At 37.5% G+C, this 103,573-nt stretch overlaps 5 protein-coding genes and 2 long non-coding RNA genes across 8 annotated transcripts; 4 read left to right on the plus strand and 3 right to left on the minus strand.

The window, feature by feature from the left end:
* Positions 1-26,454: 26,454 nt before the first annotated feature.
* On the minus strand, positions 26,455-34,046 carry LOC135693790 (uncharacterized). Its single transcript, XM_065212360.2, has 2 exons — positions 32,032-34,046; positions 26,455-29,008 (listed from the first exon to the last, which is right to left on the minus strand). The coding sequence occupies exon 2, from the start codon at positions 27,318-27,320 to the stop codon at positions 26,586-26,588; it is 735 nt and encodes a 244-aa protein (XP_065068432.2). The 5' UTR covers positions 27,321-29,008; positions 32,032-34,046; the 3' UTR covers positions 26,455-26,585.
* Positions 33,076-38,975, plus strand: LOC135693453 (uncharacterized). Its single transcript, XM_089111456.1, has 10 exons — positions 33,076-33,159; positions 34,034-34,396; positions 35,211-35,489; positions 35,600-35,871; positions 36,211-36,754; positions 37,133-37,571; positions 37,675-37,846; positions 38,115-38,263; positions 38,350-38,541; positions 38,845-38,975. The coding sequence occupies exons 1-10, from the start codon at positions 33,076-33,078 to the stop codon at positions 38,973-38,975; spliced, it is 2,625 nt and encodes an 874-aa protein (XP_088967582.1).
* Positions 37,703-44,162, minus strand: LOC148959139 (uncharacterized). Its single transcript, XM_089111239.1, has 4 exons — positions 39,941-44,162; positions 39,513-39,752; positions 39,184-39,348; positions 37,703-37,825 (listed from the first exon to the last, which is right to left on the minus strand). The coding sequence occupies exons 1-3, from the start codon at positions 40,150-40,152 to the stop codon at positions 39,186-39,188; spliced, it is 615 nt and encodes a 204-aa protein (XP_088967365.1). The 5' UTR covers positions 40,153-44,162; the 3' UTR covers positions 37,703-37,825; positions 39,184-39,185.
* Positions 44,163-50,373: 6,211 nt separating this feature from the next.
* LOC148959140 (uncharacterized) lies at positions 50,374-53,318 on the plus strand. Its single transcript, XM_089111457.1, has 2 exons — positions 50,374-51,707; positions 51,866-53,318. Exons 1-2 carry the CDS (start codon positions 50,374-50,376, stop codon positions 53,316-53,318), a joined length of 2,787 nt encoding a protein of 928 aa, XP_088967583.1.
* A 262-nt stretch (positions 53,319-53,580) lies between these two features.
* Positions 53,581-58,969, plus strand: LOC148959141 (uncharacterized). The gene is made up of 2 exons (XM_089111311.1): positions 53,581-54,787; positions 55,369-58,969. Exons 1-2 carry the CDS (start codon positions 54,750-54,752, stop codon positions 55,676-55,678), a joined length of 348 nt encoding a protein of 115 aa, XP_088967437.1. The 5' UTR covers positions 53,581-54,749; the 3' UTR covers positions 55,679-58,969.
* Positions 58,970-61,198: 2,229 nt separating this feature from the next.
* On the plus strand, positions 61,199-69,526 carry LOC135693456 (uncharacterized). Of its 2 annotated transcripts, XR_016144249.1 has the most exons (5): positions 61,199-66,473; positions 66,735-66,923; positions 67,182-68,280; positions 68,519-68,710; positions 68,964-69,526. It is a non-coding gene; the product is annotated as an uncharacterized LOC135693456 (long non-coding RNA). The 2 variants fall into 2 exon arrangements; XR_016144250.1 differs by having other exon boundaries at positions 61,199-67,901; positions 68,137-68,280; positions 68,964-69,517.
* A 9,914-nt stretch (positions 69,527-79,440) lies between these two features.
* On the minus strand, positions 79,441-81,781 carry LOC148959142 (uncharacterized). Its single transcript, XR_016144234.1, has 3 exons — positions 81,539-81,781; positions 80,276-80,312; positions 79,441-79,565 (listed from the first exon to the last, which is right to left on the minus strand). It is a non-coding gene; the product is annotated as an uncharacterized LOC148959142 (long non-coding RNA).
* Positions 81,782-103,573: the final 21,792 nt, after the last annotated feature.

The raw sequence follows: 103,573 nt of genomic DNA on the forward strand, positions 1-103,573 counted from the left end.
ACTCCTTCCAAGGAGAAGGTAGTTCACCATGTCTATGTAAGTTAGTGATGGCAATGCCGCAGGATCAGTACTCCAGTGCTTCTCAGGAATTGCAAAGGGATCCTGACTCTCAATTATCAATATTTTTTCCAAATATCTAGCATGAGCAGTTGCATTTAAAGTTTCCATATATTTTGAAGACCCCATGGTGTCTCAAACTGTTTGAAAGGAGTTAATTTTTTTGAATGACCTAACTTTTCAACGATTATCTGTCTCGCGTGAACGAAGACTAGCTTTGTTTTGACTACCACAGCTACCAGAGTTCTACCAACATGGCAGAAACTAAACGCACATTGCATGGTGGTCCAATTCGGAAAAAGGTCTATATCCTGTGAGGGAAGTGTACAGTGGCTATATAGAATACAGTACTGAAAGGTGCCAAAACTTCGACCAATCAAAGTGATGTCATTTGTGGGTGACGACAATACCAACAATTGATTCGCCTCGATGAGATCTTTTGTTTGGTGCATTAACATCAGAGGTACCTCATGTGTGGCAGAAGTTACGGACCTAAACAGTTTTTGAATACCGGGCCAATTCTGAGAAAACTGTGACAGGTACTGGGCTTTGTTTGTGAAAAAAAACATCTGTGGCAAAAGTCTGTGAAAAAAGTTATTCACAAAAAACCAAAATTTGTTTGGCTCTTTTAACTTTTGGCACTTTTTGGCACAAAGGAAACGCGACAATCGATTTTTGATTTCAGGCTCGAATTGCCATCTCAATGGAAATTTTTTTGGCACATTTGGATTTCTAATCATTTTCACATGAATAAAGTTATTTGGCCTCAAATTCAAAATTTTTTTAAATTTTCCGACGTCATTCCCACATCCAAATTTTAAACCGACCACACCCATCCATGCCCCTTGAAAAGGACAACATTCGGTATGAGGGGCGTTTTGGTACTTCCACTGGTTCAGAAGTTATGGACAAAAGACTTTTTTGGCACCCCATTTTTGACCCTATGTTTTGGTTTTTGGCACAGAGTGGCGCAACTGAAAAAAGTACCATATGGCCGTTCCATCCCTTTTCAATCCACCATTAAGCGACCAGAGTTTGGCACCGTTTGCACTTCAGTACCCCTTTTGGTCTGTCTGTGACGAGCCACTGAATAGGGCTGAATTTCACTTGCCTCTGTAATATAATGACTACCCCAACCACACCCAAACTCATGTCACTCATGGACCTCGCGGAGATCTTTCGTTTGAGCCACAGTCCAGTTTTGTCCCTCTTGTGGTTCAAAAGTTACGGTCCAAAGTGTGTTTTTCACACTTCAGCACCAGTGCCACTGTGTTTATGCCAAATAACTCGGAACAGAGAGGTGGTACCTCCGTGCAAACCAAGGTCCTCCGCTAGCCCGCTAAATTTGGCACAGTTTCAGCCAATTCGGCCAACTATACCTCTTGTCACTTTTGAAACCCCTTTGTTTGAAAATCAGTCAAAAAGTGCCAAAATCGCCTCTTCTGACGTCACTGTGATGTAAGTACCACACTCAATCTGATTGCCGTTTTTTGCATAAGGTGCTCCTCCAATTGCTCTATGGCTGCCCACAAGCCCCGTCTCGATACCCCTCTCGTTTTTGAGTTATTCACGAAAAACCTGTTTTTGGCAGTTTTTTGCCAAGCCTTTGACACATGTTTTTTGGGGTTTACCCCCACCTTACCCCGTTACCCCCAACTCAAAGATTTCGTATTCGACTAGGACCCTTTAAAGATACAGCTTCTAAAAAAGGAATTTTCGATTACCTTGTGTCGTTCAAAACTTATTCACGAAAAATTTTCCCTATAGATATTAAGACACATACGTTAACACTATAGAATGCATTTGCTATAGGCTTTTCCTATACATTAAGGACCATCATTGACAGGTTTCTTTACTTTAGGCCACTAGAATTCATCTTGAATGAGGGTCAAGTTGACAGAATTTTCATCTTCGTACGTCTGTAAACAACTCGTGCAGCAACAAATGGAATATTGATATACTGTCCATCAGTGACTCTTCCTTGAACCTGCATCCATTGATCTCCTTCTATATCAACATTCTTCTTTAATTCATAAATGATGGCTTTAGCTAAATCGCTTCCACAGCCAGTGTCTCCCTCTGAGTTAAAATAAACTGGGGACATGCTCAAAGGTATTCTTGGCAAGCTCTACCTACTGCTGGGAACACGATAGTGACTTGGTTGACAATTATATGATTTGTGGATTTGTCTGCTGTCAGATATGGAGCCATACCTGTGTTTGGAAAAGGTATCTTTAGAAATCTGTTTGTTCTAATAATGTTCTAATGATATTCTAACAATGTAGATATAATGTAAACTATTACTTGAGCTACTTCTCAAATAGAAGGATTCTTTATGTTAAGCAAAGTGGAGACGCTATTTTCTATTTTTGCAACGTTCTCCTTAGTCAAAGAAATTTCATTGAGGTAGAATTTATATCAATGAAGACTGATTTTCAGGATGAAGAGCAAAACCCAAGAGACCTAGTAATTTAATTGTCACCAATATAGTATCACAATGCTTTTGGTATGATGTAGCAATTATAAGCAAATCGTCAACAAAGGCACAAAGTTTGTAACCTTTTGTTCTTAAGGCTGACAAAAGTGGCTTCAAAAATTTGGTAATTTTCCTGGGGCAATGGAAAAGGCCATTTGGGTAGACAGTATATTTATAAAGGGTATCTTTGTAGGAAAATTTTAAATATTTCTGATATTTTCGTGTCTTTTCACAATGTAGTAGGCATCTTCAAGATCAATGGATGCCATCCAGGAATCTGGTGTGATAGGTTCCAGAGCAGTATGAATAGATTCCATTTTGAAGTGATAATATTGTATGTACTTATTTATTCTTTTCAAATTCAGAATAATTCGAAATACTCTTTTTTCAAATAGAATGCTCAGTTCTGTTTCAATCAACTCAACATGCTCTTTGGGGATTGAATTCTTTGGAATGCAGGAATTCTCATAGGGGTGTTCAGTGAATTCAATTGTATCTCCTTTCGCAGTTTGTAGAGTAGATTGATCTGATCTTAGGGCTTCCCAGTGTGGTAAACAGTTACTTATCTAACCACCTACACAATTTTTGAAGTTGGGCTCAAGTTAGGGTAAACAAGCGTATTGACGTTGGAGGCAGATTTGCTTACCTGAGAAGTTATTGACAAAAATTCCTGCCGATGCTCTTGCCTTGTCTGTTCTTGTTCTGTTAGTTTTGGGTTTGGTGACTGGAATAATCGGGTTGGGAAAGAGTAACTTACTCTCCCCCGATTGGATAAAAACGACTTCTCTGATGCTGGGGATAATTTGGATATGGGGAGTACCTTGGCGGTACATGTTACTATTGGCCATCATTTTACTTTCTAACGCAGAGTCTGTGATTGCTTTTGGCAAATCATCACCAAAAAAAAATTTTTGGGTTTGTCTGAGCGATGACAAGTTGATATTAGCTCACTACTTAAGAGTGGTCTAAGGGCATCTCTCATTTTCTATGAGATTTCTGTACTCACACTACCCAGCAAGGCAATAGAATCAAGACGTCTTGTTGTAATAACCCTACTTTCAGGGTTTGTTTTAGCTTCTCTGTCCTTCAATAGCTCCTCAATTGTCTGAGACAGAGCTCCAGATACTCTAACAATGGTATCTTGCAACACGGCAATACGTAAATCTTGTTTCTTGTAGAAACCCTTAACCCTGTTCCAAATAGGCTCATTGACCTTTGGAACAAAGAGTTGTTCACAATATTCTGGGATTTTATATTTGTCAAGGATTTCTTTTCTTTTATCATTTCCCAGAACAGTAGTGAATCTTTCATTCACGATTTTTGCTATTTTCTCTAATATGGGTGGTCCATAGCCCTCATTAGGACGGAGAGACAAATCAATGGTTTCAAGAAAGTGGTCATCATCATCATCACCATCATCAGATGGCTTGAAATCATCTCCTCCAAAACTACTCATGGCATTATCATCACTACTATAGGGGGGGGGGGGGGAGCCCTTTCTGTGAAGGTGGTGTTGGTGCTTCCTGTAAAGCTGGTGTAATTGTCCCCTGTGAGACTACAATCCTTGCCAATAATAACTGGAACACCTTCCCATTGCAGCATGCAAATAAACAAAGCAAGTCTAAAACTACCTCACCAAAATATCACTGCCGCTTCAAAAATTTTCGACCCCCTCCCCCCGTACAATGTTGATTTATCTTCTCAATACTTTCATACAGCTTTCAGTGAAGAAATTTTTACCTTCAGAATCAAAACAGCCCATTTGAACAACATTGTAATGGGGGGGGTGTAGGGGGGGATTATTCAAAAAAGCTTCAGCTTTGCACAAGTGTTCCAACAATTTTGGCAAGGATTGTCCGAAGGCAACTTTTTCAATTTGTTATCAAATGCTACATTCAAAGCAGTTACTAAGGTATTTCAAGCACCTGCTTTACGAATCTTTGATCAAATTTAGTGTCACGTGAACAGTTTGCGTTATAGTGACAGCACAAGTGTTGGTTGAATTGAAATAGTGACCAGCGTAGCAATTAGACCAGTTTAAGCATTGTATAATACTTTATTTCCAATCAAAGGGTCGAAAAAGTGTAAAATGGACAGTTAAATAAATATACGACTGATTTTGAATAAAGAAAATTTCCTGATGTGATTTATTGAATGTGTTTTAGACATATATGTTAGAGAGTAAAAACATCAAAGAGAGGCGGCTATATCCAGTATCTTTCGGTACACTTGCTTTGTACAAAATGCAAGAAATTTGTGAATTATTGCTAATAGAAGCACAAATTAGCTTTTCCCCTAACTCTGTTTGGTCATTTGCGCAAGAAAAGAAATTGGCAGGCATTTAATACGAACACTTTATAGATAAAATATCAGAACGAGGCTATATGGGTGGCTACTTTAGACAGTTGCTGCAGCCAAATGACGTCAAATTAATAAAAAGATGCAACATTAAGGTAATTTCCCTTCTTTTTAAATTATATTGAAAGAGCTAGGAACGGGAAGGTAGAAGGAAATCGCTGAAAAAAGAGAACTTATACGATGACAATTTTCAAGAAAATATGTCCAAAGACAAGGGCACTTGCATATTGCATGGTGGTTCATGAAAAGAAAAGCTTAAGAGAATCAGCAAAAATACTGAAGATTGCTGTTTCTTCCGTACATAGATGCTGCAAAGAAGTCATCGCAATGAAAAAAACTCACGCAATTTTAAAGAAACTCGCGGCAGGAAAAATATAATTTCTCAACCTCAGCGAGCGAAATTTTTAAAAACGTTTAGAAAATCAGGCGAGGGCGGGAAAAAATCCAACTGTTGCAGACGTCATGAGAGAAGCAGGAGCTATCAAAGGAAGCTACAGAACTCCTGTTCGCATTTTAAATGAAGCCGGGTACAAGAGGCTGGCCCCAAGGAAAAAGGGCCTGCTATCAAATAAAGACAGGCGTATCCGGAAGAAATTTGCACGTGAAGCTCTGAAGTTGTATGACGACGAGTTCTGGTCGAATGATGTGGCTTTTTATTTGGATGGGGTCTCATTTGTTCACAAACTCAATTCTTTTATAAAAGAATCAAGACCAAGAGGGCTTGTGTGGCGAAAGCCAAGCGAAGGGCTTCAGTACACAGCGACAGGCTCTAAAGATCTTCCTGGTGGTAGAAGGGTACATTTCATGGTAGCCATAACTTACAACCAGGGTGTGATACTTGCCGAGCCCTACGGAAAGATGACTGGTGAATATTTTGCTGATTTTGTGAGGAGAAAGCTGCCACGTGCATTTATTGACGCACGCATCGGCTCAAGAAAGTTTTGAACGGCAAAGCTGTTTGTCATGGACAATGACCCTTCGCAAAATAGCAAGGCAGCAAGAGAAGCAATCGACGAAATTGGAGCCACTCTTGTCAAAATCCCAGCAAGGTCACCAGACCTGAACCCCATAGAGAATATATTCCACAACGTAAAACGTGAATTACACTAGCAAGCATTAGACAATAGGATAAAAAAAGAAACATTTCGCCATTTTTCAGAGAGAATAAAAAAGACTTTATTTTCTTATGACCCGTCTGTTATCAATCGAACAATAGCAACTATACCTAAACGGCTAAGATGTGTTAAAGACACTAATGGCAACAGAACCAGATATTAAAGTTTATTCAATTCAAATGCCTTGCGTAATATTTTTGTACCATAACTTTGATCCATTCATTTCAAGATTATACTTCATAATGACAACTATGGCCTTTTTAATAATTGTCTAGTCATGGCTGCCCTGGGAACAATTTGATTAAAGAACAATAGCTTCACTACATTTGGCATAGTGATTACAGAACTCTCTAGCTTCGAGCATTTCTATTGACTATGCTTGTGAAGTGGATTATAACATAAAATACAATTAGAGAATAAGTCTCAAAAATAGAGCATTGTCATATTTTTCACACCCCAATTATATCAACAATAAAGAGACAAAAATCTAGAATAATCAACCTTCGACATGTTAATCAAACCGTATTTACAAAACAATGCAGAGTAAATGCAAACACAAAGGTGGCTAACTATGGTCATGCCATGCCCAGTTTCACGGTTACCACGACGGTTGCTATTTCGAAATCGTTGTTTTTAAGAAATGTTTCACATAAAAACATTATTTTATTGATAGAAAATTAATGCCTATACCTTGAAATGAAAATTACATCAATTTCTGCATTCTCAACGGTTCCATAAATGAAAAAAATTGAGAGTTCTTAGGTGATTTTGACGGTTTCCACTACAAAATGGAAGAGAAGACAAAGACATAATTTTTTTTAAGTTGAGTGGAAACCGTTTCCCATCTCCATAAAATCGCTTATATCTTTGTAGTTATGCTGTATTTGTACACAAAAATGGTTTCTTCAACACAAGCTTATGTCGTTCTATCAGTAAATGAAAGAAATAAATGAATTTATTTCTCAAGATAGCCAAAAATAAGGAATCAATGCGTGCTTAAAAAAGTGGTAACCGTGGAAAACGTGATAAAAAAGGTAGCAATAGTTAAAAAATATGTTAATTTCAAAGAATCAGTTTTGCAAAACAGCGAGAGCATGACGGTATATCTTTACAGTTTTCCATTCTTACTTGGTAACGAAATTTAAAATTGTGCCACCTCACTGCCATCATTTCAGTTTCTCTGTCATCAACGACACTATTCTTTACAAAAATTATCGGTCCCTTGCTAGTGCAAAATATCGGTGTGTCCTTTTCTAAGCATATGTCTTTTGTGTAGCGGGTTTTTGAAGCTGGGAAATGCACCAATTGACCCTCAAGGAGCAACAGCATATCTGACCAAGGTATCATGCTTTTTTCCCATCTAAAATCGTTCAGAAATATAAGTTCTTTTTCTTCTACCCCAACCCATGCAAAGGAACCTGTTGCGCGATTGCAGAAAGATTCGAAAATTTTTGTGAGCGGGTTCAGTATAAATGTTTTGCCACAATTTGCGGGACCTGTTATCAGGATATTTCGTCCTTTTCCTCTTCCTTTTTCTAAAAGCTCCTTCACAGCCTCTTTGCTAATGTCGTTTTTTTCCAACAGCTCCTGCGTGCATATCAGCCATTGCCCTTGACAAATGCACCGATTTTCCAAAGCTTTTTTAAAATGTCCATCCTTTTCATCAGCTGCCGCATCATTGTCTGTTCTGCATTTTCCGCATCCCATACAGTGCCAATAAATTCTACCAGCGTCTTCGTTGATCTGCTTATGCAGAATTCATACAGCTCTGTCTTCCTATTCTTTTTCAGAGCACTGGTGTGGCGCAGAAAATCCAGTCTATTTGAAAGTTTGTTTGATATAATCAAATCCGCTACCTCGATATTTGAAAGTTTGCGACTTTTAACTTTTCTTTGCCTGCTCTGAGTTTTGGACGCAACATACCTTCTTGGTCTCATCACCTTCTTTGGATGCCCCCTACTGAATTCAACGTTCGGATCCTCCTTCAGCACATAGTTGTATGCAGTATAATAGCCTCCATTACCCGAAAAGTTCACCGCGATCCCCAAGAAATTGTCCAAGTATTCAAGTACACGGAGCCATCTCGTAACTTTTTTCAAAAGTAATGCCATATGGAAATGTGCGCCACCATCTTCATGCCTTTCTTGACAGCAACACCACTGCTTAATACTTGATTTTGTAACGCTTTTAAAAGCATTTACAACTGCGTCGGCAAACCCTCTTCTATCTAATGCCTCCGTGTCCGCTCTACGCTGTCTCCTGACATCTTTTTCAAACCCTTCATGTTGCTCAGAAGTTTGGGTCACGTCACAGAATTGTTCGCTTTGACAACTTGCCATTGTTTTGTTTGTATGGTTCGAGTAGAGTGATGTATTTGTTACGAAATTGTCTCTACAGCCTTTTATATCCTACTACATAAATTATTGAATTGAGAATTCAAGACCCGTTGTGTACTTGTAATTAGAAACACAATATGAAATTGTGAAAGCTTTTAGCCTCGTTCTCGTTACGATACAAAACGCAACTAAATTCCTTACTTTTTCTCTATTTGTTTCTTACAACAACAACAATTTCATATTATGCCATTTTAAAAATACGCTACCATTTTTTTCATGTGTTTAGAGGTCTCCTTAACGTGAGCTGATAACGATCCTCTCATCAAAATCCAAGGTCAATTCAAGAGCCCTGCAGTTTTGACGTCATATCTCCCCCATGAGTGGTCAAAAATTTTTTTTTTACCTCAAAATCACTACCAGGGACATCATTTTGTGTATAATAGACTAGATTGAAAAGTCAAATTCAATATTTTAATTTTTCCCTTCTCAAGACAATCCTTGCCAAAAATAACTGGAACACCTTCCCATTGCAGCATGCAAATAAACAAAGCAAGTCTAAAACTACCTCACCAAAATATCACTGCCGCTTCAAAAATTTCGACCCCCTCCCCCGTACAATGTTGATTTATCTTCTCAATACTTTCATACAGCTTTCAGTGAAGAAATTTTTACCTTCAAGATCAAAACAGCCCAATTGAACAACATTGTAATGGGAGGGGGAGGGGGGGTAGGGGGGAGGCAGGGGGTGATTTTTCAAAAAAGCTTCAGCTTTGCACAAGTGTTCCAACAATTTTGGCAAGAATTGTAGCTTTAATGCTTCTTGTGAAGCTTGTGTATGCACGCCCTGTGATGCTGGTGTGTTGGTTGCTGCAGAAAACTCCAAAAATAATCGATAAGTCTTTCTTAAATGTTGTCCAAGATACTACTAAGACTGATACTTGAATATAACAAGCAATCTGGCAACCACGCTTTAAATCTATTGATGCCAAAACTGGATCTGGGCAAAGATGAGCTACCTAAAATTATCCATGGAACAAAGAACCTAAGTTATCCCGAACGCCTTAAAAAACGCATGTCTACCATTCTGTCTATGCATTGCGCACTCAACCAGAAAGCCAAAGTTGTTTTTCGCCACTTTCGTATGATACAAAAGTAGCTGTGATCGGCAGTCTGCAAACATTGAACTGCGAACGAGTCTAAGTTTTTCGAAAAGATCTAGATTTCTTTGAAAAACGTCAACTTCATAAGTTTTTATTTTCATTTCGTTCAGGAAATGTCTGCGCTGAAGACTGGAAGAGCACAAAGATGTGAGAAGTTGAAAGTTATCTATGTATACCAATCAACCTTCAAGCGATGGTCAAAGATCAAGCAAAGCGTGTATGGGTACATAACCAATAACGAATTCGCACACGCAGTTTTAGATCAGAGGATACCAGTCCTGAACAAGGAAAGGGTAAGATTATGCCTGCTTTCATGCTCTAATTTCTTCTATCGAAATAAGGGGTATAATAGAATTGTGCAGCTAACCACACAACTTGAATTATACTCAAACCAAAAAACTCTATCCAATGGGAAGCAAAGCGTTTACTTGCGTTAATTAAGATTAAACTTGTGACTCTACTTGCCATATCCATCATCCACCTTTATTTCTAAATGTTTACAATGTAGACAAGTAATTGGGGAGTAAATACTTTTAAAGTAAATTTAGAAAGAAGCAACTTTTTCCCTTCTTTTCCAGTTGATGTTGACACTGAAATGCTTGTCCAGTCATCAACACCTCACAGACCCATACATGCCAAAAGACTTATTGCACAGCTTTTTGAGGGCTTTGCCCATGACCATAGTTCAATTGAAGACAGTGATGTTGATATTCTTGGCACCACTGAAGATGATATTGTCAATGAGCCATCAATCTTATCCTTTAGCATATCTCAGAGTCTCCCACAACAGAAACTTGGTCAGTCTATTTTTAATATCACGAGCAATATTGATGGAGATCCTTTTCAGAGCAAGGACATAGAAAGTGACAGTGAGAGCATAGTGTCAGTTTCCACAAGTGACACAGACAGTATCATTTTGGAACTGAACAAAAGTGGAGGTGAAACTACTGAAGATGAAGCTGAGAGTTACATAGTTAATAAACATTGTTAATTTGAAAAGATTCAACCATACCTCCCAATAAGCTCAATAGTGTTAGCCTTTTGAATGAACATCAGCTATTATTTGTAAGCACTGTATTCTGATAGAGTTTTTATCAAGTTTCGAAATGAGAAATCATATTAATTTTAATATTGTGGTCACTTGAGAAGATGGTCTAAGTTTGATCAAAATTGTTTCAAAATGTTTATTTGCTTCATGGTAATATCTCCATGGCTAATTCAAGGTGCTCTTCAGGTGATTATGCAATTTTCATGGCAGGCCTGGTTTTGCCAAAGTGTCTAGCATAACATTTATTTTCTTATTCCAGTTGTGATGAATATGTTGAGACCGTTAGCAGAAATTTGAAGAAAATGTCATTGGATGGCAATCTGGATGAAGAAAAGGAGAAAATAAAAGAGATTGAAGACGTGGAGATTGATGTGACAAGGTCTTTTGTTTTGCCTGATGACACAGAAGTGAATGAGCAAAATAAGAAGTGTACCATTTACTTTAATGACTCAATGGACCTTGCCAATGAAAGCTTATTGTTTACCAACATTGAGCAGACGGTACAAGGTAATTTGGAGACTGTAAAAAGAAAACTGGAATCAGAGATATACAATTGTATCTCTACATTTGGTAAAGACCTGACAGAAGAAAATGATTTTGTGAACCCTTCCAGATTTATCGTATCAATTGAAAAATTGAAAGAATTGAAGGGTGCTCACTGTGTCCATTTTACAGAAGATGATGATTTATGTGGTGCAAAACTTAATTTTACTACTAATCAAAGGGCATCTGTCTTTACTCTATCTTGGAGTTGCACCAATAGACATGCTGGATCATAGACATCATCAGAGGTTTTGTTCTACAACCGCTACAGCCCAGTTTATGTGAATGATCATCATCTTGCATCCTCCTATATGGCAATAATTTTTCAAAAATTAATTTATTTTGCAAATTTTCGAAATTGCATATGCCAAGTGATTCTACATTTTGCAGAATACAGCGTCTTTATTGCTTACCAGAAATAACAAATTTGTGGAACAACATCCAGAGTGCTGTTTCTGGTACTCTGAAGGAATATAATGATACCTGCCTGTGTGGTGATGGTCGCAACGATTCACCAAGGCACAGTGCAAGGTATTGTTGCTATGTTATGATGGAGCAGTTTTCGAACGTTTTGGTGGACCTAGAAGTGTTGGATGTTAGGGAAACCAAAGGAGTTTCTGTAAACATGGAAAGAGAAGGATTGAAAAGAACTCTGGTCAGACTAATGAAAGAATTAGACATTGCAGAAGTGACTATGAAAGAATTAGACATTGCAGAAGTGACAAAAGATGCTTCAAGTGCCATAATGAACTGCTTGAAAGAGTTGAAGCTTGATAATCCGGAGCTAATAGAACTCTTCCACTCATTAGACATTTGGCATAAATCTAAAAGCTTATCGAAAGCTTTGAATAAGGTATGATTGCAGTTTTATTTCGATCAGTTCCTTGTTTTAGTTTTTAGCAGTAACCATTGCTCTTTTGCAAGTATTTGTTTGATATCAAGTGATACCCTACTATCTACTAATACTAATATGCGGATATGCAAATCAACTCTATTCTCCTCAACAAAAAAGCCAAAAAATTCAAACACAATGCTCCAGCGGATCCCTGGGTCAAAATTGCATAGTGGTTCAAACGACACCGCTCGATCTTGGAGACGCTTACCAGCCAAAACCGCTCGGCTGATTTTCCAAATTCTTTTTTCCACTTCGTCCTGGATCCTCAAACTTTTGCTCGTGGGGTTTCTATTTTTCGTTTTTCCTCCCTTTTTTATAGATATTTGTACGTTTTCTCCCGGGTTCGTTCCAAAATCGCTCTAATCCTCTCGATCTCGATTAGTGCTCTCCGAGGTCTTTGTCTCGCCTTTCTAAAGGTCCTTTCTCTCTCATTTCTCTTCCTCTCTACAAAAGATTTCAAAACTTCTTCCTCCAGCAACCCTTCAATTTGAACGGAGGCTTTTCAAATCCGTTTTGCTTTCCACAAAGAAGCTACTGTGTGCCGATAATTTCGGTGATTTGGAATTGGATAAATCTACGTGCACTGCTGCTTGGCATTCCTTTTCGAACTTGAAGCGGTTGTCGACGGTCGTGTTCTGTGCTACAGTGCTATAGTGCTACAGCTACAGCTACAGGTGAGTCTTGCTAGCTTTTTATTATAAACATTCTCGCTAGCTATGTTCCTTTCCTTTTTATTGATCGATCGATTGATCGATTGAAACCCTGTTTGTTATTATTTCGTTTGCAAGTGCCATGTAATTTGTGCTTTTGACGATCTTCCTTTTCTTCGTTTTAGTAGCTACGTACACCCGCTGCTGCCCGTTTTTTGGGTTCTGCGATGGCTGCTGGCTGTTCCCCTTCTTCACTGGCATCAGAATCGATGGCATGCGAATACAAGTAAGCATTGTTGTTCTTACCTGTTTTCGAAATTTAAATTATTTGACATAATTTTCTGCTCATTTGGATAAAATTGCACTAAAAACCAGCTGCTAGAACCCCGTCGCGAACGAAAAATTTTTACCTCTTCTTGGGTTTTGTGCTAAAAGGAAACTGGATTGGCTTTAAAAGTATGAAGAATTGTGGTAGATTTTTCCTGCTGTTTATTCTTGATGCAAGAAGATTTGATTTTCATAAGAAACCCGTTGTAATACGAATTATGTAATCCCGCCAGCCCCCAACTTTTTATGCCTATCGAGAATCCTTTCCAGCAACTTTTCCTAACCGCCTTCCTGTTTTGTAGATAAACGATCAGATTCGCTGACTTTTTGGTACAAGAAGTGAGTATTTTTCGATTAAAATTTCACTTTTTGTACGATTTCCTGCTGTGAAAAAAGGGATTTGCCTGCCCCTTGAGTGAAAATTAGTTCTAGCTTTTTGAGAGCATTTTGGGAATTGTAAATAAATCATTCTGGAAGCCATTTCAAATGACTTTATGCTTAATTTGATGAAATTACACTAAAAACCGGTCGCTTACTGCTAGACCCCCCCGCAAATGGCGAATTTCTACCTCATTTCGTGGTTTTGTACTGAAAAGAAGCTGGATTGTTACGGTAGATTGTGCCCGCATCATTTTCGGAATTGTAAATTAATCATTCTAGAAACCATTTCAAATGACTTTATGCTTATTTGGGTGAAATTACACTAAAAGCCGGTTGCTGAAAGGAGTCGCTAGACCCGCCACGAACGTTTTTCTCTTAATGTTTTACCTCTTCGCAGTTTTGTAATTCAAGGAAAATGGATTTGCTGTATTGCTCGCTTAACGAGAACAATTTCAAATTTCATCAAATTTGATGAAATTACACTAAAAACCGGTCGTTTACTGCTAGACCCCCGCCGCGAACGGCGAATTTCTACCTCATTTCGTGGTTTTTTACTGAAAGGAAGCTGGATTGTTACGGTAGATTGTGCCTGCATCATTTTCGGAATTGTAAATTAATCATTCTAGAAACCTTTTCAAATGACTTTATGCTTATTTGGGTGAAATTACACTAAAAACCGGTTGCTGAAAGGAGTCGCTACACCCGCCACGAACGTTTTTCTCTTAATGTTTTACCTGTTCGCAGTTTTGTAATTCAAGGAAAATGGATTTGCTGTATTGCTCGCTTAACGAGAACAATTTCAAATGATTTTATGCTTATTTGAGTGAAATTACACTAAAAATCGGTTGCTGAAAGGAGCCGCTAGACCCACCACAAACGTTTTTCTCTTAATGTTTTACCTCTTCGCAGTTTTGTAATTCAAGGAAAATGGATTTGCTGTATTGCTCGCTTAACGAGAACAATTTCAAATGATTTTATGCTTATTTGGGTGAAATTACACTAAAAATCGGTTGCTGAAAGGAGTCGCTAGACCCACCAAGAACGTTTTTCTCATTAACCATGCTGTCATTAACCATGGAATAACACCTTCATTAATCTTTTTGTTCTTCATCTAGATCAAAGATCGTTTCAAGCAATAATTATGACGCAGACATGATTCTCAGACCTTCGAAACGAAATTTATGTCATTTATGCTGGCGTTAAATCAAATGATGAAACAAGAAAAAACTTGACTGTGGAGAAAAGGACTAAAGTTATATAATATAGATTAGCTGTTGTCCGTAAATTGTCTTTTGTTAATTTGTTGTTAGAGTAAGATTCCTTTCTGATGCACGAAACTTGGCTTTTATCTATCTTTCCATTTCCTAAATGCTTTGTTCCTGCAGTGTTTCAAAAACTAATTGCGACGAAGATATGATATGTGGACCTCAAATGTAAAGATTAACTGAGTAATAACTTTATAAATTTTTCGAGTTTAGAAGAGGAGTCATTAAATTTTTTATGAATAGACATAATTTTTTAGGAATTTTGATGCTTAAGAAAATTTTAGATGATATATATCTAAAAGCTCCCCAGGAACTTATTGTATGAAAACTTTAATGTTTGATTCAAAAATGGCCTTAGAAAACATTTATAAGCGCCCTATAAGTCAACAAGGGCTAAGAGTGTATGATTGAAAAACTTAAAAATTTGATTCTGACTAAAAAGGAGAACTTCTAGGAGTAACCAATGAAAATGTGTCAACGAGGATAAAGAATTGATGGGGCTGGCAGAAGCATGTTGCTGTCAAGTTTAAAGTAGAATTCAGAATAATTAACAAAGCTTTCAGCATCACAATTCGCCGAGAGATAAAATAGGATGGAAACTTTAAAACATTACAATTAGAATCAGCAGGAAAAATAAAGAGGGTAACCCGTGAAAATATTTAAACAAGGACCACAAATAGATCGTGGCTTACAAATGTATTCTAGAAACTTTCTGTCTTGCCTCGATATTGCAACCGTTTAAGTATCAAATTGATATGTACATTTCAATGAACGGAAGAGTAGCTCCAAGTCAATCTCGCTCTGCGGGCACCCTATGGCCTCAAAATGGAATAGTAAGATTAGCCTCTGAAAGACAAGAGTGCTATTAACCTCGATTTCAAAGGAGTTCAGATGGTGATGAAAGCTATGATATTGCTAATTGGTAATCATAATAATCAAGGAACTACTTATTGGATTGATTCTATTAAGAATTTCGCAAGTATGGGTATCTGGAGCCAGCAAGTAATTAAGTTTGGGTTTTACTTTTCTACAACGATTCACTGAATTACAATCAAGGTAATAAAGCATTATCTTCCTACAGGAAAAAAGCTCTTATCTCAATAGGGTTGTTGCTGCAAGTAAATAATACTTTGTCCTCGAGCAATTATTTCCTGCTCTTGCCAATAGTATATGCTACTCACAGTAGGCGTGACTATGGATTGGATTAATTATGTTTGTCTTTTGTCATGTTTAGAATGTGCTTGCCTGCTTGCTGTATGATATTATACTTTTTGCTTGCATTCCTTATTAAATTGAAATAATGTAGGAGGGCATTGTTTTTTATTCTGATTTTCAGGATAGATTCAATTTTAATTTGATTTGTGAGAGGAGTAAACAGAAAAGTAAAGTTGGGAAGTCTTAACATGAAATTTCATGGAAAATTAAAACAGGAGACTTAGGGGGTAACCAATTAAAATATTTAAACGAGGAACACGAATAGACCTGGGCTTGCAAATGTTTTGAAGCAACTTTCAATTAACGGAAGACTAGCTCCCCTACGAAGCCCGCTACGCGGGCTTGCCAGTGACCCTACCGTAGAGTACATAGATTAGCCTCAGAAAAGACAAGAATTTTCTTAAAACCCCCTGTGAATGATAGTAAAATTAGCCTCGGTAAAGACAAGAATTCTTTCGAAGCCCCCAATGAGTATGCAGATTAGCCTCGGAAAAGACAAGAGGTGTATCAACCTCGATTTGAAAAAATTAGCTCCGCACAGGTCACGTGATCAAAAATTACTCGCACTCCTGTGACTATCGCTATGAAGGGGGAGCCTCTACCCTTCTCTATTTCAGGCGACCCCCTGACTAGCGATAGTCACAGGAGTGCGAGTAATTTTTTTATCACGTGACCTGTGCGGAGCAAATTTTTTTCAAATCGAGGTTGATACACCTCTTGTCTCTTCCGAGGCTAATCTGCATACTCATTGGGGGCTTCGAAAGAATTCTTGTCTTTACCGAGGCTAATTTTACTATCATTCACAGGGGGTTTTAAGAAAATTCTTGTCTTTTCCGAGGCTAATCTATGTACTCTACCGTAGGGTCACTGGCAAGCCCGCGTAGCGGGCTTCGTAGGGGAGCTAGTCACTATAACTAAAATTCGTATATGCAAATTAACCCCGAACAAAAGGTCCCCACTGCCCGGCGATTAAGAGGGATTCCAGCCAAAACTGCTCGGCCGATTTTCAAAATTCCTTTTTCCCCTTCATCCTCGATCATTGGTTCACCATACTACGGTCTCCTTTTTCTCCTTTCCGCTTCCGTTCCTGAGATATTTACGGTTTTCTCCCGGGTTTGTTCGAAATCCTCTCGATCACGATTAGCGCTTTCCGCGGTCTTTGTCCTGCCTTTCTAAAGGTTCTTTCTCTCTCTTTTCTCTTGCTCTCTACAAAAGGTTTCAAAACTTCTTCCTCCAGCAACCCTTCAATTTGAACAGAGGCTTTTCAAATTCGTTTTGCTTTCCACAAAGAATCTACTGTGTGCCGATGATTTCAGTGATTTGGAATTGGATAAATCTACGTGCACTGCTGTCTGGCTTTCCTTTTCGAACTCGAAGCGGTCCTCGACGGTCGTTTTCTGTAGCTACAGCTACAGCTACAGCTACAGCTACAGCTACAGCTACAGCTACAGCTACAGCTACAGCTACAGCTACAGCTACAGCTACAGCTACAGCTACAGCTACAGCTACAGCTACAGCTACAGCTACAGCTACAGCTACAGCTACAGCTACAGCTACAGCTACAGCTACAGCTACAGCTACAGCTACAGCTACAGCTACAGCTACAGCTACAGCTACAGCTACAGCTACAGCTACAGCTACAGCTACAGCTACAGCTACAGCTACAGCTACAGCTACAGCTACAGCTACAGCTACAGCTACAGCTACAGCTACAGCTACAGCTACAGCTACAGCTACAGCTACAGCTACAGCTACAGCTACAGCTACAGCTACAGCTACAGCTACAGCTACAGCTACAGCTACAGCTACAGCTACAGCTACAGCTACAGCTACAGCTACAGCTACAGCTACAGCTACCATGTAATTCGTGCATTTGACGATCTTCCTTTTCATTTTAGTAGCTATGTACGGTACACGCGCTGCTGCCTGATATTTGGCTTTGCGATGGCAGCTGGTTGTTCCCGTTCTTAACTGGCATCAGAATCGATGGCATGCGAATACAAGTAAGCGTTATTCTTCTTACGTGTTTTGGATATTACTTATTTCAAATGATTTTGTGCTCATTTCGATGAGATTCCACTAAAAACCGGCCTTCAAATACCAGCTGCTTACTGCTAGACCCCCGCCGGGAACGGCAAATTTTTACCTCTTCTCGTGGTTTTTTGCTAAAAGGAAACTGAATTTGCTTTATTGAAATCAAGGTATGAAGAATTGTGGTAGATTTTTCCTGCTGTTTATTCTTGATGCAAGAAGATTTTATTTTCATAGGAAACCCGTTGTAATGCGAATTATGTAATGCCAGCCCCTAACTTTTTATGCCTAACGAGAATCCTTTGCAGCAACTTTTCCTAACCGCCTTCCTTTTTTGTAGATAAACAATCGGATTTGCTGACTTTTTGGTACAACAAGTGAGTATTTTTCGATTGAAATTTCAGTTTTTTCTGTATTTTTATTTATAGTATTTTATTTCCTCCTAAGTTTAAATTATTTCTAGCTTTGAGAGCATTTTCGGAATTGTAAATGAATCATTCTAGAAACCATTTTAAATGACTTTGTGCTTATTTGGGTGAAATTGCACTGAAAACCAGTTGCTAAAAGGAGTCACTAAACTCGCCGTGAATGTGTTTTTCTAATATTTTACCTCTTTGTAGTTTTTTTCCTTCAAGGAAAATGGATTTGCTGTATTGCTCGCTTAACAAGAACAATTTCAAATATTTTTATGCTTAATTTGATGAAATTACACTAAAAACTGGTCGCTTACTGCTAGACCCCGCCACGAATGGAGAATTTCTCCCTCTTTTTGAGGTTTTGTACTGAAAGGAAGCTGAATTGTTACGGTAGATTGTGCCTGCATCAATTTCGGAATTGTAAATGAATCATTCTAGAAACCTTTTCAATCGACTTTGTGCTTATTTGGGTCAAATTACACTAAAAACCGGTTGCTAAAAGGAGTCGCTAGACCCGCTACAAACATGTTTCTCTGAATTTTTTACCTCTTGCATAGTTTTGTGCTTAAAAGAATATGGATTGGCTGTATATCGATTTCTTTAAAACGTGCTTTCATTAACCATGGAATAACATCTTCATTATTAGTTTTGTTCTTCATCTAGAACAAAGATCGTTTCAAGCAAAATTTATGACGCAGACGTGATTTTCGGACCTTCTAAACGAAATTTATGGCATTTATGCTGGCGTTAAATCGAACAAAGAAACAAGAAAAAACCATGACTGTGGAGAAATGGACTAAAGTTATATAGATTAGATGTTGTCCGTAAATTGTATTTTGTTAATTTCTTGTTAGAGTGAGATTCCTTTCTGATGCACGAAACTTTAGCTGTTTTTTATCTTTCTATTTCTTTACTGCTTTGTTCCTGCAGTGTTTCAAAAGCTAATTGTGACGAAGATGTGATATGTGGACCTCAAATGTATAAAACTGCGTAATAACTCTATAACTCTTTGGAGTTTAGAAGAGGAGTCATTTATTCTTTTATGAATCAACATAATTATTTAGGAATTTTGATTCTTAAGAAATTTTTAGATGATATATATCTAAACGAGCACCATGGACCAATAACGGCTAACAGGAATTTATTGTTGGAAAACTTTAATGTTTGATTCAAAATTTACAGAGGAACTTTAAAGGTGGCCCCAAATTATATCTTAAAACAGCATCAAAAGTCAACAAGAATTGAACGAAATGCTACGAGAAAGATATTCACGTTGGATTCAAAATGAACATTACAGCTTTAAGAATGGCCTTAGAAAATATTTATAAGCGCCCTATAAGTTGACGAAAGCTAAGAGTGTATGATTGGAAAACTTAAAAATTTGATTCTGACAAAATAGGAGAAATTCTATGATTAACCCATGAAAATTTTGTCCTTCAAGGAAAATGGATTTGCTGTATTGGTCGCTTAATAAGACCATATTCAAATGATTTTATGCTTAATTTGATGAAATTATACTAAAAACCGGTTGCTTACACTAACCTTAACGTCTAGAAAAATTATACTCTCCCTGGAGTGCTCCCCTGTAAACTTAATGGTATCGTGGCTACTGTTAAGAAAGTTGATGAAGGTCTCAAGCTTCTCCTCGCCATGTGTCCAGATAAAGAAAACATCATCGATGAATCTCATCCAGACAATTGGTGTGTCCACTGATTCCCTCAACAATCTTTCTTCCAACCCAGTCATAAAGAGGTTTGCATAAGCTGGAGCGAACTTAGTTCCTATAGCGGTGCCTAACTTCTGTCTATAAAAACTATCATAAAATTCAAAGTAGTTGCTTTCGAGAACCAGAGATGCCAATCCCACTAGGGTATCAGTAGCCACGTTTGGGTTTTCCCTTCTATCCAGCGCTTCCCTGATGGCTTCCAGACCCTCCCCATGTGGAACGCTAGGATAGAGTCCCACAACATCAACTGTGCACAGTATAGCCCCCTCTGGTATCCTACCTATTTCACCTAACTTAGACAAGAAATGATTAGTATCCTTAATGTAAGACCTACCGAGGCTAACCAGTGGATTGAGGTGGTCATCTAGATATTCCGATATATTTTCTGTAACGGTGGTGCCAGAATTGGAAATGACTGGTCGACCCTTAACCCCACTTAATCCTTTATTAATCTTAGGTAACAAATATAACCTACCTAGTTTCCCCTCATTAACTTTAAGAAAATCAGTCACTTCCTTTTACCCGGGATCCTCCATTCTAACTCGTTAATCCTATTGTTAACGGCCTTACCCAATTCTATTGTGGGGTCCACCTCAATCTCCTCGTAAACTTGCCTATCACCTAATTGCCGTTTAGCCTCTTCTAAGTAACCCCCCCCCCTGTCCCAAACTACAACCGCTGAACCCTTGTCTGCTTCTTTGATAACTATGTTCCTATCCAATTAAGATTATTTAACGCAGTAAGTTCAGAAGAGGAAAGGTTACTGTGATACTTACCCTCCGCCTGGACAGACAGCACCTCCTTTTCAAATTGAGCAAGATAGGATTCTAGCAAAGGATCAGTATTAGAAGGACTCCAGCTGGACTTACATTTAAATTTAAGGCTATTCTTATCCAAATTGTTCGAGTCAGTGTCCCTAAAAAACCAACGTAGACGCACCCATTCTCTTAAAGATGTCCAAATCCACCTTGAGCTGCGCCTTGTTTAGGTCAGTTGGTGTCGGTGAAAATTTCAAACCCTTTGAAAGAAGACTTACTTCCCCTTCCGAAAGGACCCGATGTGACAGATTCAGCACATTTCCACTGACAAACCGCCCAGTTACTCTGCCAGTGGATCCATTGCATTCCATAAAAGCTGATTGACACCCATGCTTCTCCGATTTCACTGTTTCTGCTGGACGTTCTCCTGGACGCAGACCTTCTTCGCTAAACAACTCCTTATTGATGTGTGTCTGAGTCAGTAGCCATTTCCAATCTTCAGAGTTTTGTCGATCAGCCCCAGGAATCTTTAAAGCCTTACGAAGTCTCCTCTCCCCCAACAAATCATAAACCTCTCCCAACTGTTGCTTGACATGTTCCATCTCCTCTCTGGTCAAGTGCTCCCGAAAACCCGCCATTTGATCATAAGCCATCTTTTCCGCAATAAATATGTCGTCTCTATACTTGAGCAGCATCAATGAAAGAAGTTGTCTCTCTGCTACTCTTAAAATGCCTTTCCAAGAATCCTCGAATTTGTCTTTCTTCTCGCCAGGGTATGAACAAGCTTTCTTCAATCACAATCCAGCAGGAACCGAAACATGAAAGCGGCAAAACTCCAGAAAACTTTGATGATGTTCCAATTTCATAAGCGATGTGAATGTCCGAATAATCAAAATAACATGCTCCATAATGTAACATCCTACTATACCTATTCTAAGCAAACTAAATATATATGTATACAAAAGCTCTAGACTGTAATGTTTTTAAAAAATTTTTAAATAGATGATCAGTGAAAAAACAACTTGATTAACGTTACGCAATATGCTTCTTCAGAATAACCTTCATTTACATTTGGAGCGTAAAATAAGGAATACAAAACAATAGGACAAAAGAACACATTTTACAAGGAAGGACAATAATGGCTAATTATACGACACAAGTAAACTTTCTAGGCCCAGCTGAAGGTGAGAAAAGCGGAATAAATACAATAGATAAAAGAACAAAAGAGAAGCATGAAGGCAGATGGTTAACTACCCAGGAATGCACAAAAACGATAAAGGGTGAATGATGTCTGTCCCTACCATGAGGATTAGAAAATAATATTATGTGGAAATAATAAACAGCTGTGAAAAGAAGAAAATAATGCAAGAGATGTTTCAACTAACCTAATATTGAGGCCCCGGGGCGCGAAAGTTTCTAACTTATACTGCCAGAAACTTTCACGTATCCTACCATTCCCATTAAGTCTATCTATAATAGTTACTTTAATATCTTCGAGAAACCCATGATGATCCTTCCCTGCAAAATGCCGGAAAAAATCAGCCTGAGGTATACCCAAAGAGCCCCCGATAAACTTACGATTGCACGCCTTGTAGTTATTAAACCTAAGCCTAAACGGCATGCAAGTGCTACCCAAATACTGTATACCACATACTTTACATTCCATAAGATACACAACATTGGACGAATCACAGTTAAACATAAAATTTATCTCATATTCTTTATCAGTTATATGGGAAGTAAAAGTATCAGTGTCACACATAACATTACACACTTGACATCGAGACTTGCCACATGGAGTACAACCCCTATTATGAGTGGTCCCTGCCCCCTCATTATAAAGTTTCGCCCTAACTAGTAAATCTTAAAGGTTCTTACACCGTTTAAATGATATCAAAGGTGGCTGAGGAAACACCTTCCTATGCTCTTCCGATATCGTCAGCATAGAATGGAGTCTCCCGGCCACCTTGCCCAAATTATTCAAGGCTGGATGGTAAGAGGTAACCAATGGAACCCGCCCACTCCCATTGTGATCTTGTTTCCCATTAGCCTTATCCAGTAATGTGACCCTATCCTGCTTACGTGCCTTATCTATCTGTTCTATTTCTTGTTCCATAGTTAGGAAGCCATCTGCTTTGGTTGCAGATGAAACACCTGGTTGCATCACAATTTGATTTCCATGACTTGGCTGCTAACAAAAAACACATTGAAAAAACACTGGAATAAACATCATCTTTTTCTAGTATACATAATTGAAAAGTTATTTCCATGGTTATGAGGAACCTCCACCCTCAGACATGTATTTTCAATTGATTTGCAAACAATTTCTTACCTTTCCCTATTTTTTATTTTCAACTAATTTTTGGTTGGTCTGATAGAATCAAATAAGGCAAAATGGCATAGGGTCCAGTATCTTTATTGTTATATTTATATTTACTGCGGCCTAATAGGCAGATTGTAGATGATTTAAACTACGGCGTGCTTCGAACGTAACTTTTTAGAACTGTCTAAACATAACAATATATCTAGGGTCTGGGTCCTAGCGTCCTTTCGCTGACAAAACATTACATTTACTCTTTCTTAATAAAAAAAATTAAAACAAAATCCTTCAACGTATTAATCGGGAGTTTATTGGATCTCCATAAAACTGTGTCTGTATACGACTGCGTGAAGATCGACGAACAGGAATTTCTTCTGTGGCTCTTTTGTGATATTCGACATTATCATCATCATCAGCAGCAGCAGCAATGTTACCGTCAAGTCTTTGTTGGACCTTTTTGAAGAATGAAGAGTTACGGGAAATGAAATGATCTCCGTGTCTAGCAACAACCTTTGATCCATGAACATGAACGACTTTGTAGGGTTGCACGTTAAATCTAGATGAGAACTTGTTCGTTTTCTTTTGCATACAGATAACCAGGTCACCTACTTTAATATCGCATTCTTTCGTGTTTCTGCGTTTATTAGCACAGTTCATCGCATTTTCCTTTCTTAGCTGATCATTCTCTCTCGCTTCACGATGTCTGTTTATGTTTTTGTGCTTTCTTGGTAGCATGGGCAGCTTTTCTTTAACAGGTCGATTGTATAATAACTGTGCTGGCGGAACTTTTGTTGTGGTATGTGGTGTGATTCTGTAATTCAAAAGGAATTTGTGAAGCTCTTGTTGCCATTGTCGTTTTTCAAGAATGGCGGTGCAAATCGACTTTCCAAGGGGTTTCATGAAAGATTCCACTTCAGAGTTTCCTTGTGGCCATAAAGGCGTAGATGTTGCTTTCATTTCAATTACCAATGCTTTCATTTACCGGTGAAATTCATTTCCGAAAAATGGTGGGCCGTTATCAGACTTCAATTTATCAGGCATACCATGACGTGCAAAAATAGCATCCAGCTTTGGAATGATTGCACTTGCTGATGTTGATGGAACAATCTCGACCTCTGGAAATCGCGAATATGTATCAATAACGACAAACAGATACTGTCCTGTTGGCAATGGTCCATAAAAATCAACTTTAAGTTCTTGCCATGGTCTTTCGGGCAAAGGTGGTGACTTGAGTGGTTCTTGTGCATTTGGAGCACCTGTAGCTTGGCATGCTAAACAGTCGGCTATCTCTTCATTAACTAAGTTTTCGAGCTTAGGGAACCACACGTACTCGCGAAGGAGTGCTTTGGTTTTAGCTGTACCTTGATGTCCTTCATGGGCGATTTTGATGACGTGTCTTTGAAGTGACTCAGGTATAATGATTCTAGTTCCCCTCAGCAGAATATTGTTGGTGAGATCAACAGATATCTCATGTTTTATTGCGCGAAAGGGTTGTAAGATATCACCGTTCCAACAATTACTCCTGATAGCTGCTCGTAGACACCGCAATGTTGTATCTTTATCAGTGGCAGCCTTGATTTCACCCAAAGAAAGAGCAGGAAAAACAGCTTCTTGGGTGACGAAATTGATGTATTCATCAGCTATATTTTGCTTCTTGTATTCAGCTGAAGTTGGATGACGTGAGAGATAATCGGCAGGGTTTCCAATCCCTGATTTATACACAATTTCAAATTCGTTTTCTTGTAAGCGCAGCATCCAGCGTTCGATACGCGCTGGTGGTTTGGAGCAAGGGTTTGCATAGATAATTTCCAACGGTTTATGGTCGTTAACTAACGTGAATTTGGAACCAAATAGATATAAATGATAGTGTTCAATCCCCCATACTATGGCGAGTGCCTCCTTTTCTGTTTGCGAGTAGCGTAGCTCGACGGATGATAATGATCTACTTGCAAAAGCAACAATATTTTCTTGCGCACTTCCAGGCTTTTGTTGCCACAAAATGGCTGATAGTCCGACTGGACTCGCGTCAACAATAACTGTAGTTTCCTTTTCGATGTCAAAGTAGCTGACGACAGGACTCAACGTGAGAAGATCTTTTGACGTGTTGAAAGCCTCTTCACAACGTTCTGTCCAATTAAACTGAGCGTTTTTCTTTGTTAGATTGCGTAATGGCTCTGTAACCGTTGCATAATCGGGTATAAATTGAGAGCAATAGTTCGACATACCCAATAGACTGCGTACCTCTGTTGAAGTAGTGAGCGTGGCTGCATTTACAAACGCTGCTATTTTCTTCGGGTCAGGGCGCTTTCCTTTTTTAGAAAAGATAAATCCAAAAAATTCAAGATTCTCTTTTAAAAATTTACACTTTTCAAAGTTCAAGGTAAGGTTAAGTTCTTTCAATCGTCTTAAACATGCATTTAGGTTTTCATTGTGTTCGTTCACATCTTTTCCAAAAATTATGATGTCATCGGCGATGTTTTTGACGCCATTAAGTCCTTGAAGGGCAAGCTGTAATGTGTGCTGAAAAACTTCACTCGCACTTGAAGTTCCAAAATTCAGTCTTTTGCATCGAAATAAACCAATATGAGTTGTAAAAGTAGTTATCTGACGACTACTTGGACTAAGTTCAAGCTGGTGGTAAGCTTGCGCTAAGTCAAGTTTTGAAAACACTGTAGCACCATTGAGATCGATAGAAATATCCTTCACAGTTGGAATAGGATGACGAACTCTTTTAACTGCTGTGTTTGCAGCTCTCATATCAATGCATATTCTGATATCCCCATTTTTCTTTGGTACGCAAACAATAGGAGAAACCCAATCAGTTTGTTCATTCTCCGGAACGCGCTCAATTATGTCCTGATCTAATAGTTTGGAAATCTCGCTCTCGACTTTCTTTTGAAGATGAAAGGGAATTCTCCTCCTGCACTTTTGTGCGATTGGTTTGACTTTTGAATCGATTACTAAGTCAATTTGTTTTCCTTTCATTTTACCAAGGCCTTTGAAGACATCTGGATATTGATTAACGATATCATTCAGATCTTTATTTTGTATGTTTCCAGTTGGTGAGTGAACTTGGTTTAAATGCAAGCTAATTTAGCCAAGGTCTTGGGCCGTTGATGTGTTTAGTAAACAGCCTCCATTGTCTTCCGTGACATAGAACTTTGCGATGGCATAACGTTTCTTTGTTTCCACCAATGATTCAAATTTGCCCTTCATTTTCACGGGCGTTTGCGAGTTGTAGGCATAGGCTTTTATGTTTGTGGGTTGTAATGAAATACCCTTGAGTTGACTAAAAGTTGCATTATCAATGATATTGATAGACGCACCAGTGTCCACTAGGAAGGAGATGCGTTGTCCTTTGATTTTAAGCCGGGTTTCTGACTTGAACCCCCTATTGCATAACAATAGTTTGATGAGCTGGTTTCGCTGTCGGAATCCGTTGACTTGCACACCGGGTTAATTTTCGATTTAGACGTGGTAAATGAAGACTGGCGGGTGTCTTGTTTGCTCAGACAGAACTTAGCGAAGTGATTTTGCTTCCCGCAGCGATGACAGTTTTGACCTTTTGCAGGGCATGGCTTCGATTTGTGTGGATAATTGCCACCACAATTTCTACATTTTCGTGCTGAAGTTTGTTGTTTACTGAAACTTTTTTCTGTTTGATAGCTTGTAAATTGTCCCTTGACTGTTTACCCTCGATATCTGCCGTTTGCAAGGTACTAATTTCCGCTCTGCGGCCGTCCAGTAACATATCTTTAAGGGTGTATTTAGGATCTTTGAGAGCTTGTTTACGCAAACTTGTGGATTTGCCTCTGATTACGATTTGGAGCTGTATTTCAAAATCAAGTGAAGAATCAGAAAACTCACAAGTTTGTGCCAAATGACGAAGTCGAACGTGAAATTGATCCAACGTCTCATTTGGTTGTTGTACGGCCTGCCTAAATTTGTACACTTCATAAAGCCTGTTCGTTTGGGGCTCGAAGTAGGCAGTGAGTTTGGTTACGGCAGTTTGGTATGCATCAGCAGCGCCTGTATCGGATAATTGGCGAAATATTTCCCTCACTCTTGAGCCAGCTTGATAGAGGAGTAGAGCTCGTTTACGTTTATTGTCAGTGATATCATTTGCTACTAGAAATGTTTCAAAATCTTGCAGCCACACTTTCCATCTCGGGCCTACCGAAGCACCAATCTCTGCATCTGGGTCGAAGGGCGGCATGCTAGGAACGATGCTAACTGAAGCCATGATTTACCGATCACTGTAAATGTTACATTACTTTTCCTCGTCGCCAATGTTATATTTATGTTTACTGCGGCCTAATAGGCAGATTGTAGATGATTTAAACTACGGCGTGCTTCGAACGTAACTTTTTAGAGCTGTCTAAACATAACAATATATCTAGGGTCTGGGTCCTAGCGTCCTTTCGCTGAACAAAACATTACATTTATGAGGATAAAATTCAGAAACAAAGCAAAACGGCGATGGGAATCCAATGTTACGAGATAATTTAAATTAAATTAAACGAATACTAATATTTTGCCCCAGCATACAGGGCTTCATCAGAGTCCAGTATTTTGCCTACTAGTTTTCTTGTCTAGACCAAAATGCTAAAACCAGGGTTACTTAGGGGGCATGTTAAAGATATGATGTGGACAGGACATAAGTTTACCTTTCCATTTTTACAACACTTAATGACATTGTAAGACTGCTAATTTTAGGCCTTTCTCTCTAGTGCATTCGTTTGATTTTCCTCACCTAATCACTCTTGTTTATCTGTAACTTTCCTTGCTTGTTGATTTGCAAACAATTTCTTACCTTTCTCTACTTTTTATTCTCAACTAATTTTTGGTTGGTCTAATAGAATCAAATAAGGCAAAATGGCATAGGGTCCAGTATCTTTATGAGGAAAAAATTCAGAAACAAAGCAAAACAGCGATGGGAATCCAATTTTTATGAGATAACTTAAATTAAATTAAACGTAAATTAAATTAAATTAAATTAAATTAAATATTTTGACTTGCATGCAGGGCTTCATCAGTGTCCAGTATTTTGCCTACTAGTTTTCTTGTCTAGACCAAATGCTAAAACCAGGGTTACTAAGGGGGCATGTTAAAGATATGATGTGGACAGGACATAAGTTTACCTTTCCATGTTTACACCACTCAATGACATTGTGAGACTGCTAATTTTAGGCCTTTTTCTCTAGTCCATTCGTTTGATTTTCCTTACCTAATCACTCTTGTTTATCTGTAACTTTCCTTGCTTGTTCCGCATTTTCCTATCACGTGTATTAGGGTAATCTTTGTATTATTATCAGTAGCTTCATACCTACGTCAATTATCAGCATTTTAAGTAGATCGCCATAGCAACCCAGTATTTAAGGATATCACGCTACCCTACCCGTCACTTAGTAGATTACTTCCTTTTACCGTTTCATTTACGTATGTCTATTGTTTTTAGTTCAGTATATATAGGAGCCCCGTACCCCGTCCTAGGCAGTAAGAATTATGGAAAAGTAGCAGCAAGAGAAAGCAGTTTAGGCATGCACCGTTTTATGGGCAAGATGCTTGTGAAAGATCTTGTCGCCTTCGTTTTGCTCTTAGTCGTTTTGAGATATTTATAGGAGATATATCAGTTTTGAGAAACCTCTGAGATAGTTCTTGAGAAAGATTATGCCCATGTCACGCGTTAATTATTATGCCGTTGTTAGTATGCAAGTTATGTAGCTGCCGGGACGATTTTAGAAAAGAAGGAAAGATTTAACCGATTTACGTTGCATCATTTATTGGCCATCCTCTGCTTTTTACAATATTTCACTTCCTCTTCACTCTGCAAAAGTATTTCTCATTGCAAAGCTTTGATGCATCCTTGTATGGGCATCCTTCCTTTTTGCCACTTTTGCGGGAACACGTGGTGGCACAGACACAGGTTATCTTGGAGAAAAATAATAGTATTATGCATATAACAAAGGTAGGCTATTTTTCCATATCACATCAATTTATAGATCTGATAAAACCTGCGTGAATTTCAATATTACACGATGAAAAATTTGAAGAAAATCGTGACTGGCCAAGTGTTACCCTTTTGAGTTGTATTGTTCTGTGAATATAATTGTTGAAATGCAAAGGGAAAGTGTTGATATATCAAACATAAAATAGACCAGAGGTGAGAGGGGGAGCATTATCACCTGAGCTGGCAATTAACCAGACTAACTTTTTCTGACTCAATTTTTTGTGTAGATTACGAATCCGGATGTTGCTTTGGCGTTTAGGGGGGCGTTTTCTAGATACAGGGGGTCAAAGCCCAAAAACACGCGATTTGACCTAATTTGACTGTTTTCTGCTATCACACTTTAAAAATTGGTAATTTTTGTCATTATCTGGTGATGTAGTAATCTTACGAAAACTAAAAGACAGTGATAATAGTTTCAAATTACGTATGTTCTTGAAATATAAGAAGTTTTGAAAACTTGTTGCTCAACATCGTTCAAAGAAAAGGGATCCGTTGATATAGACAAAGCTCTTACTAATCCTCTTGCCCTTGCAACAACTGAAGATACAGATGCCAAACAGCCAAGTGTATGCTACTACATACTGCATTAAAATCAATCATAGTACCAAAAAACCTGCTGCCAAAAATTAATCTGGAAAAATAATCGGTGAAATTTCGGTGAGAACTTGAAAAATCTTCGGAGTAAAGAATCGAAAAACTTTCTGTAAGTTATTTTTATCTTCAACATAGAATTATCTGGAACACAATCATAAAAATTGCAAAAATCGAATACTTTGATGCATACCAAGAGACAGTTGAACTATCAATGTAAGGAAAATTTTAAATCACTGGGACATAATTTCAAAAGATAAAGAGATGGCATTAAAAAGACATAAAAAACATTTGAGATCTAATAACCCACACACACATTGGGACACATGGATAACACCCCTCCCCCCAAGAGTTCTGAATCTGTTCTCATCAGATTCGACATTTTTGGTACTTACTCAGCAAACTTGGTGGTGGCGTTAGTTAAAAAAATAAATAATAGTTGATGGTATATTTGATTGTTTTCATTTTCATTTTGCTTTGTTCCTCTTCACTCCTCGGCACGTTAATATTTCAACCGTTAATTTGCAAACTGAAACCACTGGGAGCTAAACTCCACATTACAATTTTTCAGCGTTGGTTGCGCGAATGATGAGAATGACTACCAGAAAATCGATTAAAACAGTCAAATAGCGTTCCACCCGCGGATATTTATTTTAGGAATAAGACTGTATTGTAAAGTAGTAAAAATGTCTTGAATGAGTGAATTTTCCAGCAAACTGGAATCATCAAAGTTCGAAAATTTCCCCCACCATGGTGCCGTCTCAGGTACTAACTTTTGTGTCATGGTTCCTATTCTGTTTAATGATTAAATGAAGTTTTTTTTATTACTCAGAAAAGTTTACAGCGTTGTGAATATAGAAAAATCATGGAAAAAGACCTACAAAGAACTTTCTTAACATATGTCTTTTGTCTGTTTAGGGATATTTTGTTATAAAGGCGAGTTCCCCACAAAAGAATATTAATCACGCTCTAAGTAGCTGTTCTTTCTTGTCTGTTATATTCATGTCCTGTCATAATCTTAATGATTGTGCGTCTTTTTGCAATTGGGATTCCATGCATTCCCTCCAATTGCATAGCCCCCCTATCGGAAGGTCAAGCCCCTCCGTCAGAGAATTTCTAGCGCCACAATAAGTAGTCTCAACTCAACGATCGAGTAATATACTTTGCAAGAAAAAAATCTTGTGTTAAGACTGAGAGCAAAGATGTAACTCAAGTGGGAAAGTCAAACACAAACCATGGGAAAGCAGATACCAAAATCTGCTACCTACTTCACCATGCCCTACGGATGAATAATAGACAGGAGACAGTTTGCATTGTGCGCTCTGGAGATGTTGATATTCTTGTTATCCTTTTAGCCAACGAGGCTAAAAACTTGCATTTCTTTATGTAGTACGGAAGAGGAAAATACAGGAGACTACTGGGTCTAAATGCTTTTGCGCTATCTTTATTGCGAAAGCAAGCGCTCCTTGGCCTGCATGCATTTTCGGGAAATTTCTACATCTCATCCTTCTTGCGAAAGGAAAGCCTGCATTTTGGAAACGCTTTTTGGAGGCGATGAAGAAATCCAAAAAATGTTATCAGAGCTTGGCAAGAAAAATTGTTACTTGTGGTAATTTGTTACTCGGCTTAGAAAGGTTTGTTTGCACACTGTATGGAGAGAAACGATTGCTGTCAGTGAATGATGCAAGATATGCTATATTCTGGTGGACTTTTCAAAAGGAAAACAAAGTAACTGGTCGGTCACTGCTGCCCTCATGTAAAAGCAGCCTCGAAAAACACTTCAAGCGTGCAAACTTTGTAGCAAGAGTAAAGAGACAGGCTTTACAAAGCATAATCAACAAAAAAGAACCCGCCAATCACGGCTGGTTAGATGATCTATTAATTGATTGGTTCACGGAGCCCTACTATATTATCCTGAGGACATTGCGTAGCTATTGTTTGCAAGCGAAGAAAAATAAAGCGAATCAGAAGGCGAATTCAAACTAAACGCTTTAAGAATACAGTAATAGTGAAATTTCCTTTCCCTGTAATTGCCTGCCCCCCCCCCCCCATCAATGCCAGAAAAAGCCAAATTTGACAGAGCATTGATCAAGAAACCAATTTTTAATAAAATTAAACATTTCCTAAAGTGCAATAATTAAATACAGTCAAATTAGGTCACATCGCGTGTTTTTTGGGCTTTGACCCCCTATATCTAGAAAACGCCCCCCTAAACGCCAAAGCAACATCCGGATTCGTAATCTACGCAAAAAGTTGAGTCAGAAAAAGTTAGTCTGGTTAATTGCCAGCTCAGGTGATAATGCTCCCCCTCTCACCTCTGGTCTAAAAGTAAAAGATACAAAAGTTTACGTACCATAGATGCTTGACATCCTAAGTTCAGCAAGATCGGGCACAGCCGCTGATAGCCCACTATTTGAAAATGTTTGAGAGCTGCTGATCTCCTCTGAAATTGACGACCCAACGATGGGTGATCCATAAATATTAATTCTTCGCTTCATTCTTCACACACACGGTGCTAATCTTAGTAGTAAATTGAGGCTGCACAGCTTTGGTGCGAAATGATTGAGAAATGCAAACAGGAGCCGTGGTTGTTAGGGCTGCAAAGGCTGATGGATGACATGCATTCTTTAAGGCTGTCAATTTACCAACTAAAGCATTTTGTCGCTAAAGTGGAGATATGATTCAAGTATTCAAATATTTAAATGAAAGGGATGATGTTGGAACTGCTAAGTTATTCAGCATAGGTCAAAGAGAATTTCACAACACACGCTGAGATTTAAACTAGTACAATTAAACTTTCAAAGCAATTTTCTAACAGAAAGATTCATCACTACCTGGAATAGTTTGCGGAAAAAGTAGTCCAGGTGCAAAATTTCAACAGGATTGAGAAGACCAGAAATTAGAACTGGAAATTTTTGTTTAAACATAATTTTGTTATTAATGGGAAAAAAACGACTTATGACATTGGGAATTTTTATTTGACTGTGTCTACATACAGACAACTCATGTTGCATATCAACAGATGTGTGCACCCTGTCATGTTTTGACCAGTGCTTCTACATTGCAAAAAAGGCTTTGATTCATATTTTCAATTGCTATCTAGCATTTTCTGGTTCCCAAAAGATTTTTTGCATCTACAATGTTTTGGTACTGATGAGAAGTGAATGTACACAAAGCTTTGCAATCAGTTTTTGGAGCTGTTTACCACTTGGTTTGTGACATGCGCAATAACATTGAGTCTAAACTGGCTGAAACGGACATTAAAGGTACCATCAAAAACGATATCATCAGCTTCATTTTGGCTACATAGATAAAGAATCAAAGAAAAAACATCATTGATTCTGCCAAGTCTAGTGCAATTGAAGCTCAGTTCATCAAGTTAATTGAGAAATGGAAGATGCAAAGTAACAAGGGTGTTGCATTTTCCAAAGATATGAAAAAACAAAAGATTCTGTTGATCAAAAATCCAATGAGTGCCAGAGTTCGCACTTCAGCTTGAATTGGCTCTCCTCCGGGTGTTTATGCACACAATACCAAGAGAGACTACAGAAAGGAAACTGACGCTAGCGGAGACTACTCAAGCAATTCATGCCTGTGTAACAAATGCTATCTTTCTATGTTTGGAGCCAGGGAATTTAAAGTCAGCACAAAGCAATCTAGATATTCTGTAATCTAGATAATCTAGATAGACAGGGCACATGGTATAACAATCTAACAAACTTGCTAACCTTTGTTTTCTTGACGTAATCTAATAGATTAAGCTATGGACTTTCAAAATCCGTCCAGTACCTTTTTGAAAATTCCTTGTTTTCACATGAATGATGACGCAATTTTCATAAAAATTTCAACATTCAAAGTGATGATGGAAATGAAATAATCTAATGAAACTTCGTTTTTGCAATTAGCTTAAAAAGATCTTTGCTGATATCAGCATTTGGAGCTATGACATCATCAAAAATTTTATGACGTCATTTATTTGATGTACAGTGAATTATCTGAAAGCGCTATGAAAGACCCCATACCCATGTAAAATCAGCAGATGTCTTAAAGAGGAAATGAAACCAATTTTTTTTGTTAAATCCTGAATCCCCAGAATAAATTATCCACATGGAAATCCAAAATAACTTATAATCCAAAAGTTCAATGTATTTAGAGAATTTTCGGCTAAACTACGAGGGCGATACTGACTTCAGTTTTTCAACGAAAAAGTGGCACCGACCGCTCGCTGTTTAACTAGTCTCGTTTTGAATGTTGTGACGTAAAGTTATGGACACGTGCGGTGTTTCGCAATATTTACATCCCGTTTCTACGTACTGAAACTTTAGATTAGCTATGGAGTCAGGTAACAAACATAGGTTCGTGGTGGTCTACGATGTGTTGCAGGCACTTTAGACAATAAAAGCTGTTGTAATGACAGTTATACTAAGGGTATAAGCATCCATCGTTTTCCAAAGGACCCTGCTGTACGCCGGCAGTGGACTAAATTTGTTAGAAAGCGTAGGCCCAATTTTGACCCAAGAGAATTTTCAAACCCCGTCCTCTGCTCAGATCATTTTGAACCAGGTTGCTACACAAGGAGCGTAGCTAGTCTACTAGAGGGGTACGACACTTCAAAAACAAAAAGGTTTTTACAGCGAGATGCTGTTCCAACAGTATACGTGGCTTCAACCGGAAATGAAGGAAATTCAACGTCTCAGTCTAAACGGGAAAGAAGAAAGGTAAGATTTCATTTTCTTTGTCTACTTCATTTTTCAATATATTCATTTAATTAACGTTTATATAAAGCAAAAGATACGATACATAAAATGACAAGGTCAACTACAATATATATCTCTGTTTGTTGAGGCCCCTTTCAAACGTATATATCTTGGTTTAAACGTGGAGCTCGCGTTTAAACCTTCCCCCTTAAAATTAGTAGATTGGGTATAACAGAATAAAAAGTTAACCGGAGTCGCCACTTCTTGTCCGTTTACACAAAACAATTGGTTTTATCAAAATCGCCCCGTGATAAAAGTTTTCATAACAAACTATTGGTGTTAATTGTGACGACTTTTTTTAGAATGTTGGCATTGCAATTAAAGAAACAATATTTTGTATCTTCTACAAAAGTCGGGCCCTTCCAATTTGAAGCTTTACAAAATATATGTGTGCATATAAAACATTTATCAAATTTTATCGATTGCATCCGGGGCGGAGCCAAAAATTTTTTTTGGAGGGTTAAAGAAGTATCTTTTGCCAACAAAAAGGGCGTATCTCACTCATTAAGGTTGTGGTAAAAAAATAAATACCTTTATATGTTGTTTTTCTGTTTCAAAGTTCATACTTTAATGCCATACTTTGAAAGTTCAACTACTACAGAAATGTGAATAAGTTACAATTTTTGCAAAAAGGTTACAGGAAGAGTACAAATTTGCTTTTTCCGGCAAAAATCCTCAGTGTTGGGGGGAGGGGGTACCACACCTACCGAACCCCCTTGGCAACGCCCCTGGATTCCATAAAGTTTGTAGCTCAAATTAACATTCTGTTTTTCAGGGTGTAAGAGATGCAATGAATGTAGTTTCTGTAGCGGATACACAAACGGACCTATTTGAAGAGCCATTATTCGACGAAGCAACATCTTCTAAAACTGATAAATCGCAGACAGTCTTTACAGAAACCAGCATGGAAGCAACTCCATTTGTAGATGTGTCAAGTCTATCCTGTCAAGATTGCAAGGTGAAAACATCAAGATTGAAAAATTTGAACCGAAGAGTGAATCGCCAAAATCTGAAAATAATAAAACAGAAAAGGAAATTAACAAGTCAAAAGAATGTAAGTTCATGGTACATAATAATATTTGCCGATATGCCAAATTTCAATTCCATCTCATTTCCATATAAATTTATTTTTGTAACCCATTCTCATTTACGCTTTGTTTGTAGGCAATCAATTATCTAAAACCCAAAGTTAAGAAATTCAGAGAGTCAAAACAAGGACAGCTAACTAAGCTCGTAAATAACATGGACGTTGAAGAGACAGACAGTGATTCTGATTCCTGCAAAAGTTTCGCTGAAAATGATGATGAGTGGAATCCAGTAGGAGCTGAAGATGAATCTGAAGACAGCGACGAAGAATTTGTAAATGAGGAAGAAATAGACAGTGATGAAAATGATGATGATGAAAAAGTAACCAATGAAACAAGAGGGAACATTAGGTAAAACTATCATGATGACATCATTGTATAATCAAATTTTTAATTGAAAGTGAAATAATATGACAGAAAAGGTATGAACAAAATTCTCCACCATACTGTTATATTCGATTGGGGAAATTTGACAACTTGTTGAACTTGTAAACAAAAGAAAATCATACGGAAGGAATATATGTGTAATATTGATCCCTCTTTATAGTGTATTCATTCATTTATCATATGTCATTTATTAAAACAAGTAAAATAACTTTTTTGGAAAGAAATAGTATATTAGTAAAAGAAAAGTTATTTACTCCTGCTGAAATTTCACACCCATCTGACAAATGCTATTTTACTTTCCAGCAATGATGCAACCTACACTGTCGGGAGTGAACCAAAGTTCATTGTATTTTACTCGCTGCTATTCAACCTGTTTATTATGTTCTGTTTCCGATGTAGAGCTGATCATCCATCTGTATCAATGAAAAAGAATGGAACCATGGTGACAGTAAGGCAGGATTGTATGGCATGTGGAGAAAATGCATTCACCTGGAAGTCCCAACCAACGATGAAGGGCGGTTTTCCAGCAGGCAATTTGTTGCTAAGTTTTGGAAGCCTTATGGCAGGTGCCTCCATAAGCAAGATACTTCTGGTTTTTCGGCACATGGGATTATCAGCATATACGGCTAGAACCTACTACTATCATCAACAGAAGTTCCTTTTTCCATCTGTTCTAAGACATTGGGAAGTCTATCGTTCAAAACTGGTGAGTGAGCTTGCCAATAGAGAGGATCTGGTATGGTGTGGTGATGGTCGATTCGACTCGATGGGCCATAGTGCGAAATATGGTGCCTATACCATGCTTTGCTGTACATTGATGAAAATTGTTCATTTTGAAATTGTTCAGGTAAGGTTCCATATTTTATCAAAAATGATATAAATTATTTATACAGTAAAATCTATTTTATTCAACTGTTGAAATAAAACTACAGAAAAATATGAAACTTTACTAATTTATGTGTCAGGGGACAATTCTAAAAATTATCAAGGTGGGCTCTATGGGTTCTGACAGGATGAGCTTTGCACATTACCACAATTCCAGTTCTTTTCTCTTGATAAATCTATCAAAATTTAGAAAACTTAACACTTACATGCTAAGTTAATGCCTGAAAATCAATTGAAATTATGATGAATTCATGATTTCCTTGAGTTCTATCCCCCTGAGCCCATTTGAAATCATCTCTTTAGTGCCAATCTTACAAGTGTTTTTTCTTCCTTCCTAAAGGCAAATGAAACAAAGGGTAGCAATCAAATGGAACTGGAAGGAGTAAAGAGATCGTTTAGTTTTTTATCATCTTTTTGTATATATGTACCAATATTTATATCGGATAGACACTACGGAATCACAAAATGGATACGTGAGAACCAGCCTCAAACAAAACATTATTTCGACTTATGGCATGTGGTGAAATCAATTATGAAAAGGGTAAGAAGTAGCGGGAAAGAGAAGGGATGTGAGATACTTCTTCTGTGGATGAAAGGGATTCGAAATCACCTTTACTGGTGTGCAACCTCAACTCAAGTTGGATTCGGAGACCTTGTTTTGGCAAAATGGAAATCATTTACTAACCATGTTGCAAATAAGCACAGGAATCACGAAGACCCCCTATTTAAAATTGGTGTCCATGAACCAATTACTGAAAGAAGAAAATGGATCAAAATAGGTAATTATACATCATTCCTTTTTGTTGACATTTTGTTTCAATAACACTAGTTTGTGGAAAACAGGTAGATTTTCTTTCTCATTTTTCCATATATACTTTACAGGTACAGCGCCATTTGACAAACTGAAGGCAATTGTATCTGATCCAAAACTTTGCGGTGCAGTTAAGATGTTATCATCCAATGACCAAACCAGTTGTCTTGAGAGTTTTCATTCAACTCTTAATCAATGGCACCCAAAAATGTTGCATTTCTCCTGGATGGGAACGAATGTAAGGTAAAAGTTTGGCACTGAGATTCTTGCAAAGAGCAACGCTATTTACAACTATTTTCAAACATAATTAAAATAATGGAATATTTTGGAAAGGCCTGTAGTGAAAAGTTAAACATGTTGTCCATATATAAATATAATTTTGACTTTTTATTCAGTTAGCCAAGATACATGTTACCCTCAATTACGTTATTATAAGGGGAGTCAACAAAAATATTTAAATAGAGATTAAAGGTGCAAAGTTTGAACAAAATTTAAATATCATTTTTTCTAGACATGCATTGGCAATACTGCATTTCAATGAAAACCTTAAAAGAAAACAGATGACATCAAACACAGGAGACGACTACTTCAAAGTTTCTTATCCCAAATATAAACTAGGTGAAGAAATTGTGAGAAAGATACCTGTTATGCCTACTTATGGTGAGTGTGGTATACATTTCACACATTATTCAATCTAATTTGACTAGTTTTTCAAAATACCATAAAATGTTTTTGGTTTTTAACAGGATATGTTCAGGATATCATGGATGTGCTGCTGTATGAAACAAAGACAGACCTAGCAACCATCGGCAACAGATATGAAAGAAAGAATCCTGGCTCACTTTTGGATCAATTTCCAAATCGCAAAAGAAAGCAGGAAGCCATTCAGCATTTCAAAGAGAGACAGTCAAAAGACATGGTTACACTTTACCCCCAAGGTACATCACAAAATGCCTTTTGACTTTGTTTTCCATCTGATATGAGATTGAGCCTCTACCCCTGAGCCTCTACCTCTATTTATGTAATCACCTTTTTTGTTTCTGCAGTCTCTGTAGCTGTACTATGAAAAACTGTTCTTTGTTTTATGAAAAAATTATGAAAAACTATTCTTTGTTTTATTATTGATTTATAATGACCTTGTCATCACATGCATAGTCTATGTAATATTTTTATGCCAAAATATAATTTAAAAAACCAAATGATTGCAATGTATGTTAAATTCAGCTTTTTATGCATTGTAGCGGAGGAGCAAGAAGCAATGTTGGAGGAGCAGAAAACAGCAGCAATGACCCCTGTTGTGGGTAGAAAAACACCAAAATGTGAAAATTGTGGGAATCCAAGAAGAGGTCACCCTAAGAATTCCTGCCCCTGATTTGGATTGATTTTTTTATTTAAGCCTTCTGATAGATTTCTAAATATCTTCTGATTGATAGATTTCTTTATTGTTCCGAAGACAACAAGGATACACCTTGCAATTTAAAAATTAATCAAGTCAAATGATATTTCAACACATTTTGAAGAACACCCTATACTTTGCTAAAAGTATGAAAGATTTATCAAAATACATAGTTTTAACAAACCTTTAATTTCTTTTTTCTGAATCTTTATAGCCTTTAGTAGTTCCACTAGCAAACTTTTCACGAATGGCATGATAGATGCAAGCAGGGAGGGGTCTGGAATTTTCCCAGCCCATGTAGCCAAACAACCATCGTGCCAACCAACGATATGATACTGCTCTCAAATATCTGATGAAAATGAAAGCACTTGTTAAAATTGTCAAAACTATTTCCTGTTAAAACTATCAATGGTATACATAACTTGCTTCACTAGATTGTATATATATAATATATTTCATGTTTATAAAAAGGTATGCTTAATTTCTTTCAGATAATTTTATTTTGTTACTCACTCGTGTAGGCCTGCCTTCCTGCGATACTTCCTTCCTTGTCTGTCCCTAAGCAGTGGGCCAACATTCTGAAGCACAGCTGTATTTGACATGGCAATGAAATCATCATGTTGTGTAATGCATGATATTTGTTCAATGCTTCCGTCAAATACAAGTTTACCCTGTGCTTCATTGACCTCAAAGCAGCATCTGTACTCCAAAGCACCAACAAGATGTTCAATTTTACATTTTCCACATCTACACCTGCAAAAAATAAGACATAATGCCATAGTCATCATCAGTTAAGTTTACGATGGTGCGACCCTCCGGGCCTAGGCACTATCGCGACGTGTGCTAATTATTTCCGTTGATGCCTACAGTATTTATACATCATTGAAATTAAAGAAAACGGGTTTTAAACATATATTTGTCATTTATGGAATTAAACTTACCATGAACTAACTTCTGTATTTTGTTCGTATCGCTCTCGCAAAACTGCCGGGGTTAGGCCGTCATGATCGTGGCCTAGGTCATCCTCGTCTGTACTTGATTCTGTGTCTGCCAAGGGTTCGAATTGGTATGGCCTGACAGGAACACCGTAAACAGCAACTGCTCCCTCTTCTTCTTCGGAAACTTCTAAACTAGTGTCACTTTCGTCCGACATGGTGAAAATAGAAATTCAACAAGATACGATCGCCCACTCAGCTAGAAAATTTGTCCTCAAATCATGAACATGCGCGCCTCGTGTCCATAACTTTACGTCACAGCTCTCTAGTGTCTAGTCCCCCTATGCCTCTTTTTATTGAAAAATTATTGTCAGTTTAGCGGTGTTTAAGTTTATTTTTAATAGTCTTATTTCTTGAAATAGCTAATGCGAATTATTTTTCCTGTACAATTGTGGATGGAGAAATCGATTAAACGCATAAAAAAATTTGTTTCATTTCCTCTTTAAGGAAATTCTCCAGAAAATCTGTAAGTTACAAGGCAGTATGCTATTGAAGGCATAGATTGAGGCAGCGTCGCCTGTTGGCCCAGATATTTAATACTTACGATCTTGATGGCACAAATCCTTTGATGAAAACCAAATTGAGTCGCCCTGTCAGGAAGCAACGAAGATTTTGGACAAGGCCTGGTTGAACTGCAGCTTGGTGGCAAAATATCGTTGACAACATTCTTGTGCCAGAAGAATGGCGAGAGGACATTTGAATGTCTAAAAAAAGCTTTATGCAATTGTGCGATGAAATAAGACCTTACTTGACCGAACAGAGAACTAATATGCGCAAACCCTTATCAGTTGAAAACAACTTGCTGTTGCCCTCTACTATCTAGCAGACGAAGGAAGGTATAGGAAAGTTGCCAGTGCCTTCGGAATTGCAAGAGCAACAGTTTCAGTTGTCTTGAGAAGGGTGTAACAAACCAACTTGGTCCAAAATACATAAAGTTGCCAACAACTACTGATCAAGTTGAATTCTTGACCAAAAATTTTTACAGGGACCATGGTTTTCCACAATGCATTGGAGCTGTTGACGGACCTCATATTTTCACAAGAAAGCCTTCACAAAGTCCGACTAACTACATCAAAAAAATCGCTAATGTTCAGGCAACATGTGACTTTCGCCATTGCTTTATAGATGTTGTGGTTAAATGGCCAGGATCTGTGCATGATGCTAGGATCTTTGCCAATTCAATGATAAACAAAATGCCTCAAGATGGCGCAATTCCACCTTGTCCAAAAGTGATTGTTGTTGGTGAAGAAAGTGTTCCTGTGTGTCTTTTAGGAGATCCTGCCTATCCTCTCTTACCATACCTTTTGAAGGAATTTTCCAATGGGGGTAATGATATTGCTATCAAGAAAAAAGAAGAAAACATATCTTCAGCAGTCTCATCATTTTCAGTTCCTATGGCAGTTTACTAGAGCTTTCCCGAATTTCAGGCATGCATTTCAAAGCTAAAGCTCGGAAATTCTTGGCACATTGATAGGTCTGAGTTCTCAGAAACCATTTCTTCCAATATTGAGGTTATTTGCTTCCTAAATATATAAATGTTTGATGAGCTTTCTGATAATGGTTTTTGCGAGTTTTTGGCTGGATCCTAACTAATGACCATGATTTGTATAGAAAATATGAAGGATCTTTACAAATATCACCATGTCCAATCTTATTCAAGAAATTGAGCCATCTTTATAATGCAAAGGAATTTATGTACCAGATCATAAAGCCACTGCAAGCATTCAAAGGCATGTGATCCCAAGACAAATCTCATATCTTGAATATCAACAAAGCTCTCCCCAAAAAAGATTTCTTCAAGATGAATATTTATGATGTGGAAACTGTTCTCTCCTTTTCTTAGGTGAAAATCAATGCTCTTGTTGCCTTGCTTAGGGTGCATATTTTATCTATGGAAGCAGACGAAAAGAAAGTCGATTAAATGAGCCTGCTAAGCTGTTTGCTCCTATTAAATAATAGCCCCTGAAAGAATAAAGCTAACTTTGCAACAGAACCGTTCTGAATGCAAGCAACTTGAGCAACAAATTGAAGACATGAGACAGCCCTTGGCAAATAAAAGCAAGCTGGCTGATCCTCAAAATAGCAAAGATCTTATTTTCTTGTTCAGTGGTTGTGATAAAAAATATGTGCTAATCTTATAAAAAATATATGAAACTTTTTTGAGAGGAACTACATAATCATATAGGTGAGTCCGAATCCAGCAGCATTAGATATCATCCAATGGTCAGCAAATTTTGTCTTTTTCTTGACTCAAAATCTTACTCTGCTTATTCTGATCTTTGCTATGACAGCAAAACTGTTTCTGAAATTTTAGTGTTACCAAATCTAAGATCACTCAGAGACTAAAAGAATTATAATAGTCCAAGAAGAGGATTCAATCCTGACAATATTAATGATTTGTCTTTAAAGACAAAGAAATTTTCTCCTGCGACGAGCGCAAGGGCGATGAAAAGGAGCTGAAGCTGATGGAAATTCAGCTTAAAGAGAAAACAGAGACATTGAAGGTCTTAGATGAAAAGGTTTTGGAACTGACAGCAGACAAAGTAACTGAATCTGAAACCGAAGATGTTGACCCTATCAGCAAAGAGATCGAGGATTCAGCAGGCTTCAAGAGAAACAATCTTTTGGTGGTATAAAACTTGTAAATGGCTTTGAAAAAAGCAAACATTTAGTAAACTAAAGCTTTTCGTCTGACACTCTTCAGAGTTTAAAACGTCAGAGCATAGATCGAAAACTCTACGCTAAGAAATATATATACCCAGTTGTGGATCGAAATAGGCCAATCAGAAACACGAGCACATGACTGTAAAGGTTGACCAATCAGTGCCGCTTGCCTATTAGAATGTTACCAATGGAGTCCTAAGGTGAAAACGAACTCCTTTTGTCTACACAGTAGCGGTTTTTTCGTGCTTATGTAGATAGATTCTAAAACTGCTAGGTGGAACGACGATCAGGCTTTGCCAACTTTCTTAATAATAAAATCTCTATATTTTATTTGGCATAATTTCTGAATGACCCTTTGTTTGTAGCTGCAAATGATTTCAAATAAATATATTGTTCCTATCATCTAGGAAAAAGCTGAAGCTGGAAAATTTTCATGCAACCTCTGCTCAACTATATGCAAAACAAAGGGTGGCTTAACAAGGCACATTGGTGCAAAGCATAAGCCAGAAGTAAGTGACAGTGAGGAGTCACCCAATGACAATATTAATTTGCATTTCCCAATTGCTGTTTTTGAAAAAAATTGACTTGTGCCTCCATCTAGTGATGATGAAAAGTTGAAAAAAATTAGTGAATTACCAAAATTATTCAAGTCATTAATTACCAAAGGGAGGCCTGGACAATTTAACCTAAGTTTTTATGCAGTTGTTATCCCTCGTTTTAGAATTCTGTTTTCAGAATTTTCTAGCCAAGGATCAACAATTTTATCTACAAGGATTGCAGATAAGATTGTTGGATACTCTAGGGAAAAAGAAAAATCAGAGATACCTGTAAAGACGGTTCTGACTAAAATGAAAATGTGCATTATAGTACTTTGGTCGATATGTACTGTCTAGACTCAATAGAAAAATACAATTTACCAAAAAGCAACACTCACCCACTGCCCGACAATGCATTTCATTTCTACATGCTGGAAAAACTAATGAATCTACCAGCTCTCACACATTTGTCGACAGTGTAAATAGGGGTGGTCTTTGGAAAGTTAGAAAGAATGCAGAGCAAGTTTTGGCACAGGCTGAGCTCACTTTCCTTGAGCATACTCATGCCCAAAACACTAAACAAATTGATGTACCAGGTATGGTAAAAACATTGTTGTGTAATCAGGATGTAATAGCAAATTATCAGTCTTCGTATAGTTCTGCTGCTCTGGTTTGTTGTTTATTTGAAATACCAGATGTTGATTAGGATTAGGATTAGGGGTGCTAGGAAGCAAGAAGACTTGGCCATGGACAACTTTCTCGGAGCATTTAAAGATAAACAAGAAATAAGGAAACAAAACCAGCCCATAGAAGAAGAAGAAAGGGCAAGACATTGATGACAAATCAAGGTTTGCAGGGAAAAACCTAACGAGCGGAAGTGCTTTGCATGCTGCAGAACAATCTGAATTTCAAGGAAAAAGGCTGTTTTTTACTTTTTGTCGTGAGAATCACGAAGAAAATGACTGTAAAATTGTAACTAATGTTAGGGAAAATGGCTTTGAAAAAAGCAAACATTTTACAACATACTTAAAGCTTTTTCGTCTGACACTCCTCAGAGCATAAAACGTCAGAATAGGTTCCGAAAAAACACGTTTGAAAAATATATACCCAGTTGTGGATCGAAATAGGCCAATCAGAAAAACGCAAGCACAAGACCGGTATAGTTGACCAATCAGTGCCGCGAGCCTAAAGAAAAATTACCAATGGAGTCCAAAAGAGAACACGAACTCCTTTTGTCTACACAATGGCGGCTTTTTCGTTTTTATGTAGATTGACTCCAAAACTGCTAGATGGAAGAACAACCGGGCTCTGCCAATTATCCGAAACATGTCGTCATTATAGAGTTTTGCACAATCTGGGTTGTCTAAAAGATGTTGACCAATGGCAGAATCACTTGTTTTAACAAGTTAAAACAAGTGATTTGTTAAAACAAGTGATTCTGCCATTGGTCAACATCTTTTAGACAACCCAGATTGTGCAAAACTCTATAATGACGACATGTTTCGGATAATTGGCAGAGCCCGGTCGTCCTTCCATCTAGCAGTTTTGGAGTCAATCTACATAAAAACGAAAAAGCCGCCATTGTGTAGACAAAAGGAGTTCGTGTTCTCTCTTGGACTCCATTGGTAATTTTTCTTTAGGCTCGCGGCACTGATTGGTCAACTATACCGGTCTTGTGCTTGCGTTTTTCTGATTGGCCTATTTCGATCCACAACTGGGTATATATTTTTCAAACGTGTTTTTTCGGAACCTATTCTGACGTTTTATGCTCTGAGGAGTGTCAGACGAAAAAGCTTTAAGTATGTTGTAAAATGTTTGCTTTTTTCAAAGCCATTTTCAAATTCTGTACCGCAAAAAAATTGTTCAGATGTTAGAGAACGTAAGAAACTTGTAATGAAGTATGGTAAATGTTTTTGATGCTTAAGAAGAAACCATAAATGTATAGATTGTCGCTTGAATCTTGTTTGTTTCAACTGGAAACAAAAGCATCTTTTGTCTTTATGTGATAACAGTAAAGTAGATAAAGTAAGATCTGAGTTTTCTGTGCTGTCAGTACCCACCCCTCATGCTAGGACAACTCCTTGCGCAAAAAATGTAGGTAACGGGGGTAGTGTCGCATTTCAGACAGCAAAAGCGTTTTTAAAAGGCAAACAAGTTGCTAGGCCATCTGTGCTTTTTGATACAGGTAGCTATAGGACCTTCGTTATGAAGGACATTGTTGATCGCTTAGGATTGAGCCCCATTAAGCAAGAGTGCTTAGGAATTACTACGTTTGGTTCCACCAGAGGTAATGAGAGTCTGAAAGATGTTGTTAAGGTTTAGAGAGTTTAGGGTACCTATGATAGCAGATATTGTAAAGCCTTTTTGAATGTTGAAATAGATCAATCAGATAGAGGTTTTTTAATTGGTAATGATTTCATTGTTTACATTATTTACTGCATCAAGCGTTGTTTGAGAGAATGCAGAGACTACAAAAGTAAGAAAAGTGTATGATAATTCATCGAAAGAAGGATACACAGGTACCTCGCTTAATAATTCTTTACATGTGGGCCCATCACTCACACCTTTTGTTATTTGATATATTGTGAAGGTTTAGGAAGTTTAGAGTACCTATGATAGCAGATACTGAAAATCATTTTTGAATGTTGAATCAGATCAATGAGATAAAGATGTTTTGAGATTTTTATGGGTAAGGGATATTCATAAAGATGATTCTCCTGTTGAAGTTTATCGCTTTAAAAGATGAAGTTTGTCTTTGGGGTAAACTCATCTCCATTTCTTTTGAATGTTATATTAACATTCGATATCAACAAATATAAGGAAGATGACCCAGATTTTACTAGAAACTTGTTGATAATTTCTATGTAGACAATTTGGTGTCCGGAGCTTCAAATTTAATTGATGCAAGAATTTTATACTTTAATCGATGCAAGAAAGCTGTCGAAAGAATGAAAAAAGGAGGTTTTAGCCTCAGTAAATGGAAGAGTTTATTTGTTTATTTGAAATACCAGATGTTGATTAGGATTAGGATTAGGGGTGCTAGGAAGCAAGAAGACTTGGCCATGGACAACTTTCTCGGAGCATTTAAAGATAAACAAGAAATAAGGAAACAAAACCAGCCCATAGAAGAAGAAGAAAGGGCAAGACATTGATGACAAATCAAGGTTTGCAGGGAAAAACCTAACGAGCGGAAGTGCTTTGCATGCTGCAGAACAATCTGAATTTCAAGGAAAAAGGCTGTTTTTTACTTTTTGTCGTGAGAATCACGAAGAAAATGACTGTAAAATTGTAACTGATGTTAGAGAACGTAAGAAACTTGTAATGAAGTATGGTAAATGTTTTTGATGCTTAAGAAGAAACCATAAATGTATAGATTGTCGCTTGAATCTTGTTTGTTTCAACTGGAAACAAAAGCATCTTTTGTCTTTATGTGATAACAGTAAAGTAGATAAAGTAAGATCTGAGTTTTCTGTGCTGTCAGTACCCACCCCTCATGCTAGGACAACTCCTTGCGCAAAAAATGTAGGTAACGGGGGTAGTGTCGCATTTCAGACAGCAAAAGCGTTTTTAAAAGGCAAACAAGTTGCTAGGCCATCTGTGCTTTTTGATACAGGTAGCTATAGGACCTTCGTTATGAAGGACATTGTTGATCGCTTAGGATTGAGCCCCATTAAGCAAGAGCGCTTAGGAATTACTATGTTTGGTTCCACCAGAGGTAATGAGAGTCTGAAAGATGTTGTTAAGGTTTAGAGAGTTTAGGGTACCTATGATAGCAGATATTGTAAAGCCTTTTTGAATGTTGAAATAGATCAATCAGATAGAGGTGTTTTAATTGGTAATGATTTCATTGTTTACATTATTTACTGCATCAAGCGTTGTTTGAGAGAATGCAGAGACTACAAAAGTAAGAAAAGTGTATGATAATTCATCGAAAGAAGGATACACAGGTACCTCGCTTAATAATTCTTTACATGTGGGCCCATCACTCACACCTTTTGTTATTTGATATATTGTGAAGGTTTAGGAAGTTTAGAGTACCTATGATAGCAGATACTGAAAATCATTTTTGAATGTTGAATCAGATCAATGAGATAAAGATGTTTTGAGATTTTTATGGGTAAGGGATATTCATAAAGATGATTCTCCTGTTGAAGTTTATCGCTTTAAAAGATGAAGTTTGTCTTTGGGGTAAACTCATCTCCATTTCTTTTGAATGTTATATTAACATTCGATATCAACAAATATAAGGAAGATGACCCAGATTTTACTAGAAACTTGTTGATAATTTCTATGTAGACAATTTGGTGTCCGGAGCTTCAAATTTAATTGATGCAAGAATTTTATACTTTAATCGATGCAAGAAAGCTGTCGAAAGAATGAAAAAAGGAGGTTTTAGCCTCAGTAAATGGAAGAGTAGTAATTTATATTTGGCAGAAGAATTCTGTAAGCCTGATTCTCAAGTTCCAGGAACTAAAGAGAATGAAGAAACTCACGCTGAAGAAACGCTAGGTAGCAAATTATTGGAATATTGGAAGATAGAACAAATGTTCGAGGCATGGTATGGGACACTTTGTATGACACTTTTGAGTTCGACCTGAGTGAAGTGGAAGGTGAAAAGATCACAAAGAGAAAGATATTTAGTTGTTCATTGGATTCAAGAAATATGACTGGGATGGGGAACTTCCAGAAGATAAGAAGATAAGTTGGAGAAAACTTTTGATGATTTGAAAACTGTTGAAAAGATAACCTTACCACGTTGCTGGTATCACTTGGATGCTGAGAAGGTCAGAAATTGTTGGCTACATAGATTTGCAGATGCAAGTCAGCATGCCTATAGAGCCAGTGATCAAGAGTATGAAATAAAGTATGACTTGATTTTAGGAGCTACACTATCAAAGCACAAAGGAAAAGAATATGTTAAAGCTTCTGACTTTCTCATCAGTTACTACGATGACCATGTGTGGATTGTTATAGCATGCTACATTGATGAAACAAATGGTGATATTGAAGTAAAGTTTATGCACCCAGCCTTTCCATTAAAATCTTTCCATTGGCCTAGATGAGAAGATAAGTGCTTCGTACCAGTAACACACGTTGTATGTGTTATTAAGGCCCCTACAACTTCACCTGGACACCAATACTATTTTAGAGATAATGAGCACCTTTTGATCCAAGCAAAAATAAATAAATATGAAACATTGTAACATTTGTAACATTGATATATATTTTTGAACTATTATCTTGAGCTAAAATTTAGTATTTCTGGTTGACAAATAACATATATGGGCTTTATTAACACTTGTACTTGCAGCTCTCTGTTTGCAAAGCTTGACAATCTTGACAACTCATTTGTGGTAAGATTGGGAAACAGGTTCACTGAATAAATTTCTGAACCTATTTTGATATAACAATGGAAAACATCAAACTCCTTACACGATTCAAAGTCTTAATTACCTCGATTATGAACAGATTTCTTCACAAAAGTTGGTGATGAATGAATGAAAAAAAGAGCAGAATACCATCCCAGTTTTTTAATATGTTAACATTCAAATAATAGCAAATATGCCTGCAAAAATTCGAGGGCATAAAACTTTTCAAGCTTCAAAAATATATGGAATCAAAATAAGAGCCGTTATGCTGAGTCAGAAAATCCTGATTCTAGGGGGAAAAACTTAACGGCTCTCAAGGGGCATATAGGAATTATTTAAGAGAATAGTATTGATATTTCTGAGATAACCAAATACCCTATAATGTATGTGCAGAGTTGTATTTGGATTGATAAATCAATGAATTGTCCATAAAGGAACTAATCGGAAGTGTTCGGCAGACACAAAGTTCAAAATGGCCACCATAGCAAATTTGGCAGAAAAATTGAGGAATTTTAAATTTGAACATATCAGCAAACAATTGGAATTTCAAGCTGAACGTTTGGATTTTTTCATAAATTTATTACATCTGAACACTATAAAAATTTAAGGCAATTTTGAGATGATGGGTGTCATAGCTTGTTGAATGGGCATAGTCATTGTCATAAATGTGGGAAAGGTGGGTTAAAATTGTTTTACTATGTGTGTAAATTATCTAGATCATGCTCATTGGGATAGCTAAACATTCTTAAAAGTTGAAAATTAATAATAGGAGGGTTAGAATAAGAGAAGCAGATTGGGAAAAACGCAAAAATCTTAAGTCTGGGGATGATTATTAGGTACATAAAAGCATATTTTTATGAAAATAAAGAATGGGTAGATTTTGGGGGCTTTGATTGGACATCCCTATCCAAATTTCAGTCAAATCTCTCCCCCTCTCCATATCAAATTAACCCTATCCAGTCTAGGCTTTTTGAAACTTTCGGGAGACTAGGGGGGGGCATAAAGTGCCCCCCTCCGTAATTTCTTTGTCCCTCTAGCTAGGACAATGAACTTTGTTTGGATGGTACTCTTGTCTTTTCTCCATATTTTAGTATTATTGTTAAATTTTTAAGTCACGTGGTTTTACGATGACGTCATCATAATGGTGGCCGGGTGAAGCAAAAATTTAGAAAATTTTAGAAAATCCAAAGCATCGGGCTAAGATATTAAAATAAGCAAATTTGATGCATTTTCTAATAGAAACAAGAAGATTGGCACAATTTTAATGTTACTTCTCAAAATTATTAACGTTCCGAACAAAATAACTCAACATACTTTGTATTTGGCTATAGTTTCTTCTATATAACTAAATGATCGATACAACCAAATGTCATGTTTGAGTTCATTTTTTAAGCCTTAGCAGACAAATTATTCTAAACTTGCAGTTTTATTAATGTAATACCTATGTTGAATTTGTTTAGTTGGTCACCCTATGTACAAGCGCCTACGTAAGGGCCTTCTTATTTTTCTTTATAGGGTGTTATCTTTAAAGTTGTTAAAAAGAGTTGTCGCCTGAAATCATCGCGAACGAACGCATTATCACAACGAAACGCTGTATTTCATTTATTCATTCACAAATCATCACAGTCTAAAATGTAACTGTTTGTTTTATTATCATCGTCTTCTGGCAATCTTTTAGTCATTATAGCTGGACTTAATATTTACAATTGTCGTAAATGTTGGAAACTAAGGACGCAGGACCTTCCGTGTATCCTTACAAGGATGCTCAGTCAACTACCCAACATTTTGGTGCCGTGACTCGGGAGCTGTAATGTCTGAAAAAGAAACATTAAAGAAGAAAATTCAGGCACGAAACGGTCATCGCCTGGTTGTTCGCAAAAATGTCGCGAAGGCCCGAGAGCTGTTGCCTCCGCGCGGTCAAAATCTTCCACCGGAACAACAATCGAAACTCGAATCAATCAAAAACACACTGGAACGAAAACGATTGATTATCACGACACTAGATACAGAAATTGAGGATCTTTTGGAAGAAGTCGATATCGAGAAAGAAATAGTAGATCGTAGCGATTTGGAAGAAGAAACGGAAGACATAATATGTCAAATAGATCTAGTTAGCAGAAAGGACACGATCGCCCCGCAACATGAACTTAATCGCAGCTTCGAATCACAAGGTTTTGCCACAGCAGGAAAAGTGAAGCTACCAAAATTACCTTTAACGGTGTTTAATGGAGACCTGACAGAATGGCCATCATTTTGGGATAGTTTTTCCTCAACAATTGATGAATCTCAAGGCTTGGCTCCTATCGACAAATTCAAATACTTACAGAAATCGCTGCTTGGCGAAGCCGCTAAAACGATATCAGGTCTTCCACTCACAAGTGAAAATTATCAAATAGCTCTAGACTTATTGCGAAAACGATATGGAAATCGTCAAATAATTATTTCAAAACATATTGAAGCCTTAATGGATTTACAAAGGACTGAAAACGGAGCGGATTTAAAGAAATTGCGTCAAATGTACGACAAAGTTGAAAGCACTGTTCGCAGCTTAAATGGAATTGGTGTATCTGCAGAAAGCTACGGAACTATCTTGACGCCTATCATAATGTCAAAAATACCGGTAGAGTTAAGACTTCTTATCTCGAGGAAACTATCGGATGAATGGGATTTAGAAGGACTATTATTAGCGTTCGGTGAAGAAATTTCATTTCGAGAAAAGTGCGTTTATGCACCTATTGGTAGTGCTACCAATACAAAAACAGTTTTATCAAAACCATCCTTTCAGCAATCCACAGCAGCTACACTGCTAATCAACAACCAGAAACGAGAAAGGAGTGCAAACGATGGAATACCATCTTGTTTATTTTGCGGGCAGAAACATTTTTCTTCGAGCTGCACAACGGTTTCGAATCCTGACCCGCGGAAGCAGACATTACGCGAGAAACGGAGATGCTTTGTTTGTTTACGTGGTGGACATGTTAGCAGATTTTGCAGAAGCAATACTAGATGTTCAAATGCCAAGGAAAGCACCATGTTGCAATTTGTGGCTCAAAAGCTGGCAGTTCCGCAAGTTTTGCAAAAGCAAGAGAAACAGCGTACAAGGAAACCGTCGCCGCGCCTCAGTCACCGCCCACACAACCATCGGTAAGTACTTTACTAGCGTCTCGCAATAACACCACAAAAACCGCTGTCTTATTACAAACTGCAAGAGCTAAAGTAAGAAGAGTAGACAGTAACACAGAAGAATGCGTTGTAAGACTTATTTTAGACTCTTGCTCCCAGAAATCGTATATTTCAAGCAGGCTAAGGGATAAGTTACAGTTGCCCACCATAAGCACAGAAAAGGTAATCATTAAAGAATTCGGTAACGTTAGTGGGAAATTAAAAACGTGCGATTCAATCCAAATTGCTATCGAAGGAGCAGATAACCTAACTGTGTTTATTAATGCTTTTGTGGTAGACAATATTTGTAGCCCGGTTGCTAATCAAGCCATAGACGTAGCCAAACTGAAATATCCCCACATAAAAGATTTGCCTTTAGCTGATAAAGGTAGCGGCATGGATGAATTTGAAGTTGACATATTGATTGGGGCGGACTACATTTGGCAGTTCATGTTAGATCACGTAGTACGGGGGGAGCATGGTTATGGCCCCGTAGCTACACTTACCAGATTCGGGTATGTACTTAATGGTCCCGTAGAAATACCGTCAACAAATGAACACTCATCGAACATTATCATTTCACATGTCCTTAAAACTGACAATATTGTCGTTGATAGCGATAAACATTTGATAAACGAACTTCACAAATTCTGGGATATCGAATCTATGGGTATCAAGTCTAATGAGCAAGAACTAACTTGTAGCGAAAATCCATTAGAGGGAAAAATTCATTTTAATCAAAAACTCGGAAAGTATGAGATTTCGCTCCCATTCAAGGAAGATCATCCTGTAATTGCAGACAATTATCAAGTAGCATGTAAACGTCTCGAAAGCCTGTTAAAAAGCTTAAATTCAAAACCCGATGTTTTGCATCAATACAACGAAGTAATTTCTGAACAACTAAATTCCGGTGTTGTAGAAAAGGTAGAGGATACGGAGTTATGCTCGGCTCCTGTTGGATCTGTGTATTATAATCCTCACAGGGAAGTAGTTCGAGAAGAGCGGCAAACTACAAAACTTCGAGTCGTTTACGACGCAAGCTCTAAACAAAACGGCGAAGTAAGTTTAAACGATTGCTTAGAACCAGGCCCAAATCTGGTACCTCTCATTTTTGATGTACTTTTGAGACTCAGAGCTAAACGAATAGCGTTAATTGGTGACTTAGAAAAGGCATTTCTGAATATCATTATACAAGAAAACGACAGGAATTTTCTCCGATTCTTGTGGTACGATAACGTTTTTGAAAAAGATCCTGAGCTTGCAACATTGAGGTTTTCACGTTTAGTTTTTGGACTTACAAGTTCGCCGTATGTTCTTAATGCTACTGTACGTCACCACCTTGAAAACTATCGACAGTCAGATAACGAATTTGTGCAAACCGTCGAAAAATCTCTATATATCGACGATTTTGCGTTTTCATTAGATACTGAGGAGGAAAGTTTCGAACTTTATCGTAAACTCAAACTTTGTTTTGCTTCTGGAGGGTTTAATATGAGGAAATGGGCCTCTAACAGTGATTCGCTTATTGAACGCATTGAACTAGCTGTAAATATGCATAGAAAACCGCAGCTGTGGCTACCCAACAACCTATAAATATGTCAACAAATGTGTGCGCATGCGCAGCAGAAAAATCATAGAAAAGGATGTTAAATTTGAATTTTCTGGTCAGAATCATGAAAAGAGCACAAATTAATGCCTAGATACTAATTTTCATCAATATATCTACTTTTGTTGGGAATCCGTGGCAGATTGAATTATTTTTTACTTGACTAGTTTTGAAAACGCCCCTACACAACCCCCTGATTAATAATAAATAAATTACCTTTTTATATTAACATGTGTCAGATAGGTTAAAACTAAAAGTCAGGAGGTCTGAGGGGTATTGCTTTCAAACTACTGAAGTTATGAAAGAAAAACCAACTAGGGGGGCACTTTGTGCCCCCCCCCTAGTCTGGATAGGGTTAAAGGAAAAATGTAATGTACAACTTTTTCAAGAATGGCATTGCTAGGGTAACCTGTATTGAAGGCACAAATTGCTTTTTAGCTACCACAGCTGCTAAGAATGATACTAAGAATTCTATTGTTGTCAAATGCTTTGATGATTACAAAGGAAATAAGGGAAAAGAGTGAACATTTAAAGTTAAAGGCAAGAACAGCAAATCAAAGACTGTTAGAAATGAAGAAGTGGTGAGTCTTATAGAATGGAATAGCAAAGCAAGAATGCTTGAGGCAAAGAGAGGAAAACGCTTAGTCCTGAAAATCAAACAAAACGCAACATATTTTATTTTAAAGGAGAAATGTATAGAAAAGTGAAAAGCATTCCATCAAAATTTGTACAACGAGGAAAAGGCTATGAACAGAAGGATATGAGGATGGTCAAAAGGCAATGTTCATGCCTGGCTCAAAAAAGATATTTAATTTACAAAGATATAAAGAAGAGATTGGCAAAGAATACAACAGAATAACTCAATATTTGTGTAGTAGCAGTGATTATTCTTTCTCATTAGAAGGTTAAATTAAAATTGGCAGTGACGAGTTTACACCTGCTTTTGAAGAAACAATCCCAAAAAAGGCTATGAAATTTGAGAGTAGCCCCATCACTGAGCAACCAAGTAAGAAAACATACCTTGCAATAAACGTTTCTGATCATGAAAAGGCAAACAGCTCTAACCAAGAAATGATTGGCTGGTATTGATGCTATTCAAGATTGGGACGATAAAACGTCGGCAGTAGATGCCATAATCCTTCAGAAAAGTATCTCTGAGTTTGAATTTCTCGTTGCACTTGAAGTTTTGGCATAAATGTCAGGTCATTTAATTGTTTTAAGCAAAAGCCTCCAATCAGTAGGGAAAGACCTAGCCAAAGCTCTTCAAGAAATCGACAATGTTGTCAGGATCATAGAGGAAGAAAGTGATAATGTACATGAAGCCTCATCTCTTTATGAGAAAGTGTTGGAAAGGGTAGCACTGCTCGGAATCCAAGAGGCTAAGCCACGTGCACCCAAAAGATCCCAACACAGAGAGAATGCACTCGCCGATGGTTGAGCTGAGGATTATTTCAAGGTAAACCTTTTTTTCGATGCTAGACCATGTTTTGGAGGACATGAAGTCACGGTTTGGAAAACAAAAAAGGCTGTCCATGAAATTGTATACTTTAATTCCTGCCTTCTTGCCAATGTAACCTGTGAGGAGCTCTTACCTGCCATTGAGAATACGAGATGTTCTTGTCAGATGAAGTGACTTTAGATGCAGAATTCAGAGGTGGAAAATGCTGTAATTATATATTTTGGTATTTGCTTCCAAACGTCAAGTCAGTGGCTCCGTTACATAGTTAGTGAATCCAAGGCTTGATTATTGTCCCCCCTTTGAAAGTTCCAAGGAAACTAACGCCAAAGAATCATTTGAAAAGCTGCCCAACCCTAAAATGTGTGCTCTTGCCAATGTGCAAAAATTGTTTTTAATGTTTAATTTTTTTTGTGAAAAATCAATACAGAAGAACTAGAAAAACGTTTGATAATATTTCAATTTGATAATCAATCATTGGCAAACATAACCTTATTCAAGCTAATTATAAGGGGCTTGTAGCTCATTCCTATTTTCGTCAAAGCGAACTTGATTAGTAAAGGCAATTTGTCTATCTTCAGATGGAAACAGAATCCGGAGGAGGCTGCTAAAATAAAGTTGGCAGTTTGTGCTTATGAAAAATGCAGTGGCTCTTTTGGAAACATAAAGAAACTCCTGCGAATCTTGTCTACAATGCCAGTCACTACGATGGAAGCAGAGCAATTTTTTTTGAAAGTGCAGAGTACCTTATCAGCAGTTCAAGCTACAATGACGGAGCAGCGAATGGAAAGCCTTGTACTTCTACAAGTCTACAGGAACATGCTTCCAACAACAAATGTAGTTTTAAAATGCTATGCCAAGAAAAATCGAAGATCAATTTTCAGCAAGTAAATTTTCCAATAAAAATTGGAACTTTAAATAGATGCCTTTAGTTATCTTAATTGATTTGGAATAATTTTTATAAAACGTGAATAGAAAACCTTCTGTCGGCAATTAGAGTCGGAAAAATTGTTGTATAGAGAGTACTCTCGTCACAAGTTTCTGAAAATTTTTCAGCGCCCCTATTATCAACTGCCTGCCCTTCACATTTTCTCTGGATCTGCCCCTGCTGTATACCAATGCTCAAATTGCACTAACTGATCTTTTTTGTACATTACCCATTTGTCATAACTTAGGTCAATTCTCTCTTCGATTTCCTTATTGAATGCCCTTTTGGATAGACTTGTCCTCACCAAATAACTCTGGAAACTGCCATTAGACTTGTTTCCCAACTGCATAGACTGGTTGATCTGCAGTAATCATTGGTTTCTGGCCAGGGTTGAGATGATTAACAGCCTACCTTATTATCTTGATGGTATGCTTAACCATAGGAAAATAATTTATATTTTCATCGATCAGAGGCATTAATGCTGACAAGCATTTTGTACGTGGCTTCGCATTTGTAGTCTCTTCATTAAGTGCTGACCAGGAAACTTTCAGCTTTGTTTCACTTCAGCTACTGGAGAAATGTCAGTCTAGTACTCTGGCAATTCAGCATTTTGTGAATGACGACCTCCACTTTCAAGGTCATACTGAGACAGTTTGTACTGAGCTGCTTTATCTGGATGCTGGAAAAGTGATATCCCGGTACCGTGGAGATGCCGTCTTGCAGTTGTTGATGTCGCAATATGATCAATATTATCGATCACTGCTGTAGTAAAAAAGCAATGTTGCAAGCAAGGTGGGCAGACTAAATCAGGTCTCTTGTATCTATCACATAGTACTTCATGTCTTAATGTTGTCTATCCTGTCAGAGGAAACACTCAAGCCAAAATGAGCTAACTTATCAATAACATACACTGAAAGCAGGGTTTCACACTCCAATTTGTTTCCTCCACTGAGTTTCTGTTTTGTTGCATTGTATCATATTAGCTGAGTAATATCGTGGGCGAAGATATCTGTGTCTTCTACCATTTCATTATCTGCAGGTTTGTCCCTTCAAGCAACATTCAAACAAGGTACACTAGACTAGCTGGTACCAACGGTTTCACATAATCTGCATAAAAATGTCCTTCAAATTCTGGAAAGCTGGAGAACATATCCTTCCTTACTATATCTGCTGTCTTAGCAAGAACCATGCAATCCTTTTCTGAGTCCTTTGAGCAAGCATCTAAAAAGCTTTGCCACTATTTTCTTCAAAGGTTAACAAAAGATCCTGCTTTTTTAAAGCTTGAATTCCTGGAATGTGATTCATGAGCTTCCCATACAGTCTAGTGCTATGAACACTTACTGGATCACTGCCATAATGTACAATTGTCAGAATATATGGGCTTTTGATGTCACTTAGCTTGAATACTGGCGATCTTCCTGGCAGTTATTTACATTGAATTATGTAATGAACAATCTTGGATAATGCTTTACCAAAAACTAGCACTTTCTATACTTAAGTTGTCTCAATCTGTTACACAACTTTGCCAGGCATTTAATGTGGTATTTCGACTCGGTTGCAACTATATCCCCTTGACTTAGCTTTGCTAGTAGTTTTTCATCACAAAGCTGAGTTGCAGCGGCAAGTATTCACTGATCTAGCCCTAATGTGCTAGCAGTTAGGAGATTCTTATCCGTATAAACTTGATCACAAAAAAGAAGCACTCTGATTCCAAAAAGTTAGTGCTTTGGTCTAATGATCTTGTTCCATTGGATGAGTTTATATTGTCCTTTTCTTTTTCAGAAAGCTGTCTTTTCTTTATTGCTTTTTCGAAGTGATACTTGTCACAACTATTTCTACATGATTCATGAAACTTAGCAGCATGTGAAATAAGCGACTCTTCAAGGCACTGGCATGTTGCTTGGAGTCCTGAAGTTTTTAAAGGACTGGTTACAGGAACCCCAACCTAAAAAAATCTTTTCAGTGCATTTTTGAAGTGGGACCTGCATTTCATCTTTTTTAGCATGTAAATTTACGTCAGAAAACTAAATTTCAGATTTATATCTTGCATAGTTTAAAAGATATGGAGAAAGGCCAAAAAGGACTGGGTATAGGTACCCCAATCTAAAAATAGCTGTTGGGGGCATTTTTAAAGTGGGTCTGCATCTGATCCTAATCAGCACGTCAAACTTTGTTGTTGTACCAAATTTCATGCTTGTATCATTGTTATGAAAACATTTAATCTAGTGCTGGTTCTCCAGAATATTGAACAGAAAAATTACATCAATCTTCAATTTCTCATCATATTAATCAATCTCTGTTTTACGTTCTACGTCTACACTCTACACTCTACACTCCTAAAACACCTCTAGATCCTAAATCTGCAGGGTTTTCTAGCCCTGCTACATGGCCTACAGAATAACGTTCCCCATTAAAGGGTATGTCATTTATAGCTTTCTGATGTACATCATCATCAATTCTTACCCCAACAGTTTCCAAATCCCAAAATCTATGAATACTTTTGTTCACATCTAACATGTCCTTGCTACTTAAAGGAGTAGGCTCAATAACAAGGAAAACAAGAGTATCAGAATTAAAATTGTCACTCTTACCTGAAACTGGTCCTGACAACACCCATCCAAGTACCGTCTTCACTGCCACTGGTTCTTTAGGCCCCGTGGGAATATGAGGCTGCGCAACGGAAAGTTCCCAACAGTCATAAAATGCACAATTCAACTGCTGAGCGGCTGCAATATAGCCATATTCAGTTTGTGTAGATTAAAGTATATAAAACGCCGAATTGTAGCGTAAGAAGCAACAGAAACGGCGGTAGAGAAATAGATAATCAGTACGGTGAACAAAGAAGAAGAATTAGATACAACTGATGGTACACTAGAAAATTTCTACCATATTTTTCCCAACAAAAATTATTTTATTCTACGCTCCCTTCCATTTCAAATATCATATTGAGTTGATACCAAATTCCCTCTATAAACCTTTTTGCGATTTGGACAACAATACATTGCGGTCGTAGTGGTGGCCATGTTGGTAGACCTCCTAGAAAGGGAGGAATTTTATGCAGAGATGGCAAAATACGTCAAAACCATGAGTCAAGAAGCTAAGAAACGTTATGCTGAAAAAACAGCAGTTATTGGAGGGTAAGATCCTTATTCGATACCCGCCTCCTTGTGGAAGAGCGTGCCTGCTGGCTTTCCTTCGCTAACATACATTGATATGGTGAACTACCTCGTCCTTGGCTGAAACAGATGCTACTCAATGCAAGATTTTAAAAACTACAAAACTCTAGGCTCATACAATCGTTTCCTTTCTGGTTGGGTCCGTAAAGTTGAGGTGTTTAAGATTTATTGTGTTGACAGTAGGCCGATTTCATACTATGTTGTACGAGCGAAGGGAACCACAGCCAATGATTAAGCGAAGCACCAGTAAAGCCCTGATTTATTTCTACAGAGGATGGAGCCGTTGTTGCTGGCCATTGTACATGTATGGCTGGGCTTGGAGAAACATGTTCTCACGTTGCCTCTACAATTTTTACGTGGAAGCTGCTGTTCGAATTCATGAAAAACAAACAGTGGCAGGAGTAGCTGCTTACTGGAAATTACCTTCAGCTAAATCTCAAGTTAAGTATGCCCCTATCAAAAAAATCAATTTCACATCTGCAAACAGCTTGAAAAAAAGACTTGAAAGGGAGATTGAAAATGGCAATGAACCATCTGGTCGAGATCCCCATGCCAATTCCCATCTCTTCTTACTGAGCTTTATGATCCCAATGCTGAAACATTGTTGTTTGAAGATCTATTACAGAGGTGTAAACTTGAAGCTGATAGAACCAGAGTTACAGATGATCAAGTAAAGGCAGTGGAAAAAGATACAAGGGATCAGACAGCTTTCAAAGCTTGGTTTTCCTTCAGAGCTGGCAGGATTACAGCATCAAAGATCAAAGCTGCTGTATCAACACCTTGTGACAAACCATTTCTCAGCCTAATTAAGGCAATTTGTTAGCCGCAGATGATGAAGTTTTTTAAACTGCTGCAACAAGATGGGGAATTGACAATGAGGAACAGGGCATTTTTTGACATACTGAGTGGTGGGGGAATTGCCCAACCAGGCCCTACGAGGTCCCCCACCACTGAAGAGAAGAATGTCGGCCATTTTGTGGCCCTTAGAGATAAAAGTAACCAGTGTTCCAAAAGGTTGGTAACAAATCTGTGCACAATATAGAAATTAATTGACGAATAATTACAGATTATTCTCTTTTTTATCATTTTGTTGAAACAAAACCACCTAGCCCTCGTTCCTGGTATCCAGTTTTCTGATTTGACATTGTCACGATCCAAATCATTTCAACTTTATCACAGCAGCAACAACAATTTCAATCACAACCAGAGTGATCACAACAAACGTCAACAAGTCCCACATTTTTCTCAGAATTTTTTTCACTGTGACTTTCACAAATCGGGGTTTATACAGTATCAGTCAAAATACCAGCTCAAAATGAAGCAAAGGGAGAAGAGTGGTCATAAAAAGCGTTGTGAAAGTAAGAGCTGCTCCAGGCCAGAAGTAAACTGTTGATATGTTCAATGCCAGAGCAACTTCTGGGCCTAGGCCTACTAGTAAACCAATAGGCCAAGTTAGCCTTAAAGGTCTCTTTCATCAGAGTTCAGTGATGGCTTGATTCGCCAGTTTGAAAAAGAAGGATGGGAATGAGAATTTGTTCCATTTAGCCCATGCGCATCTGCTTTTCATTACAAAGAACCTCTAGTTTATGCAGAAATGACAGAGTTTTTGGCATCTTCAGAATAGCAAAACATCAGTCAAGTTTTGAAGCAGTGTCTGTGCTTTTGTATACAGATTGATAGAAGTACTGATAAACAGCCAGTTGACTCCTCGTTCATCACAGCATGATTTGTTCCAACAGATAGAGTAAGTGTAAGAACAATTTTCCTTGGCATTGCCAGCAGTGAACTTGATGGTGCAGATGGTCTTCTGGACTGCTTTGTACAGTGTATGAATGATCTAAATATCGGCACAGAGAAGTTGGTTGGGGTAACAACATATGGAGATGCTGCAAATACTGGCAAGAGCAAGGATTGTGACTGTGTGGTGTGTTTGCCACAGGTCTGACATAGAATCAGTACAGCCCAACGTACCTGAACCTGCTCTCTGGATGACAAATATCCTGGCTGTTATTTCATTTTTTCGCTCATTTCCTCAAAGAACAAAGCTACTTCATAAAGAGAACGAAAGCACTTTGAAGTTCGGTTTGTATAACATACCCTTAATGTACTTAAAGCTGTCCTTCAGAAACTGGAAGCAGCAATAAATGTTTGGACAGAGATGTGTGATGGAACAATTCCAACAGAGAGAACTGAAAAAAATGGCACAAGGATTTCTTAGAAAAAGGGAAAAGTTGGCTTACTGCTGTCATGTATGATCTTTGCAACATCTTCAAAAGATTGAAGTTGCTGTTTCAAAAATAAAATCCCAGATATAATCAGTGGTAAAGATAGTGCCATTGCAGAAATTCCATTTCCTGGAGGAAAAGAAGAGGACTAACATGAGGGATGTCAAGCTGTAATCAATGGTGATGAAATTATTGTTTGCCAAACTGCAAATGCCCAGAAGTAGAGACAAAGGTGCAATAAGAAGAGAAATTGTGCGAAAAATTTCCTTGAGCAACGAATGATTGTAGAAGAAAATGATACAATCAATTATTTAATTAAATTTATGGAAGCAAAGTCCCCCAAAGAGTTAATCAAAGCTGCTGGGGATCTCAAATGTTTGGCGAAGATCAAGTTAGTCAATTTGTTTCTGCTGTCAGTCAATCGTGGCAATAATTAAAAAAGATCGATCACATTTCTGTAAATAATTGTGGAACAAGCTATGCTCTCAAGCTAAGGAAGATGACCCAGGCAAGTACTGGCCTCCTGAAAATGTTTTTGGCACTTTTTCCTCACAGTATGGCAACAAAGCTTGCAGTGTCACCCTACAACGACATAAAAACGTTGTAATGAGCTAGTTTAAAACAACAAACGATCAACAGTACAATGCACATATCGTTAAATGGAAAAAGAACTGCATATTTTGATCCTCGTCCAGTCATATGTGAATTTTTGCAAAAGAAAGACCGGCGAAATTAACAACCAGATCAGGAGCTGCACAAAAGAAGAGATTTTATTAAAAAGTTTTTCACTGAAGAATCTGGATTTTTATGAAAAATGAATTGACTTTGGTCGTAAACGTTTCATTAAACATTTCCATTTACGTTAATAACCAATTTTTAAAGATATTTGTAAGAGACCTCCTAATTACTGTTAGTCCTGGATTAAGCCCCCACCCTCGAAAAGGTCCCTATGGAGGCTCAATTCATGCTGATAGCAATCTTTATATCACTATATTTCTCATTTATCCACCTTGTAACTCGACTCATTGCTCAATTTAACAAAATCTTAGTGTTTCCTTGCATTTTTTTAACCATACTCAGGCTGAGATGTTGCCTTGAAATCAATACATCCCGTCACTCTCTTGTATTTTGAGCCCATTTTTAGCATAATAGCCATCAGAGCTGGTAGTGTTTCTTGCTGTCAACAAATAAGTCTCTACCCTCGAGTAAGGCCCCCTCCCCCCTCATCAAATAACCCCTTACCATATTTTTTGCGAAATAAGACCTGGGGCTTATTTCAGGTCTTACGGTTGTGTCATATCTTGGAGGCAAAAGTCTCAACCCTAAAATAGCTCAGTATATATAACAATCTAAAGTGCCAATCCGAAGACTTCTGTGTCATTTCCTACGTCATTTCTGGTATTGTATAAGTGTGGGCCCTTATGCCTGAAATGCCCCGCCATTCAAAAATCCTTAAATAATGCCCTGATGACGAAGCTGCTCGGCAAGTATTTATAAAGCTGCAGTCCAAAGAACATGATTCCCTCGCTTTGAAAAAGTGTGGTCTTTTTTAAGCAGTGAAAGCCCCTATCTAGGAGCTACACCTGATGGATTGGTTGGATGCTCATGTCATGGATGTCTGCCACGTTGCCTGGAAATAAAATGTTTGTTCAAACTTTGCAATGACACTTTGAAAGATCTCCCAAGATTCTTTTCTAGAAGTAACAAAAGAGGGACTACAGTTGAAAAGGAGTCATCAATATTACCATCTAGTACAAGCACAGATGGCCCTCACAAATACTAAAGTTTGTGACTTCTTTGTTTGGACTACAGCAACAATCTTGCTGACAATGGGGTAACAACACAAAGGGGGCGTAGCTTGATCGCCATTTGCAACTCAGGCAAACCTGTCCTAAAATTTTTGAATTTCTTGCATCTCAATGTTGCAATTCCGTGAGAATTCGTGCTTCAAGTTGATAAATAACAAAATATCTCTATATTGAAAGGTAGATAAATAAAAAGGCTTAAAAGTAACACTGAAAACAAAACCTGATGAATAATCGGTTGAGCAACGGTTTTCAAATCATGTGGGCAAGGCTTTTCGAAACTTCCCTGCAAAAATAGGAAGAAAACAGGCTGTAAATTCGATGTTGTAGTAAGGGCAGGATGTTTTGCTAGAAAAATGGCAGTCAAGTAAGGCCAAGGTACAGAGAAATAAAATAGGAATAACCATATACTCACAATCGAAATTGCGTCCAAAATCAAGAATCTTATTTGAGAAACAGGTCCAGTGTTTTCTTCGAACCCTTCTTCCCAACCCTGTGCTTCAAAATGCACCTGGAATCATTTTCGCACTGATTCATCATACTTTTATTCAGCTGACTGTTCTGATACAAATTGTACAGTCAGTTATCAATTGATCCTCCATAAAAGGAAATTTTTCACTTACTGGGAAAAAACTGGTCATCTGTGCCTTGACCCTTGTCCCTGGTGGCACACTTAAGGAGCAATAATACAGAAGCAGGTCTTCCTTAATTTGGAAGCCAAGGTCTGCCATGATTTCATCACCTAGTTCCAATAAGTTATACATATTACTGTCCTTGCAGATAAACTGGTCAGTAGTTATGCCACCATAACAGTCTGACAAAAGCATGATAAAGCCATTTGGTGAAATTGCTATCAGGAACTTGAAGGTGTTATGCTTCTTATAGTCTAACCATGTTGCAGCTTGTTCATCAAGTGATTTTAGTCGCTTAGTGTACACTTCAGAGCACTCTATAATGCACCTTGTCTTTCAATACCTCTCTCTGAACATACTTGGCAAATCTGAATTCACAATTTCTCTTGGTAACCATCTCACAAGGGCATCTCAAAGGAGTGAAGACAAAAGTCTCATCCGGGTTGTGAAAATGCTGGATCATGTGGCCCGTGAAATACCAAATCTGTCAGCTAAGTCCTTATTCAGCAGTCTAACCTCGAATGCATGAAAACCAATGAAAACTGGTTTTTCTCATGAAGCTTGGGTGATATTTTGATGGCTGTTTTCTTGTGCTTTGTTGACATAGCTTGTGCTACCCTCTCCAATACACAAAATTTGGCAAACAGGGCTTTATCAACAAAAAATGAATAAAGCTAAGGACATCGAATAAAGCTACTGTTTGAATGCCAGTATAAAATTTTATTTCAGCATCTGACTTTATATTTACCCAAAAAAAACAATTGCTTCTTCTCTTGCTTCACTGACACCTCCCATGATCTTTTAAGAGAAATGGTCAACTTTTTCTTTCAGTTGATCCCTTTCTATGTTAGGGGCTTAATGCCATTTAGTAGAGACCTTATTAGAGCACTTTTCTTTTTACAATCAGGACATTCTTCTTTGGTATGGCTGTGCTCTTCCTTTAACGAGACATTGTCCCTTTTTTCAATCACTGCAACTGTATAACCTGTAGTGGATGTTTGCTCATCATCTGTTTCAGCAAGTATAGGCCAGTCATCCACTTGGTTAGCGGGTGGTATATCTTTGCGAAGGAGAACTCTTCTTGCTTTTTTGGGTGGTTGTTTGTAGCCCAATTTCATGCAATCGGCAATATGTTCAGAACATACCATGTCACTTTCTCCAGGAACCTATGCCTTGTTCCTCTTTGTTGTTCTCTGCATCAAACGTATCCATACCTTCCTCGTTTCCAAATTTTTCAAAACGCTTGGAAACTTGTGAAGCCAAAAGGGTTGTTCACAGGGACATTCTTCGTGAGACTGGCGATTGTATTCCTCACAAGTTTCTTTCTTCCACTTTCTCAATCGGTAGTTACTGTTCATACATCAAACCACAGCGCAGTTTCTGCTCACCATATCTAAATCACTCTGGCCACCAGAGCTTAGTACTGATGAGAGCTTCAAAAAAGCTGCGCCAAAGATAGTAGACCACAAACGACAGATGAATAAAGTAAAACGCGAAGATTTGATTTAATTATGTTAATAAAGTTGCATCGAATATATCCAGTTATAACTAATGGGTTAAAACTCGCAAATTGTGGTTTAAATTTTGATTTACATGAGGCCAAATTTCTTCTGCGCAAGAGGGTGGCCTGTTGATTTTTTTGCTTATTGTCAAAGTTGGGGTGTATGACCTGAAGACAATAAGCTAAACTTTTCAAATCCCGAGGAAACCATTGAACTGCCAACAAAACGAGATACAATTAATTATAAACAAGAGCAAATATAAAAAAGTAAAATATAAATATATAAGTTACAAATAAGATTATCTTTCAACATCATTAGCAGCACAAAAACATCCCCTCCACTTATACCAACAACATAAAGACATCCCACATTTCAATATCTTTTGCAGTTAATGTCAACATTGAACTTGATATTTCCTATCTCCATTAAACCCACCCTATTCCATAAGTGTATAAATATGAGCCCGTATCTTCAACAACCCAACAACTCTTGGTGTCATAAACCACGCCAGCTTCAAAGAGTTAATGGTTGAGGTCAAAGAAGTTGGGACAATGGTGATTATTACAAGTATATGTGGTCATTGTGGAAAGCATTTCACCTGGAAGAGTCAACCATTAATGCCAAAGTTGAAGACACCAGCAGGAAATTTCCTTTTATGTATGGCGACATTATTGTCAGGTGCATCAATAATGGAAGTTAAAAAAATATTTGGTGCAATGGGTTTAGCATGTGTATCACTTAAAACATATTTTAAGCACCAAAAGGTAATATATTTTTTTTCTTTAATTTCTCTTGTATATCTGAAAAGTTATTCCCCTTTAAATCCTACAGATCATGTATTTCTTCTTTCCATACCTTTGTAAGCATTTCCTAGTCTAGCATGACAGTACTTGATGCCCAAAGGTAAAGGTAAAGGACATAGGTGATGTACAGTGCAATCAAAATAGTAGAAGTTTACTCAAGATGACACAGACTCCAATCTTTGATTCAATGTAAGTCAGCATCAATGTTATCTTTGATATATATCATTTTCAAAGTAATGACAAGGATTTTAGTTCTTTAGACAAGGCTTGTATTTTAATTTCTTTAATATTTACTCCTGAAACTTGGTTTTCAAAATAATGAAAATCCTGTTTATACAATTTTGAGTAGTGTACCGGTTGCAGAATTTGGTAACCTAAATGATACCTAACAACTATATAATTTTTCTCTTCTTCCTGTTTTAGGTTAGACTATTTCCAGCCATATTCATTTATTGGAAAAATTACCAAGAAAAAATATATGCCAGCCTGAAAAACAAAAAGCTAGCAATTGCAGGTGATGCCAGGCATGACAGTATGGGACACAGTGCCAAGAATGGAGTTTATTCCATGTTTTCCTGTCACCTTTCAAAAGTGATCGACTTTCAGCTTGTTCAGGTATATATGATGCAAATTTATATGTGTTCTGAAAATCATTTCATTGAACTTTGTTTAGACATTTTTTTATTGAATAAACTCTCCCAGTGTACTGATTTGAAGCTCCAGAAGATGTTAACTTTATATTAAACATGCCCTGTTAAACATGAGCATGCTTTGAATGTTTTGTTTAAATTTTGAATTGTAAATAAAACTGTCTCAATGCTGGTAATATTGCAACACAATTGCTTCTTTATATATTTTTATTGTATTTTACTGTAGAAAAATGAGGCAGGGAGCAGCAATGCTATGGAGCTGTATGGTTTTAAAAAGTGCTTCGAAAACCTTGTTGATAATCAAAAGCTTGCTGTTGAAACATTGGTGACTGACAGGCATGTTGCAATTACAAAATATGTCAGAGAGAACTACAAGGAAGTAAAGCATTACTATGACATTTGGAATATAAAAAAAGTATGTATGAATTCTTTTCAATATAAAGTCAAAATACCAAATATTTTGTTTCATTTAGCATTCATAGCTCCATATAAATATAAAAGAGCTTTTCTGAGGACGACACCTTAAAGATTTATTAACAGCTAAAAATATCATTCAAAAAAACAAATATAAATTTGACAAATTCTTATTTTAAGTTCTTCAAACATATAGCTATGAGCCACTGCTGTATTTCCTATTGCATCAATTGTAAAATTGCCTTTCCTTTATCACTAGAAATACCCAAAGTTCTAATCAAAATAGGAAAGGAGAAAGGTATGGATATTGTAAAAGAGTGGATAAGGCCATGCGAAAACCACTTGTTTTGGTTAGCAACAACAACAAGCAATGGTGATGGCGGGGTCATTTTAGCAAAATTCAAAGCATTCCTGCATCACTTTCTGGACAAGCATGAAAATTTTGATAATCCAATATTCAATGCCTATGCTCATGATACACCAAGACCTTAGAAATGGCTTATGGAAGGTAAAAGACCGTTTTCTTCTTGCAGTTACAAAGACTGAAAAAAGTACCAAAGTAAAAGAGGCTATATCACAATTTTTTTGATTATTTTTTTTTATATTTTTTATTTTATATTATAACGATTGAATACAACATTAATAATTTGAATGTTTGTGTTTCATCAATCTAGTTGTCTAATGATTAGCATGTGTGTTAAACTCAGCATAGTAATATCTAAAAAAGTTATTTCAAGCTTGTCCAGTATAGATTCTTGGTAATTTAGAAAGATTTGCTAAACTTTTTCATTTCATTTTCTTTTAACCGAGCCGAAGGAATATGAGAAAATAAGAAAAGCTCTTCTCGACAAAAGATTGTTGAATGGGATAAAGGAGGTTCCCCCCTTGCACAAACAAGCTAGCTTGAAGGTTACCATTCTGTTGTCAATCACTTTGCCCCAAAAATGGTAGCATATTCGCATAGTGGAATATTTTGCAGGTAAAAAGTTGATAATTGTAGTAGGCATAGATGATTGATATCAAGAATGGTGTTTAACTCTTTGTCTATAATAAGACTTTTGACAGACTTTTGACACCTTCTTTGGCAAGAATTTAAGGAAAAGAATAATTCTCGTTTTCTCCATTTCTTGAAGAATTCAAATTTTAAAATTGTGAGTAATGTGATATCGTTGAAATTGAGTGAGTTGATCTAGTTTTGTCATTTCATTTCACAGAACAGCTCTAGCTGCAGTTCATTTTAACGCAAATATCCACAGAGCTGCTGAATGCAGACGGGGAAAGGCAAATCAAGACATTTTACCCCAAATTCAAAAATGGTGAGGCTTCTATCAAAGATGTTAGAGAACCACAGAATTTTGGTATGTTCTTATAACTTTTTTAATCCCTCCTGTATAGCTTTATAGTGAACCATGTACTTGGTCATATATTTATTAAAATTTTTTTTTACAAAACATTTGTTTATTATTGTGTACTCAAATCTTTCTGGTTTTAACACTCAGCTAGTTGGCTTTTTATATAACACAACTAACGTTACATTTTTTATAACACAACGTTTTGTGTTCAACATTGACATGTGAAATTATTTGTTCATTTCAGATTACATAGAAGAAATATATCAGGTGTTAACAAAGTTAGAGCCAAATGAATTGAGGATTGCACAAAAGACCCTAGAAGATCAGGCCCCTGCACCAATTAACACGATGTTGGCCAAGCAACCAAGAGAGGAGGCCATTATTAAACAAGCTGAAAGAAAGGCAATGGTGACATTAGATGTACCTCCAACAAATGGTGAGCATCAAAGTCATGTCAAGTGCTCAGTTTTAATTATTAGTTGCAAGATCTTAGACTAACGTCTGGCAAGTAATATGATGCATTGTTTTAGCCTAAAAATCTGTGAATCACATAGCAACCAACATACAGATCAACTGACAGGGTGATATTGTATGCCTTCTGTGGCACAGTAGAATAAAACAAAATCTCTTGTTGTATTGTTTTTGCTTATATTTTTACCACTTTCTAACAAATATTATCTTAATTGTAGATCCAGACACCTTAGAAGCTGATCCGGAGCCAAAAGTTAGACATTGCAGTGCTGAAAATGAAAGAAACTATATACAAAAAATAAAAACATATAAGGTCTTTTATTTATATTATGGTTCATCAGCATATCCCTTGTTTCCATTGCTGCTTGGAAAAGTTTTTCTAATGGCATAATACAAACACTCAGGCAATGGTATTGGTCTGTCTCCTAAAATCCCATATATCAGTCTTCTGAATTCTCTGTAGGACACACTTCTCAGCAATCTGTAATAGAAGAGTAGAACAAAAATTGACAAGCTTATCAAGAAATAATTAGAAAATCATGTAAACTTGTTAGAAATTTACAGAAATCAACCATTTTTTTAAAATTTTTACAGAGCTTACACATTTTTTAAATGAAGTCCTGTTTCTCTCGTTTATCCATTAGAAATATATGGGGCTAAAATATTAGTTTTTTAGGGATCTTTGTTTTTTTTCTGGCCCCCAGAAATGGAATGGCGCCCAGAAAGTTTTTTCCCTTTCTTGCTCCCTCCAAGATTTTTTAAAAAAAATGTCTATTTTAACATTAAGATTTCTTCCATAGCTGTTCAATCGTTTTTTGACTATGTTGGGGATCTTTCTTTTTTCTGGCCCACAGAAATGGAATGGCCCCCAGAAAGTTTTGACTTTTTGTAGGGATGTTTTTTTTTCTGGACCCTAGCAATGGTATGGCCCCCAGAAAGTTTCTTTGCCCTTGCTTGCCCCCTCCCAGTTTTTTGAAAAAATTCTCTACTCAAACATAAAGATTCCTTCAATAGCTGTTAAATCGTTTTTCAACTTTGTTAGTGATATTTCTTTTTTTTTCTGGCCGCCAGAAATGTTTCCTTTAAAACATCAAGATTTCTCCCATAGCTGTTCAATCGTTTTTTGACTATGTTGGGGATCTTTCTTTTTTCTGGCCCCCAGAAAAAGAATAACCCCCAGAAAGGTTCTTTGCCCCTTCTTGCCCCTCCCAGTTTTACAAAAAAAAATTCTATTAAAAGATCAAGATTTCTTCCATAGCTGTTCAATCGTTTGTTGACTTTGTTAGGGATCTTTTTTTTTCTGGCCCCCAGAAAAAGAATAACCCCCAGAAAGGTTCTTTGCCCCTTCTTGCCCCTCCCAGTTTAACAAAAAAAATTCTATTAAAAGATCAAGATTTCTTCCATAGCTGTTCAATCGTTTGTTGACTTTGTTAGGGATCTTTTTTTTTCTGGCCCACAGAAATAGAATAACCCCCAGAAAGGTTCTTTGCCCCTCCTTGCCCCTCCCAGTCTTACAAAAAAAATTTCTAATAAAACAGCAAGATTTCTTTCATAGCTGTTCAATCGCTTTTCGACTTTGTTAGGAATATTTCTTTTTTTCTGGCTGCCAGAAAGTTTCTTTGCCCTTGCCTGCCCCCTTCCAGTTTTTAAAAAAAAATTTCTAATTAAACAGCAAGATTTCTTCTATAGCTGTTCAATCGTTTTTTGACTTTTTTAGGGATCTTTCTTTTTTTCTGGCCCCCAGAAATGAAATGGCCCCAACAAATGCTCTTTGCCCTTCCTTGCCCCCTCCAAGTTTTTTAGAAAATATCTGTATTAAAACATCAAGATTTCTTCCATAGCTGTTCGATCGTTTTTTGACTTTTTTAGGGATCTTTCTTTTTTTCTTACCCCCAGAAATGGAATGGCCCCCACAAATGTTCTTTGCCCTTGCTTGCCCCTACCAGTTTTTTAAAAAAATTTCTATTAAAACATCAAGATTTCTTCCATAGCTGTTCAATCGTTTTTTCGACTTTGTTTGGGATCTTTCTTTTTTTCTGGACCCCAGAAATGGAATGGCCCCCAGAAAGTTTTTTGCCCTTGCTTTCCCCCTCCCAGTTTTTTAAAAAATTTTCTATTTAAACATCAAGATTTCTTCCATAGCTGTTGAATCGTTATTTGACTTTGTTTGGGATCTTTCTTTTTTTCTGGACCCCAGAAATGGAATGGCCCCCAGAAAGTTTTTTGCCCTTGCTTTCCCCCTAACAGTTTTTTAAAAAAAATTATTTTAAAACTTCAAGATTTCTTTCATAGCTGTTCAATCGTTTTTTGTCTTTATTAGGTATCTTTCTTTTTTCAGGCCCCCTTAAATGGCATGGCCCCCAGAAAGTTTTTTGCCATTGCTTGAACCCTCCTAGTTTTTTTAAAAAAATTTCTTTTAAAACATCAAAATTTCTTCCATAGCTGTTCAATCGTTTTTGACTTTGTTAGGGCTCTTTCTTTTTTTATGGCCCCCAGAAATGGAATGGCCCCCAGAATGTGTGTTTGCTCTTGCTTGCCCCCTCCCAGTTTTTTAAAAAAATTTTTATTAAAACATCAAGATTTCTTCCATAGCTGTTCAATCGTTTTTTCGACTTTGTTTGGGATCTTTCTTTTTTTCTGGCCCCCAGAAATGAAATGGCCCCAACAAATGCTCTTTGCCCTTCCTTGCCCCCTCCAAGTTTTTTAGAAAATATCTGTATTAAAACATCAAGATTTCTTCCATAGCTGTTCGATCGTTTTTTGACTTTTTTAGGGATCTTTCTTTTTTTCTTACCCCCAGAAATGGAATGGCCCCCACAAATGTTCTTTGCCCTTGCTTGCCCCTACCAGTTTTTTAAAAAAATTTCTATTAAAACATCAAGATTTCTTCCATAGCTGTTCAATCGTTTTTTCGACTTTGTTTGGGATCTTTCTTTTTTTCTGGACCCCAGAAATGGAATGGCCCCCAGAAAGTTTTTTGCCCTTGCTTTCCCCCTCCCAGTTTTTTAAAAAATTTTCTATTTAAACATCAAGATTTCTTCCATAGCTGTTGAATCGTTATTTGACTTTGTTTGGGATCTTTCTTTTTTTCTGGACCCCAGAAATGGAATGGCCCCCAGAAAGTTTTTTGCCCTTGCTTTCCCCCTAACAGTTTTTTAAAAAAAATTATTTTAAAACTTCAAGATTTCTTTCATAGCTGTTCAATCGTTTTTTGTCTTTATTAGGTATCTTTCTTTTTTCAGGCCCCCTTAAATGGCATGGCCCCCAGAAAGTTTTTTGCCATTGCTTGAACCCTCCTAGTTTTTTTAAAAAAATTTCTTTTAAAACATCAAAATTTCTTCCATAGCTGTTCAATCGTTTTTGACTTTGTTAGGGCTCTTTCTTTTTTTATGGCCCCCAGAAATGGAATGGCCCCCAGAATGTGTGTTTGCTCTTGCTTGCCCCCTCCCAGTTTTTTAAAAAAATTTTTATTAAAACATCAAGATTTCTTCCATAGCTGTTCAATCGTTTTTTCGACTTTGTTTGGGATCTTTCTTTTTTTCTGGACCCCAGAAATGGAATGGCCCCCAGAAAGTTTTTTGCCCTTGCTTTCCCCCTCCCAGTTTTTTAAAAAATTTTCTATTTAAACATCAAGATTTCTTCCATAGCTGTTGAATCGTTATTTGACTTTGTTTGGGATCTTTCTTTTTTTCTGGACCCCAGAAATGGAATGGCCCCCAGAAAGTTTTTTGCCCTTGCTTTCCCCCTAACAGTTTTTTAAAAAAATTTATTTTAAAACTTCAAGATTTCTTTCATAGCTGTTCAATCGTTTTTTGTCTTTATTAGGTATCTTTCTTTTTTCAGGCCCCCTTAAATGGCATGGCCCCCAGAAAGTTTTTTGCCATTGCTTGAACCCTCCTAGTTTTTTTAAAAAAAATTCTTTTTAAAACATCAAAATTTCTTCCATAGCTGTTCAATCGTTTTTGACTTTGTTAGGGCTCTTTCTTTTTTATGGCCCCCAGAAATGGAATGGCCCCCAGAATAATTGTTTGCTCTTGCTTGCCCCCTCCCAGTTTTTTAAAAAATTTTCTTTTTAAACATCAAGTTTTTTTCCATAGCTATTCAATCGTTTTTTGACTTTGTTTGGGATTTTTCTTTTTTTTCTGGGCCCCAGAAATGGAATGGCCCCCTAAAAGTTTTTTTGCCCTTGCTTGCCACCTCCCAGTTTTTTGAAAAAAATTCTATTCAAACATCAAGATTTCTTCTATAGCTGTTCAATCGTTTTTTAACTTTGTTTGGGATCTTCCTTTTTTTTCTGGCCCTGCAGAAATGGAATGGTCCCCAGAAAGCTACTTTGCCCTTGCTTGCCTCCTCCCAGTTTATTAAAAAATTTTCTTTTAAAACATCGAGATTTTTTCCATAGCTGTTCAATCGTTTTTTGACTTTATCAGGGATCTTCCTTTTTTCCTGGCCCCAGAAATGGCACGGCCCCCAGAAAAATTCTTTGCCCTTGCTTGAGCCCCCTAGTCTTTTGAAAAAAAATCTATTAAAACACCAAGTTTTCTTACATAGCTGTTCAATCGCTTTTCGACTTTGTTAGTGATATTTCTTTTTTTTCTGGCCGCCAGAAAGTTTCTTTGCCCTTGTTTGCCCCCTCCCAGTTTTTTAAAAATGTTTCTTCTAAAACATAAAGATTTCTCCCATAGCTGCTCAATCGTTTTTTGACTATGTTAGGGATCTCTCTTTTTTTCTAGCCCCCAGAAATGGAATGGCCCCCAGAAAGGTTCTTTGCCCCTCCTTGCCCCTCCCAGTTTTACAAAGAAAATTTCTATTAAAACATGAAGATTTCTTACATAGCTGTTCAATCGCTTTTCGACTTTGTTAGTGATATTTCTTTTTTCTCTGGCCCCTTCAAGGTTTTTTTGCCCTTGCTTGCCCCTTCCAAGTTTTTTCAAAAAAAAATTCTATTAAAACATCAAGATTTCTTCCATAGCTGTTCGATCGTTTTTTGACTTTGTTAGGGCTCTTTCTTGTTTTTCTGGCCCCCTGAATAAACATGGCCCCCAGAAAGTTTCTTTGCCCTTTTCTTGCCCCTTCCCCGTTTCTTAAAAAAATTTCTATTAAAACATCAAGATTTTTTCCATAGCTGTCCAATCGTTTTTTGACTTTATCATGGATCTTCCTTTTTTCCTGGCCCCCAGAAATGGCACGGCCCCCAAAAAGTTTGTTTTCCCTTGCTTGCCCCCTCCCAGTTTTTTAAATAAGTTTCTTTTAAAACTTCCAGATTTCTTTCATAGCTGTTCAATCGTTTTTTGACTTTTTTGAGTATCTTTCTTTTTTTCAGGCCCCCTAAAATGGCATGGCCCCTAGAAGTTTTTTTGCCCTTGCTTGACCCCTCCCAGTTTTTTAAAAAGAATTCTATTCAAACATCAAGATTTCTTCTATAGCTGTTTAATCGTTGTTTAATTTTTTTATCACGTGACCTATGCGGAGCCAATTTTTTTCAAATCGAGGTTGATACACCTCTTGTCTTTTCCGAGGCTAATCTGCAAACTCATAGGGGGCTTCGACAGAATTCTTGTCTTTGCCGAGGCTAATTTTACTATCATTCATAGGGGGTATTAAGAAAATTCTTGTCTTTTCCGAGGCTAATCTATGTACTCTACCATAGGGTCACTGGCAAGCCCGCGTAGCGGGCTTCGTAGGGGAGCTAGTCTTCCGTTAATTGAAAGTTGCTTCAAAACTCTGCAAGGCCAGGTCTATTCGTGTTCCTCGTTTGAATATTTTAATGGGTTACCCCCTAAGTCTCCTGTTTTAATTTTCCCTAACATTTCATGGTAAGACTTCCCAACTTTACTTATCTGTTTACTCCTCTGACAAATCAAATTAGAATTGAATCTATCCTGAAAATCAAAGTAAAAAAACAATGCCCTCCTACATTCTTTCAATTTAATAAGGAATGCAAGCAAAAAGTGTAATATCATACAGCAAGCAGGCAAGCACATTCTAAACATGACAAAAGTAACGTAATTAATCCAATCAATAGTCACGCCTACTGTGAGTAGCATATACTATTGGCAAGAGCAGGAAATAATTGCTCGAGGATAAAATATTATTTACTCACAGCAACAACCCAATTGAGATAAGAGCTTCTTTCGTGTAGGAAGATAATGCTTTATTACCTTGATTGTAATTCAGTAAATCCTTTAAGAAAAGTAAACGTAAACGTAATTACTTGCTGGCTCCAGATACCGATACTTACGAAATTCCTAATAGAATCAACCATAGAAATGGAATCAACCCAATGAGTAGTTCCTCGATTATTAAGATTATCAATTAGCAATAGAAACACGTTCGTGGCGGGTCTAGCGACTCCTTTCAGCAACCGGTTTTTAGTGTAATTTCACCCAAATAAGCAGAAAGTCATTTAAATTGGTTTCTAGAATGATTCATTTACAACTCCGAAAATGATGCAGGCACAATCTACCGTAACAATCCAGCTTCCTTTCAGCACAAAACCACGAAATGAGGTAGAAATTCGCCGTTCGCGGTGGGGGTCTAGCAGTAAGCAACCGGTTTTTAGTGTAATTTCATCAAATTAAGCATAAAATCATTTGAATATGGTCTTGTTAAGCGACGAATACAACAAATCCATTTTCCTTGAAGGACAAAATTTCATGGGTTAATCCTAGAATTTCTCCTATTTAGTCAGAATCAAATTTTTAAGTTTTCCAATCATACACTCTTAGCCCTCGTCGACTTATAGGGCGCTTATAAATATTTTCTAAGACCATTCTTAAAGCTGTAATGTTCATTTTGATTCCAACGTGAATATTTTTATCATAGCACTTTGTTCAATTCTTGTTCACTTGTGATGCTGTTTTAAGATATAATTTGGGGCCACCTTCAAACTTCCTCTGTTTATTTTGAATCAAACATTAAAGTTTTCCAACAATAAATTCCTGTTAGCCGTTATTGGTCCATGGTGCTCGTTTAAATATATATCATCTAAAAATTTCTTAAGAATCAAAATTCCTAAATGATTATGTTGATTCATAAAAGAATTAATGACTCCTCTTCTAAACTCCAAAGAGTTATAGAGTTATTACGCAGTTCTATACATTTGAGGTCCACATATCACATCTCCGTCACAATTAGCTTTTGAAACACTGCAGGAACAAAGCATTTAGGAAATGGAAAGATAGATAAAAGCCAAGTTTCGTGCATCAGAAAGTAATCTTACTCTAACAACAAATAAACAAAATACAATTTACGGATAACAGCTAATCTAAATAACTTTAGTCCTTTTCTCCACTGTCAAGTTTTTTCTTGTTTCATCATTTGATTTAACGCCAGCATAAATGCCATCAATTTCGTTTCGAAGGTCCGAGAATCACGTCTGTGTCATAATTATTGCTTGAAACGATCTTTGATCTAAATGAAGAACAAAAAGGATAATGAAGATGTTATTCCATGGTTAAAGAAAGCACGTTTCAAAGAAATCGACATACAGCCAATCCATATTATTTTAAGCACAAAACTACGCAAGAGGTAAAACATTAAGAGAAAAACGTTCGTGGCGGGTCTAGCGACTCCTTTCAGCAACCGATTTTTAGTGTAATTTCACCCAAATAAGCATAAAGTCATTTGAAATGGTTTCTAGAATGATTAATTTACAATTCCGAAAATGATGCAGGCACAATCTACCGTAACAATCCAGCTTCCTTTCAGTACAAAACCAAGAAAAGAGGTAGAAATTCGCCGTTCGCGGCGGGGGTCTAGCAGTAAGCGTAATTTCACCCAAATAAGCAAAAAGTGATTTGAAATGGTTTCTAGAATGATTTTTTGACTTTATCAGGGATCTTCCTTTTTTCCTGGCCCCAGAAATGGCACGGCCCCCAGAAAAATTCTTTGCCCTTGCTTGAGCCCCCTAGTCTTTTGAAAAAAAATCTATTAAAACACCAAGTTTTCTTACATAGCTGTTCAATCGCTTTTCGACTTTGTTAGTGATATTTCTTTTTTTTCTGGCCGCCAGAAAGTTTCTTTGCCCTTGTTTGCCCCCTCCCAGTTTTTTAAAAATGTTTCTTCTAAAACATAAAGATTTCTCCCATAGCTGCTCAATCGTTTTTTGACTATGTTAGGGATCTCTCTTTTTTTCTAGCCCCCAGAAATGGAATGGCCCCCAGAAAGGTTCTTTGCCCCTCCTTGCCCCTCCCAGTTTTACAAAGAAAATTTCTATTAAAACATGAAGATTTCTTACATAGCTGTTCAATCGCTTTTCGACTTTGTTAGTGATATTTCTTTTTTCTCTGGCCCCTTCAAGGTTTTTTTGCCCTTGCTTGCCCCTTCCAAGTTTTTTCAAAAAAAAATTCTATTAAAACATCAAGATTTCTTCCATAGCTGTTCGATCGTTTTTTGACTTTGTTAGGGCTCTTTCTTGTTTTTCTGGCCCCCTGAATAAACATGGCCCCCAGAAAGTTTCTTTGCCCTTTTCTTGCCCCTTCCCCGTTTCTTAAAAAAATTTCTATTAAAACATCAAGATTTTTTCCATAGCTGTCCAATCGTTTTTTGACTTTATCATGGATCTTCCTTTTTTCCTGGCCCCCAGAAATGGCACGGCCCCCAAAAAGTTTGTTTTCCCTTGCTTGCCCCCTCCCAGTTTTTTAAATAAGTTTCTTTTAAAACTTCCAGATTTCTTTCATAGCTGTTCAATCGTTTTTTGACTTTTTTGAGTATCTTTCTTTTTTTCAGGCCCCCTAAAATGGCATGGCCCCTAGAAGTTTTTTTGCCCTTGCTTGACCCCTCCCAGTTTTTTAAAAAGAATTCTATTCAAACATCAAGATTTCTTCTATAGCTGTTTAATCGTTGTTTAATTTTTTTATCACGTGACCTATGCGGAGCCAATTTTTTTCAAATCGAGGTTGATACACCTCTTGTCTTTTCCGAGGCTAATCTGCAAACTCATAGGGGGCTTCGACAGAATTCTTGTCTTTGCCGAGGCTAATTTTACTATCATTCATAGGGGGTATTAAGAAAATTCTTGTCTTTTCCGAGGCTAATCTATGTACTCTACCATAGGGTCACTGGCAAGCCCGCGTAGCGGGCTTCGTAGGGGAGCTAGTCTTCCGTTAATTGAAAGTTGCTTCAAAACTCTGCAAGGCCAGGTCTATTCGTGTTCCTCGTTTGAATATTTTAATGGGTTACCCCCTAAGTCTCCTGTTTTAATTTTCCCTAACATTTCATGGTAAGACTTCCCAACTTTACTTATCTGTTTACTCCTCTGACAAATCAAATTAGAATTGAATCTATCCTGAAAATCAAAGTAAAAAAACAATGCCCTCCTACATTCTTTCAATTTAATAAGGAATGCAAGCAAAAAGTGTAATATCATACAGCAAGCAGGCAAGCACATTCTAAACATGACAAAAGTAACGTAATTAATCCAATCAATAGTCACGCCTACTGTGAGTAGCATATACTATTGGCAAGAGCAGGAAATAATTGCTCGAGGATAAAATATTATTTACTCACAGCAACAACCCAATTGAGATAAGAGCTTCTTTCGTGTAGGAAGATAATGCTTTATTACCTTGATTGTAATTCAGTAAATCCTTTAAGAAAAGTAAACGTAAACGTAATTACTTGCTGGCTCCAGATACCGATACTTACGAAATTCCTAATAGAATCAACCATAGAAATGGAATCAACCCAATGAGTAGTTCCTCGATTATTAAGATTATCAATTAGCAATAGAAACACGTTCGTGGCGGGTCTAGCGACTCCTTTCAGCAACCGGTTTTTAGTGTAATTTCACCCAAATAAGCAGAAAGTCATTTAAATTGGTTTCTAGAATGATTCATTTACAACTCCGAAAATGATGCAGGCACAATCTACCGTAACAATCCAGCTTCCTTTCAGCACAAAACCACGAAATGAGGTAGAAATTCGCCGTTCGCGGTGGGGGTCTAGCAGTAAGCAACCGGTTTTTAGTGTAATTTCATCAAATTAAGCATAAAATCATTTGAATATGGTCTTGTTAAGCGACGAATACAACAAATCCATTTTCCTTGAAGGACAAAATTTCATGGGTTAATCCTAGAATTTCTCCTATTTAGTCAGAATCAAATTTTTAAGTTTTCCAATCATACACTCTTAGCCCTCGTCGACTTATAGGGCGCTTATAAATATTTTCTAAGACCATTCTTAAAGCTGTAATGTTCATTTTGATTCCAACGTGAATATTTTTATCATAGCACTTTGTTCAATTCTTGTTCACTTGTGATGCTGTTTTAAGATATAATTTGGGGCCACCTTCAAACTTCCTCTGTTTATTTTGAATCAAACATTAAAGTTTTCCAACAATAAATTCCTGTTAGCCGTTATTGGTCCATGGTGCTCGTTTAAATATATATCATCTAAAAATTTCTTAAGAATCAAAATTCCTAAATGATTATGTTGATTCATAAAAGAATTAATGACTCCTCTTCTAAACTCCAAAGAGTTATAGAGTTATTACGCAGTTCTATACATTTGAGGTCCACATATCACATCTCCGTCACAATTAGCTTTTGAAACACTGCAGGAACAAAGCATTTAGGAAATGGAAAGATAGATAAAAGCCAAGTTTCGTGCATCAGAAAGTAATCTTACTCTAACAACAAATAAACAAAATACAATTTACGGATAACAGCTAATCTAAATAACTTTAGTCCTTTTCTCCACTGTCAAGTTTTTTCTTGTTTCATCATTTGATTTAACGCCAGCATAAATGCCATCAATTTCGTTTCGAAGGTCCGAGAATCACGTCTGTGTCATAATTATTGCTTGAAACGATCTTTGATCTAAATGAAGAACAAAAAGGATAATGAAGATGTTATTCCATGGTTAAAGAAAGCACGTTTCAAAGAAATCGACATACAGCCAATCCATATTATTTTAAGCACAAAACTACGCAAGAGGTAAAAAATTCAGAGAAACACGTTCGTGGCGGGTCAGCGACTCCTTTCAGCAACCGGTTTTTAGTGTAATTTCATCAAATTAAGCATAAAGTCATTTGAAATGGTTTCTAGAATGATAAATTTACAATTCCGAAAATGATGCAGGCACAATCTACCGTAACAATCCAGCTTCCTTTCAGTACAAAACCAAGAAAAGAGGTAGAAATTCGCCGTTTGCGGCGGGGGTCTAGCAGCAAGCAACTGGTTTTTAGTGTAATTTCATCAAATTAAGCATAAAATCATTTGAATATGGGCTTGTTAAGCGAGCAATACAGCAAATCCATTTTCCTTGAATTACAAAATTGCGAAGAGGTAAAACATTAAGAGAGAAACTTCGTGGCGGGTCTAGCGACTCCTTTCAACAACCGATTTTTAGTGTAATATCGCCCCAATAAGCAAAAAGTCATTTGAAATGGTTTCTAGAATGATTTATTTACAATTCCCAAAATGCTCTCAAAAAGCTAGAAATTATTTTCACTCAAGGGGCAGGCAAATCCCATTTGTCACAGCAGGAAATCGTAGAAAAAGTGAAATTTTAATCGAAAAATACTCACTTGTTGTACCAAAAAGTCAGCGAATCCGATCGTTTATCTACAAAAAAGGAAGGTGGTTAGGAAAGGTTGCTGCAAAGGATTCTCGATAGGCATAAAAAGTTAGGGGCTGGCAGGACTACATAATTCGCATTACAACGGGTTTTCCTATGAAAATCAAATCTTGTTGCATCAAGAATAAACAGCAGGAAAAATCTACCACAATTCTTCATACTTTGATTGCAATAAAGCAAATTCAGTTTCCTTTTAGCACAAAATCACGAGAAGAGGTAAAAATTTTTCGTTCGCGGCTGGGTTCTAGCAACCGTTTTTTAGTGCAATTTCATCGAAATGAGCAGAAAATCATGTCAAATAATAGTTTTTAGTGTAATTTCATCAAATTAGGCATAAAATCATTTGAAATTGTATTATTAGAGGGCAATACAGCCAATCCATATTCTTATAAGTACAAATTTACGCAAGAGGTAAAACATTAAGAGAAAAACGTTCGTGGCGGGTCTAGCGACTCCTTTCAGCAACCGATTTTTAGTGTAATTTCACCCAAATAAGCATAAAGTCATTTGAAATGGTTTCTAGAATGATTAATTTACAATTCCGAAAATGATGCAGGCACAATCTACCGTAACAATCCAGCTTCCTTTCAGTACAAAACCAAGAAAAGAGGTAGAAATTCGCCGTTCGCGGCGGGGGTCTAGCAGTAAGCGTAATTTCACCCAAATAAGCAAAAAGTGATTTGAAATGGTTTCTAGAATGATTTATTGATAATTCCGAAAAAATGCTCTCAAAAAGCTAGAAATTATTTTCACTCAAGAGGCAGGCAAATCCCATCTCAGTCTCAGCGGGAAAATCGCACAAAAAGTGAAATTTTAATCGAAAAATACTCACTTGTTGTACCAAAAAGTCAGCGAATCCGATCGTTTATCTACAGAAAAGGAAGGCGGTTAGGAAAAGTTGCTGCAAAGGATTCTCGATAGGCATAAAAAGTTGGGGGCTGGCAGGATTACATAATTCGTATTACAACGGGTTTCCTATGAAAATCAAATCTTCTTGCATCAAGAATAAACAGCAGGAAAAATCTACCACAATTCTTCATACTTTTAAAGCCGATCCAGTTTCCTTTTAGCACAAAACCACGAGAAGAGGTAAACATTTTTCGTTCGCGGCGGGGTTCTAGCAGCTGGTTTTTTGTGCAATTTTATCCAAATGAGCAGAAAATCATGTCAAATATTTTAAATTTCGAAAACACGTAAGAACAACAACGCTTACTTGTATTCGCATGCCATCGATTCTGATGCCAGTGAAGAAGAAGAACAGCCAGCAGCCATCGCAGAACAGAAAAACGGGCAGCAGCGGGTGTACCGTACGTAGCTACTAAAACGAAAAAAAGGAAGATCGTCAAAACCACGAATTACATGGCTCTTGCAAACGAAATAATAACAAACGGGGTATCGATCGATAAAAAGGAAAGGAAAATAGCTAGCGAGACTCACCTGTAGCTATAGCACTGTAGCACTGTAGCACTGTAGCACTGTAGCACTGTAGCACTGTAGCACTGTAGCACTGTAGCACTGTAGCACTGTAGCACTGTAGCACTGTAGCACTGTAGCACTGTAGCACTGTAGCACTGTAGCACTGTAGCACTGTAGCACTGTAGCACTGTAGCACTGTAGCACTGTAGCACTGTAGCACTGTAGCACTGTAGCACTGTAGCACTGTAGCACTGTAGCACTGTAGCACTGTAGCACTGTAGCACTGTAGCACTGTAGCACTGTAGCACTGTAGCACTGTAGCACTGTAGCACTGTAGCACTGTAGCACTGTAGCACTGTAGCACTGTAGCACTGTAGCACTGTAGCACTGTAGCACTGTAGCACTGTAGCACTGTAGCACTGTAGCACTGTAGCACTGTAGCACTGTAGCACTGTAGCACTGTAGCACTGTAGCACTGTAGCACTGTAGCACTGTAGCACTGTAGCACTGTAGCACTGTAGCACTGTAGCACTGTAGCACTGTAGCACTGTAGCACTGTAGCACTGTAGCACTGTAGCACTGTAGCACTGTAGCACTGTAGCACTGTAGCACTGTAGCACTGTAGCACTGTAGCACTGTAGCACTGTAGCACTGTAGCACTGTAGCACTGTAGCACTGTAGCACTGTAGCACTGTAGCACTGTAGCACTGTAGCACTGTAGCACTGTAGCACTGTAGCACTGTAGCACTGTAGCACTGTAGCACTGTAGCACTGTAGCACTGTAGCACTGTAGCACTGTAGCACTGTAGCACTGTAGCACTGTAGCACTGTAGCACTGTAGCACTGTAGCACTGTAGCACTGTAGCACTGTAGCACTGTAGCACTGTAGCACTGTAGCACTGTAGCACTGTAGCACTGTAGCACTGTAGCACTGTAGCACTGTAGCACTGTAGCACTGTAGCACTGTAGCACTGTAGCACTGTAGCACTGTAGCACTGTAGCACTGTAGCACTGTAGCACTGTAGCACTGTAGCACTGTAGCACTGTAGCACTGTAGCACTGTAGCACTGTAGCACTGTAGCACTGTAGCACTGTAGCACTGTAGCACTGTAGCACTGTAGCACTGTAGCACTGTAGCACTGTAGCACTGTAGCACTGTAGCACTGTAGCACTGTAGCACTGTAGCACTGTAGCACTGTAGCACTGTAGCACTGTAGCACTGTAGCACTGTAGCACTGTAGCACTGTAGCACTGTAGCACTGTAGCACTGTAGCACTGTAGCACTGTAGCACTGTAGCACTGTAGCACTGTAGCACTGTAGCACTGTAGCACTGTAGCACTGTAGCACTGTAGCACTGTAGCACTGTAGCACTGTAGCACTGTAGCACTGTAGCACTGTAGCACTGTAGCACTGTAGCACTGTAGCACTGTAGCACTGTAGCACTGTAGCACTGTAGCACTGTAGCACTGTAGCACTGTAGCACTGTAGCACTGTAGCACTGTAGCACTGTAGCACTGTAGCACTGTAGCACTGTAGCACTGTAGCACTGTAGCACTGTAGCACTGTAGCACTGTAGCACTGTAGCACTGTAGCACTGTAGCACTGTAGCACTGTAGCACTGTAGCACTGTAGCACTGTAGCACTGTAGCACTGTAGCACTGTAGCACTGTAGCACTGTAGCACTGTAGCACTGTAGCACTGTAGCACTGTAGCACTGTAGCACTGTAGCACTGTAGCACTGTAGCACTGTAGCACTGTAGCACTGTAGCACTGTAGCACTGTAGCACTGTAGCACTGTAGCACTGTAGCACTGTAGCACTGTAGCACTGTAGCACTGTAGCACTGTAGCACTGTAGCACTGTAGCACTGTAGCACTGTAGCACTGTAGCACTGTAGCACTGTAGCACTGTAGCACTGTAGCACTGTAGCACTGTAGCACTGTAGCACTGTAGCACTGTAGCACTGTAGCACTGTAGCACTGTAGCACTGTAGCACTGTAGCACTGTAGCACTGTAGCACTGTAGCACTGTAGCACTGTAGCACTGTAGCACTGTAGCACTGTAGCACTGTAGCACTGTAGCACTGTAGCACTGTAGCACTGTAGCACTGTAGCACTGTAGCACTGTAGCACTGTAGCACTGTAGCACTGTAGCACTGTAGCACTGTAGCACTGTAGCACTGTAGCACTGTAGCACTGTAGCACTGTAGCACTGTAGCACTGTAGCACTGTAGCACTGTAGCACTGTAGCACTGTAGCACTGTAGCACTGTAGCACTGTAGCACTGTAGCACTGTAGCACTGTAGCACTGTAGCACTGTAGCACTGTAGCACTGTAGCACTGTAGCACTGTAGCACTGTAGCACTGTAGCACTGTAGCACTGTAGCACTGTAGCACTGTAGCACTGTAGCACTGTAGCACTGTAGCACTGTAGCACTGTAGCACTGTAGCACTGTAGCACTGTAGCACTGTAGCACTGTAGCACTGTAGCACTGTAGCACTGTAGCACTGTAGCACTGTAGCACTGTAGCACTGTAGCACTGTAGCACTGTAGCACTGTAGCACTGTAGCACTGTAGCACTGTAGCACTGTAGCACTGTAGCACTGTAGCACTGTAGCACTGTAGCACTGTAGCACTGTAGCACTGTAGCACTGTAGCACTGTAGCACTGTAGCACTGTAGCACTGTAGCACTGTAGCACTGTAGCACTGTAGCACTGTAGCACTGTAGCACTGTAGCACTGTAGCACTGTAGCACTGTAGCACTGTAGCACTGTAGCACTGTAGCACTGTAGCACTGTAGCACTGTAGCACTGTAGCACTGTAGCACTGTAGCACTGTAGCACTGTAGCACTGTAGCACTGTAGCACTGTAGCACTGTAGCACTGTAGCACTGTAGCACTGTAGCACTGTAGCACTGTAGCACTGTAGCACTGTAGCACTGTAGCACTGTAGCACTGTAGCACTGTAGCACTGTAGCACTGTAGCACTGTAGCACTGTAGCACTGTAGCACTGTAGCACTGTAGCACTGTAGCACTGTAGCACTGTAGCACTGTAGCACTGTAGCACTGTAGCACTGTAGCACTGTAGCACTGTAGCACTGTAGCACAAAACACAACCGTCGACAACCGCTTCGAGTTCGAAAAGGAATGCCAACCAGCAGTGCACGTAGATTTATTATCATCGAATTCCAAATCACCTAAATTATCGGCAAACAGTAGCTTCTTTGTGGAAAGCAAAAACGGATTTGAAAAGCCTCCGTTCAAATTGAAGGGTTGCTGGAGGAAGAAGTTTTGAAATCTTTTGTAGTAGAGAGCAAGAGATATGAGAGAGAAAGGACCTTTAGAAAGGCGGGACAAAGACCTCGGAGAGCACTAATCGAGATCTAGAGGATTTCGAACGAACCCGGGAGAAAACGTAGAAATATCTATAAAAAAGGGAGGAAAAACGAAAAAAGAAACTCCACGAGCACAAGTTTGAGGATCCAGGACGACGTGGAAAAAAGAATTTGGAAAATCAGCCGAGCGGTTTTGGCTGGTAATCTTCTCCAAGATCGGGCTGTGTCGTTTGAACCGCTATACGATTTTGACCCAGGGATCTGCTGGAGCATTGTGTTGGGCTTTTGTTGTTGAGGAGAATAGAGTTCATTTGCATATCCGCATATTAGTATTAGTTAGATTTCTATTAAAACATCAAGATTTCTTCCATAGCTGTTCAATCGTTTTTTGACTTTTTTAGGAATCTTTCTTTTTTTTCTGGTCCCCTAAATGGAATGGACCCCGGAAAGTTTCCTTGCCCTTGCTTGCCCCCTCCTAATTTTTAGAAAAATTTCTATTAAAAGATCAAGATTTCTTCCATAGCTGTTCAATTATTTTTTGACCTTGTTAGGGATCTTTCTTTTTTTCTGGCCAACAGGAATGAAATTGTCCCAAGAAAGTTTCTTTGCCCTTGCTCGCCCCCTCCCAGTTATTTAAAAAAAAATTCTATTAAAACATCAAGATTTCTTCCATAGCTGTTCAATCGTTTTTTGACTTTTTTAGGAATCTTTCTTTTTTTTCTGGTCCCCAGAAATGGAATGGACCCCGGAAAGTTTCTTTGCCCTTGCTTGCCCCCTCCCAATTTTTTAGAAAAATTCTGTAGTAAACATCAAAATTTCTTCCATAGCTGTTCAAATGTTTTTTTACTTTGTTAGCGCTGTTTCTTTCTTTTTTTCTGGCCCCTAGAAAAGGAATGGCCACAAGAAAGCTTCTTTGCCCTTGCTTGCCCCCTCCCAGTTTTTAAAAAAAATTTCTTTTAAAACATCAAGATTTCTTCCATAGCTGTTCAATCGTTTTTTGACTTTGATAAGCCTCTTTTTTTCTGGCCCCCAGAAATGAAATAGCCCCCAGAAAGCCTTTTTGCCCTTGCTTGCCCCCTCAATTTTTTTAAAAAAAATTTCTCTTAAAACATCAAGATTTCTTCCATAGCTGTTCAATCGTTTTTTGATTTTGTTGAGCCTCTTTTTTTCTGGCTCCCAGAAATGCAATGGCCCCCAGAAAGTTTGTTTGCCCTTGCTTGCCCCCTCCCAGTTTTTTAAAAAGAAATTCTATTGAAACATCAACATTTCTTCCATAGCTATTCAATCATTTTTGGACTTTGTTAGGGATATTTCTTTTTTTGTCTGACCCGAAGAAAGTTTGTTTGCCTTGCTTGCCCCCTCCCAGTTTTTAAAAAAAAATTCTATAAAAAAATCAAGATTCCTTTCATAGCTGTTCAATTGTTTTTTACCTTTCTAATAGATCTTTCTTTTTTTCTCGCTCCCAGAAATGGAATAGCCCCCAGAAAACTTCTTTGCCCTAGCTTTCCCTCTCCCAGTTTTTGAAAAAAAATTCTATTAAAACATTAATATTTCTGCTATAGCTGTTCAATCGTTTTTTGACTTTTTTAGGGATCTTTCTTTTTTTTCTGGCTCCCTGAAAAAACAAGGCCTTCAGAAAGTTTCTTTGCCCTTGCTTGCCCCTTCCCAGTTTCTTAAAAAAAATTTCTATTAAAATATCAAACTTCTTCTATTGCCGTTCAATCGTTTTTTGACTTTATTAGGGATCTTTCTTTTTTTCCTAGGCCCCAGAAATGGAATGGCCCGTAAAAGTTTTTTTGCCCTTGCTTGTCACCTCCCAGTTTTTGAAAAAAATTTCTATTTAAACATCAAGATTTCTTCCATAGCTGTTCAATCGTTTTTTGACTTTCCTAGGGATCTTCCTTTTTTTCTGGCCCCCAGAAAGGAATGGCCCCCGGAAAGTTTTTTTGCCCTTGCTCGACCCCTCCTATTTTTTTAAAAAAAATTTCTATTGAAACATCAAAATTTCTTCCATAGCTGTTCAATTGTTTTTTTACTTTGTTAGCGCTGTTTCTTTTTTTCTGGCCCCCAGAAATGGAATGGACCCTAGAAAGCTTCTTTGCCCTTGCTTGCCCCCTCCTAGTTTTTAAAAAAAATTTCTATAAAAACACCAAGATTTCTTCCAAAGCTGTTCAAACGTTTTTTACGTTGTTAGAGACCTTCCTTTTTTCTGGCCCCCAGAAATGGAATGGCCCCCAGAAAGTTTCTTTGCCCTTGCTTGCCCCTTCCCAGTTTCTTAAAAAAAATTTCTATTAAAATATCAAACTTCTTCTATTGCCGTTCAATCGTTTTTTGACTTTATTAGGGATCTTTCTTTTTTTCCTGGGCCCCAGAAATGGAATGGCCCGTAAAAGTTTTTTTGCCCTTGCTTGTCACCTCCCAGTTTTTGAAAAAAATTTCTATTTAAACATCAAGATTTCTTCCATAGCTGTTCAATCGTTTTTTGACTTTCCTAGGGATCTTCCTTTTTTTCTGGCCCCCAGAAAGGAATGGCCCCCGGAAAGTTTTTTTGCCCTTGCTCGACCCCTCCTATTTTTTTAAAAAAAATTTCTATTGAAACATCAAAATTTCTTCCATAGCTGTTCAATTGTTTTTTTACTTTGTTAGCGCTGTTTCTTTTTTTCTGGCCCCCAGAAATGGAATGGACCCTAGAAAGCTTCTTTGCCCTTGCTTGCCCCCTCCTAGTTTTTAAAAAAAATTTCTATAAAAACACCAAGATTTCTTCCAAAGCTGTTCAAACGTTTTTTACGTTGTTAGAGACCTTCCTTTTTTCTGGCCCCCAGAAATGGAATGGCCCCCAGAAAGCTTCTTTGCCCTTGCTTGCCCCCTCCTAGTTTTTTAAAAAAAATTATTTTTAAACATCAAGATTCCTTTCATAGCTATTCAATCGTTTTCGGACTTTGTTAGGGATATTTCTTTCTTTGTCTGGCCCCCAGAAAGTTTGTTTGCCTTGCTTGCCCCCTCCTAGTTTTTTAAAAAATTTTCTATTTAAACATAAGAATTTTTTCCAAAGCTGTTCAATCGTTATTTGACTTTGTTTGGGATCTTTCTTTTTTTCTGGCCCCCAGAAATGGAATGGCCCCTAGAAAGTTTGTTTGCCCTTGCATGCCCCCTCCCATTTTTTTAAAAAAAATTTCTATTAAAACATCAAGATTTCTTCCATAGCTGTTCAATCGTTTTTTGACTTTGATAAGCCTCTTTTTTTTGGCCCCCAGAAATGAAATTTCACCCAGAAAGCCTCTTTGCCCTCGTTTGCCCCCTCCCAGTTTATAAAAAAAATTTCCATTGAAACATCAAGATTTCTTCCAAAGCTGTTCAAACGTTTTTGACGTTGTTAGGGACCTTCCTTTTTTTCTGGCCCCCAGAAATGGAATGGCCCCCAGAAAGCTTCTTTGCCCTTGCTTGTCCCCTCCAAGTTTTTAAAAAAAATTATTTTTAAACATCAAGATTCCTTCCATAGCTATTCAATCGTTTTCGGACTTTGTTAGGGATTTTTTTTTTGTCTGGCCCCCAGAAAGTTTGTTTGCCTTGCTTGCCCCCTCCCAGTTTTTAAAAAAAAGTTGTATCAAAATATCAAGATTTCTTTCATAGCTGTTCAATCGTTTTTTGACTTTGTTAAGCCTTTTTTTTCTGGCTCGCAAAAATGCAATGGCCCCCTGAAAGTTTGTTTGCCCTTGCTTGCCCCCTCCCAGTTTTTTAAAAAAAAATTCTCTTAAAACATCCAGATTTCTTCCATAGCTGTTCAATCGTTTTTGACGTTGTCAGAGACCTTCCTTTTTTTTCTGGCCCCCAGAAATGAAATGGCCCCCAGAAAGCTTCTTTGCTCTTGCTTGCCCCCTCCTAGTTTTTTTAAAAAAAATTCTATTTATACATCAAGATTCCTTCCACAGCTATTCAATCGTTTTTGGACTTTGTTAGGGACATTTCTTTTTTTGTCTGACCCGCATAAAGTTTGTTTGCCTTGCTTGCCCCCTCCCAGTTTTTAAAAAAAATTTCTATAAAAAATCAACATTCCTTTCATAGCTGTTCAATCGTTTTTTGACTTTCTAATGGATCTTTCTTTTTTCTGGCTCCCAGAAATGGAATGGCCCCCAGAAAACTTCTTTGCCCTAGCTTTCCCCCTCCCAGTTTTTTAAAAAAATTTCTATTAAAACTTCAAGATTTCTTTCATAGTTGTTCAATCGTTTTTTGACTTTGCTAGGGATCTTCCTCTTTTTCTGGCCCCCAGAATGGAATCGCCCCCAGAAAGTTTTTTTGCCCTTCCTCGATCCCTCTTTTTTTTTTAAAAAAAATTTCTTTTAAAACATCAAAATTTCTTCCATAGCTGTTCAATTGTTTTTTTACTTTGTTAGCGCTGTTTCTATTTTTCTGGCCCCAGAAATGGAATAGCCCCCAGAAAGCTTCTTTGGCCTTGCTTGACCCCTCCCAGTTTTAAAATAAATTTTTTTATTAAAACATCAAGATTTCTTCCAAAGCTGTTCAATCGTTTTTTCGACTTTGTTAGGGATCTTTCTTTTTTTTCTGGCCCCAAGAAATGGAATGTTTGCCCTTGCTTGCCCCTTCCCAGTTTTTTTAAAAAAAATTATCTTAAAACATCCAGATTTCTTCCATAGCTGTTCAATCGTTTTTGACGTTGTCAGAGACCTTCCTTTTTTTTCTGGCCCCAAGAAATGAAATGGCCCCCAGAAAGCTTCTTTGCTCTTGCTTGCCCCCTCCTAGTTTTTTTAAAAAAAATTCTATTTAAACATCAAGATTCCTTCCATAGCTATTCAATCGTTTTCGGACTTTGTTAGGGATTTTTTTTGTCTGGCCCCCAGAAAGTTGGTTTGCCTTGCTTGCCCCCTCCCAGTTTTTAAAAAAAAATTGTATCAAAATATCAAGATTTCTTTCATAGCTGTTCAATCGTTTTTGGACTTTGTTAAGCCTCTTTTTTCTGGCTCGCAAAAATGCAATGGCCCCCTGAAAGTTTGTTTGCCCTTGCTTGCCCCCTCCCAGTTTTTTAAAAAAAAATTCTCTTAAAACATCCAGATTTCTTTCATAGCTGTTCAATCGTTTTTGACGTTGTCAGAGACCTTCCTTTTTTTTCTGGCCCCCAGAAATGAAATGGCCCCCAGAAAGCTTCTTTGCTCTTGCTTGCCCCCTCCTAGTTTTTTTAAAAAAAATTCTATTTAAACATCAAGATTCCTTCCACAGCTATTCAATCGTTTTTGGACTTTGTTAGGGACATTTCTTTTTTTGTCTGACCCGCATAAAGTTTGTTTGCCTTGCTTGCCCCCTCCCAGTTTTTAAAAAAAATTTCTATAAAAAAATCAAGATTCCTTTCATAGCTGTTCAATCGTTTTTTGACTTTCTAATGGATCTTTCTTTTTTCTGGCTCCCAGAAATGGAATGGCCCCCAGAAAACTTCTTTGCCCTAGCTTTCCCCCTCCCAGTTTTTTAAAAAAAATTCTATTAAAACATTACTATTTCTTCTATAGCTGTTCAATCGTTTTTTGACTTTTTTAGGGATTTTTCTTTTTTCAGGCTCCCTGAAAAAACAAGGCCTTCAGAAAGTTTCTTTGCCCTTGCTTGCCCCTTCCCAGTTTCTTAAAAAGATTTTCTATTAAAATATCAAATTTCTTCCGTTGCTGTTCAATCGTTTTTGACGTTGTCAGAGACCTTTCTTTTTTTTGTGGCCCCAAGAAATGAAATGGCCCCCAGAAAGCTTCTTCGCTCTTGCTTGCCCCCTCTCAGTTTTTAAAAATATTTTCTATCAAAACATCAAGATTTCTTCCATAGCTGTTCAATCGTTTTTTGACTTTGCTAGGGATCTTCCTTTTTTCTGGCCCCCAGAAATTTTTTTTGCCCTTGCATGACCCCTCCTATTTTTTTAAAAAAAATTTCTATTAAAACATCAAAATTTCTTCCATAGCTGTTCAAACGTTTTTGACGTTGTTAGAGACCTTCCTTTTTTTCTGGCCCCCAGAAATGGAATGGCCCCCAGAAAGCTTCTTTGCCCTTTCTTGCCCCCTCCTAGTTTTTAAAAAAAATTATTTTTAAACATCAAGATTCCTTCCATAGCTATTCAATCGTTTTCGGACATTGTTAGGGATATTTCTTTTTTTGTCTGAGCCGCATAAAGTTTGTTTGCCTTGCTTGCCCCCTCCCAGTTTTTAAAAAAAATTTCTATAAAAAAATCAAGATTCCTTTCATAGCTGTTCAATCGTTTTTTGACTTTCTAATGGATCTTTCTTTTTTCTGGCTCCCAGAGATGGAATGGCCCTCAGAAAACTTCTTTGCCCTAGCTTTCCCCCTCCCAGTTTTTTAAAAAAAATTATATTAAAACATTACTATTTCTTCTATAGCTGTTCAATCGTTTTTTGACTTTTTTAGGGATCTTTCTTTTTTCAGGCTCCCTGAAAAAACAAGGCCTTCAGAAAGTTTCTTTGCCCTTGCTTGCCCCTTCCCAGTTTCTTAAAAAGATTTTCTATTAAAATATCAAATTTCTTCCATTGCTGTTCAATCGTTTTTTGACTTTATTAGGAATCTTTTTTTTTCCTAGCTCCCTGAAATGGAATGGCCTACTAAATATTATTTTACCTTTGCTTGCCCCCTCCCAGTTTTTTAAAAAAAATTCTATTAAAACATCAAGATTTATTCTATAGCTGTTCAATCGTTTTTTGACTTTCTTTTGGATCTTTCTTTTTTTTCTGGCTCCCAGAATTCGAATGTTTTCCAGAAAGTTTGTTTGCCCCTGCTTGCCCCTCCAAGTTTTTTTAAAAAAAATTCTCTTAAAACATCCAGATTTCTTCCATAGCTGTTCAATCGTTTTTGACGTTGTCAGAGACCTTCCTTTTTTTTCTGGCCCCCAGAAATGAAATGGCCCCCAGAAAGCTTCTTTGCTCTTGCTTGCCCCCTCCTAGTTTTTTTAAAAAAAATTCTATTTAAACATCAAGATTCCTTCCACAGCTATTCAATCGTTTTTGGACTTTGTTAGGGACATTTCTTTTTTTGTCTGACCCGCATAAAGTTTGTTTGCCTTGCTTGCCCCCTCCCAGTTTTTAAAAAAAATTTCTATAAAAAAATCAACATTCCTTTCATAGCTGTTCAATCGTTTTTTGACTTTCTAATGGATCTTTCTTTTTTCTGGCTCCCAGAAATGGAATGGCCCCCAGAAAATTTCTTTGCCCTAGCTTTCCCCCTCCCAGTTTTTTAAAAAAATTTCTATTAAAACTTCAAGATTTCTTTCATAGTTGTTCAATCGTTTTTTGACTTTGCTAGGGATCTTCCTCTTTTTCTGGCCCCCAGAATGGAATCGCCCCCAGAAAGTTTTTTTGCCCTTCCTCGATCCCTCTTTTTTTTTTAAAAAAAATTTCTTTTAAAACATCAAAATTTCTTCCATAGCTGTTCAATTGTTTTTTTACTTTGTTAGCGCTGTTTCTATTTTTCTGGCCCCAGAAATGGAATAGCCCCCAGAAAGCTTCTTTGGCCTTGCTTGACCCCTCCCAGTTTTAAAATAAATTTTTTTATTAAAACATCAAGATTTCTTCCAAAGCTGTTCAATCGTTTTTTCGACTTTGTTAGGGATCTTTCTTTTTTTTCTGGCCCCAAGAAATGGAATGGCCCCCGGAAAGTTTGTTTGCCCTTACTTGCCCCCTCCTAGTTTTTAAAAAAAAATTCTATTTAAACATCAAGATTCCTTCCATAGCTATTCAATCGTTTTCGGACTTTGTTAGGGCTTTTTTTTCTGGCTCGCAAAAATGCAATGGCCCCCAGAAAGTTTGTTTGCCCTTGCTTGCCCCCTCCCAGTTTTTTAAAAAAAAATTATCTTAAAACATCCAGATTTCTTCCATAGCTGTTCAATCGTTTTTGACGTTGTCAGAGACCTTCCTTTTTTTTCTGGCCCCAAGAAATGAAATGGCCCCCAGAAAGCTTCTTTGCTCTTGCTTGCCCCCTCCTAGTTTTTTTAAAAAAATTCTATTTAAACCTCAAGATTCCTTCCATAGCTATTCAATCGTTTTCGGACTTTGTTAGGGATTTTTTTTTGTCTGGCCCCCAGAAAGTTTGTTTGCCTTGCTTGCCCCCTCCCAGTTTTTAAAAAAAAATTGTATCAAAATATCAAGATTTCTTTCATAGCTGTTCAATCGTTTTTTGACTTTGTTAAGCCTCTTTTTTCTGGCTCGCAAAAATGCAATGGCCCCCTGAAAGCTTGTTTGCCCTTGCTTGCCCCCTCCCAGTTTTTTAAAAAAAAATTCTCTTAAAACATCCAGATTTCTTCCATAGCTGTTCAATCGTTTTTGACGTTGTCAGAGACCTTCCTTTTTTTCTGGCCCCCAGAAATGGAATGGCCCCCAGAAAGCTTCTTTGCCCTTGCTTGCCCCCTCCTAGTTTTTAAAAAAAATTATTTTTAAACATCAAGATTCCTTCCACAGCTATTCAATCGTTTTTGGACTTTGTTAGGGATATTTCTTTTTTTGTCTGACCCGCATAAAATTTGTTTGCCTTGCTTGCCCCCTCCCAGTTTTTAAAAAAAATTTCTATAAAAAAATCAAGATTCCTTTCATAGCTCTTCAATCGTTTTTTGACTTTCTAATGGATCTTTCTTTTCTCTGGCTCCCAGAAATGGAATGGCCCCCAGAAAACTTCTTTGCCCTAGCTTTCCCCCTCCCAGTTTTTTAAAAAAAATTCTATTAAAACATTACTATTTCTTCTATAGCTGTTCAATCGTTTTTTGACTTTTTTAGGGATTTTTCTTTTTTCAGGCTCCCTGAAAAAACAAGGCCTTCAGAAAGTTTCTTTGCCCTTGCTTGCCCCTTCCCAGTTTCTTAAAAAGATTTTCTATTAAAATATCAAATTTCTTCCGTTGCTGTTCAATCGTTTTTGACGTTGTCAGAGACCTTTCTTTTTTTTGTGGCCCCAAGAAATGAAATGGCCCCCAGAAAGCTTCTTTGCTCTTGCTTGCCCCCTCTCAGTTTTTAAAAATAATTTCTATCAAAACATCAAGATTTCTCCATAGCTGTTCAATCGTTTTTTGACTTTGCTAGGGATCTTCCTTTTTTCTGGCCCCCAGAAATTTTTTTTGCCCTTGCATGACCCCTCCTATTTTTTTAAAAAAAGTTTCTATTAAAACATCAAAATTTCTTCCATAGCTGTTCAAACGTTTTTGACGTTGTTAGAGACCTTCCTTTTTTTCTGGCCCCCAGAAATGGAATGGCCCCCAGAAAGCTTCTTTGCCCTTGCTTGCCCCCTCCTAGTTTTTAAAAAAAATTATTTTTAAACATCAAGATTCCTTCCATAGCTATTCAATCGTTTTCGGACATTGTTAGGGATATTTCTTTTTTTGTCTGACCCGCATAAAGTTTGTTTGCCTTGCTTGCCCCCTCCCAGTTTTTAAAAAAAATTTCTATAAAAAAATCAAGATTCCTTTCATAGCTCTTCAATCGTTTTTTGACTTTCTAATGGATCTTTCTTTTTTCTGGCTCCCAGAAATGGAATGGCCCCCAGAAAACTTCTTTGCCCTAGCTTTCCCCCTCCCAGTTTTTTAAAAAAAATTCTATTAAAACATTACTATTTCTTCTATAGCTGTTCAATCGTTTTTTGACTTTTTTAGGGATTTTTCTTTTTTCAGGCTCCCTGAAAAAACAAGGCCTTCAGAAAGTTTCTTTGCCCTTGCTTGCCCCTTCCCAGTTTCTTAAAAAGATTTTCTATTAAAATATCAAATTTCTTCCGTTGCTGTTCAATCGTTTTTGACGTTGTCAGAGACCTTTCTTTTTTTTGTGGCCCCAAGAAATGAAATGGCCCCCAGAAAGCTTCTTTGCTCTTGCTTGCCCCCTCTCAGTTTTTAAAAATAATTTCTATCAAAACATCAAGATTTCTCCATAGCTGTTCAATCGTTTTTTGACTTTGCTAGGGATCTTCCTTTTTTCTGGCCCCCAGAAATTTTTTTTGCCCTTGCATGACCCCTCCTATTTTTTTAAAAAAAATTTCTATTAAAACATCAAAATTTCTTCCATAGCTGTTCAAACGTTTTTGACGTTGTTAGAGACCTTCCTTTTTTTCTGGCCCCCAGAAATGGAATGGCCCCCAGAAAGCTTCTTTGCCCTTGCTTGCCCCCTCCTAGTTTTTAAAAAAAATTATTTTTAAACATCAAGATTCCTTCCATAGCTATTCAATCGTTTTCGGACATTGTTAGGGATATTTCTTTTTTTGTCTGACCCGCATAAAGTTTGTTTGCCTTGCTTGCCCCCTCCCAGTTTTTAAAAAAAATTTCTATAAAAAAATCAAGATTCCTTTCATAGCTGTTCAATCGTTTTTTGACTTTCTAATGGATCTTTCTTTTTTCTGGCTCCCAGAAATGGAATGGCCCCCAGAAAACTTCTTTGCCCTAGCTTTCCCCCTCCCAGTTTTTTAAAAAAAATTATATTAAAACATTACTATTTCTTCTATAGCTGTTCAATCGTTTTTTGACTTTTTTAGGGATCTTTCTTTTTTCAGGCTCCCTGAAAAAACAAGGCCTTCAGAAAGTTTCTTTGCCCTTGCTTGCCCCTTCCCAGTTTCTTAAAAAGATTTTCTATTAAAATATCAAATTTCTTCCATTGCTGTTCAATCGTTTTTTGACGTTGTCAGAGACCTTTCTTTTTTTTGTGGCCCCAAGAAATGAAATGGCCCCCAGAAAGCTTCTTTGCTCTTGCTTGCCCCCTCTCAGTTTTTAAAAGTAATTTCTATCAAAACATCAAGATTTCTCCATAGCTGTTCAATCGTTTTTTGACTTTGCTAGGGATCTTCCTTTTTCCTGGCCTCCAGAAATTTTTTTTGCCCTTGCATGACCCCTCCTATTTTTTTAAAAAAAATTTCTATTAAAACATCAAGATTTCTCCATAGCTGTTCAATCGTTTTTTGACTTTGCTAGGGATCTTCCTTTTTTCTGGCCCCCAGAAATTTTTTTTGCCCTTGCATGACCCCTCCCAGTTTTTAAAAAAAATTTCTATAAAAAAATCAAGATTCCTTTCATAGCTGTTCAATCGTTTTTTGACTTTCTAATGGATCTTTCTTTTTTCTGGCTCCCAGAAATGGAATGGCCCCCAGAAAACTTCTTTGCCCTAGCTTTCCCCCTCCCAGTTTTTTAAAAAAAATTATATTAAAACATTACTATTTCTTCTATAGCTGTTCAATCGTTTTTTGACTTTTTTAGGGATCTTTCTTTTTTCAGGCTCCCTGAAAAAACAAGGCCTTCAGAAAGTTTCTTTGCCCTTGCTTGCCCCTTCCCAGTTTCTTAAAAAGATTTTCTATTAAAATATCAAATTTCTTCCATTGCTGTTCAATCGTTTTTTGACGTTGTCAGAGACCTTTCTTTTTTTTGTGGCCCCAAGAAATGAAATGGCCCCCAGAAAGCTTCTTTGCTCTTGCTTGCCCCCTCTCAGTTTTTAAAAGTAATTTCTATCAAAACATCAAGATTTCTCCATAGCTGTTCAATCGTTTTTTGACTTTGCTAGGGATCTTCCTTTTTCCTGGCCCCCAGAAATTTTTTTTGCCCTTGCATGACCCCTCCTATTTTTTTAAAAAAAATTTCTATTAAAACATCAAGATTTCTCCATAGCTGTTCAATCGTTTTTTGACTTTGCTAGGGATCTTCCTTTTTTCTGGCCCCCAGAAATTTTTTTTGCCCTTGCATGACCCCTCCTATTTTTTTAAAAAAAATTTCTATTAAAACATCAAAATTTCTTCCATAGCTGTTCAAACGTTTTTGACGTTGTTAGAGACCTTCCTTTTTTTCTGGCCCCCAGAAATGGAATGGCCCCCAGAAAGCTTCTTTGCCCTTGCTTGCCCCCTCCTAGTTTTTAAAAAAAATTATTTTTAAACATCAAGATTCCTTCCATAGCTATTCAATCGTTTTCGGACATTGTTAGGGATATTTCTTTTTTTGTCTGACCCGCATAAAGTTTGTTTGCCTTGCTTGCCCCCTCCCAGTTTTTAAAAAAAATTTCTATCAAAAAATCAAGATTCCTTTCATAGCTGTTCAATCGTTTTTTGACTTTCTAATGGATCTTTCTTTTTTCTGGCTCCCAGAAATGGAATGGCCCCCAGAAAACTTCTTTGCCCTAGCTTTCCCCCTCCCAGTTTTTTAAAAAAAATTATATTAAAACATTACTATTTCTTCTATAGCTGTTCAATCGTTTTTTGACTTTTTTGGGATCTTTCTTTTTTCAGGCTCCCTGAAAAAACAAGGCCTTCAGAAAGTTTCTTTGCCCTTGCTTGCCCCTTCCCAGTTTCTTAAAAAGATTTTCTATTAAAATATCAAATTTCTTCCATTGCTGTTCAATCGTTTTTTGACGTTGTCAGAGACCTTTCTTTTTTTGTGGCCCCAAGAATTGAAATGGCCCCCAGAAAGCTTCTTTGCTCTTGCTTGCCCCCTCTCAGTTTTTAAAAATAATTTCTATCAAAACATCAAGATTTCTCCATAGCTGTTCAATCGTTTTTTGACTTTGCTAGGGATCTTCCTTTTTTCTGGCCCCCAGAAATTTTTTTTGCCCTTGCATGACCCCTCCTATTTTTTTAAAAAAAATTTCTATTAAAACATCAAGATTTCTCCATAGCTGTTCAATCGTTTTTTGACTTTGCTAGGGATCTTCCTTTTTTCTGGCCCCCAGAAATTTTTTTTGCCCTTGCATGACCCCTCCTATTTTTTTAAAAAGATTTTCTATTAAAATATCAAATTTCTTCCATTGCTGTTCAATCGTTTTTTGACTTTATTAGGAATTTTTTTTTTTTTCCTAGCTCCCTGAAATGGAATGGCCTACTAAATATTATTTTACCTTTGCTTGCCCCCTCCCAGTTTTTTAAAAAAAAATTCTATTAAAACATCAAGATTTATTCTATAGCTGTTCAATCGTTTTTTGACTTTCTTTTGGATCTTTCTTTTTTTTCTGGCTCCCAGAATTCGAATGTCTTCCAGAAAGTTCGTTTGCCCCTGCTTGCCCCTCCAAATTTTTTAAAAAAAAATTCTCTTAAAACATCCAGATTTCTTCCATAGCTGTTCAATCGTTTTTGACGTTGTCAGAGACCTTCCTTTTTTTCTGACCCCCAGAAATGAAATGGCCCCCAGAAAGCTTCTTTGCTCTTGCTTGCCCCCTCCTAGTTTTTTTAAAAAAAATTCTATTTAAACATCAAGATTCCTTCCACAGCTATTCAATCGTTTTTGGACTTTGTTAGGGACATTTCTTTTTTTGTCTGACCCGCATAAAGTTTGTTTGCCTTGCTTGCCCCCTCCCAGTTTTTAAAAAAAAATTCTATAAAAAAATCAAGATTCCTTTCACAGCTGTTCAATCGTTTTTTGACTTTCTAATGGATCTTTCTTTTTTCTGGCTCCCAGAGATGGAATGGCCCCCAGAAAACTTCTTTGCCCTAGCTTTCCCCCTCCCAGTTTTTTAAAAAAAATTATATTAAAACATTACTATTTCTTCTATAGCTGTTCAATCGTTTTTTGACTTTTTTAGGGATCTTTCTTTTTTCAGGCTCCCTGAAAAAACAAGTCCTTCAGAAAGTTTCTTTGCCCTTGCTTGCCCCTTCCCAGTTTCTTAAAAAGATTTTCTATTAAAATATCAAATTTCTTCCGTTGCTGTTCAATCGTTTTTGACGTTGTCAGAGACCTTCCTTTTTTTTCTGGCCCCAAGAAATGAAATGGCCCCCAGAAAGGTTCTTTGCTCTTGCTTGCCCCCTCTCAGTTTTTAAAAATAATTTCTTTCAAAACATCAAGATTTCTTCTATAGCTGTTCAATCGTTTTTGACGTTGTCAGAGACCTTCCTTTTTTTCTGGCTTGCAGAAATGCAATGGCCCCCGGAAAGTTTGTTTGCCCTTGCTTTCTTCCTCCTAGTTTTTTTAAAAAAATTTCTATTAAAACATCAAAATTTTTTTTCAAAGCTGTTCAAACGTTTTTGACGTTGTTAGAGACCTTCCTTTTTTCTGGCCCCCAGAAATGGAATGGCCCCCAGAAAGCTTCTTTGCCCTTGCTTGCCCCCTCCTAGTTTTTAAAAAAAAATTATTTTTAAACATCAAGATCCCTTCCATAGCTATTCAATCGTTTTCGGACATTGTTAGGGATAGTTCTTTTTTTGTCTGACCCGCATAAAGTTTGTTTGCCTTGCTTGCCCCCTCCCAGTTTTTAAAAAAAATTGCTATAAAAAAATCAAGATTCCTTTCATAGCTGTTCAATCGTTTTTTGACTTTCTAAAGGATCTTTCTTTTTTCTGGCTCACCAGGAATGGAATAGCCCCCAGAAAACTTCTTTGCCCTAGCTTTCCCCCTCCCAGTTTTTAAAAAAAATTCCATTAAAACATTAATATTTCTTTTATAGCTGTTCAATCGTTTTTTGACTTTTTTAGGGATCTTTCTTTTTTCTGCCTTCCAGAAAAAACAAGGCCTTCAGAAAGTTTCTTTGCCCTTTCTTGCCCCTTCCCAGTTTCTTAAAAAGATTTTCTATTAAAATTTCAAATTTCTTCCATTGCTGTTCAATCGTTTTTTGACTTTATTAGGGATCTTTCTTTTTTTCCTGGCTCCCTGAAATGGAATGGCCTACTAAATATTATTTTACCCTTGCTTGCTCCCTAACAGTTTTTTTAAAAAAATTCTATTAAAACATCAAGATTTATTCTATAGCTGTTCAATCGTTTTTTGACTTTGTTTTGGATCTTTCTTTTATTTCTGGCTCCCAGAATTCGAATGTCTTCCAGAAAATTTGTTTGCCCCTGCTTGCCCCTCCCAGTTTTTTAAAAAAATTTCTATTAAAACTTCAAGATTTCTTCCATAGCTGTTCAATCGTTTTTTGACTTTGCTAGGGATCTTCCTTTTTTCTGGCCCCCAGAAAGGAATCGCCCCCAGAAAGTTTTTTGCCCTTCCTCGACCCCTCCTATTTTTTTAAAAAGATTTCTTTTAAAACATCAAAATTTCTTCCATAGCTGTTCAATTGTTTTTTTTACTTTGTTAGCGCTGTTTCTATTTTTCTGGCCCCCAGAAATGGAATAGCCCCAGAAAGCTTCTTTGCCCTTGCTTGACCCCTCCAAGTTTTAAGATAAAATTTCTATTAAAACATCAAGATTTCTTCCAAAGCTGTTCAATCGTTTTTTCGACTTTGTTAGGGATCTTTCTTTTTTTTCTGGCCCCCAGAAATGGAATGGCCCCCGGAAAGTTTGTTTGCCCTTACTTGCTCTCTTCTAGTTTTTTAAAAAAAAATTCTTTTTAAACATCAAGATTCCTTCTATAGCTATTCAATCGTTTTTTGACTTTGATAGGGATCTTCCTTTTTTCTGGCCCCCAGAAAGGAATGGCTCCCAGAAAGTTTTTTTGCCCTTGCATGACCCCTCCTATTTTTTAAAAAAAATTTCTATTAAAACATCAAAATTTCTTCCATAGCTGTTCAATTGTTTTTTTACTTTGTTAGCGCTGTTTCTGTTTTTCTGGCCCCCAGAAATGGAATGGCCCCTAGAAAGCTTCTTTGCCCTTTCTTGCCCCTCCCAGTTTTTAAAAAAAATTTCTATTAAAACATCAAAATTTCTTCCAAAGCTGTTCAAACGTTTTTGACGTTGTTAGAGACCTCCCTTTTTTTCTGGCCCCCAGAAATGGAATGGCCCCCAGAAAGTTTGTTTGCTCTTGCTTGCCCCCTCCTAGTTTTTTAAAAAAATTTCTATTCAAACATCAAGATTTCTTCCATAGCTGTTCAATCGTTATTTGACTTTGTTTGGGATCTTTCTTTTTTTCTGGCCCCCAGAATAGGAATGGCCCCAAGAAAGTTTGTTTGCCCTTGCTTTCCCCCTCAAAGTTTTTTAAAAAATTCTTTTAAAACTTCAAGATTTTGTTTCATAGCTGTTCAATCGTTTTTTGACTTTGTTAAGTATCTTTCTTTTTTTCAGGCCCCCTTAAATGGCATGGCCCCTAGAAATTTTTGTGCCCTTACTTGCCCCCTCCTAGTTTTTTTAAAAAAAAAATTCTATTTAAACATCAAGATTCCTTCCATAGCTATTCAATCGTTTTCGGACTTTGTTAGAGATATTTCTTTTTTGTCTGGCCCCCAGAAAGTTTGTTTGCCTTACTTGCCCCCTCCCAGTTTTAAAATAAAATTTCTATTAAAACATCAAGATTTCTTCCAAAGCTGTTCAATCGTTTTTTCGACTTTGTTAGGGATCTTTCTTCTTTTTCTGGCCCCCAGAAAATCAAGATTTTTTTCTGGCCCCCGGAAATGGAATGGCCCTCGGAAAGTTGGTTTGCCCTTACTTGCCCCCTCCTAGTTTTTTAAAAAAAATTCTATGTAAACATCAAGATTCCTTCCATAGCTATTCAATCGTTTTCGGACTTTGTTAGGGATATTTCTTTTTTGTCTGGCCCCCGGAAAGTTTGTTTGCTTTGCTTGCCCCCTCCCAGTTTTTAAAAAAATTTTGTATCAAAATATCAAGATTTCTTTCATAGCTGTTCAATTGTTTTTTTACTTTGTTAGCGCTGTTTCTGTTTTTCTGGTCCCCAGAAATGGAATGGCCCCCAGAAAGCTTCTTTGCCCTTTCTTGCCCCTCCCAGTTTTTAAAAAAAAATTGCTATTAAAACATCAAAATTTCTTCCAAAGCTGTTCAAACGTTTTTGACGTTGTTAGGGACATTCCTTTTTTTCTGGCCCCCAGAAATGGAATGGCCCCCAGAAAGCTTCTTTGCCCTTGCTTGCCCCCTCCTAGTTTTTAAAAAAAAATTATTTGTAAACATCAAGATTCCTTCCATAGCTATTCAATCGTTTTCGGACATTGTTAGGGATATTTCTTTTTTTGTCTGGTCCCCAGAAAGTTTGTTTGCCTTTGCTTGCCCCTCCCAGTTTTTAAAAAAAAATTTACATAAGAGCATCAAGACTTCTTCCATAGCTGTTCAATCGTTTTTTGACTTTGCTAGGGATCTTCCTTTTTTCTGGCCCCCAGAAAGGAATCGCCCCCAGAAAGTTTTTTGCCCTTCCTCGACCCCTCCTATTTTTTTAAAAAGATTTCTTTTAAAACATCAAAATTTCTTCCATAGCTGTTCAATTGTTTTTTTTACTTTGTTAGCGCTGTTTCTATTTTTCTGGCCCCCAGAAATGGAATAGCCCCAGAAAGCTTCTTTGCCCTTGCTTGACCCCTCCAAGTTTTAAGATAAAATTTCTATTAAAACATCAAGATTTCTTCCAAAGCTGTTCAATCGTTTTTTCGACTTTGTTAGGGATCTTTCTTTTTTTTCTGGCCCCCAGAAATGGAATGGCCCCCGGAAAGTTTGTTTGCCCTTACTTGCTCTCTTCTAGTTTTTTTAAAAAAATTTCTATTAAAACGTCAAGATTTCTTCCATAGCCTTTCAATCGTTTTTGACTTTGTTAGGGATCTTTCTTTTTTTCTGGCCCCAAGAAATGGAATGGCCCCCAGAAAGTTTGTTTGCCCTTGCTTGACCCCTCCTAGTTTTTTTAAAGAAAAATTCTATTAAAACATTAAAATTTCTTCCATAGCTGTTTAATCGTTTTTTGACTTTTTTTGGGATTTTTTTTTTTTCTGGGCCCGAGAAATGGAATGGCCCCCTAAAAGTTTTTTACCCCTTGCTTGCCACCTCCCAGTTTTTTGAAAAAAATTCTATTGAAACATCAAGATTTCTTCCATAGCTGTTCAATCGTTTTTTGACTTTGATAGGGATCTTCCTTTTTTCTGGCCCCCAGAAAGGAATGGCTCCCAGAAAGTTTTTTTGCCCTTGCATGACCCCTCCTATTTTTTAAAAAAAATTTCTATTAAAACATCAAAATTTCTTCCATAGCTGTTCAATTGTTTTTTTACTTTGTTAGCGCTGTTTCTGTTTTTCTGGCCCCCAGAAATGGAATGGCCCCTAGAAAGCTTCTTTGCCCTTTCTTGCCCCTCCCAGTTTTTAAAAAAAATTTCTATTAAAACATCAAAATTTCTTCCAAAGCTGTTCAAACGTTTTTGACGTTGTTAGAGACCTCCCTTTTTTTCTGGCCCCCAGAAATGGAATGGCCCCCAGAAAGCTTCTTTGCCCTTGCTTGCCCCCTCCTAGTTTTTAAAAAAAATTTATTTTTAAACATCAAGATTCCTTCCATAGCTATTCAATCGTTTTTGGACATTGTTAGGGATATTTCTTTTTTTGTCTGGTCCCCAGAAAGTTTGTTTGCCTTTGCTTGCCCCTCCCAGTTTTTTAAAAAAATTTCCATTAAAACATCAAGACTTCTTCCATAGCTGTTCAATCGTTTTTTGACTTTGCTAGGGATCTTCCTTTTTTCTGGCCCCCAGAAAGGAATCGCCCCCAGAAAGTTTTTTGCCCTTACTTGCTCTCTTCTAGTTTTTTAAAAAAAAATTCTTTTTAAACATCAAGATTCCTTCTATAGCTATTCAATCGTTTTCGGACTTTGTTAGAGATATTTCTTTTTTGTCTGGCCCCCAGAAAGTTTGTTTGCCTTACTTGCCCCCTCCCAGTTTTTAAAAAA

This window comes from Rhopilema esculentum, chromosome 11 (assembly GCF_057945365.1).
Source record: "Rhopilema esculentum isolate cy_ngs chromosome 11, ASM5794536v1, whole genome shotgun sequence".
Classification (NCBI taxonomy): Eukaryota; Metazoa; Cnidaria; class Scyphozoa; order Rhizostomeae; family Rhizostomatidae; genus Rhopilema; species Rhopilema esculentum.

Excerpts from the sequence above, each read along its gene's own strand:
- LOC135693790 (XM_065212360.2), bottom strand. The coding sequence starts at position 27,320 with ATGGCTTCAGTTAGCATCGTTCCTAGCATGCCGCCCTTCGACCCAGAT.
- LOC148959140 (XM_089111457.1), top strand. The coding sequence starts at position 50,374 with ATGTCTGAAAAAGAAACATTAAAGAAGAAAATTCAGGCACGAAACGGT. Across the intron at positions 51,708-51,865 it reads CACCGCCCACACAACCATCG|GCTAAGGGATAAGTTACAGT; the intron begins GTAAGTACTTTA and ends TATTTCAAGCAG.
- LOC148959139 (XM_089111239.1), bottom strand. The coding sequence starts at position 40,152 with ATGTCGGACGAAAGTGACACTAGTTTAGAAGTTTCCGAAGAAGAAGAG. Across the intron at positions 39,753-39,940 it reads AATACAGAAGTTAGTTCATG|GTGTAGATGTGGAAAATGTA; the intron begins GTAAGTTTAATT and ends TATTTTTTGCAG. Across the intron at positions 39,349-39,512 it reads AGGAAGGCAGGCCTACACGA|ATATTTGAGAGCAGTATCAT; the intron begins GTGAGTAACAAA and ends CATTTTCATCAG.
- LOC148959141 (XM_089111311.1), top strand. The coding sequence starts at position 54,750 with ATGCACTCGCCGATGGTTGAGCTGAGGATTATTTCAAG. Across the intron at positions 54,788-55,368 it reads GAGCTGAGGATTATTTCAAG|ATGGAAACAGAATCCGGAGG; the intron begins GTAAACCTTTTT and ends GTCTATCTTCAG.
- LOC135693453 (XM_089111456.1), top strand. The coding sequence starts at position 33,076 with ATGCAAAGTAACAAGGGTGTTGCATTTTCCAAAGATATGAAAAAACAA. Across the intron at positions 35,872-36,210 it reads GAAACAAGAGGGAACATTAG|CAATGATGCAACCTACACTG; the intron begins GTAAAACTATCA and ends TTTACTTTCCAG. Across the intron at positions 37,572-37,674 it reads AAGAAAATGGATCAAAATAG|GTACAGCGCCATTTGACAAA; the intron begins GTAATTATACAT and ends TATACTTTACAG.